Consider the following 144179-nt stretch of genomic DNA (forward strand, 5'->3'; position numbering starts at 1 on the left):
GATAGTGCAACAACCACACAGGCTGCATAGAGTAGCAGATCGTCCTCTGTTGTGAGTTGGCCATGATACTCGTAGAAAGGCCTGACCACAAGGAGCAAATTCTATCTGGAAAGCCAGCTTTTCTTGCAGAGCCTTTCGAGACGTGAGCACACCGGATCTGATTTCTTGGCTTCTTTTGACCACTCCTGCTGAGGTGAGCTCAAAGGAAATGGCTTTCCTCTTTCATGCAAGCGAATGGGGTGCTCTCTCTCTAGAGCTTGCCATGTGCTTGAAACAGTGAAGGAAATTCGTTTCTTGGGCTCACCTTTTTTGCGATGGCGCTGACCAAAGTTAAAATCTGCAAGTCGCTGATGGCGGGTTTTCCTAGTAGAAGAGTGGGAACATCTTCCAGCTCGTAGACGTCTAGAAGCGGTTAGCGTCCACGGTACGTGCGTTGAAGACGTGCTACGCCTTTAGCTACGAGAAGCCGCCCATCGGGACCATACAGTTAGCGAGGAGCATGTGACAGCTGAGGATACGTCAGCCCCCATGTTGATCCGGAATTTGACGGGTTGGCCTTGCACAAGGATGGTCACCTCCCATGCCGACGTATCGGAAACAGTTCCTCGGAACTGTTTTGGGACGGGTCCTCAGGTCGGTGGCGGTCGGGTCTTGGTGCTTCTTGATGTCCACCCGGTGTGACATGCAGACAGTGGAGTAGTGTCCCTTCTTATGGCAGGTCTTGCACTCCTGAGACCGCGCTGGGCAGATTGCACGTGGGTGTCGGTATTTTGAGCTCCAGCGACACGTTTTCGAGACGCAGTCGTCTGATGGACGTGGATTTGGCCTTGATTCTAAGTGCGATCGGCCATCGTAGGTATTAGTGGCCTTTGCATGATGCCCGAGTTACTGCTTGCCTGACGCACCTTGTTGACGGTGAGCTTGTCAGGCTAAAGCTCTGCTTGCTGTTGACGGACGATCTCGGCCTGCCTCACGGACTCCAACGCCTTCTGAAGGGTAAGTCCTGGGTCAAGCTGTAGCCTCGTTGACATTTGATGATCTTGAAGGCCGACGACCGCGCCGGTATCGTACCAGTTCCTCACAGAGAGTGCCGTACTCACAGCTGTTAGTGTGTGATGCGGAGTGACAAATTCTGCCGCATACTGGCTGTCTTGTTGGACCCTTGCCTTGAACTGAGCCCTTTCAAAGATAACGTTGCGCCGCGGAACGAAGTACCCGTCTAACTGCTTCAGGACAACTTCTACGTTCTGGGCGTTCTCTTCTAAAAGCTGGAAGGTCGTGAAGACGTCCTCGGCTTTGTCGCCCATCAAGTACAGGAGTGTGTCGACTTGGTGTGATCTCGGTTTGGCAGAAAGACTGGAAGCCGTACAGAAACGCTCGAATCGCTTCCTCCACTTCGGCCACTCGCAGAAGTCGTGAAGCAGAAGGCCTTGGGCGGCTGGATGACGAAGGAGGCTATTTTGAGCTACGTAGTCTGAGCCGGAGATGCTGCTTTTGACAAGTACCGCTGTAAGCGAAGTAGCCCAGAACGAGCTCGCGCGACACGCACAGTGTACCTCACGCGATCGGGCAGCCGGGTGCGTTCTCGGCCTAGCCAAATGCAATGGCTGGGCTACTGTCTAAAACAATTAGGTTCAGGACGGCATAGAATTCAGCTGGCGGATGCTATCACGCGCTCGGCGCCGTCCTGCCACTGGACGAATACAGCACCGAGGCCCACGTCGCTAGCATCCGTGTAAACCAGTCTCAGCACGAGAATCTAAATGGCCAAGGACAGGCGTTGCTTACAAGCGATGCCGTAATTCATCAGATGCCTGCTGCTGCTGTTCGATCCACATGAACGGGACGTCCTCTCTTGTAAGATGCGTCATCGGTGCAGCTAGTCGGGAAAAGTTCACAATGAACCACCGGTAATATGCCCATAGGCCCAAAAAGCGGTACACTGTTTTCTTGTCTGAAGGAGTGGGAAAGTTGGCGTCGGCAGCTGTTTTAACAGGATCCGGCCGGACTCCATTATGGCTGACGACATGGTCAAGGAAAATGAGCTCCTCACAAACAAAGTGGCATTTCTCGGGCTTTAACATCAAGCCGGCAGACCTTATGGCCTGTAACACGGTCAAGAGGCGCTGGAGGTGTTCTTAGGACAATGGCGAAAATAGAACAACGTCGTCCAGGCACACAAAGCACGTTTGTCATTTGAGGCCTGGCCCAACAGCGTCCATGATATTCGGAAATGTTGCCGGAGCCGATTACAAGCCGCAAGAAAGGACCTTGAACTCAAAGTCATCCGGCGTCACGAACGCCGTCTTCTCGCGATCCCGCTCCTCAACTTCGATTTGCCAATAACCAACTTTTGAATCCCAGCGAAGGAAAGTAGCTCGGGTGCCGCAGCCCGTCAAGAGTGTCGTCAAAGCGTAGTAATGGGTAAACGCCTTTATTTGTAACCTGGTTAAGCCTCCGGTGGTCAACGGAAAATTGCAGACTGCCATCTTTCTCCTTAACCACAACCACAGGTGAAGTCCAAGGGCTCCTTGATGCCTGGATAACATCATCCTGCAGCATTTCTTCGACTTGCTGAGGACGGTTTCATGTTCCCGCAACGAGGCACGGTGTGGGTTTTTTGTCGAACCGGTCGGCTGTTGTCGTCCGTTATTGTGCGGTGCTTAGCGAGAGGCGGCTGCTTGAGAAACAGTTTTGGAACTGATGCAGTAGCCCGACTAGAATTTCCCTCTCGGTTGATGGTAAGTCTGAGCTCATATCACAGACCAACTGGGGTGGGTTATAGGTGGATGTTTCGCTCTAGAGGGCAAGACAGTCGTGAGTTTCGGCGATTGCCTCGAAGTACGCGACTGCGGTGCCTTTGGTGATGTGTGGCCGTTCGGTCCCGAAATTCGTTGGGACATCTGCCAGGCCGTTGCTCAATGTTACGATACCTCTCGCGATGCATACAAGCACAGTGCTCTGTTATGCTACGCCTTCTGCAGTGCACCGGTCGTCACAAATGACGGTAATTAGGGCACAGGATCGCTGAGGCATGGTCGCATCCGTGTCGATGACGCGCAGGGCCGCTCTGCGTGGTTCGGGGTCGTCTGAAACTGTTCCAGGGGTCGAAAATGTTACCAGACGGCCAGAAAGGTTTATGATGGCTCCGTGATCGCGCAACAAGTTTATTCCAATGATCAGGTTCTTGCGCCAGTGCGGCAGAACAACAAAAGTACCAACAAAAGCAGAGTTGGCAATGGTGACTCGAGCAGTGCACCTTCCGACAGGGGTCATGAGGTGACCGCCAGCAGTAACAATTTGCGGTTCATCCCATTCGGTTTTCACCTTGCTGAGGCGATCCGCGAGGTGCTGGCTTATTATTGAAAAGTCCACGTCTTTATTAACTACAGCCGTCACTGGGTGCCCGTGCACGTGAATGCAGTGGTCTTAGCTAACAACTGCATCGGGGTCAGGGAAATTCAGTATCACAAAATCAGGCTTCGCCGGCATCGCGCTTTTGGCATCGCGTTCTGGAGAGATTCGGGAGTCTTCTGAACATCTGCTGTCAGCAACATTGCTCCCTGAGTTCGCCACTTTCAGTTTCCCCTGCGCGGGCTTGGAGACCGGCCCCGCAGCCTATCTGCGAAAGCCTGGCGTCTGGGCGACGTGAAGCGTGCGGAAGATGGAGATCGTGCTCGGCGGGTAGAGGAAGTGTCACGGGCAGCAAGGTATTCCTCTATTTCGTGGGGTCGCTCACCGAAACCTGGACGCGGAGCACCACGTGGAAAACCCCGGAGCCTGATTTCGCGGTAGGGGCCACGGCGATACAGGTGGCCGGCCTCCACGCAATGGTAGCAGAGCGGCTGCTGGTCAGAAGTGTGGCAGACTGCCGCCTTCCGAGCCGGTGAACGCAATGCAGGTCCTCGCTAGGGCCGCTGGTATAATGACGGAGGCGGAGCGGTCGGCGGCGACGGGTGGTATGGCAGCCGTTGCGCAGGTGGCAACTCGGAACGGAGAGCCGCGAAGTAGCTCATGGGGCGTGGCTCCGGCATGACTGGAGGAGGCGGTGAAAATGCTTGGCTGACCTCGTCGCGCACAACTTGGGTAAGAGCCGCAGCTGTCGGATCAGGTAAGGCGAGGTTCAGTTTCCCGTGCTCTTCACGGACCACCGCGCGTATGAGCTCACGCAACGACGAATTGTCGCTGGACACGCTCAAAGTAGCCGCACTGCTGCATGGCTCACCGCACAAGGAGTCATTTCGGCGGCAGCGCTGTTGCAAGGCCCGCTCAGTGGCCATGCCGGTCGCTTCTTTTATGAAGTCAGCTACAGTCTGCGGGGAATTTCGGATCTTTGGTGAGCGGCAGGTCTGACAGATGGCGCCACTTGCGTGAGCAGCCGATACGCGCAGGGGACTCGACGGCCGACGCCGATACGCAGAAGACGTGTGTGCCGTTGGCTGCGATAAACACAGTTAATTTAAGCCCCCTTCGCCTTACTGCTCGTACATCACATTGTGGCGGCGGCGGTGGTGCACGACTCCAAGCTGGTGAAAAACGGTGCGTGATATTGGAAAGTAGTCGCACAAACTGCGTCGCAGCGCTCACTGCGGAGCAGATCCTAACGTGACGATTTTGACGGGAACGCTATGGAAAAGATCGCTTCTGCCCATGCAGCAACAGGTGTACCAGCATCGGTGTTTCAGCAGCCTCCACTATTGAATCCGTTTGTGGTTGAACTACCAGGGGAACTTCATATCCGACGACCTGCGGACTGGAAGTTTTGGTTCACAAGATGCGTGCGGTACCGCGTCATCTCGGGTTTGCAAAAGCAGGATGGCGAAACACAGGTCAACACGGTGATTTACGCCACCGGTCGAGAATCAGAAGACGTCTTGGCTTCGTTGAGACTTACGGACGCTCAGAAGCGAGACTACGACGCCGCTTCCCGCGCGTTCACGAAACACGTTGTGCTTCGCATGAATGTGATGTATGTCAGGGACAAGTTCAACAAACGAATGCAGGATGCTCCAGAAACCGTCGACACATTTGTCACGGATTTGTACTAGCTGGTTGGATCATGCGAGTACGGCAGCCTGAAGGAAGAGCTCAATCGCGATTTGTCTGGTGGTTGAACTGATCGACATAAACCTCAGCGAGAAGTTGTAAATGAATGCAGGACTGACCTTGGAGACGCCAAACTCCGTGGAGCATATGGAAGAAACGTAACTTACAGTAGGGGGGGGGGGGGGCGTATACAGGTGAACTTATCCCAGGGACGTACATTAGTTCTCGATGACAACCAAGAATAGCAAACCACGAGTCCGTTTCTTTGAAAGAGTGATGCACAGCTGCAGGACAAAACACTACCACACACGCGATCAAACTTTTAAAATACCGTTTAACACGTATACATGCGCATAAAATATATGAGGCTAATCAGGATAAAAAAATGTTGACTCTACTCGGATACAATTCAAGTGCAAAATGACAAATGCCCCTCAAAGGAGGTCACCCAGCCAATGGCGCCAACAGATTTTCAGACATCGCGGTTAATCCGATTGACCCGTGCTTAATCCCCTTTCAACTGCCACCCTCTTGGATGTTACGCTATCAAGCCCAAGGCAACTAGCTACATCGTGAGAATCGGTCGATTCTATTGGACGCGCCGCCTGTGGGGGGCATGGGCTGCTTCTTTCTCGAGTTGCCATCTGAAAGGGGCTTAATTTTCGTGCGGATCTTCCCGAAGTAAACGCGCTTTCTTTACTAGAACCGCACTCTTTGCTTCTCACTGTTCGATGCTAGAAGGCATGAGGTAGATTTTGTTCCTTTTTTTCTTCATTTCGTCTCCCTCTACCTTCCATAAATTTTTTGGAACCGATCGTCGAGCTGAAAAGGCCTCTGAGGTTTTGTCGGCACTTGTGGATGCAATGTTCTGTCCTTTCCATGTGAGCGCGGGTAGTTTACAAAGAAAATTATGTTTCGTTCCGGCGAGGCTACGGGTTCCAAAATTGTCCTCTTCAAAAGGTACCAGCCGTCACTATGTTTTCTTTTTCTGTACTACTGAGTTCGTGCTAAGGTAGGTTCCACTTGCGTGTGGCACAAAGTATAATGAGCGACTTATCGACCGGGCAGCGCTAGGAAGCTTGTAGGCTGCGACGCTTGCTTCGCGAAATTTAGTTCTTGCGAAAAAAAAATTGTTTCCTGCACTTAGGCGTAAAAAAGCTTTCTAAAGTACTTGATCTCAACGCGTGTACATGTGCACAGCGAAAATTGGACTGAAGTCACCAAACAAACTCCCGTCTCCCGGGAGCTTCAGTGCTTCAATCACCGATGTGTGGCTCAGGGGGGCGGTTCTGGAGGGTCAGAAAACCTCCGAACCAAAACATAAGTGGGTAGGGATATTCTGACGAAACTAGGGCTATGGCAGGCTCTACGATCTAGTGTGAACAAGTCCCAAATGCGGACACCTGCAAGAGAGAAGATCTATGTAAAGCCGATACGCACACACATGCACCATGAGTGGCAGCAGTGTAGGAGGAGAACCAGAGTCAAAGCACTGGCCAAAAAACTATCAAAGGCCCGTAAGCAGTATACGTGGACGTCGGGGGACTATGCCGAACCCAGATTCGCGATTGCTGCGGTCGACAACGAGAAGAGGCCAATCATTAGGGCTTCAGTCTCACACTCTCAAACTCACACAGAATAACATGGAACCTGGTCACGAAAGTCTAGGCGGAAAGAAGGTAGCGAATGATCTAGCCCGAGCTCTCACAAACCGGGCTGATCCCCATCCCTACCCCACCCCTCTCTTAGGACCGTATGGTGACAGGCTAGAACACCTTAGGCCTGAAAGACGACATTTCTCACCGCGACACAAACAGCTGTCCTCCTCAATGCCATTGGCTGGAGGAGAGTACATACACATATTCAAGTCTTCACATTTTACACAAGATCAGACCCACACAATAGTCAAGTTACAGTCCTTAGTGCGGCGAGAGCCCCACGCTCTACTATACATCTTGAGAATGCCAGGACAAATCAAAGAAGAAATTAATAGTGCCACACCCGACACACGAGCAGTGGGGGAAGGCCCTAGCCAGCGACAACCTTGACTAGCAAGCCTGGATTATACAGCTAGTCCGCAAGTCAACTGCCGCCGCCCTTACAAAAAATTATTTATATAGCCTATAGGCTGTTCATAGACTTCTGTCTATAAAGTCTATAGACACTGTATAGACGAACCCTAGATAACTGTCTATAAGCAGTACCAATCCTATATACAGTCTATAGGCAATATATAGATTTATGACCATACACTTTTAGTAAACTGTTGTTTATACAGTGTCTATAGACTGGATGGACAAAACGAAATATTTATAGGAAGGCAATGGAGTCCATAAAAAATTTATAGGCTGTCAATTGAACATTTTGTTAGGTCAGCGGAGCTTTTGTCTAGGGGCCCCGACCACCCGCCTCCTGGGAATTGATCAGCTAAATAAATATTTCTCTCTCTCCCTATTGTCTGCTCCGCTGTTCAGACAGCTGCTTCTTCGAGAGATTAAGCGCTCTGCCTATCGAGGAACTAGCGAGCACTAAATGAGACGATTTAGGTTTTAGTGAGGTTAGGAGAAGAGATGAATGATTTAAAGTCCTAAAGACCAGGCATGCACTATGCTATTGTGGTCTAACGGACCGGCGACAACTATGCGTGGGTGTCCTGATCAATCACGATATCGCTGGATACATACAGGAATACTGCAGTATTAATGAGCAGGTGGTAGTTATCGTAACACAGCTTGATAAGAGGTATATATTGAAGTTTGTGCAGGCGTATGCACCTATATCCAGTAATGGAAACGAGGTAGTCGAATAGTTCTATTGAAACATTGGAACCACCAATGAGTCGAACAAAAATCAGCACACTGTCCTGATAGACAACTTCAAAATCAAGGTACTCAAAAAGAAGGCAGGCGACCATGCAGTGGGGCACTACGGCATACATTCTAGCAATAGAAATGAGAAATAAGTACAGTTGGCAGAGCGAAATAGTTTGCGCATCATGACTAATTTCTTCCGCAAATGGGAGAACGAAATATGTATTCGCAACAGCCCGAATGGCGAAACTAAAAATTAAATAGACTATATTTGCTAGCATCTTGGCTTAGTACACAATGTGGAGGTGCTCGGCTATGGGAGAGTTAGTTAGCTTAGAGTGATTAGGTATCGGGCAACGTCGCATTCAGAAAACGAGTAAGAACGAAGCCAGCAAATCAACTTGAGTTAATAGGGAAAGTACAAGAACTCATGATCTCGCTGAAGAGTAAATATTCCAGTATAACGGAGGTTGATGTCCTTTGTGCTTAGGTGGTTTGTCATTATAAAAGAAATATATTACTGAGTGCGCATGACATATAGGAGGTAGGGTAGCTAGGCAGCACACTGGAAACATTGTCGGAAGAGGACACTATGATTAAGAAACGATCAAGTATGAAAGCCTCTAACCTCTTCTCAAATACAGTATAGGTGCCAAAACTGTAAAAGGTAATGAATATGCGTAAGGTTAACGACATAAGGCAGTTAATGTGGAAAGACTCGAACAAGCTTTAAAAAAGGCAGGCAGTCTAAAGCAGTCAAGAGAGAATTAGTGATCGAGAATCATCGGATGTATGCACCTCAAGACGGACAGGGCACTTTCATTACAAATACGGCGAAGATAGGTAAAATAGGCGCATGATTCAGGACATATATCTAAGGAAGGCAAAATAAACCAGCTGTTAATGAAGAAGCCAGGGGTGTAGATTAAGTGGACATAATGTCTGTAAGGAAAGCGGAAGTAATGCTCTTGGTCAAAATCTTTCACAACAGAAGGAAAGTGACAAAATACGAGCAATCAGGAAGGATGTCAGGAAAGAAGACAATTCCTCTAGGCCTGTTCACCGCGCCTTTACGGGAGGCATTCAGAGAACTTGTTTTGGCATATTAGCGAATAAGACTTATTGAAGAATAACTTAATTATATGTGGTTCTCTCATGGCATTCTCTTGCTAAGTAACTCAGGGGACCAATCGCAGAGCACGATCGAGGACCGAAACAAGCAATGCAGAGCGGTCGGTTTAAAAATGATAATCGAGAAAACTAAGGTGGCTCTTCAGCATTCCAGACATTGAACAGCAGCTTGCACTCGGCAGCAAATTACATATAAAACCACGCCTGTGCCTGAACAACAAAACAATTGCCTCCTGTGCAATATGCCGGAGACCACTGACCATTGCCATATTCTATGCAGTGATGCTATGTTCTTCTAGGACATATAAAAACGAGCGCTTAGGAAAGGCATGGAAATCACACCCTACAGCATTCGTTTTTGAGCGGTGTGTAAAACTGTTGTGCCTCGTGATCTCATTATGCTGATTACGACACAAGTTCGCTTAGGTGCGGGGAGTACATGCTACCCTGGAAGAGTCGCATATCTGGATTTCATCTCTGAGATCCATGCGTGCGCCTCCCAGAATTTTGATGTTTGGGAGGGCGCGGACGTTTGGGTGTATGCCGGGCTCCTATTATTCAGTCCGGTGTTTTGTAGCATGAGCACATTTTAAGATTTTTCTTTTCGGCAGTTTATCCATGCAATAAAGAAAGTGCTCTGCGTGGCCTAGTCCGTAACGTGCCTGCCTGATGGCCGAAGGGCCGTAACTTCTGGTCCCATCTCAATATTGCAGATGTTTTTCTTTCCGTAAATTAGTTACCTTATAAAGTTAATTAGTTTCAGACATGCGCCGACTATAAATGCATATCAGAATTCCTCTTTTCACTTATTTTAATTTAAAACATCCACACAAGATACGAGTTTTTCGACACGCATGACGGGGTTTGTGCGAAGTGGAGTTCTGGCAAGTAGGTAATTCATGATTCACAGATGGGCCTAGCTCGAGACAATCCTCGTCTGTCTCGCACTAGACCCACTTGCAAATTGTGACGGGGTTTCTGGCCACAATGCCGACGTCGCTTGTTCCGCTGAACGCCAGCCGTAGAGGTCTCTCTATAATAAAAAATATTCCCTTATACTGCTCGGCTTCGGTTACTCTTGGCTTCGTTCGAAGGAATAGCATTTTTTTTATTTTGCAGCCGTAAAAACAGTGCATGGTATGTGTACCGGAAGCTAACCGCATGGCGACATATTTATCGAAACTAGAGATAATCATTAGAACGAAAGTTTAGTTACGATTAGGTACTTGACTTATGCAGAGACAGACGTAACATGTGTGCGTTCGGAGATAACGTTTACGCGCAGATATAGTGCAAGAAGAATTGAAAACTTTTGTAAGAGTATAATTTTGATGCATATCATTGTTATTGTCTGTGCCCAAAAGTAAACCGTAAATTTTTCCATGTGCATACTGCAAGGGGTATACTATATAATCAAGGAATGGTTTAATGCTCCGGTTTGATGGTTGATATGCTACTGCAAAAAGGAAACTCGCTTCATACAACTACCAATTCATAATCTAATCTTCGGTGACAACACTTACACCATCTATATACGCACAACTAAATTTTCCGAGAAAAAAAAATGACGCACATAACCACTGTTTTTCTTTTCGCTCGAAGGAAAGGGATCTGCAGTTTTACATTGTAAAACAGTCACAGGCATCATAGATCTATGTATCAGAAAGTATAAATGTTGTAAACTAAAAAGTAAACTTCTTCAGCAAAAAGAACAAAATCGTCCTGTTTATTTCGAACTCACTGAATATTATTACGTACAAACGAAATACAGCCTTGTGAATTTTGTGACAAAGCGTTTACGTTATCTGGAGAATCGTAATGGTCAGCCATTGAAGTGTTACGAATGCAACAATACACGATTACATGGCAACCCATTGAGGTTTCAAAAACCACCCTATTATAGTATGATGCGAGGATTATGACACCTTTCCATTACAGTGCCATTCCTACTGAAAATCATTGTTTTGTCCAAGTTCTTAGCACTACGGAGCAACCACCTTTTGAACTCGGCAAATTATTTTTACTGAGAAATTCTATCGAGACCTTCTCAGGTCTTGCATTTGATGCAAAATTCCAAGAACAATGACAAGTGTGCTGCTTGATTGAGCTGGAAGTCTGTGCAAGGCGGCCACCTTGCCCGAATCTCACTCGGGAAGCTCAGCAGTACGAGCTACTTCGTTCACAATCGAGAGTAAGTTTTCGACCAAATTTCCAGTCTTATCTTAAATCTCAAACGTGTATTGCTCACCAGTAATGAAGCATTGGAAATAGCGCGCCACAATTGTCTTAGGGCACTCTGGGCCTCCGAAACGGATCCTCTTCTTCGGAAAATGTAGCGGTAGCTGCATGGCTGCCACTATGTGCACTCGCCTCCCAGGAGATGTTGGGCATTGTCGTCAAGCATCTAGTGTTTTCCCAGAAGCACTTCCATTATAACATTAATATAGCCCACAACAACTATCTTTCGTTGAGCTTTGCCACTGCTGCATATTCCTGCTCTGCATTCATGTGTTCCTCCATGAACACACTCAACTCTTCAAAGTAATCAATTTTTATGTGAGGGAAATGCAATGTTCCGCTCACTTTCACAGGACATTTCCTCCTGTGGTTTTTACATGCCTTCTACAGGACAAATGCTCACCTGTCACTTTCACCTGTCGCACGTACTCTACGTCAGCAGAGCTGTTCACTTACAAAAAATGCTCTCCTATATATCCTACGCGTAACAGCTGGGCGAAGTTATATCAGCAGACTCAAAAGCAGCCCTTCAAGACGTGTCAAGCGTGCTTAGCAAAGACAAATTACCAGCCAATACCCTGAAACGCTGGATACCTACGTCACACACCAAGCGTCGCAAGCCGCTCTATGCGATTGCGATGGATATCGGCACACTTGTGCATTTTTGGCACGGTAAAGCCAAAGCGACCAACAAAACCTTCCAGCTCCGAAGCTTGAACTACCTAGTCCGACCCTTTACTAAATGCGATGCATCGCTAAAGGCTAAAAAATACAGTTATGAAGAAAAGGTTGGGCTGTGTAACATTTCACTGTGCATTTACTCATGCTAATGACTCACCGTACAACTTAATCTAGACCAACGTTGACTTCCTTGCAATCTGAAATCTGTCAACCACCATCTCCGAGAGAAAGCCGAGTCCACAACCAGCTTCTGGCACCGCTTAGGCCTTGACACTCACAGAACTGTAGCTGAGTTGAAACAGTGCAGCACATTTTGCCACAATGCTGAGCCAACCTTTGTTATCTAATATTGAGGCCAGCTATAACGTGATCCGCCGTTCGCGCTTACGTGATTTCAGTTTCGTGCCACATGTCGAACCGAATTTTCATGGCAGTGTTCAACTCATGTTCGATTCGGTGCATTCACCATTCGATTTATATTCGATTCGGTTACAACCTACATTACTCGTATTCGATTAAAGAGCAAATCTACACTATTTTTGTTCGATTCAGTTTTCAATAGACAGTAGTCGCACAATGCCAACTTTAAAGCACAATAGACACCTATTTTTATTGCGCGTTTCCTTCTATCAAACGATGCATTACGCATTAGAATACCTGGATTACTTTGTGGTATTTGGCTAAAACCGCTAAATAATTTATATTTAAATTTATTCTCTCATGCTGTTTCGGTTTCGGTTTCATCGACTGAACGACGACTGTGACGTTAATTTGATATTTTGGTCACGTGATCTACTACAAAAACTGTTAGGTAATCGCTGATGTGTAGTTTTAAATCCCTACGACTTTTAATTATGCCTCTTTCATGACCTGTAATGACAAAAAATGACCTGTCATGGATTATATTAGTTTTTCTACTGGATTACACGACCAAAGCATCAACTTGGCGTCATAGTTGTCGTTCGGTCGATGAAACCGAAACCGGAACAGTATCAAGAAGAAATTCAATTATAAATTATTTAGGAGCAGTAAACGACTACCACAGGGTGCTCCATGTTTATCAGTGTCTAACGCATCGTTTGAAAGAAGACACGCCAGCAAAAATTTGGTTTCTATAATTGCTTAAATAACATATACCAAGACCAACATGACGAATGGAATTCCTCTAAGGCAACTACGTAATCTGGCATCGTAGAGGAAAGTAGACGCTGAAAGAGATCGCATGTAAAGTGTGAAGAAAGGCTGTAAATTCTTACTCAAAGCGACAGAGAGGCCGGTATGAACAGCGCAGAATATAAAAGTGAGAGAACTTTTCCGCAGCCTGTACAAAGTGAGGTATAATTTGACACTTTCTTGCGCGATACACAAAGTAGCGTGTCGTACAGTCGGTCGGCAATTATGTCTCAATTCTCCCCTTTTTCAAAGAATCTAGCATCTCTAACGCGTAGAAGCAACATCCGTATTAACATATAACCACTCGTAACACAAAAGAGCAAAGACAGGACGTGACTTCGCAAACAAGCTTCTGTCTAATTTACAGCCTCTTCAGGATCTCTCCTTCTTTTCAAACATCGTAAGCTTCTATCGTGCACATATTTCTTAATCTACCTTACTGGGCAATAAGCGAGCGTTTTCTAATTTCATTACAATTTCTGAATTTTACCGATTAAGTAAAGTCACGGCCCAACGAGGAATCAACTTGGGTTTAGGAAACCATATTTTTTTGCAAATTTATATGTATATATCTCCGTGAAGCTGGATTATTCTGGACAGTACACTTTGCTCGAATGGGCATGATTCCTGTCAGATATCCTTCTGTTGGTGGCATTCGCTGCCTTCGAAGCGTCCGATGCAGGCTGCGTAGGCCATGACGTAGGGAATGTACGTCTGATCGTGGACACCGTCGAAGAGGTGCGACCATGGCCCCTGAGCGTAGACGGCCACATCCTCGCCTCCGTGAGCAGCTACACGAAGGGGAAAGGTCGCCTGCTGTTCAAAGTCGATATGGGCTGCGCAGAACAGAAACATGATCGTAGTCGACTAAGAGCAGGTGACTAATGGTCTGCCCTCCAAAAACAAACAGGAATGGCTTTCACGCAGGCGACAGTTAACAAGGTATCATGTTTAGTGCAACGATAGAAAACAGGTAATGTTCTCATATTATTTCGAGGTGGTTAGAGTTTCCTGGTTACTGTCCGAGGTAGCAGGAAGTGTCCAGTGGGCGCACTGAAACGTTTCTAAGGATGCACTGCCGGTTTAATTGAAATGCGAACACTGTCATCATTCAGGATTGATAATTTCTGTCCTGTCCCAGCCTTTGCTCCACGCACTGCATAGCTAACGATAGTTGCCTTGCTAGGGTATTCTCAACATTGAGCGTTTCCGAGTTCAAGACCAAGCGTGTGTGGTGGTACGCTTAGAGGCACCCAGTCTGCTGGTATTCCTAAAGAGAAAAGAGGCATTCCTTGCTTACCAGAAAACGTTTGAAGCCTTGCGAGAAAGCAAAGTAGCAAGACAAAATATCACAGATATAGTGCATTCACCACTGTTGTCAAAAAATGCTAAAATTGGCTCCGCGCACACTTCCTGCTCGGCATATGCGGCTGTAATCGAGTGTTCATAAATGTTTCTTCAAGCAACATATGAATGCTGTGAAGTATGCATTTGTGTATTCTGTGTTTGCAATAAGCTTAAAGATGAAACGCTCAGATATATTCTGTGTTCATTGGCCCAGAAAACCCAAAAATGCCAGCACAGCACCCTATCTCGTTTTTTGAAAGTGTCCTCTTCCAGGCTCTTTTTACGCTAAACCTACATATTACTCCGACTGATCACCACTTCATTGGGGCCGAGTTAGGCGAGACATACTGCACAGGTGGTGATCCTCCTCACCACGCAGGCAGTTTTGTTGTCTGCTACACCTTTAGGATGGCTTCTCAGCGCAGGGGATTCAGTTCTTCGTTTTCCGAGTCGATCGGTAGAAAGAAGGCAGCCGAAGAATGCAGCGGCCGTGTTTATTGCCTGAACTTAATTCCGCAGCGAGCCTAGAAAGACCGGCGTCAGCAACATTGCCACGCCGTACTTGGCGGTCATCACAGTAAGACCACGCGAACTCTTCGCTGTGCACTTAGGCGCCGCAATGAGACTTCATGAAGACGAGCATACGCGATCGAGAACAGTCTTCAGCATAAAGAAAATACATGCGTGCGGTAGTGACGATTCATCAGCGATAGCATCGCGCCGAAGGAACGTGACGCTATACGGCTCACTCAATATTACGAAGGAAACTATGACACTGTCTACCTCGGGCGACAAGACAAAAACACTCTTAGAAAAAGCAAAATTAACGCATCCTGCAGGCTATACATGGCTAACCCTCTCATGGGTAATTTCAGGCTATGGCGTTCCGGCGCTAAACTCGAGCTGGCATGTTAGATCGCTTGTGGACGGCGGTACTTCGTAACAGGCAAATTTGCAAAACGCCTACGTCGTGGTTCACGCACCGGTGAAGCCTGAAGAAATCAGAGCTTATCTGAAGCCATCAACCTAAGCATTTCTCATAGCCGACGGTGTAGCTCGCCCTCGAATTATTTCGATAGGTGCAACTTTTTAGCTCTGCTAATTTTTCAACATCTCAGCAGCAAGAGGAATTTAGGTGGGTGCAGAAGGAAACTTACAGGTCTCCTCTAGAGTCATATTCTTCAGTGGTCTCGCCCCTTGCGGTCCTTCGGCGTAAGAAAGCACGGTGTACTCAACTGTGGCGCTCTTCGTGGTATTCCCGGCAAACCCTGTGAAGGGTTAAAGAGCACGCTCGGACACTGCCATTGAAAAGAATTACCTTCAGCACAAGATTTCATGCTTCACGGACAAATCCACCAGAAAGGAAGCTGTACTCAGGTCGAATGATTACACATAAAGATTTGTATCCATAAGCTGCACAGCTACCTCTAGTGCACCCTCTAGTGGGCGTGGCTCCATGCTCACCTTCCACCTGCGAGCCTTCACCCGCCACCCACACATCAACCTCCACTCCAGAAGGTTTTCACTTGCCGTCCAACCACCTCAACCCACCATCCAAGTCCACCCTGCAAAATCTTCTACCCACCAGAAGCCCGTTCAAAAGTGGAACGAAAACGCCAGAGAGACGCAAAATTTGAAGATGCAGTGAGAAGGCGATCGGTGTAAATGAGAAGGTCTAAGCAATACTACGAGCACAAATTTTCCAAAAAAATCGTACAATCGCTGTGCATTTTTATTGGTGTGTCTCTCTTTTGCCTAGAAATTACCGAGGCAAAAAGCGTCTGACGAGTTTTTGGCTTTACCAAGAGCTGTTTCTAAAAGCGGGGCTCTAAGCAAACGCGTCATAAAATAGCTGCTTGGAACGTAGTCACCTTTATCTGCGCGCCTCAAAAAATCAGGTGCATAATCTAAAGCTGGGCAGTGACAAAACTTATGTTTGTGCCCTTGAGTGCTCATAATTCACATCAGTGCCGAAGGTTTGCCGTCTACGACACGAACAAAATTTTCCCTTCACTGCCTAATAATCCGCCACAATTAGACGAGGACATCTTTCTAAGTCAGCGTTCGTTTAACTTAAACCTCGCCATGCCATTGATGCTGTTTTATCTGCAGGCAGTTCACTAAGGCCAATTTGTCGTACACAGAAAACGTTGGGTACCAAATAAGATACACACCCAAAGACCAACGGAGTGTGTGCCCTCGATTCCCATCAGCGCCATCTTTGAAGGACTGGACCCTGAAATATTCTAAAGGTTTTAATTTGAAGCTGCATGCCTCTGCTAAAAGTCTTTAAATGGTTGAAATTGCCCTTATAAGCTTCATGTAAAACCCCTCTCCGAGGAAGAATAACATGTAGACGATTTTAGAGAACAAAGTGTGATCACTATTAGCTTTTTTTTCAATCGTAATAGAATCTCTCATCTGTTCGCTATTCCTCTTCATGGAGAGTAAGGAAGCACACTGATGCCACGCGGCTTGTATTTTTTTAATGAACCACTGGCGGCTGAAATACAACCGGAGCCCTTCCTTGCGGTGTGTTCGGTAGCGCGCAGTGTTCGTTTATGCAAAAATGAGCTATCATAATTGCATTTCTTATGTTGTCACGTGCTTGTGATGGCAGGGACGACAGTAGGCAGCAGATAATAATGCTGATGCAGAAATCATTGGTTGCTGGAGGAATCCTTGCCTAGAAACGGAAAAACATTCAAGCAGAAGAGAGAGCAGCAAGTGCCCTGGGCGGTCGTTAAGAATGCTTTTCGCACTTGGCCGTGCTCAGTTTGAAGGCAGCAGCGAAGTTTCGGGATAAGACCCTTAAGCATCGACATCCAACTGGAACATCGTGGAAACAGCCACGCACGACTCTCATTTTTCTAGAATGTTCCGGTCGCATCTCGTGTATTTAAAACGGTGATTCGGCCTTCCGCCAACGACGATAAACAAAGTATATATGAAATAAATAAAACAACAACAATAAGAAGAGCTTCACCGGATTACCACTGCAAGTGTAACCGATGTCAACTCCGGTCGGTCTCACTCAGTGGCGTGCTACTTTTTCGCTATTGGCGCAATTACTGACTTGCCATTTATGTGGGGTTAGTTTTCGTTCCTTTATATTCGAGATTCATACTGTTGACGGAGCCTGCCTGTTATACTTGTGGCGCAGGCAGAGGCTTTTTTTTTCTTTTTTTTTATGCCTCACCATATTATATGTCGACGGAGCCTCTGCCAAAACGTGCAAGAACAGTTTGACGAAGTCTGGGAGCCCGTGACAGACACGAACGGCGGCAATATAATCAAGCCTTGCTAATATTTTAAAATTTTAGCGCTTTTTAACAAATAAGAACCGAAGCAAGAGTAACATGACTACGCGAAGCATTATTAAAAACTAAGTTACCATTCCAATAAATATGGCAATACTACAGTAAACCATGATGGACAAACGAAAAGAACAAAATAAGAGCTTTTTAGACTGATTAAAATTGTAGAACTGCACGATGGTAATTGCAGTTCAACATGGGTCAGTGTGGAAAAAGTGAGCGCAAAATTTTATCTCCTAGTGTAGCATTTCCTAGCCTGAAATTATGAAGCTTATTTAATAGTACTGGTACAAAATAGGTTAAACACTGCGAAACGTAATTTGTTTTCTGGCTCGGAATTCCTTCTTTTTGGGAGGCACTTCTAAGACAGGTATTATAATGTGGTGCTAAATTCGATAGATACATTAAATTGCGCTGATATTTTCTTTAGCAAGGTATGACTGCTAGAGGAGACGGTGGTTATAAAGACACTGAATATTGATATCCGAGGCTGATGAAAAACTCGTTTCGAAGCTTGTAAATACGCTACTTTGTTTATGCAGCGTTTGGCTTGTTTTTATCTAAATTCAGAAGTGCGGCAATGCTTCTTCAGTCGTTGTTCCCGGACCAAAGGTGCAGTAATTAAGGCTCAAGCGAAAAAGGCCATGTTAAATTTGCACCTGAGAAGTGATGGCGAAGAGGTGCCGGATACGGATCACGGCGCCCACAGATGAGGACAGTTTTTTAGCCTTTTGTTCAATATAGCTATCCCAAGTCATCTTGCTTCATATTGTAACACCCAATATTTTCTTGTTTTATGATGCTGATGTGATAAACAGGAAATTGTAACCCATAAACCGCACGTCCATCCTTTAGCCTTAGACAATGGAATGAAAAGTCTGCGAATCCTCACTGCTTATACGAGCGTGAGTTAAATGTGGCAAAGTATTCAGAGGGAACGCTGAAAGGCCCAGATTTTAGTGTTACCAATGGATCTCTTGGTAATTTCTTGTAGCGAGAAAGGACAAGGAACTAGAACACTTGCGAAGCATTGCAAAAAAGGCTCTTACACAACATATGCCTCACTGTAACCGAAAGACTCTCAAGGCAATCATATTCATGACTCTGTGAAAATGTATTTTTTACAAGGTTGCAATTTTGGTTTCTGTTCGTCATACTGATAAACGAAAGCTTGAAATTTAGACTTTTTACTGCAGAAAGCTTTTCATCTTGTGGCATTTCGCTAGCACACGTGTAGTGCCGCTTGTTTTTAAACCTATTGGCATGCGGATCTTCGCAGGAAGCGTGAGCTGAAGGGACTGACAACGGAGAGGCTTACCGAAGATGTTAGTTCCCCGTGGTGGATACCCAGCAATAGTCATGGTGTGAGAGTGGTCGGCAGTTACCACAATCAGGGATTCCTCTTTTGGCAGAATCATGGCCGCTTTGTTAACTGCTTCATCAAACTCGAGGGCCTCTTGCAATGCAAGCTGAGCGCGTGTAATGTGGTGACCGTGGTCAATGCGTGCGCCTGCGAGTAAAAAATAGTAAGATAGTGGAGAGTATAGAAGTTTTTCAAAGGCTTCTTAGTGAGGCCAGAAAGAAGCAAGTGCACCAGATTAACAGCTCACGAAATCTTCGGAATTGCCGCGAACAGTATGCAGCCGATTCCGAATTTTTGCCCTAAAAGCGACAAAAAGCTGCAGCTGCAGTGCTGGTATACAGATTTGAGAAGAGGCGAAACATGCAGACAATGCATTCTGGCACAAAATATTATTTGTGCTGTTAAAGGTTTCGAACACAGTTGTGAAACCATAGTTGTAAACACGTTGCGAAAAGTGCCAGTGCAACAAAAAGATTTTAGAAAAAAAGCGTCTCCAGGCGAGCGAAATACCGTATGTTGTAGCTCAAGCATTCGCTTGCCAGAACTTCAGACCTCAGCTGCTTTGACTACTGGAAAAACGGGCCGCTCACCTCACCTCGTGCCGGAGAAAATAAATAAGTTAGCCATGACACATCCTGACCATGCTGCTCGCGCCATTCAAATAAATCACCATCATCACGAACTCTTTTATTCATTTGAGTAAAACAATGACCTTTCGACTAAGAAAAATTAAACTAGGAAATGCTTTTGCGCTGGCATGCGACCCCGCAACGTGAAGATCTTGAAGCGGTGTTGAGTTGTGGTTGTACTATTAAAGGCATCCCCTTCGCTAAGATGGACGGACACGAGACCTATTGCGCTGTATGTCTAATGGTGCATAATAAGACGAAGTAAGTACGTTAACTCCTCTGGTAGAGCGACCTCGTCAGTGTTGGTACTTCCGGCGAATTCAATATTAAAGTTTCCTGCTTATGCTATGCCAGTGTAGCACACAGCAACAGGCAAGTATTATCTTAAAAGAGGTACACTGTAGTCCAGGCATCACCTCCTTTTGCGAAACTTTTCCACCAACATGGAATGAGAGGAGGTAACCCGCATGGCTCTACTACCAGCAGGCATTTCTGATAAACACTTCGATATAATGTTTTATTTTGTGATTTGAAGTTTTCCCTCTCCTCACCTTGAACTCTTTTAGGATGTAGCACTGTAGGCTGGGGGCCATTTGATAGGAATATTGTCACCGAGAAACGGTTTGCGTACGCAGGGCAGGTTTACTTGGTTCCCTTATACGCGCAAAACGATGTTGGGACACGTAAGGCAGCAGACAGCTCGAGAGATGAAGACGACAAAACTTGTAGCCCCGAGATGGCTCAAGGCTTGCCAACTGCTAGGAATTACAGTTTAGCCGCGACACGGTGCGTCTAGAGGGGTTAGTAGTGTGGCATTAATCCCCCTCTCTGAAAAACACCGACTCGGTGCGGCAGCAATGGTAGGCAGGACCACAAGGGTAGTCGCATATGTCTGTCATGCGGTGTAGACACGCGCAAGGTGCTAGTGGGAATGGTACGACTTCATCCGGGCGACGTGGAAAACTTCGGAGGTCGGCCGTCTAGAAGAGCGAACTGTTCCCTAGGGGAGAACCTCGTAGGTGACTTCACTGAGTAGGCGAAGCACCTTTTAGGGGCCAAAGTATCGCCGTAGAAGCTTCTCAGAGCGCCCTCACATGCGGATTGGGCTCCACACCTAGACTTGTTCGCCGGGCTTGTAACGCACATTTCGCTGGTGGAGGTTATAGCGCCGAGCGTCGTGGACTCAATGTCGAGCGATTTGGCGGGCGGCCTCAGCGTAAAGAACGAATTGGGCAGCACTCATAACAGAGGAGGTGGTGTTAGCTGGAAGGAGCACTGCATCCAGCATGGTTGTAGCTTCGCCACCATGTACTAAAAGGAATGGAGTGAAGCGTGTCGTTTCCTGGGCTGCTGTATTATAGGGAAATGTGGAGCAACGTATATGGCATCCCAGTTCCAGTGATCCGCGTCTATATACATGAAAATCATATCGGCGATCGTCTTAGTGAGCCGTTCTGTGAGTCAAAAGAGCTACTACTGGGACTAGTTGGAAACGCATCCTTGAAGGTATTGGTGAGCGCTATCAAAATACGGAAGAGGACGAACACACAGGAAGAAGCGCTTCGTCCGGTGTGTTCGTCCTTTTTCGCATTTTGATAGAGCTCACCAATACCTTCAAGGACGTTCGGTGAGGCCGTTCGTTTGAGGGTGATAAGCAGTTGTTCGGTGGTGACTTGTGGCGCTCAGGCGAATAACCTCCTGCGTGAGGGCCGAGGTGAACGCTGTTCCCCTTCTAGTTAAAACGATGGTTGGTGCACCGTGACGAAGCACAATGTTTTGAATGAAAAAGTTCGAAATTTTGTCAGCGGTACCACGTGTAAGAGGCTTAGTCTCACAGAATCGGCTGAGGTAGTCAATGGTGACCGCAATGTAGCGGTTACCCAGCGAGGACTCTGGAAATGGGCCGAGTAAGTTCATGGCGACTAGGTGGAAGGGGACCTGAGGCAGATAAATAGGATGCAGTAGGCCGGCTGGCTTAGACGCCGCCGACACTCGCGGAAAGTTCTTACGTAACGCTTAACAACTGCAGCAACCCTGGGCCAGCAGTTCTTTTGCCGTATCCGTGCAAAAGTTCGACAAAAACCCAGGTGACCAGAATATTGATAATCATGGCACGCCTGCAGGACTTCGTCGCCAAGGGCCCTGGGAACGACGAGTAGATAGACAGCTTCCGTAGGGCATTAGTTTTCCTTATATCGGATGCCGTTGCGTAAACAGAACGACGACACTCTGCGCGAGAAGTTTCGCGGGAAAGACTGAGCGCTTCCTTCCAGATACTCAATGAGAGACCACAGTTCACGGTCTTCTCTTTGGTGTTGAATGAGAATGGACGTAGAGATGGCGCCAAGAAAAACAGAATAGTTGTTGGGGTCACATCGGGGGTCCTCGATATGAGCCCGAGACAAACAGTCGGCATCACTGTGCTTCCTACCAGACTTATAGACGATGGTGACATCGAATTCCTGAAGTCGAAGCCTCCAGCGTGCAAGCCGTCCCTAGGGATATTTGAGGTTCACCAGCCAACAAAGCGAGTGGTGGTCATTAACGATCCTGAAAGGGCGGCCGTATAAGTACCAGCGAAATTCGGTCACTGCCCACACAATTGCCAGGTATTCCTTTTCGGTGGAGGAACACTTCGCCTCAGATCGTGATAAGGGGAGAATCGCGTATGCGATTACGCGTTCGAGTCCATCCTTCAACTGCACAAGGACCGCACTTAGGCCGATGTTGCTGTCATCTGTCTCCAGTGTCGGCTGACTCATCGAAGTGTCAAGGATGGACGTACTTTGGAGGCGAGCTCGGAGGTGTTCATAGGCCTGCTGTTGCTCAAGGCTCCAGAAAAACGGTTCAGAATCTCCCGTTTGTCGGGTGAGGTGCTCAGCGATCTGGGAGAAGTTCTGCACAAAACGCCGATAAAAGGCGCAGAGACCCAGAAAGCTGCGCAAACTTCGCTCATCGGCAGGCACAGGAAAAGCAGCCACGGCGGCTGTCTTATCAGGGTCGGGGCTAACCAATTTAGCACTCACCATGTGGCACAGAAACTTCGACTCTTCAAAAGCGAAGTGGCCCTTTTCGGCATTTTCGGCTATTTCAGATCGGCAAGAATGATGTCCATTATCCCCTGGAAGGTTGAAAGGGAGCACCCGGAATTCGTACAGACCGCCCGGTGTAATAAAGGCGGTTTATCGCAGTCGCGTCCGTCCAACTCGATTTTCAAATAGCCGTCGGTTAAATCTAGCGATGAGAAGTACGTGGCGTGGCGCAGCGGGTCCATGGAGTCATCAATGCGCGGCAGAAGATAAACATCGTTTTTTTACTTTGTTTAGACGTCTCTAATCAACGCAGAACTGTAGAGTTTCATCTTTCTTTACTACGAGAACAACAGGCGACGCCCACAGTCTCGCCGACGGCTGTATCACGTCGTCCTGGAGCACTTTTTGAACTTGGTGGCGAATGGCATCACGCTACTTCGAAGAGATCCCATAAGGCGGCTGACATAACGGCTGCCGGTTAGCGTCAACTATATTTCGGTGCTTTGTGAGCGGTGTCTGCATAAGCTTTGAGGTCGAGGCAAAGCAGTCGCAGAAAGAATGGATAACGTTTTCCAGGCAGCGTTTCTGATTAGACGAAAGGTTCGGATTCACGTCAGTTTTTATGGGTTACTGGGATATCGGCCGACACCAGTCGGTCACAGCACTTCGTTGTCGTTGAGGTCGTCGGTTGAGGTCGTGCTCAGTCGGTTCGTCGATTTCGGTAGAAACCAGACGGCCACAGCGAGTAGTCGTGGAGATCATGAGGTCAAGTAGTCGTCGGTCGGATCGTAGCCAGAGATCCTCGTGTGGAGGCTCTTGACTTGGCCCATTAGCGGCGGCCGTGCCCCCGGAGGACGCCGTCTTCAGTTTTCCTGATATCGGGACGTGCCTCTGAACTGGCCAGAAGACGAGGGGCGGCTTGGCGAAGAAAACCGCCTTGGATATTGCGACCGGAACTGGCGTCACTGCGAAGTCGATGGCTGCACGTTATAGGACAGATACTCCTCGATATCCCGCAGCCGTTCTCCGTAGCGTGGCCGAGGTGCGTCAGGTGGAAACCCCCTTAAGCCCATTCTGAGGTAGGGGCAGTGACGGAGGATGTGGCCGGGTTCCCCGCAGTGGTAGCAGAGTGGCCTATTGTTTGACGTAGGGCAAACGTACGCTTTTCTCTTGGCGGACCGGGACTCCTGCGGTACGGCGGGTGCAGTTGCAATTGGATACCGGGGTGACGGATAAGGGGTGACGGGGGAAAAGGCTTGCACCACTGACCCAGGACGGCTTTGTAGTCCTTCGCTGTATGTCATCACATAGGGCGCCGGCTGCGGAGCTGGCGGCTGCTCAATAGCTCGCCGGACTTCGTCTCGGACCACGTCCGGTATGGTAGCGACGCTGGCCAGTGGAGCTTCGAAGCGAATTTTCTCGAGTTCCTCGCGCACCAGGCTCCTCACAAGCTCTAGAAGCTCCTCAGTGGGTAGCGACGTGGGCGTACAGTGGTGAGCGGCTGCTTCACTAGCCTGACGGCCGTAGTGCTCGCCCCGTTCTGGCAGAGAACGCTTAATGCTTGTTGCCTCCCTGGCAAAGTCAGCCACCGTTCTTGGCGGGCCACATACCAGTCCAGCAAACAATTGTTCTTTTACGCCGCGCATCAGGTGGCGTACCTTCTTGGCCTCGAGCATAGCAGGGTCGGCGTGATTGAAGAATCGCGTCATGTCCTCGATAAACATGGCGATAAACATTGCAAGGCGATTTCAGGAGGCTTCGTAATTCTCCTACCAATCTTGGCCGACTCCTGTAGTGCGAAGTAGACGTTTCGTAGTTTGCGCTCACCATCCCACTCGTTGAAGCCCGCCACACGGTCAACGCTGGCCAACCAGTCTTCGACGTCCTCAAACCTCTCACCGTGGAACGATGGGGACGACCGAGGCGTGTGAAGGACGAATGGCGGGGCATGCGCGGAATGCTGACTTGTCTGGCTATAGTGGACGTCATGGCCCTTACCAATGTTATGATTGGCCAAACTCCGGTTGTAGGCCTCCCAGGCGGAGGTTCGCTTTTGTTGACTGGTGGTGAAGCCACGCGTTGAAAACTGACGTCAAGGGTGTTCTCGAGGTCAGCGTACATGGACCGTACCCACCACTTCCACCAGATATGTCACCGAGAAACGATTGACGTACGCCGGGCAGGCTTACTTAGTTTACTTATACGCGCAAGACGCTGTTGGGACGCACAAGGCAGCAGGCGGCTCGAGAGATGAAGACGGCAAATTATCCAGCCCCGAGATGGCTCAAGGCTTGCCAACTACTAGGTAATACAGTTTAGCTGCGATACGGTGCCACTAGAGGAGTTATTAGTTTGGCAATGTCATCAATGCTGCAAAAACGTTGGCCACTCTGTAATTGTGTATAGTTTTGAGTAAGTCTAGCATGAACTCAAAACCCATGCATTTGGTTGCTTCCTGTACATTTGCACTGCCGTGCGGAGTATATAACAGAGTCCGTGTTCTGCCCTTTGCTCTCCCTATTTTTTTCTGTATTTACTTTTATTTATGTACGCGGATACTTTGTATTCACTTCTCTGCGTTCGAGACTGTAAGGCATTCTTCTTTATGCACATCGCATGTATCCAGGCATGTGTCGCAAGGCTCATGCAGGCTGTGGGTGACTTAGCTGCATCTGGTTTCGTTTATGGTTTCTGGGGTTTTAGCGTCTAAAAGCGACTCAGGCTATGAGGGACGCCGTAGTGAAGGACTCCAGAACTTTAGCCCACCTGAGGTTCTTTAACGACATTTTAAATCGCACATTAAACGGTGCTCTAGAATTTCTCCATCGAAATTCGACAGCCGCGGCCGGATCGAAGCCGCGTCTCTCGGGTCAGCAGTCGAACGCCATAACCACTGAGCCACCGCGGCGGCTGTGCATCTACTACATTACTTAAACGGGCTGTCCTTTTTATCTGCCAAGAGCTGGTCTTTTCGTTGTTTCCCTAAATAATGGCGAATAATGGAGAGTTTTCTTCTCCAGGTAAATCTTCGGCCCAGAAAACAGATTTTCAAGATGCCTTCTGTTGCTTCAGGGCAGGAAGAGGGCACTATATGAAAGAGAGAATTTTCACTGCTTGTATAAAGCTGAAGATCATTATAATTGCGCTCACTGCGCATTTCGGCAAAAGTCTCGTAGCTGTCAGGATGCATTTATTATTGCGAAAGCGTTAGATTTCTCATTGACACGAAAACACGGCAACGCCCAACAAATTTGCAAAACTTTACAATCAAAATAAATTTTCACAAAACTCCACCAAACACGCGATGGGTGAAGAAAGTATGGCGTCAACAAAAGCGGCAAAATTCGAAATGATCACCTGGTATAACCAGTGTACTAGTGCTTAAGACTGCACCAACTAAAAAGGAATAGAATAGAATTCGACTAAAATTTGAATATAATGAAACTTGAATTGGAATAGAACAACAATGAAACTGGAAACAATTTGATTATAGTTACGATAATTTTGTGTTACTCCCACATAAGTTCCTGAAGTGCAGGAAATTTTTATCCGGCACGGCAACTGCGCACAAGATTGCCACGGCGGGCATTTGCGCATAGGAAGCTTGGGCAATCAGCGGTAATCGTGCGTTGTGATAGCACTGCAACCAGGATTGTTAAGCTGACTTTTTCCCAGCATTTTCTTGTTTTTCATCATAATCACGCGTATGCATACATGCACAGAAATAAAAAAAACATTATATCGCATGCCATTTTATTGCCATTCCCAAATCTTCTAATAAGATTCAAACATTTGAAACATTTATGCAGTCTGGAACAACTCTCAAGCATTAGCTAAAACCTGTGTTTTCCACATCTCTAATCGCATTTAACGCCTAGTTCCGTACCCTATCCTTGTTTGGAATCTAGCTAGCAGTCTTGATGATTATAAATTTTTATGGTGCAAGGGCATCTATGGCCAAAGAGCGCCATGGCACAAGGTATTATCGACTTCTCAAGGTGGGGTCAAAGACCCATTTCCCAAGCATTTCACCCTAAATATGCCGAGCACCAGACCAGAAGAAAGCTTGTACCCATTGTATCACTGGTGGGTACCCGGCGGCAACTGGGGATCAAACCCCGCACCTCCCGCATGCGAGGCGGATGCTCAACCACTCGGACAAAGCTGCAGTAGCTAGCAGTCTTAAATGTTGTTTTCAGCACGTTATGCTTACCTTATTATATAATACATGCCTAGACAACTAGACTAGCCAACTGCATTTCTCAACGCAGGTTTCCAATAAACGCTGATTTACGAGACTAACCAAGGCAACGAGAAGGTGCCCACATATTAGAGAGTGAAACATTTCAGTCAGTTGAAATGAGTCTACAGAACTTCCACCAGACACTTACTGAGTATCGACTGAAACGCCAATAAGCAAACACAGGTTTTCGGTTCTAGTTTTGAAGGCCGCCTGGGGTGACATGAAAGGCTACACTTCTTTTGCAAAACTCGAGATCGACGAGCATTATCTTCTGTAGTTAACTAAACCTCACGCGATGGGTAGTGCTCGATGGCATAAAGTGTGACACTATGTCGTTGCTGTCACAAACGATATGATAATACACTGAGAAAAAATACAGCCAAAAAACAAGCACAGAGCGCTCGCGCTAAGAGCTATCGAGCGGCACAGAGCAACGTTTTATGCTGAAGTGAGGGGTGTGAATTATGCCACAAAGCTAGGCCTACAATTTCGTCTCTTACCTTCAGCGAACAAAACGAAGCCTGCAGGATTCCTCGAAAGGATTTCGATCGCAACTGTAACCATCTCGGTGAGATTTGGTTTCGGGGAGTGAGGCTGGCTTCGGCTGATCCAATAAGGCATGTCATCACTGTCGAAGAGTCCTGGAACATCAGCCAAAGGGAGAGAACTGCTCAGGTGGTGGACCAAGAAAGCTGTTTTCTGATTCAAGTGATACTGATGAGTCCTAAGCTGCAGCCTGAACCTCTAGGACAATATGAACTCCTGGGCCTTCTTAACCACATTCCTAAAAGGAAAACGCGATAGCATTTAGGTTGCCTGCTGTGCCGTCTAGAATAAATGTCTAATCCCAAGAAGCACACAGCAGGGGGCCCCAGTGAGTCCCACATAGGCAAATGGGGCTGGTGCAACTGCTAGAGCCCCTACGTTGGCCCCTGTGAGAAATAAGGGGGCCAGTCCAAATTGGACTTGCCCCTGTTGCTTCTACATCGCTCCCATTAAAGTGTTCATCGCTCATGCCACATTCCTACTTAAGGTCACATCGGTCAATTGTCGGGTACTTGAAGGCACATAAACATTAATATGGGCTGTCTGCTCGAAAAAATCTCTGCTAGGCCAAGTGAGGCTGCCGGCACGTAAGCACTGTAAACCCACATAGACAGTGGCGGGGCTGGGAAACCCGCGTGCCCAACTGCTGTCCACATCGGTCCCTCTTAGGGAACATGAGAGCAGATGCAACGTCAATGTGGACTTAATGCTGAAAAAACCTCGGCTAGCCCAAATGCGGCTGCCCGCGCGAACCCACTGTCGGTCCAACATCCGTGCAGAGGCTAGAAAGCAGGGGCGGCCAAATGCTGCCCACATGGGTCCCTTGTAGTGTACTTCTGGGCAGAGAAAATGTCACTGTGAGCTCTATGCTGGAGAAACCTCTGCTAGCCCGAATGGGGCTGCCCACACGAAACCACTGTAGGTTCCCATAGGCCGAGCTGGGGCTGGAAAAAGTGTGCGCCCAAATGCTCTCCACATTGGTCTCTTGTAGGGTACTCGAGGGCAGGTCGAAAAGAAATATGGGGTCTGTGTGGGACAAACCTAATTAAGTGTAATTGGGGCTGCACACACAAAACTGCTAGGATCTCACATCAGCCGTACCGAGTCTGGTAAGCTGGAGAGCCCATAAGCTGCCATCATCGGTCCCTTGTCGGGTTTTTTTATTGCAGATGCTGCACAAATGCGGGCTCTAGGCGAGAAAAAAAGTGGGAAGCCCGAATGGGAAAACCGATTCATTGGCGCAGGCGGTCCTACATCGGATACAGCGGGGATTCATCCGCCGACGTAGCTCCATCGCATTACGCATGCTTGTATTATGGGCGTTTATAACTTACTCTTGTAGATACTTTGTTATATAATTCCCAGCATCTTTTCTCGATTAATTCAAATTATGAGTTTTGGGTTCCTGTCCTCAAATAAATTGTCCAATAGAATCAGACCATGCACAGGAATTACTGTGCCCAATTACCAGGATGTCCTGGCAAACCTGAGACTCTCGAAATGGCATTATATTTTGGAACACAAACATGGGCTATCCGCGCAACGCCCAACAATAAGGTGCGTTGCCTGCACAAAATGGAACCCGGGCACATTGTGGGCAGCCCACACAGCCCATTTTCCCCTTTGTTTACAGTGAAAATTTCGCTGGGTTAATTAGGTCAGGATTACAATGAAAAAAGAACAATGCATTGTAATATGCCTTGACGGTGCAGTGGGAGTGTGGGGTGGGTCTGCCCCTAAAGAATCTACATCGTCTTCCTATGGGGACCATGTGGGCTGGCCCTTATAGGGCTTGCCCTTTTAGCACCCGTGTCGGTTCTAAAAATTTCGAATAGGCTGAGATGAAAACCTATCGTTGGCCCTCAAGGCCTACCCACATCTCACCAATATAGGACCAAAATAGTCACGCGGTGTTGATGACGTCACAACCCTTTCACTCGCATTCATAAATTGCGGGCAGTCCTCATACACCTACTGCCACAGCGGTGCACTGTCCCGGCAAGTTACTGTTTCAAACATAGCCACCGGAGGGGTTTGTGAGATTCAGGTTCCTGTTCTCGAGCTCCAGTAATGGTCATGCCCAACAACGCGATGGGCAGGCGGCAACTACACTCAGGTGAGCAGCGGTAGACAGTTTTCTCACAATCCGTTTGGAAGGTTTCCTTCTTGCAGGTGGACAACTTGTGATGACTTCACAAGGTCAGGTAGCTTCTCTCGACCGATTAGGTAATTTCATGAGGAATTTCAAATTTCTCCGCGCTTTGGCTTATAAATTTAGGGTCACCTGACTGACAACGTCATCAGGAATTTTACTAAGTAGAGAGTTTCGTTACGCACAACCCTGAAATTTTATAGAACGTTAGCTTTTACACATCACGTTTCGAGATTTCCTGGGCTTTGCTACCACACTGAGACCACAGCACCATCTGTGGCAGCAACTACTCATCACGTTTCGAGATTTCGTGGTGTCTGCTACCACTCTGAGTACACAGCGCCATCTGTGGCAGAAACTAGAAAACAGCACATCTCGCATGGAGACTTGTGGCGCCATCTTCAATAGCATTGTAGAAACAACCGCCTGCCGCGTGCTAATCATGACGTCATGGTCCAATATAGTGGATAGAGATGGAACTATGTGAGTATGACATCAGGGGACGAAATGGCAGCATATTTTCTGTTTCTCGAATCTAAGATCGCAGCCATTAAAATTGGCGGTGCCCTCCCATCCATTCCCCTCTTTACCACTCCACCCCCCAGTACCACCCCCCAGTATAAAGTCAGGGGACGAAATGGCGGCATAGTTTCGGTTTCTTGAGTCCAAGATTGCGGTCGTTAAAATTGGTTGTGCCCTCCCATCCCTTTCCCACAGTGTGTTTGAAGAAGGACATGGATGTATCTGCCTTTAATCTAATTAATATCAATTCTAATACTCAAAACAGCTAACGCGTTACGTCGTCTTCCATACGGTGGCGGCCTTTTTCTCAGACCACAGCCCAATTACTGTCTCATTAAAATACTTGCTCATGCTGATCGAACAGCTTCACAATTATTGGTGCTTCTAGGTACACAATATGCCGTATCTTATTTTGTGTTTATCATGTAGAGCAGGCCACTAGATGTAAGAATTCTGCTCAAATTTCAGCACCAGAGTTATAATCATAACAATTCAGTTATAGTCGGATGTCATATAACTAATCACCTACGAAACACTTTCAAGAAGTGCCGTTGTGGAGTAACTTGCACTGAATGGTGTATGCTGTAAAGAGAGCTAAGGCCTGGCGACGGGGCGAACAAAGAAAGTGTGACGTGGAAAAGCACCATAAATTAGCTTCGTTCCCTATGGCTGAACGGATACATGGGGTACAGTATGGCCCTAATGAGAAACACGGCACCAACAAAGTAGGTGCGCGATGATTTCCTGTTGCTGTTCGAGAGCAAAGCACATATATAGATACATCAGTCAGCCTTATCAAACGGCAAATTCATGAAAGCCTGATGCATTTTTCGCTGCTTTCGGCCCTGTTGAGGGCTTCGCCAACGTTAGCATTGCTCAGTTCTGTAATACTTCGTGATCTGCAAATGTCCGCATGATGCAATCAGGGACGCAATCGGTGCTTCGCTTTACCAGAATAGAGATTAAAACAGACTTTAAAAAACGCGCCTTGGGAGCTTTAAAATACATGAGCCAATTTGCCCGAGCTAACAATTTCTACATGTGAGAGGGATGTCGTGCAGAGCGTATCTCAGACAGGTGACATATTTCTTGACATACACCTTAAAAGAAACACTTCGGGAGCATTCTCCGTTGGCTAAGTTTCAACGAGAGCCAAGCTTCTTAATATGAGTGGCTGTAACAATAACACCTGCCTCATATGAAAGGTGTCCAAAAATACGCTATAAAAGAAAGTCATCTACTTCGCAGCCTAAATTGTTGCTAAATAACCATGCAGCCGTGAGGAAGCACTGATTGCCTACACTAACGAGTGCGTATGCTCGCAAGCCAGCATTGTGCAATCCTGTAAGATGCGAACTAAAACAGCTTTCAAACTCATGCTCACTTCACATCGACAAAACGGCCTTTGGATGGAATTTGCAGGGCCACTTTTAGCGACCTCAGCATGTGACGCAGAGAACAGTATCGCCAGAATAGAAAGAAGATGCAAATGTTAATCCTAGGTCCAAAAAGCTTAGCTTATCATTTCAGGATTATCTGGCATCAACCCTAGTCCTTTCAATTTGGCGCTCAACACACCATTCAACTGCGCTACGTTCAGTGGCACCCGAAAAGCGGGGCAAAATACTAAATACCCTTCAATAATTCTAAATATCTTAATTTTGTGAACATCTTTCTGGGCACTGCCTTCGAAGAAAAGCTCTACCATGCTTCTTAAGCAACAAGATCACTTGAGTCAAGCGGTGAATGACGGATAACATATTTATTCCTTCTCATTTCGGATAAGAAGATGGCTTATCTATCCATTTGACTCATTCATGAAATTGACGTCTCGAAAATCATCAGGCCGCTTTCTTGGAAAGAAAGCATTCCACAGAGGCCTGTTTGGTTGGCAAAAGGGTTTAATTTAAAGTTAGAAGAGGAAAGCCAATTAAAAACTGAAATTGCACTCATTTTAATTTAAAGTTAGAAGAGGAAAGCCAATTAAAAACTGAAATACCACTCATTTCAGAACCTACTCGGTTGTATCATCAGGTGCGACTGTGGTCTAGGTGCAACTTGCCTTTTTAAGCCCTTCTTTAGTCAACTGTCGGGTCACTGGCCGTAGACTGCATGTAAAAGGGGGGAGAGGGTTCCAAGGAAGCGGTTAACAGTTCCCGTGTCTGCTGAATATACAATGACTCAAGTAAGAGCCTCCTGCGCGGACGCGCCTCGGTGTCCAGCAGAATGCTCCCTTCGAAGCGCACCTTGTCGTCACATGCTTCGCTGTGTTCCGCTGCCGCGCTTCGATCTCTCTTCATAAGTATGGCATCCGCTTTGTGCTGCTTCATTCTGTCGGGGAAGCTCGTGGTTTCGCCAATGCACGAAGTCGAGCACTTCGAGCAGATCTTCTTACTAGCCTTATGCCTTTCCTTTGGGGTGACGGTCTTTTTTTTTTGAGGGGGGGGGGGAGTGTTCGCACAGAAGGCTGTTACAAGAGGTATGATGTATTCAGCAGACGCGATAAATTATTACTTGTCCCCTTGAATGCCTTCTCCCCCTTTTACGTCCACGGTCTATGGCCAGCGACCTGACGGCTCACTTAACGAGGGCTGAAAAAGGTGAGCTATAACTCGCCCGGAAGTCACACCTGAGGAAGGAACTGCGTAGGTCCTCAGACGTCGCGTGTCATTTCAGTTCTTGGCTGGCGTTCCTTTCTAACCTAAATTAAAGTTCACTTAGTTGAGTGTTTCTGCGCCGCTTCGTGCCACCATGTCCATATAATTTCTTTTTCGCCGAAGGGCAGCAGAGCTGGTTTGCATTCAGCGCTCATGGTACGAGTGTTTTGTAGCGAAAGCTACATTGGCCACTAACTCGCATTCTCACCTCGATCGCACCGCACCACGTGACCAACCGCGTAACTGGTCGCGAGACGAACCACGTGACAACAACTAGCCAGACAACCAGACTAACCTGGACTTCCAATCAAGATTAACAAAGGCTAACCAAGCTATGCCTTAGCTTTCGCTACGTATATCCTGGCATAGCTGAGCTAATCCACTGCCTTTTTTTTTGTTCGTGCCTCCGCCGCACAGTTTCATTCTTTATATATGTCAAAATACGACCGACCTACTGTTTGCGCCATCCATAATATAGGCACGACGCACAAGAGCGGATTGTGTATTGATTACTAATCCTGTTTTTCGAGGTCCATGCCCTTAACTAAAACTTTCTTCCTCAGAAATAGTAAAACATTCAAATATTTCACTGTACCCTTGACAACTCAACAACAGTGTCGAATTGTTGTCTGTCTTTAACGGAAAACTACGCAACCGCTTTGGTCGGAACGTAGGGCAAAATTACCTAGTAAATAGTCCGTAGACCGTGTGTTCACAGCAAGAAGCTCGGATCTGTTCCAGACATAATGGGCACTGCGCCCCTTTTTCAGTTCCTTCCACTTGTTGATCAAGTTAACGCCGTCGCTTCTTTCACCTTTTTTACCTTCTTCATCACATTCAGTTGAGTTGAGGAAGACTGACCGGCCTCCTCCCAGAATCACCTGCAGATAACCATAATTCATCCCTAAAATTTTCAATTTTTACTTGTGCATTATTATGATTGCACCAACAACCCCATGCAACATCATTGACCTGCGCATATTATTCGAATGAAAAATATTTTGTTGTGTGCCCTCATAAATACGACAGTTTAGTCTGAAGATCCATATCCGTAACACTTAAATTGCGCGGGAAATCTAGCAGGATAATCCAATGAAATAACACTGTGAATGAAAAGTGATCTTAAAAATACTATTACGCTTTCTGCAATGAATTCAGCCATCGGAAAAAAAAATCTGGGGACCCCTTATTTAATGCGGCCGAGACCATAGAAGAGACATGAACAGCAAACCAGTTTGACGCTGAATCTAAGCTTAGATAAGTGTCAACGGTCACCACGATCGGTGGCCCTCTAGCTAAAGTAAGCCATTATGGGAAAGCATTTCTTGACTTTTTTAAAAAGAACGTCTTCATGCGCAAGTTGGTAACAGTTCACCATTGGTTACAGGCGCGAAATAAGACACAACCTAAGGCAGAAAGGTGGGACTGAGCGCCACTCACAACTGTTTAATTCGAAGGCAAAGCGCAAAATAAATACCAGAATGGCTGTTCGGGCGAGTTGGTTTGCAATGACGGAACATATAGCGCTAAGACACCAGGACACCGTGGTGCCTCTTTCTTTGTTCGTCCTGGTGTCTTAGCGCTATAAGTTCCGTCAAATATGTACCGTCTTACATGCAAGGAATACAATCATCTTCAAAGTTGATATGATAGCGAATGGATGAAAAAATTGTTCTCAGCCTTATACAAAGATATAGACGTGTCGCTAACGCACTTGCTTCCTTTCTTTGCAATAAAAAAAAACCTTTGATTAATTTCCTAGCTTTTGTATCTTTGCTTTTTTCAGAGAATACGCACACCGGACTGAGAGAACTCCTGTGTGCGAATTCTCTCAAAAAGCAAAGATACAAAGATATTGCTACCTACTGGTTCCTCGAAAAAATGAAAAATAAATGAATGCGTGGCGTTACCCTAATTTCGGAACCAGGTAAGTCGTAGATAAGCTGCTGCGCGATGTCCTTGGCGTTGCATCCCTTGGGAACGGACTGCTGCCACTTGCGGTAGCCAGAGTGCGCGTAGGCACCCGCTGGGGAGGCGTCGGTTACCGTCGCGGTAGTAACGATGCCTGTCCACATGCCTGCATCCTGGGCCCATTTCATGATGCTGTGCACGTAAGTTGTGGTATCGTTGTGGCATTGCTTCGCCTGTTACGATGGAAACAGTTGCCACGGTAAACGTTGTGGCATTGCTTCGCCCATTACCAGGCTACCAGGGTAATTCACCTTTCTCGGCGCAGTTATGATTACCTAGATGTGTTTTAGCACCTTGCGAGGGAAAGCATGACGCCAACAACGGGAGTCAGGAGATTTCTTTTCGTTTTAGATCAATTAGAACTTCAGTCTAGAAACCATTCGTTAATATTAGCTATGAGGTGCATTAATGCTTAGTTTATTGAGTATATAGCTTCCCTTTTCTGCTCAGAACCACGTACAGATGAGCTCCTGTTGCTTTTGAATATCGCTGTATCTTAGTTGGTTGAATATTGGCCATCAAATATAGTAAATTTACTTACGTGCAGGTTTCACAGGAGTGCACAGGCATATTAGCGCGTGTTAAAGACGGCACCAAGGATCAAATTCTAGGAGGAGCTATTCTAAGTGCCTATCCACTTCTCATTTCATTTAGACTGACGTCAGCTTGACAGCTGCATTAGGCGAATGCAGGAAGGGACCAATCACACAATTCACAAGCTTGCGTGTTTACTTGTCGACTATAGGGTTCGCTACAGGACGCCGCACAAGATAACAATTGGTTAATATACGCAGCCAATGGAGCAGTCCGGTTACCAATGGGCCATTAATCCAGTCGCTTCACACAGAGGCTTGATAGCCGCAGTTACGTGACTGAACAACAGTGACTAATGTGAAAAGGCCGCGTGAATCAGAAATTGCAAATTCACAAATATATCCTTGTAGGATGCGGCGGCTGCTTTCAGCTATCGATGATCTGAACAGAAATAGAATTCGTGTCTACCTGTTTTACGAACTTTCACTGTGCTGAACAGAAGGCAACCATGCTGAACGTCAACTAACTGACCATTCATGAGTCACAAGTCCAAAAACATGGCAGCGTCGATCTCGAAATAAACCTCAAACGTTCTGTCTTTCTACTGCAACAATCAGACTTTTGTTGTGAAACGAAATCGCCTGTCATCGCGACAAAATTGATTCTATTGTGACAACAAGTGACAGCTGAATACTACGGAAGTAGTTATTGCAATGTCGGTTCTTTTTGTTACGGCAAAGATTACTGCTGATACTACATATCTAGCTCCTGAAATACTACAGGAATATCTCTTGTAACAACAGGAAGTTTTTCTCGAATTTTTCGATAAGACCAGGGGAGTGTAAGTGGAAGAGATGGGTGCGAAAAACCGGCTTCGGGGTTTTTACGACTCTATGCTCACCGCACCTTACCTTGCCAGCCGGCTACAATTCGACAGAACCTCTGCTTAACACTGGCAGCGACCTGTTCACTACTCAGTTCAAACGTATACAGCCATATCTGGAGTGATTTTTCTTTTTTTCCCTGTCATTTATTAAGGTGTAAAGCAGTCCAGAGCGTCAGGGACTCTGAGCTAAACAGCATTTAATTTCTGTGCATGCAAGGTTCCTTAACCACCTGCAATGATATTCCATGGTTTCAACTAACATATGCAATTTCAAGCGGATTTAGAACAATCACGGCAAGACTACTGTATTTATCTTCTACTTCAGTAATATTATTCCCTATTTCTTTATTCTTATTCTATTACTTGAATAAAGCGCAATTCTTTCCCTTATAAATAAAATGCTCCTCGTGCAACAAGCAGAGTTACTACGGTTGTCTCTGCTTTCGAGATGCGTCATCGAAACAGCCCTAGCGTTCGTTGTTGCTCTTTCCTATGTGACACTGCACATACCCAGGAAGGGAGACTGGCCAGGGTCCAGTGAGGAGGTCCAAGAAAAGTGGATGAACTGTTTGCAAGCTAATGAATGTACTTAGTTTAATAATTCAAAGATTAATTAAAGAGAAAAATATGTTGGCGACAAGATCATAGAATTTAATGAAAGGAAAATTCTCAGATGCCTTTAAATTTAGAAAATTTTGAATACAATTAGCAACGGAATCTGCGGGTAGCTGCTATGTAATCATGAAAGCATTAGCAAATTTGATGCAGCGCAAAACCGCACCAAAAGGAGAGAATAAGTGGGAGGGACAAAGTAAGTCCCAACTTTGTGATGGGTATTTCTAGATGCCTCCTGCTTTGAAGCGCCAACCTCCCTGCGAGAGAGTAAGAAATGTTCCATTTTTTCTACCTCTCCTCAAGCCTTGCAAAGGAGTCCGCATACATCAGGAAAGAATTAGGCGGGGGCCCTGCACGGCATAAGTGTCATCGATACCTCACACCGGTGGGAGTTTTGTTAAGCAGCACAGCGGTACTCCTCGGGGTCGCCGTCGTCATCAAATCCTGGCGAGGCGAGTGCTTTGGCTCTGCTGAAGTACCATTACCTCAGGCGAAAAAGGTGGCAACCTGCTGGCTTCGATAACACAGGAAACAGGCGGATCGTAGTTCGGCTTCAAACGGTTGATGTACGTAGTATCTCGCTCGGGACGACGCAGATCTTGGGAAGGTATGATTTGTTCAATAACTTATTCCACATGAAAGGTCTGGCATAGAACACGTTATTCCCCGTGCCATTTTGGGATTAGTTCTGTAGCAGGCCGGGTGTTGGTGGAAGAAAACCAAAGCCACGTGAGATAACAAGGAGAATGGCACGGGGCCGGCTTGGTGGTGCCTTGAAGATGTTTCTAGAGAAAATGTTCCTCCATCGTAAACGATCGGGCTAGTTGGCGGCATTTTTCTGCGTATATGACGGCTTCCGAAAGGGTCAAGAATTGGGGTACGTTTGGCAGACAGCGGTGAACGGTATCCACGGTGCATGCCGCCTCTCTACCGTATAGGACAAAGGGGAATCGTGCTCTGCATAGCAGTGTTATAGGTGTAAGTAACAAATCACAGAAAGCGGTCTCAGTTAGATTGGTCGGATGCGATGCACCTGGCGAGCATGTAGCTGAAGGTGGAGTTGTAAGGTTCAGTAATACCGTTCGTCTGAGGGTGGTAGGCCTTTTTCGAGCGGTCCACAATGCAGCATAAGTGAAGACGGAAAGACACGACCTCGGTCGCTGATCTGTTCTTTATGTACACAAAGGAGGAGAACCAGATGATTAAAAATGAAATTGCAAGCTTCACACGTTGAGACGGATGGCAACGGCGACGTATCAGCTGGACAAGTGAGAAATTCCGCTGCCACGATGACTCACCGCTTTCAATTCCGAGTGATGGGAAGAGCTCAATGGCCAAGCGATCGAATGGATAGGTTGGACATAGCAACGGCTGCATGGAAGCTGAGAAGTGATTGGCTGGCGTTGATAGTCGATTCAAAAGCGGTCGTAGTGATTTACAAAGCTCGGGTGCTTCACGAAAATGCAAAGGTTTGGGCGAATAAACCTTAATTAAAAGTTGACGCCTGTCCCTTTGTTTTCTTGTGCCTTCCTTTTCCCTGCGCCTTTTGCGCCGTCTTCAGAACCAACCTTAGCTATGAAGCAACTAGCCCAAACGAAAATACTTCTTAATGCATTACATGCAGCGCCTGCGGTAGCGGATTCGTAGGCGCGCGTAAGTACTTAACATGCAAGAGTGGCAGATCGGGCTAGTTGGTATTTTTCCATAATGCGATACAGCGCGAATAAAGACGGGGACGAAGCGAGACACCACAGCGCTGACTTCAAATGAATTTTTATTGCGGAAAGGGGATATTTATACAGGAAATGGAAGGGAACGCATGATGCCGCTACTGCTGGAATTGATACGTGGTATAAGATATTTAAAGGCGAAAAGAAGAGGCTGCAACAGCGCACAAGGGTGACTGCTAATAACAAACAACAACGCAGTGCAAGTCAATGATGAACGATAAGACCAGGCACCGGCATTTTGCAAAAAAAAACACAAAAACAAGAGCCAAAGGGTCTTAAACCGCAGTACAAGGCGAGGAATGAAAGTAGAGAGTAAAAAGCAGGGCACTAAGACTTTGCTAGGGGAAAATAAAGCCAAAGAAAGGTTAATAAAAGATCTAAAACCGTGTGAGAGAGATTTTAAAATTGCAGGGCCAAAAGGGGCAAATAAGAGGCTGCTCATTACATGGCGGCAAACACACCTGAAAACTACTAAGAGCCAAAAGGTTCTAAAATCGCTGAAAATAAAAACCGAATGAAGAAATCACCTAGATGACATCTGGCTCATATAATCTACTTCTCGTTTCGTCAGAGCGATCGAGGGAGAGCTGACACAGTCCTCTCCTAGTTTCAAAATGTGCAATGCCTCCATGATTTCGCGAGTGCTTTGATGGGCATTTTTATCTAGAACAGTGCAATCTTGAAACAACGGCGTGCAAGGGCGAGACGGACACTTCAAGCAATGCACTCCCAGGTTCCTCTTTGCTGTGTTGCTGACGTCATTAGAGTGCTCCATCAGTCGCTCATTAAGGCACCGACCAGTTTGGCCTATGTAAGCCCTGCCACAACTGAAAGGAATTTTATACACGACACCGACTTTGCAGGATACAAACGGTGAACGGTGTTTGACCGGGCAGGCTGGTTTACGCTCTGCAGGGGCGTTTACTCTGTGGCAGAGCTTGGAGAGCTTGTCAGGAGCCGAAAACACCACTCTAACATCAGCCCGCTGGCCTATTCTCTTCAACCGGTGAGACACCGCGTGCAGGTAAGGAATCACAACAACCTTGTTGTGCTTGTCTGGAAGCGCAACTTCGCGTATTCCTCCCTTGAGCTTCTTCAGGAGGCCTTCTGCTACCGAGATGAGAAGTGTCTTAGGGTAGCCTGCTGTTTCCAGCCTAGAAGACTGTTTGTAAAAGCTGTCACCCATAGAGTGCAGACAGGATTTCTTTAGAGCATTAGTAAAACACAGGTTCGCGATTCCGCGCTTAACAATCTTAGAGTGGGCAGAACTATAAGAAAGCAGGGACTTGCCCCCTCTCGGCTCATACCGCCAGCATAAGTGTCTTTCTACTAGAGAAAGCCTTAAATCAAGAAAGCATAGTGACCCACTCTCAGGTGTCTCATGTGTCAACATGAGAGGTGACAGGCACTGCTCAAAGGAGGAGAGAACACGAGAAACAGTACATGGAAAGGAGCAAACATTGTCAGCAAGTAAGACTAAGTAATCGTCTACAAATCTAAAACATTTTGTGACAACTGAAGGGAGTCGTTCAGCGAGCAGTCGGTCATGATGGGCAAGGTAGATGTCACTGAGGATGGGAGCAATGCATGAGCCAATGCACACACCTCTTTTCTGAATGTAACTGCTCTCGCCCCATTTAACAAAAGTGGAATTAAGATAGACCGTCAACAATTCTAAGAAGCCACCTACCGACATACCGGAGAAATTTTGAAATGCAACCGAGCCGAACGCATCGATGCTGCTTTCAACGCAAGACAAAAGCATGTCATGTGGCAAAGAATAATAAACTGGGGCAATTCCTTCAGTCTAGGCTCAAGGTTCTGGCACTTGACGATCCCTTCCTTCTGAAGGACTCGAGTAAAGTTCTTGACTTCCTGAAATCTAACTGCAGAGCTCTCATGCCATTCTCGGTTGACATTAAAGATCTTTATTATTCTTTGCCACATGACAAGCTTTTGTCTTGCGTTGAAAGCAGCATCGATGAGTTCGGCTCGGTTGCATTTCAAAATTCCTCCGGTATGTCGGTAGGTGGCTTCTTAGAATTGTTGACGGTCTATCTTAATTCCACTTTTGTTAAATGGGGCGAGAGCAGTTACATTCAGAAAAGCGGTGTGTGCATTGGCTCATGCATTTCTCCCATCCTCAGTGACATCTACCTTGCCCATCATGACCGACTGCTCGCTGAACGACTCCCTTCAGTTGTCACAAAAGTTTTTAGATTTGTAGACGATTACTTAGTCTTACTTGCTGACAATGTTTGCTCCTTTCCATGTACTGTTTCTCGTGTTCTCTCCTCCTCTGAGCAGTGCCTGTCACCTCTCATGTTGACACATGAGACACCTGAGAGTGGATCACTACGCTTTCTTGATTTAAGGCTTTCTCTAGTAGAAAGACACTTATGCTGGCGGTATGAGCCGAGAGGGGGCAAGTCCCTGCTTCCTTATAGTTCTGCCCACTCTAAGATTGTTAAGCGCGGCATCGCGAACCTGTGTTTTACTAATGCTCTAAAGAAATCCGGTCTGCACTCTATGGGTGACAGCTTTAACAAACAGTCTTCTAGGCTGGAAAGAGCAGGCTACCCTAAGACACTTCTCATCTCGGTAGCAGAAGGCCTCCTGAAGAAGCTCAAGGGAGGAATACGCGAAGTTGCGCTTCTAGACAAGCACAACAAGGTTGTTGTGATTCCTTACCTGCACGCGGTGTCTCACCGGTTGAAAAGAATAGGCCAGCGGGTTGATGTCAGAGTGGTGTTTTCAGCTCCTGACAAGCTCTCCAAGCTCTGCCAGAGAGTAAACGCCCCTGCAGAGCGTAAACCAGCCTGCCCGGTCGAACACCGTTCACCGTTTGTATCCTGCAAAGTCGGTGTCGTGTATAAAATTCCTTTGAGTTGTGGCAGGGCTTACATAGGCCAAACTGGTCGGTGCCTTAATGAGCGACTGATGGAGCACTCTAATGACGTCAGCAACACAGCAAAGAGGAACCTGGGAGTGCATTTCTTGAAGTGTCCGTCTCGCCCTTGCACGCCGTTGTTTCAAGATTGCACTGTTCTAGATAAAAATGCCCATCAAAGCACTCGCGAAATCATGGAGGCATTGCACAACTTGAAACTAGGAGAGGACTGTGTCAGCTCTCCCTCGATAGCCCTGACGAAGCGAGAAGTAGATTATTTGAGCCAGATGTCATCTAGGTGATTTCTTCATTCGGTTTTGATTTTCAGCGATTCTAGAACCTTTTGGCTCTTAGTAGTTTTCAGGTGTGTTTGCCGCCATGTCATGAGCAGCCTCTTATTTGCCCCTTTTGGCCCTGCAATTTTAAAATCTCTCTCGCACGGTTTTAGATCTTTTATTAACCTTTTTATGGCTTTCTTTTCCCCTAGCAAAGTGTTAGTGCCCTGCTTTTTACTCCCTACTTTCATTCCTCGCCTTGTACTGCGGTTTAAGGCCCTTTGGCTCTTGTTTTTGTGTTTTTTTGCAAAATGCCGGTGCCTTGTCTTATCGTTCATCATTGGCTTGCACTGCGTTGTTGTTTGTTATTAGCAGTCACCCTTGTGCGCTGTTGCAGCCTCTTCTTTTCGCCTTTAAATGTCTTATCCCGCGTATCAATTCCAGCAGTAGCGGCATCATGCGTTTCCTTCCATTTCCTGTATAAATATCCCCTTTCCGCAATAAAAATTCAGTTGATGTCAGCGCTGTGGTGTCTTGTCTCGCTTCGTCTCCGTCTTTATTCGCGCTGTATCGCATTATAGTACTTAACATGCCGGCGTGGACACACTAAGGACGGGCATAAAAGGCGTCTTACAGGCCAAGACGTAGGTGCCGAGGAATTGTAAGCAGCCGTTTACATCAGTCGTAGAGGTAGTTGCGGCAGTATAACATGTCGTAATGGCTGGCAAAGTGGAAGGCATAGCGGCGAAGAACTCTGGACGCAAGACGCATGGATGGCTCAGACAGGAGAGTAATGAAGGAAGCGATGCAAGGGTCTCGGCGCTGTTCAGGCGGCATATCAGCAATATCTAACCACGCGAAATCTAGTCTAGAGAGCTGCAGAGTCAGGCCCAATGAGGAATTTGAGCAGGATAGTGCGTCGGTGTCAGAAACCTGACGGCCATGCCTTTAAAAGACTCGAATGTTTCCTCCCGCAAACGAACAACCCATCAAACAAGGCGACCTGATAGGTCTTTCAGTGAGGGTAACCAGAAGGCACGATGGTCTGTAACGACAGAAAATGGGCGGCCGTATATGTGCAGGCGAAACTTGCTGATCGCCCAAGTGATTGCCGAGCATTCCTTTTCCGTAACGGTATAGTTCTCTACCGTTCGCTGCAACATATTTATGGAAGCCTCGGTGGAAGCCATTGCGAAAGTGCGAATTTCGGTGGCTACGTTGGGGTAAAAATGGCGGAGGATTGGAGGAGATACCTGAAGGCGGCTGAGGTGGTGAAGGCTGTGTCTAAGGCGAGCGATCAAGCCCAGAGGTAGCTGCTGGCAAGTAGGTCTGTCAAAAAGGCAAGGATGGAAGCCCAATTTCTGAATAAACAGCGAAAATAAAAGGACACAATAATAAAGTTGAGCAGTTCTCTGAAGGAGGTTGGCTGGGGAAAGTCAGCAATGGCACGTAGTTTGGCATGGTGGGTGGACGTCAAACTTTTCAGGTTCACTTGCGGCCCTCAGTCAGTGAGACACAGCAGTACTTGGTCGAGGTGGACCAGATGAAAGGCAAGTTCTTCGGAAAATGCGACAAAGTTGTTCAGATAAAGCAGGCACGTTTACCACTTTAGCCCACTGAGAATCGTGCCCATCATGCGCTTAATGTTGCAGAAAAGTTGCACAATCGAAATGGCATCCTATTAATTTCATAAAGGACGTCTGGAGTGAAAAATGTGGTTTTCTGGCGCTCAGCGGCAGCCACTGGCACCTCCGAGCAGCCTGAGTGCCGGTCAAGAGAAGAAAAGGATTCCGCTAATTGGAGGCATTCTTGCTTAGCCCCCGATGGTCAACCGAAGATCGGATAGATCTGCCCTTGTTTTTAACAAGAACCACAGGAAAGGCCCATGGCCTGTGGGAGAGCTGGGTGGCACTGCGGTGAGTAATATCCTTCAATTGCTGGTTGATTACTTGGAACTCTGTGGCAGACACATGATACGAGCACTGACGTAATATGGCGTGCGTACGGGTGTCAATGAAGTGAGTGAGGGCGGAAGAGCGGCCCACGGAGGTCTACATGGAGGAAGGAAAGAATTCATCAGAGGCTGTTGTGTCACATTTTTTGAAGACGGACGTGAAGGCTCTCCGCTCCATCCTCCCCCCCCCCCCCCCCAACTCCAGAGCACGCCAGAGCGAAGCGTTCAGCTGATCGCGTTCAGCAGGCAAGAAGTGCTCGGAAACTGAACGAGAAAACACGTCATGGGAGGCTGAGAAGGGCGCAGGATAAGAAGAATCGATAGCATCAAGATGAAGGGGCGCGGGGTCATAAAAAATATCGTACGGAAGTACAGAACTAAGTGCTTCTACGCGACGAAGGCACTCCAGTGGTAAAGAGTTTTGCAGACCTATATGACGCGGGAGCCATTGTAGACAGTGAGAACAGCAAAAGGAAATACGAAACAGTTGCAACGGGCTCCATCATCAGTGGGCGCAAAAATAGCGGTCGAATCAGAGAAATAGTCGCAAAATAGGGACGCCAGGGCTATAGAAAACGGAGGAATGGTGGTATCGGCGGTAAGGAGAGGTTTTTTTTCAGAACGAAGAGGAGTGCCACACCTTAGTTCGTCAGACATGGAAGACAATTCAATTCTGGCAGAGGCTCAGTAAATAAACGCAGTCTGAGTCGTGAGGAAGGAAGTAAGCGGAGGAGGCTGCCGTGAGAGCAATGCGACCGCACGGGAAACCCAGTTATGTGGAGAACATCCTGGATGAAAAGGCGGCCACTGCAACTCACTACAGGGTATTACGGACGAGGAAACTTGCAACTGGCGCATCACGTTACGAAGTATACGGCAAGGGGGGGGGGGCGCTAATTAGAGATGCGAAAACACCCACGTCCACAAGCGCGAGAACAGCAACACCATCTGCAAGCACGTATAATTGGCTGTAGAAGAAGGAAGAATTTGACTGTTCGAGAAGAACGCAGTTCCTGACCCCGGAACTGCTGCCGCAAGTTTTCCTTCGGGATAGTGAAGGGGTGACAGAGCACGCAATAGAGACCGGTGACGGGGAGATGATGACCGACGAGACGAGTAGCAGGGAAGATCCCATGTGACAGTTTATGGCAACGGGCCATAGGAAAGGATCGGTGGGACAGGAGCACCTTCAATAGCGGTATGGTTGTGCTCCGCAAAGAGAGTTCGGCACCCACAAGTGACAGAGGCGCACAAGTCCGGGCAAAGCAGCAAGCAAAGCAGATGAGACAGTTGTCTTGCGTTCGCTACGCCTTCGTTGCCGGTTGCCGAAGAGTCATTAAAGAGGAGGCAGGAGCCGGTGACGGCTTTTAGGGCTCAAAAAATGAGGTGGTAGTGGCGGTGACATCGGATAGCCGCGCTCTTGCTACGGCCTCAGCGCACGTAAATGGGTATGTGATAGGAGCGGCCGAGGGCTCGAAGGTAAACTCTCCCCGGCCTGCTCTTGGATGGCGCGCCGGATCAACGGAGTGAGAGATGGCGGGGACTACTGGGAACGGGGAGCAGCGATAGCTGGCGTGCCAACTCTTGGCGTATGAAGGCAATGGTCCTGAAAAACAACACAGTCGGATTACCGCCGGGAACGCAGAATCCTAACCCGGGAAAATAATGCGTCGGGCACGCAGGAACCGCTAGTAGAAACCCGCTGTTTTTACAAGACGTCGTAGCTTTGACACAGCTTAATGACGTCAGTGATGGTTTCAGGGTCCTTGGCAAGTAACATCTGAATGGTACCATCAGATGTACCTTCCAAACGGTTTTCAATATACTTGGTCTCCGTCATAGATAGAGTTATGTGTTTACAATGATCCACACCGTTTTTCACGTAACTAGTAACGGGCTCTTCAAACAGATGAAAACAAGAACGAAGCTCTTGTTCAGCACGTTGTTTACGAACGGCTGAATGGCCGAGTACATCTGAGCAATCTGTGTTAAAAGAACTTATTGTAGGCGTTTACTCGTTCATGGGACGACAGCCAGTCGTAGACGTCGTGATCGTGAGCTCCGCTGAAGATGTGGGGGAGTAACGTAAGCGACAGTGTAGCTGGTGTCCTCGGGCGTGGCCAAAATCGGGGGCAAGGAGCAGTTTTCAAGCTACAGCGCGAGAGAAAGGAAACGACTGCAACTCCGCCAAATCTGAGTATAATTGCGCTTGTATCTGGTATCGGGGAGCGCCAAGAGAACACCCCTGGCATTCGTTCCACAGCGCAACACCGTCCTCAGAGTCGTCGTCTTGATCTTCATATCAAAACAAATGCGTTAACTATACTCAGGACATTGTCACTCATCACGAGCTTCTTACTTCTCCTCCCCGTCACCAGTCTAGAGTAAGAGGCCAGATCTCAATCTTTCTGCCCCACCTCTCTGCCTTCGTTTTATTAAATTTATCTATCTATCATTTTTTGCTTTTTGTCATAAAATCAAGAAACAACCAAAAATGCACCTTAAGGCAGGAAAGCGGATTTGTTTGATCTAAGAAGTGAAGTGTCCTGCTACCTGGTTGCAAAGGTTTTTTTTAAATAGGTTACAAAAAGGTGAGCCAAAACATTAATTACTTAATTCGCTGTCTATCAGCCTGCGCTGGTTTCTCATTCTGTGTTGTGAAGTTCTTCTATGAATAAATTTTGTGCAATCAGTGCGAATAGACATGAACGTTACAGAAAGTACTGTTTAGGAACCCACAGTCAGTTTGGTTTCAGCCATTTCTGTATTTTTTTCTTTTCCTTCCTGTAGTATTCATCCGTATTTGTGACCGCAGCGGTGGCCAAGTGGTTGAGCATCCGCCTCGTATGCGGGAGGTGCGGGGTTCGATCCCCAGTGCCGCCGGGTACCCACCGGTGATACAATGGGTACAAGCTTTCCCCTGGTCTGGTGCTCGGCTTATTTAGGGTGAAATGCTTGGGAAATGGGTCTCTGACCCCACCTTGAGAAAAAGAAAAAATACCTTGTGACATGGCGCTCTTTGGCCATAGCTGCCCTTGCGCCATAAAAATCCATAATCATCATCATCCGTATTTGTGCTTCTTTTAGGCTGCTTCGACACCAGGAACCATCTAGCACTAACCAAACCGATCATCACTAGCATTTCTAACCTTTTAGACTGACTTTGAATTCAATTCCAATTTATTAGGGCCAACTGCAGGAAATGAGCCTCGGACGAAGTCTACGAAGGCAGCTTTAGAGGTGCCCGAGGTCCAGCAGGGCAAGTTGAAAAGAAAATAAATATTCAGAGCAACAGACATGAGCACACTCCCAGGCAAAAGAAAAATAGATGGAGCGCGACGAGTATTTGCACAGAACGGAGAAAGTTACGCTCGTCAAACAAGTAAATCAAAAACAAGGCAAATAATAAGCCACCACAGAACGTCGAATAGGTAGGACTTCGTGGCTTAAACCTTAAGAAATTAAAACTTCAAGGTAATGCCGATCGAGGCAAGGAAAAAAAACACGGGGCTGCATGAAACGAACACATTTTAGAGTCCTTCATTGGTGCTGTAAAAATGATTGGACTGTTTATACAATGATGATTTTGAAGTCCGTGGTAAACTCAACCGAAGGTTCTGGTTGCCATATAATGTCGTAGTTCGAGGAACGTGCCAGTCTTATTTGCTTCTGGTGAAGAAGCGTTATTCTTTAAGCTTAAGTCTAGCAAGATTCTTCAGAAAGTCTGATACTCATTCAAGCGAGAACCCAGGGTAATGAATAAGCGATACTCAAAGAATTAAAGAAGCACGCAAAGAATCCTGTAATGTGGGACTGAACTTCCACTAGGGCCAGTTTACCACGCACCAGCGATAAGTCTAACTGCCTTCTTTTGGAGAGCGAGCATGATATTTAGGTTTGTTTTACGTGTCATAACCCAAACAAGGTGACGGTTATTTATGTACGACTGTTGGGGAAAACTGTTGGCGACCTCAAGAGAGGAAGCCTACAAATTAAAAAAGACTGCTTTCAAGGTCCATTATTACATAGTCAGACGACCTCATACGAGAGTCGAAAACGACGCCTAGCGGTTTAAACCAGTCCACAATTTCAATGACGTAATTTTCAAGCTTGACATTTCTTGTTGCAATACTTGGGTCATAAGGCCGAAGAAAAAGAGCGTTAGTCTTGCTATACTTAACTCCTAAACTATTAGCTGTGGACCACTTGTGTAGAGCACGAATAATCAGATTTCTTGGAATATTTACTTCGTGCGCAGACGAGCCACAAAACAAAAAACTTTTGTCTGGATACAGCTTACATTATGGGCTATGCTTGCAATGTTTTCATAAACGTTAAAGCGGAACGGACCGAAAGGACTGCCTTGCGAGATACCACATTAAGTCAGAATGAACCAGACGTGTAATTATTGACCGGAGCAACTTGTATACGCATGCTTAAGTAAGGCCGAGCAAGTTCAATAGAAAGGCCATGGACGGAGGGCGAATTCTTTGGTGAAATCGAGGAAAATACCAAGCATAATGTTTTTAGCTTCAATATCCCCTAAAATAATTTCCTTTCGCAAGAGTAAAAGAGATTCCGTGGACTTCCTCTTCGAAATACATATTGACTGTCAGTTAATACGGAATGTTTGGTGAAAAGCCAGTCGATTCACATGGGCATTGCTTTTCGAGAGCTTTCTAAAATATAGGAATAGAAATCGGCCTGTAATGTTTCAAGTTGTTCTTATCACCTATTTTGACACTTTATAGTTTAGCGGACACTTTAGCATAGTTCATTCTTGTAGTAAAAAAAAACTATGTGAGTGATGGGCTTAAAGTATACACCTTAGGCTTTTTACGGTTTCGAAAACTTTTTCGGTTGTCCCTCAGGCAAAGAAACAAGTGGAAGCTGTGATCGCGAAGTGTTCGCTCTACTGCCGCAACCAATGGCTGGTTCGTTGTCTCTTTGATAATGGCAGCACATCAAGGCAACACATTGGCTTTGCAGGGCCTAATGGCATTATTGGGGAATCCCTTCTTGCGTTCCGTGGCTCAGTTTTCTCCTAAACTTGTTCTTGAGGCAGCAGTTTTTCACCTGGTCAAATCGCATGTCCACGGCAAAGCAGGCTGTGTGATTTCCACGGATTCAATGTAGAGAAGTTCACAGCGTACAGCCTAGAAGCTTGGCACAAGGCATTTCCGTCGACAGAAGATAATTAATGCCATCACAAGCCAACAAGCAAATGCAGCATGCATGTCTTATATCATTATGACGAATACAGCGTCGTTTCTGAAACATACCTTCACACTTGCGTCAACACCAATAGTTTTAATGTTGGCCTTGACACCACACAGGTAGGCTGTGGCTGAGTTGGCTGAGTCGGAGGTCTGCGCGTCGAGGCCGTACGTCTTCGACAAAGAAACGTGCGGGAACCTCTCCCAGGACAGCACCGACTCCTCGCCGCTGAAATTCTTCTTGGACTGCCCCTTGTAGATCCTCGCAGCAGTGACTGTGCTGATGCCCATGCCGTCTCCGAGGAAGAGTACGACGCCCTTAGCGCGATTGGTGTTCGGCCGGGCTCTTAGCTTCATCTCAATCTGGGACTTTCCTAGGTCGCTCCAATACTTCCTTTTGGCTGCGTGAAAAAGTGTGATTATACGTAATTTTTGATCCATAAAAGCAGTTTATTCTGACGCAGCATTATCATTTAGGAATGGCCTGCGCTCATTTCAGCCTCTTTCATCGCGACTATTGCACTGCACCTCGCACTGTGCCACATTATTTTAGTGCTCTTTATTATTACACTGCGCATGACTGCCGCGCGGCAAACAAGAAGAGTAGCCGAGAAAGTGGCGAATGCTGGGTACTGACACCGCACCTTCGCACGGCTACTGAGAATATATGAATCAAATAATAGGCTGCCTTCTTTCGTAACAGAGACTGCCTACGTGTTCTTTGAACACAAGCGGCCTTTTCAATCCATTTCTATCCCCGCATGGTGAACGTTGCCGAGAGCAAAAGCCAAGGATCCGCGAACAGTATCGAGAGAGGACAAAGCTGCACCAGACACGAAAGCTGCGGGAGACATGAAAGGGCACTCACTGATCTACAACACTCTACTAAAACTTCATGTGACACTCGTGCAGCTTTCTATGATCTGCGACAAGGTAAAACTGGCCTTAGCTCACTCTGTTACTCGCCAGATGGGTCACACTGGACTAGAGGAGACTATGGTCACAAGCAAGATCGTTCCTGCTCGAAGAAGGGTTGTATAAAAGTTATAATACATAAAAAGTCATGAGTTCTGGACAGTCACTACCCCAACACCACAGAATTTCAAAGGCGGTTTGCCAATTTTCTTAATCACATGCAGCAGTTAATTAAAGTGAAGTTTATTAACCTACCGCGCTGAAAATGAAATCTCACCGATATATAAACACAGAAGAACGAAAAGTGCTTTCAATGGCCCTGCAACGAAGGATCAGCACTGTCATGATGGAAAAAAGGCCGTTTATTTTATTCCGTCAAACGAATAATCTCCACACGCATTTTAAAATTGTCGCTGAGGAAACCGTTCCTCGAAGTAGTTCCTCACAATCCCAATGCAATTCGAAACTCATACTCTGTCTTTTCACTAGTGTTCAATTAAAGTCTCCCTTGCACGCACGCTAAACGAGGAAAATGCAGGTTTTACGGAAGCTACGAGAAGTGTGCCGCATTTCAGAAAGAAAAGGCATCCTTTCCTCGTTCAGCAAAAGATTAGATACCTCCGCTTCACTTCAGCAGTGAACGTGTCGTTTCATGCTAGAGGACCATTTTTAAGCGCATGCTTTATGGCAAAGGTTTAGGCGACGAAAGTGGCTGGTCTAACTGATTGACTCACATTGACGAGATGATAATCTTTGCACTCCTTTTAGTTGATAATGTGATAGAGAAGTCTTTCGAAGTTTCATGTGAACGAGGCGCGAAGCCGCAACGCGTGAATCGCATGACGCTTCACTAAAGTATGGACGTTGTGCTGCCGGACACGGATGCAGCCAACTTGCCTTTTCGTAAAAACCATTTCTAGATATAGTACCATTCTGACAAAGGGCGGCGTATATTCCCGCTTGCGCAATATGGTTTGTACGTAGTAATGTTCAGAAAGCTAGCAATAGAATGGGTTCGACCGTTAGAGGAACGGTAAGTTGCATTTTCTCCATGACCAATCGTGCATCGCTTTTCCGAAGTTTCTAGGCAATTACAATGTGTTTGCTGTCGGCATACAGTGTAGTATATCTTGAGGTCTTCGATGTTCTCTGTATGCCTTACTTGCAAGAGATTCTTGCAATGAATGGAGATCCTCAAAAGGAAAACTAACTCATCCTAAATTCAAGAAAAGAGCTCATTGTGAGCTCTCTGTTCCTTCTTTGCCTGAAGCTACTCATTTCTTCGGTTCTTCGTTCCCTCCCTCTCTTCTTACCTTCCTCCCTTCCTCCCAGTACTTCCTCGTTCATCTGAGATCTCTGCCTGCACGCAAAACGACTTGCCTTCTTTATCCTTGTGGGGCACGGGGAACACAGCGTAGGCTTTCCCTGCAAGTGTAGCGAGAAGAAAAACGACGATATATTCCATTGGATGCCTTCGAAATACTTCTACTTCAGTCTACGGAAATAGGCCTACTGGCAATACGGCCGTACTTCCAGAGCCTGCAGCCAAACAACGGCTGCACTCGCAGCTGTTCACAAAAAAAAAAAATTAGGCACATCACAGATGAAAAGATCTCACCTAACAATCCTTCTTTTGTCTTCTGAGATATTGTTCTCCTCTTTTAAAATCGCTTTGTGCGTCACAATGCTTCTTTTGCGTGTTCTACGCTGTTGTGAATAATGTGCAGTCATGGAGAAACGTTTGCGGCATGCGTGTTCGCGGGAACAAGAAATTACTTCTGCGCGATCGACCAAAACAGGTTAATGAAACAAACTGAATCACGAGAGGACATGCGTGCTCAATTTGCAGACGACTATCAGCTGGCTGACCAGCGGAGCAACGCTGAAAGAAATTTTTTTTCCGTGAATCCACAAGCCGCAAACTTTTGTCCATGACAGCATCACTTCAGGCATAGCAAGACAAGCTTCCTGTGCCGCGTTAAAACAGACATTGCACAAAGGACCGAATGTCGCCTTGCTTGGCTGCGAAAGAGATTAACTATCTGAGCGACGACTTTTGCCTTCGTAGCGTTCTTTTCTTGTCCATATGGGCCTCAAACACTAAGTGCGGAATGAGGTATTCAGGAAGAAATTCAGGGTAGTTACTTTAAAGAACAGATGGAAGCAAAAAAAAAAGTTGGCGAAACGAGAAACGTCTTGCTTTAAATAACTAAAATAAAAAACTATAGTTGTCGCTGAATGCAGTGTTATGGGTGCTCTCATTAGCATCAATAAGTTGTAAAAATTGTTTTTGCTTGGAGTTTAGTGGCAGGGCGCGCGTCAAGTGTAATGTATATTTGCGTCTGCATCCGCTTTTAAGGACGCAACTTCTCCAAAGCAGGACTGCAACACCTGGGCGCTCGTAATGAAGTGACTGAGCAACACAGCACAATGATCTCCAGGGCTGCTGCTGCTGCTTATAGCCTTACAAGTCGAGAACGAGGGGCGGCGCTTTCGATATTTTTTCTATGTGCTTTGTAAACGAGACAAACAAATCATTCGCTTCACACCAATATTTTCGCGCAGCTACTATTTGCAGAGGGAATAAAAATTAAATGAAAGAGATGTTCATAACGAAAGAAAATTTCATTTCGATTTCGCTGCATCCACAAGTTCTCAAACATATTACGGCTAACCATTCAAAAATATGTGAGCGAAAATCATTCAGATTTTCGCTCACATATTTTTGTATGTTTTAAGCCTTTCTGTATCTAAAAATTATGAATACTCCTAGCATGAACTGTTGTATTTTGTATCGATTTGCTCTAGAGCCAAGTCGTAGCTTACTCCTGGCACGTTCAAGCAGTGATGTAGTATGTATTTTCAATCTAAAATCTTTTTCGGTGCTACCTTCTCTGTTCATACATGATTCGTTTATGGAGCGTAATCATAAATGTTACCTTTTATGTTTACTTTTACTATTGCCAAATGGCTTGAGCCAGAGCTTGCAGCTGTCAGTCTGCTAGCTCTTCCGGTCACCCGTATTTCCATAATGAAAGTATGTTTATATTTTCGATAAGGGTCACCAAAGCGAAAAAAAAACATTCTCGTGTTCGTTCACAGTGTCATGCGAGCGTTGGAACGGAGAGGGCGGAGAGGCATCGGTGGGTACGGTACAGCAACGACTATGAAAGCCCAGTCAGTTCTGAAACTTGCACGACGCTCGCACCAAGCACGATCCTGATTAATAATGGCGAAAAATCATATACCAGGCAAAACGTTATTGCTTTTCACTCTAGCGAATTTGCTTTTTCGACAGATATACTCTACCTCCAAAGGTTAAACTTTTATTGTACAATGCACTATTCCACTCACACATAAACTATTGCCAACTAGTCTGGGGGAATACAACCAAAGGAAATTTGCAAAAAATTCTGACATTGCAGAAAAAAATGTTAAGAAACATTGAAAACGTCCCCAGAAGTCACCCTTCCCACCTTTTGTTCTCGAAATATTGCATAATGAAAATAGACAGCCTATACTCGCACGGCTTGTGTTCGCGTTATAGGATTGAAATAAAAAACAACACTCATTGTCTATTACGGTTGGCATCTCTTTGTAAAAGGACACTAGCTTATGAATATAGAAGCACACAGCCTTGGTTAGTAAAAACGTGCAGGACAGATTATGGACGACAAATGATAAACAGATTGCTACCACACTTGTTAAATATCTGTTACAGAAACGGTATCACTCCCGAGTTAACTTCAAAAAGAGAACTGAAAAAACTGTTCATAGAAAACAATTCCTTCATATGATGGGGTATTTCTAGCATTTTGCACATATGTACGCTGTACCTTTCCTTGAGCAACGCTTTTCTGTTCATGCGCATTGTTTTCTTCGTCTCTTTCCTTTACCTATGTAACGTTCTTCTTTTTTCGGGCTTTTTCCGGCATGTACTTTCGCTTATCACCGGTGTATCATACAGTTCAAATTAGAATTGTTTTGTTTATTTTTCTTGTACAAGCCGATCTGACTTTGTAAACAAAGCATTTCTGTACTTTGATTTGCGTTGTTATTATGCCGCTCTGCCATTATTTTATTTTATTTTTTTTTCTTGTCCTCTCTTTTGTTTCTTGAATTTTTTGTAATCTGGGGAGCTGGGAACTAGTCAAGCTGAATTTTCAGCTTTTTTTCCCGCACTCCCTCACTTCATGAGTGAAATAAAGAATTTATTTATTTATTTATTTATTTATTTATTGGGCCTTGTTACTGTCCACAGTGTATTGGCCTTTTGATGAATGAATGTATATATTTCAGCCTTGGGTTTCAATAACCACAAAAGTGGATCATTACAGAGAGGAAAACATGTTTATAACGAAACCCTCAACCGCCAAAGGCTGACGAGCAAACTGTCAAAGACAAATGTCGGCAGTTGCGCCGCACTGGTTCGCCTGTTAACCTCGGAAAACACTAGAGTCTACGCGCAAATTTCAGCTCATCATTTCAATCCTTGACGAGTGACTACAAAGCTGTCACCGGAATTTAGTTCTGAGCAGTATCCCGCCTCTGAAACTTGATTTACTCTTACTACAAAAAGGCATGTTGTTGAGATAGTTAGTATATGAAGCGCCAAAAAGTGAAGAGCGAAACTTCGCAATCTGCTTGCACTCTTTGTTCTTGTTACGTTCTGGCATTAGTGTATATATTTCTGGGCACATGGCCGCAGCGATGGCCGCACTATTCCTGCCGCTTTGCTAGGCTTCGCATTGCATCTAATTCTCGGTCGCTGCTGCCTACAATTTTCTTCTCGTTTATTCACTCTAGCCCTGTCTCGTCGCCACTCTGGACATTTAATCTACTCCTCTTATTCTCGGCTAGGCTTCCTGTTTCTTCATTCCTGTTGCTTAGTCCAAGCTTGTTCTTTCCTGAATATGAGCGCTTTGCCTGTCGCTCTGTTAACCCTTCATAGCTGTGCTGCCCTCACAGCTAAATCCATCCACAATGTTAGCCCTGCAGGTTTGGTTGTAAAGGCTACTATTCTCAGGATAGGTGAATTTTGTGCGTTCATGCCCAAGTGCTAGGCTAAGCTTATGCTCCTACTCTTCACTCTCATGGTAAGGGTCCCTGTCACGGCACTTAAGAATGCGTAGATTCGTCTCTATTTCCAGTATTTTATCGCGTGTAGCCAGCGGAGGACTCTTCAATGGATAGTTGGCATTTGCCTTTTTTTGATAAGATTTCTAAGGCTAGCTCTTTTTCATTACCCTGCAGACCTTCAATCACTGGCCTTAATTCACAACTCATTTGCAAAACCGGTGATGCTTTAACTTAAGGGCCGTTGTTAGAGGTAGAAGGAATATGACAGGAAACGCAGGAGCACGTGGCTTCCACACTTCACAAAGCGCTGCTGGCGAAAGCAGAAGATAATGGGTGGCACCAGCCACACGTGTAAAGAGCGGCCGACCATGCTTACTGGGCATGCGGCTTTGCCGCTAATAGGCGGCCATCGTTGGCAGCGCTTCGCGAAGTGCGGCGGCCACGTACTCCAGTGTTTCCCTTTTTATTGCTTCTACCTGTATAGCCCGCGTTCCAGAAAATCAGGCGCAGAACTCTGAAAACGCCGTCGAATTTTGCGAATTCGCAATGCGACTTTGAATTGGCTAATGACAAGAATTGTAGTATATAATTTAGGAACTCGGTAGGCAAAGCACAACACTAGACTTCAAAATTCTTATTAAAAATGATTCAAGATTCAAAACATTTATTTCATCCTTACGAAGAAAGAGGAAGCTGACGCAAAAGGCCTGTAGCGCGTGACGAGGCCCCAGCTTCTTTGTACAGTTTGCAGTACAGAGCAGCGGTAAAAGAAATTGAACATGTTACAAATCAAACAAACGTTCAACGTATTACAGAGCAAAGCAAAAAACACTAATGCGCTGTCTAACAAGGTGACAAAAAAGATTGATATGAATAACGCAGACGTGGAAAAAATGAGGGCGTAGATCAATCGGGGCGAAGGAGCAACAGGAGAAAACTGGAGAAAAAGAACGTGCTTAGGTGCTCTCGGCAAGGGCTCTCTCAATTTATGGGTAGGATCTCTCGTCTTCATCGATATCATGGGGTATCGCTTACACAAGATTCCAGACTGTGATGCGGTACGCTTTTTAAATTTTTCATATGTGCTGTTTCTTTCACACGACATGAATCCGGTCTTTATATTTGATAATGCTTTATATATTAGCTTGGCCAAAACCACAATTTTTTTAATCTTAAACGCAAGTATTTATAGGCATAATTTTCTGCACGGCTGATGCTTAGGTTAGTACAAATAAAATTATTGCCCCGGCCTGTCTTTTAAATATATCAGCAAGGTGCAAGTTTTGGCGAGATCTAGAAAATCATTTAATTTTTTGCGTTATAGCTTGCCCAGTCAACTTTTTTAAATAAAAAGCTAACAAATTTATGCGCCTGCAGCGAAAAAGCCTAAACGTGGACAACGTAGTGCAGTGATAAACACAAGAAACTTTTCGTTGCTTCTTGATTAGCGAAAGCGTTTAAGCATGTCCAAAAGCGTCGTAACTGTCAAACGTGTCTGGGTAACGTAGTTTGTTTTTCAGCAGTAAATGAAGCAATGACACCAAAGATAAGGAATAAGAGGTGAGAAGGGTTCCGCCTGCAGTAGCAAAGTGGAGCTTTAAGGGCGCTCTAAGCACTCCACTACGAGGCCAAAAACCATACTTTGTAGAGTAAAGGATTCAAGGCTGAAAGCTGGGCTAGTTGGTGTTTAGATTAAGAAGACATAGCAGTAGCGCAATGTCAGTAGCTAGACATCAACTGACTTTATTTTCGAAAATACCACGCCATTATAGGTGACAATCAGGTGCCAAAGAAATCAACAATGAAATCGCATGCGTGACGGCAGTTCCCGGTACAGGAACTTCAATTTTTTAGAAATGCTTCCAATACCTCCCGCTCCTTCTGGCCTGCATTTACATATATCACGCGTGTCTGCTCAAAAAATTTAGTATGTCTTCTCATTATGTTTACATCGTTTGCAGTGTACCACCAAGTGTCCAGGGCCTGAACCTGGCCGCTGCTATAACAGGCACTGGACACTTACACACGTGGAAAGGCAATCGTGCGTGAACAAGCGAATGCTTAGCCTTAAACTATTGGAAAGTGCCTGTATTGGAAAGTGCCGTCACGCATGCGACTCTTGCTGATCTTTTGGCGCCTGATTGTGACCTATATATGCGTGGTATTTTCGCGAATACAGTAAGTTGATGACTGGCACCTCTTTTGTCTTCTATCCCGTCGTCCCTGTTTTTTTATCGTTACTACTATGTCCTCTCAGAGTAAAGGAAAGTACTGCAATGACGTGCTGCGAGAGCTCGACTATGCTTGGAGACCGCTTTCTGTGGTTATGCAGTGGAAGCTGCGAGCGCACCCCGCAACCTTAAACGCCCATCTCTCTTCGTGAGCTCGTGATAAGAGCGGTCTTGTAAAAGCACTGCGCCTCGTCCCCGTAGCATCCACTGAATAGCCACAAAAAGCTGTCCTCGAATATAGAACGCCTGGAAAGCTGTGTAAGCAAATCTAGGCATCCGTTACCGTGGATGCCAGTGGTGTAGTCCCCACCGATGTCGCATCGCGGGGACGCTCAGCTCGGCGCTCCCAGTTGGTGCATTGGTGCCAACTACGCAATTCGGCAAAAGACGAAAGTAAAGTAGAACTTCGCGTGCCCTGGGCGCAAGCCGGGTGCGGGCAGTTCGACCCTAGAAGCCTGCTATGTTGCACCTATAGTTTTGGCACCCAAGTTTTGGCCGCTGAAAATCCGCGATTTCTCGACAGTGGTGACTCCACACAGAGAAGTGGCCGACCATAGCAACCGGCCGCCCTCAGGCGATCTTCCGCCTGAAACTACCTCGCGCACACGGGACGTTGCAGCGATTCAGCTCCGCCTGCCACCGTTCTGCCGCAAGAACCCGCGGGTGTAGTTCGTTCAGGGAGAAGCCATCTAACGTGTCCACCGCGTCACCTCGAAGACTTCTGTTTCACCACCTACTTTCTTGCCTGTCCCCTGAGCTAGCCCAACAGGTCACGGACGTCATCTGCTCACTATCATGCGGCAGATCCTGGGAGGAAGCAACATCGACTCCAACGGTTGGTTGTCAAGTGAGCTTTTCCTTCTGCGCTTGCCGGAGTCCATGCGCCTCGTCCTGGCTGCTGTAGGGGATGTGACCCTCGATCGCCTTGCCCAGTAAGGTAAACGAGTCTATGAACCACAATTTCCTTCCGTCGTCGCCTTCACTTCAACACTATAGTCCTCTGCCATGTCCCGGTTAGAGGCCCGAATCTATCAGCTCGCCGCTTCTCTCGACGCCCTGTGTACGTATTCACATGGTGAGCGCAGTTCCTCCCCAAGTCCTGGCCGTTGTTTTGTTTCTCCGAGCGACCCACGATCATGCAGGTCTTTCACGTCACCTATGTGCTGGTACCATCATACTTTCCAGCACCGTGCACGCCGGTGCACTTCCACGTGCCACAGGTCAGGAAGGACGATGCCAGATCACTGACGGCGGCAAGTGACCTCGCCTCTAAACCCGGCTGCCCTTTCTCCGTCTTGAACCGCACTTCCAGCCTGCGTTTCCTCGGCGACACGGTGACCGAGGTCAGCTTATAGCCGGCCTCCAAGTCAGATCGCAGTTCTAGGTCAACTGGACCTCCTCTTCGTGCGGCGAACTCTTCCTCTCACGCATAGCCTGCGGCCATTCACGCTGTGCATTCGCCTTCGGCGCACTTTCCGGTGGGTCTTCATAGTAGCGGACGTCTATCAGCACATCTCCGGCTCTGAATTTTCGACCCAATTCGACCTGGACGTCAGCATGCACCGCCGTCGCCTCATCGACAGCAAGGCTGACCTTTCCATGACAGGCGTTATGTCGGCTGTCCCTCCGAATAACGTCTGCACGCAGATTTTCCTATGCCCCTACTTGAAGACTTTCCTGACGTCACGAAGCCCTGCAATCTAAATTAGCCACCTAGGCACAGCGTAATCCACCACATTGTTACGCGTGGTTTACCCGTGGCAACACAACCACGCCGTCTCTTCGGTGAGCGACTCGCCATTGCTAACAGGAAATTAAAGCATGTGCTCCAGCTAGCTATAATACGACCTTCGTTTAGCTCTTGCACAATATTCCGTCCAGCTCTTGCATCATGCACAGTAAATCAAATTAGCCTTTGGCGCTCTTGCCAAGCTAGCAGCTACCAACACGCATATTAGGCCAAAACCAAGGAAAGCATTGAGGAATTTTTAAAAAATTGTAATCTTGATAAATACAAAATAAGTACAGTAATCATTTTGCCTTAAATATAATTGATTAGAAAACAGAAGGCCTCATAGCGTCAGTCGGGTTCCTACCCACGACCTCCGTATGTGGCGTACGAAGGTCATGCATTCCAACCCCTCTGCGGACATGTGATTATTTTTCTTCTTTTTAGAGTAGAACACGATACACTTTTAATTTTCTATTGATAAGAGCTACAAAGAAAAACAATACCCTATGCTTTTCATAGTTTCAGTGACTCTTGTCTCCAATCACGTTTATCATCACAAGCCCCACATTTATCTGCTCTTATCTGCTCGGTCATTATCATCTGTTCGTTAAGATCATGTTTTATTTCTCTAAATGTACGATACTGCGAGTTAAGTGTCGACCTCTTACCGCTCATTTGCATTTCAACGACATAAGGAACAGAGCATTTTTCTTTTCACTTCGGTCTTAACGTTCCCGTTTTTTTAACGTTGAAGTATGACGTTCGCTTAGTACGGCTGCATGCTCAGTCATAATAAGTTGATGGAAATCAGGATTGCAAGATTGCAGGATTGCAAGATAGATGATCTTGAGAACAGAAGCAGCAGATCAAACTTAATTGTTTATGGACTACCAGAAGATGAAGAAGAATCAACCGAAACTCTGGAGCAGGCTGTCAACAAAAGTATCATTCAAGATACCCTAAAGCTCGATCCAGTTGCCTTTGAACGTATTCACCGGTTAGGCAGGCCGCAGGCTAATAAGAATAGACCCGTAATTTTTAAACTCCTGGATGCCCGTAACAAGTCAGCAATACTGAAGCAAGGTTTTAAACTTAAAGACACGAAATATGCCATTGGGGAAGGTTTCTCTCCGAGAATTCGAGAAATCAGAAAAAAACTGTGGAACAGTGCCAAAGAAAATCGACAAAAAGGGGACAAAGTTTCGCTTGCCTTCGACAAATTATTTATAAACAGCTGCGCCTTTGTTTGGGATCATGAAACGAACGACAAAGCTCCGCTGAAAAAAAACGAAGAGCAGGAGGAGACAGTCGAAAAAAGGAGCCCACCAACGACACGGGGAAGAGCACGATTAAAGCACTGACCATCATAAACGTAAACGCAAGTAGCACAGTAAACAAAGTAGAATCTTTAGAAAACTTATTAATTGATCGGGAACCTGATATTGTCGCCGTCACGGAGACTTGGCTTTCACCAGAAATTTCGAGTCATGAAATCGCACCACCCAACTACTCAGTCATTCGGAAAGACCGAGACTCCCGTGGCGGTGGTGTGGCTCTCTTGATAAATAAAACCCTGCCGTTTGTTATGCTCCCAGATGTGTCGGGTGCTGAAAGCGTATTCTGCAGACTTCTCTGCAACAATACTACTGTCTGTGTAGGCTGTTTGTATAGGAGTCCCTCTTCAGGAGATGAGTGCATTTCTGTCATTCATGACTTCCTTCAACAATATGCTTGCAGCACTAGAATCATTCTCATGGGTGACTTTAACCTTCCGGACGTGGACTGGATAACTATGCAACACACATCATCATCTTCAGAAGCTCTTTTTGACTTAATGCTCTCCTTTAATCTCCACCAAATTATCCTAGAACCAACGCGCAAGCAAGGATCAGCAAACAATATACTCGATCTTATACTAATCAGTGATCACTTTCCAGTACACCAAGCGCAGACAGAAATCATCGAAGGCATCTCTGATCACAACATACCATTATGTTTGTTACCTCTAGACTGCTCAATACAAAAACGATCCGATGTAAAGACAACACTGAACTTCGATAAGGCTGATAATGCCAGCATATTAACCTACCTCGCACATGAATTTGAAGCATTCAGTGAAATGGTCTCCGACCCCTCAATCAATATTAACAGGGTTTGGCTTCATTTCAAGACTATGGTTTCACACTGCATAACTAATCATGTTCCACTAAAAACTAAGCGTCCACAAAGAAACAGTCCATGGGTAAAAAGGGATGTTATCCACGCTAAACGTCATGTGAAAAGGTTGCGTATTTCTATCAAAAATCATGGTTCATGTCCTTCTAAAACTACAAAACTAGCGTGCGCAATCGCGAAGTTCAGAGAGATAGGCAAACGGGCCAAGAAACACTACTTTAATGTAACACTGCCTAACTTTCTGACAAACAACCCGCATAGATTTTGGAACAATTTCCGTCCAACTAAGAACCCGTTATCCGACTTGTCTCCAGAAGATAGAGCTAACAATGCTAATGCGTACAACACGTTTTTTCACTCAAGTTTCACAAAAGATGACGGTAATCTCCCGGACTTTTACGGCAATCAAACATCACGCATTGACCCTTTAATCATATCAGATGCCGGCATTTTTAATCTATTACTCACGCTTGATCCTAAAAAATCACCCGGACCAGACAATATCCCAAACGATTTCTTGAAACGATACGCAGAATGGTGCAGCAGATACTTGGGTCTAATATTTCGTAAATCTCTCGAGTCATCAACTTTACCGGACGACTGGAAGAAGGCAAAGATTATACCAATACACAAAACAGGAGACACCACATTACCATCGAACTATAGACCAATATCTCTCACCAGCACGGCTTGCAAGATGCTCGAGCATATCATCCTTCAACACCTAACAAACTTCCTTGATACACACAATCTGTTATCTCCAAACCAACATGGATTCCGTCATGGGCTATCAACCGTCACACAGCTTACAGAGGTTGTGCATGACCTTGCATTCGCCATCAATAACTGTAGCCAGACTGACATTATATTATTGGACTTTTCTAAAGCATTCGATCGCGTCTGCCACAACAAATTAATAGCAAAGTTACGGGGTGCCATCCGGGATGGGGAATTTTAGATTGGATTTCAGATTACTTATCAAACCGGACACAATTCGTACTGTTTCAGAACATGGAATCTGCGACAGTACCCGTCATATCAGGTGTACCTCAAGGATCCGTGTTGGGGCCACTGTTATTTTTAATTTTCATCAACGACATAACCAACAATATCGATTCTAACATCAAACTCTTCGCCGATGACTGCATTATCTATAAAACAATTAACAGCTACGAAGACCACATTTCACTCAGCGATTCATTGAACAAAATAACCGAATGGTGCAAAACATGGCAAATGACGGTAAACACGACTAAATCTGTTTGCATGACGGTAACAAGAAAAAGGCAACCTTATGATTTTCCGTACTTTGTTAATGGCAGAATACTGACGAAAGTTCACCAGCAAAAGTACTTAGGCATCACACTAACTTCTGACCTCAGATGGGACGCGCACATTGCTAGCATAACCTCGAAAGCATTACGCAAACTATTTTTTCTTCGAAGATGTCTGCGCCTTGCACCCACATCGACAAAGCTTCTCGCATATACTACTTTCGTTCGACCAGTTTTAGAATATGCTAACACAGTTTGGTTCCCCCATTCAGTGACTAATGTAACAAAACTAGAAAAAGTACAGCGTAAAGTATTGCGGTTTATACACAACAAATATAGGCGCACAGATTCACCAACTAACCTCGCGGCTATTTCGGGTTTAGAGACGCTATCATCAAGAGCGCAACAAGCACGATTATATTTTTATTTCACCTGATGCACAACTACTACAAGATAGACGTATCAAAATACATATCTTTCTCGCAATCACGCCCGTCGAGGCATAAACACGCAGCCGCGATAACAGAATACTCATGCCATAACGACACGTTCATGTATTCGTACTTTCCCCTCGTGATCAGAGAATGGAATCGCCTTGATCCCTCAATCATAACTGCAACCACATTATCTCAGTTCACGTCACGGATAGAATCATTATCAATTAACGAATAAAGCAGTTTCACTGACATACTCAACCGCCTCTCATCACTTCATTAGATTGTTAATTAATTGTGAAGAAAGTCTTATTTTTTCCGCTGCTGTGTTCCCATGTGCTCTAATTGAATTCCTTATGGCAATGCTCAACCCGACTCCTAGACATGTATTTTTCTTTTTCCTTGCTAATGTTTACCTTTTCTTGTATTTTTCTTGTTCCTTTCTGTTCACGTGTGTTTGATTTGTATTCCAAAGTGCACGGCTCAAATTTTTATCATGTTTGTCATTTTTGTTCGCCCACCTGCTATGGTCCCTGATGGGACTGGCAGTATTGTAAATAAATAAATAAAAATAAGTATTGCCTCTGCCAATATTGATCACGGAGTTCAACTTATGAAATCGTGAGAGCATGCAATAATCTAACGCTTTCAGTCGGGAATAGATTTTCACGTGGAAGAACGCTAAGTTAGGAGTAGTTTGCAGCAGAACCACTCTATTTGTAAGCGATGCCTTACATAAATATCAGCCACTAACAATCTTCTATTGTACTGTCTTGGGGCACACATGTTCCGCGACTGACAACCTTCTATTGTAATGTCATCGTGCTCGCATATTTCGCAAATTTAGTGCTCTGCTTTAACAAGGATTTGTTTTAAGTTAGCCACACTGCGATATGAGCAATAAACGACTTAATGCAGAAACAAAAAGACAAATAGCAACTGAGGTACAGCCCCCATTCTCGGCGCATTTATTAATTGCTATATGTAGCCATCGCTGCAAAAGCATCGTGGAAACGTTATCGCCGTCACCGCCATAAACTCTTACAAGAAGCCATTCGCTCAAGAAGACTCACGTGGCACAGTTGAAGTGTTCATTCCAACATCCGGAGACTTCCCGGCTGTTTGAAAACCAGAGCGAAATTTTTATTGCCACAATTAATCAAGTGTTTAGAAAACAAACTCGCAAACAAATGCTCGTGGCGTACGTTTATCTGGCTGCCTTGTGTTTCTGCGCTGAACTATTTTCATGATGTGTCACCAGCTGGCCCAACATTCTACGCTTCTGGAGGACACCTCTTACGTGCTTAACGAAGCTCCCAGTGAGGCCGCAGTTTTTGAAAGAGGCACTCAGTAAGGTTCCCAAGAAATGCTCGCCTAATTTCACGTCACATCTTTATACGGTAAAGAAGTGTTGCTTTATATGAGTACTCCCAGTCTTCACAACGCCGATGAATCCCGTAGGCCAGTAAGAAAACTTCAGCAAGTGGATTCCACAACAGCTACTAAAAAGTCTACTGGAGCTAGATGAGCAGTGCATCCTGGATCACTTCGCCGATGCTATTTTCACGTGTAGGGCCAGCGGTATGAATGTGAACTGCCAGTAAAGCCCGAATTTGTTTTGGTCAAGAAGGGTCTATCGCTGCAGTGGCCGCCTATATTATATCTCTTTTTCACGTGGCAATTTTTGTGAAAATTTAGTGTTAGCTCTTATTAACATGGCATTCGGAACGCAAAATCTATATCCCTCCTATCATTAAAAAATTTCCGATCTTCTGTACAGCATGCCAAAGTTTACAACCTTTCATGCGAATAATTCCAACGTGTTCCTTCGAAAGTGGGACGATTGTCTGTTTTGCGGGAGAGAAAAGTAACCTGCAGACGACGTTCAGCTCGCAATAATTCCCGAAACTTAGCAGAACATGAACCTAGCTACTCGTTAAATATATCACAAAGTTCCTACACTAATATGGCCTTGTAACAGGAGGGGAAAGTTGTATTTTGCCATTGACTGTTTCCTCAGGCGTCCTTTTTTTCGCATGGTGGCATACGGCAAGATACCCTGCTGGATGCAAAGTCTAGCGGGTATTGCACGCGATGTTGCAGTCATCGTGACCAAACCAGGGGCAGACTCCCCTGTTTAGTGTATTTTTGCTGCATGTATGTCTGTGTGAGTGCAGTGTTATTGCAGATTAAGGCGACTGAAGTGCGTGCCTATATTCATTGCGCTGCTTAATCAACGTCACGTTTTTTCGTTAGCAGGTGAGTGCATTAATTACTTACAGCTTTCTAGACTAAAAAGACGCACATAGAACCAGATATTGCCTGACACCTCAAAACGGTGATCACGGTGACAGAAGTGAACGTTCAATGCGTTATTAAAATATAAAAAAAAAATCTCATTAGAAGTTACCAAAAATGCCAAGGAGCCGCGCAATGCGGCAACGAGTCTGAGACGAAAATTAATAGCAATATATGTGCGTTAGTTCTTTCATTTTATGTACTTAAAAAAATTGTGTTCTTAGGAACAAGGCCCGCTTAATAACGGCCGCAATGTTCTGTCTGCGGATACAGCTTGTTTAAAATAAGAGCGTTTTCTTGGTACGTGTGCTGTTCGTTCAAAACGACAATTCGTCCCTTGAAACACCCTCTATCATGTTTTTAGTGCCGACCTTCTCGCGACTCATTTACACCTAAATGGCATTTTCGGCTAACAATTTCACTATCAGAGTTTAAATTTACACAAACTTGAAACAAGTTGTAAGTGGTAACAGACGTAATAGTCGCTCAAAGCAAATGCGCTTAAAGAGATCTTCAGGTACCTTTTGCATAAACGGTTACGCTGCCAACAATCATAACAGCTTTCTGCTTTTAAAACATGGTGGTGAGTAATATCTAAAAATGAACATTTTTTCACTGTAGCCGTTTTTCGTTGAAGTTCACGTCCCACCACCTGGTACAGCATACGACCACACTTTTGTTCATCAACGAAGTGCTATGAAAATTCCAGTTCTTAGAAAATCTTGGCTTTCACATTATTCGCACTCAATCATTTAGAAAACTGTTCCCCACTTTATAGTACCACACAATTTGCTTCTTTCTGTAGCAATTTGTGAGATATCTGCAACTTAATCTGCAGTATACGGCTAGATCAAATAACACACACGCGCGATGTCACAATGGACCTCCACTTCCAGGCGAGTAGTTATTGCACATTTTGTGCTTCTCGCACTATCTGAGCGACTTACACCACAAATCCTTGAACGTGAACCTTGAGAAAAGGGGTTACAATAAATAACTTGTTTTAGATTAGACGCTCTTGGTGTAATCCGGCGTCTTCGCAGCTGTTTAATATAAGGAGAAGCCGTTTAATACAAAGATGTCCTATGTACAGAAATCAGAAGGTACTGACGTTCCTTTTCAAAGCATTCACTAAGGCTGCGGTTGTAGCGCAAGCCATTAAGCGATATGCAGCGCCGATGCTTGCCTAGTTTGCAGTGATAATTATTTTGGCATATTCATTCTGGTTACAGTGACACTCACTGACAAGAGAGGCCACAAATTTTTTTACTACAGTCAGCTTTCGTTGCCAAGAACGGAAACACAAAATCACGCAGCTTCTAACGTAGACTAATATAACAGGTAGGTATCCTTAAGAACGACCAGAAAATGTGACGTAGAGTTGCAGAAGACCAGGAAGAGCGGCATCAAGAATGTGGCTGCATGACGTTTCATGTGCTGATGAACGGCTGGACACATTTTCGTATAGCCCCGAAGGCGGCTATCAGGGGCTCCTGACGCCAATCTGTTACGGTGTCAAAATTTATCCCCTCTTTAGGAATACCCATGCGAATAACAATCGTTTCGTGGGCCAAACCCCGCGAAATTTTATAAGCTGCAAGCTTCATAACCGTTGAGTGCACGTAGCAAAATTTTCCTCCTACCTGTGCAGCTTGGTCGAGATCGTTGTGCGACCCCTTATCCTTCTTCATTACATTATGTCTTTAAGTCTTTATCGTTTAGAAAACGTGCAAGTAACAGCGATTTCAGTGCTGTTTGAAAATTCAAACTGCGCAAGCAGACGCAGCCAAATGTATTTACATTACTCCGGTACGGCGTACGCATACACACACCGTAGTAGCAGGCTCGCTGCCAAGCCCCTTGGCTTGATTACGCCGTGGCTGTTTCGCCCAAAAGTATGTATATCAAGAACAGCACGTGACTTCCAGCTCGCTTTTTGAATTACATCTCAAGTACGTGAAGCTCTTTTGTTGTGCTACCTTCTACATGTTTTGTAGACACGTGAATGGTTTCTTAAGCCCGGGATACATGGAGCGTTTTTGGTCGATTTTCGCCCGACGGCGCGCATTTGACGCCCGGCCTCGAAAAAAACGCCCGCCGCCGCCGATCTGGCCCCCGCAAGATATTGACGCGCGGCGTCCGGAGAGACCGGAAGCGGCAGCCGAAGCAAGCCAATAGCAGCGCAGAAAGCCCGCTCTTCCGGTTTGGCTGCCTCCGCCGCCGCCGCCGCCAACATGGCCGCAATGGCCGACGAGCACTGCTGTGTTTAGTGCACGGAAATGTTATTATCGTGAAAATAAACGCTTCACGAGACATGAAATGTCACTTTTCTTGGAGAAAACGACCGAATCTTGGATCGAAATGCCTGTCTTTTCTCCCTGAAGAGAGGCTGCCGAAGAAAACCGCAGCCGATGGTAGCCACGGCTGAGCGGGCATCGAAAGGTACGCGACCGCATGCATTCGAGCACGCAAAACCTTGTAGATATCTATGCACGCGCGCTGCAATCAGTATAGTGGTGTCTAAATGAAAAATTTCGTTATTCTGACAGAGGAGTCAGCGTCGCTGCTCTCGGAGCTCCTCGCTGAATGGTATTTGCCACTTGTTGAACATATTGCTTTCGCGCTGAGAGATACACGGCGACGGGCTTCCGCTTTTTCGCTCCCTGTATCTCCGGCCGGGCGTCGCGCCGCCAGACGTTTTCTGCCGCGCGAACATCGTCGGAAAAAACGTCGCATGTATTCCGGGCTTTAGTGATGTACCAGCGCCAAAAACATAAAGCACGGATTTTTTCATGAAAGTAGTGATTAGAATAAATTAAGCATGTCGCTACCGTCCATATATGGCTGGATTCTTATTCTAGTAGCACTCATTTTCGTGGCATTAATGGACGAAAAATCATTTTTTGCTCACCATGCAATACGTAAAACACTATGGCCAGCACGGAAGCAATGAGGAATTCGCCGATCACCACGAGGCAGAGCCACAACGGCTTCTTCCTATCTTCGGCTCTGACAAAAAAGTTACATCGACAGCATGAACCAAGTAGCCAACCCTACGATTTAAAGGCAAGGAAATGCGAAATTGACAATGATGCTGATGGTATAAAAGAGCACAGACCTATAGCATGACCAAACTAACGGATACTACGCGTTAAAGGCAACAAATGCGAATTTGACAGTGATGCGACTGGTATAAGTTATCAGAACTGCTTTTATAAATTAGGCACCGCACCGGCTGCCGCAACATTTAAGTTCTTCAATTATTGGGCCTCTCGCCTGTAGTCAACCTGCTCACCATCTCCCGCTTTATATACCGCGTGTCGCGACTTACGTTGCTCGCTAGTTATCACTGTTTTTTCGCCGAGGCTTCCCCAGTGACGGCTGCAGGGAAGAGATTGCAGAGGGCAAAGCGGTTTTTCCAAAATACAACGTGCTATGCCAACAGGAGAGGTGGGCAACGTAAATTTAAACGCAGAAAGTAAGTCTTCTCATAGACAGTTGCATCGCCTCCCATAGCCCTCGTATGAGGAAAAAACTTCAGGGTGTCATGCATCAATGACCACATGAATCAAGGACATGAAATCATTCGTGGCCACAGGTAGTGCTCTTTGTGAAAGAATTAAGTTCTCGTTACCTCTGACATGACTTTAAGCCTTTCTGCTGAGCATCTCGCAGATTGGATGGGCCTTCAGCTTTCATGAGCTTTGCTACGTCATATGAACTTTTGTTAGAATAATGTTGATACGTTGGTAAAATATCGGTACCACGTGGATACCATGCCGTCCAATAGATAGAGTGCAGAGGGATTCAACGTTTATGCATGCGGACTAGGCACCCGAAAAGTATCCCACGGTTATGAACAAGATGCGTGTGGCATTAGCAGCCGAGAAGTATACCACTGCTATGAATGAGATGCCCGTTTAGCTCTTGGTCAACAGCTGTACGTTTCCGACAATGCAGCATAGTTTATTCCAGCCGCCGCAAGCTCCCCTTCTCTGCGTAACCTTCGCCCAGGCAGCAAAGTTTTTTGAAATGCGTTGGCAATCCCTAGTCATATGTGGCCCGTTCATGTCAGTGCGTTACTATCAATAGTGATGCCATTCGAGAACAAATCCAGCAATGGCCATGTCATGTCCTTGATTCCCCAACATGTACCATATATCGGCGAACAGCGGTCAGCGGTAGTCAACATTAAACAATAACCCGCCAAGACTGCGTACAGATGGCTCACGCCGGCGAATATTATCCGAGCAGTTGCGATGGCTAAAAACTTTCCATACATCACGGCATACGTTGGGCAATATTGCAATGCCAGTTTTAATGGCCTGCGAGCGTCAGACATATCATGGTATAAGTTGGTCCACATTGTCGTGGCAGTTGGGATGGCTTCCCAACAATGTATACATTCAGAGCTACGCTGCTCAGCATTGTCTCACCGATTCCGATGGATAGCTAATATAGCACACATATTGGTATTCGTTGGCTAATATTGTCCCACCAGTATTGATCGCTGGTCATAAATGCATATATTGTGGCATACGTTCATCCTCATCCTGCCAGTTGCGAATGGGTGGCCAGAATTGCGTCCATCCCGGCGTATGTTGGTCAGTATTGTCCTGCCAATTCTGATGGATAATCGACAGGGAATATATATACTGGCTTACAGTGGTGAATATAGTCCCGAAATTCTACATGGCTTGTTCGTGATGTATTAATGCTGGGATACGTAGTTCAACATTGTTCCACCTGTTCCAATGGCGTCCCATCATTGCGTAGATCACGGGCTTCACTCGTCGATATAGTCCCGCCAGTCGCTATGGGTGGCTAATGTTGCATGGCATACGTTGTCCTGAAACTTGTGGTATGTAAACGTTGGAATATGTTGGTCAACATTGTCTTGCCGGTAGCGGTAGACAGTAAAGTTGCATTCAACTTGGCATATATTGGATAATATTGTCCCGCAAGTCGTAATGACTACACAATACTAAATACATCTTGGCCTATACTAGTCGTCCATCGAGGAACACTGAAGAGGATACTGCCCATCGAAGAACAATGATATCCCGACATTGCATACAACATGGCCTATGTCGATCGATATTGCGCAGCCGGGTGAAATGGACAGCAAACCTTGCATGTGCCTTGGCTTGGCCAGAACCTCTTATATGAATAAGCCAATTTTATAAGCATGCCATGTTTCTTTCGTGATGAGGATTCGATTGCGTGATGAGGCTTTTTGTGATTGCAGTAAAAGAAATAAGGGAGCGCAGGAGGAATAGGCGGTAGGTGGTCGAATAAAACTAACAACAAAAGAAACTCATGAAAGGAGGTAGAGGGGGCAAGGAGTGCTATGCGGCGAGGATATGCGCCGGAGCAGGGAGCGACGCAGCGGTACAGACAGAGAACTCCGCCGCTGAAGCTGCGGAGGAGAACATACAATAGGCACCACCAGAGGCAGTGGGCTCTGAAGAGCATGAACAAAATCGCTGCGCTAGTCTCGGAATGTCGCCGAGGTAGGTGAGTCGTGCTGACAGCAGTGTCATCAATAAAGTGGAGCAACAGGGCATGGAAGCTCGTGCTCGTGACGCGGCGCGTAACTGAGGAAAGGACGAGGACGGGTCAAGCTCATGGTGGTGGTGGGACTGCTAGAACGAACTGCGCAATCTTAAAGCGAACCACAACACGAGGTAGAGGAGACGCAAAAGCCCAAAAATGCGAGCAGTTATCGCTGGTCATTGGCATGGCCACAGGTGTCGTGTCCCTTTCAGTCCTTTTTTTTTTCAGTTTCCGTTTACTTGCCAAACGTTAGGAAATTTTTCTTTAAACTATGATCTTCTGAGATTGCTAACTTTCTCGTCTTATACGGGGCTTGTCGATGCAGCCAATCTGGCGTCGCTAACCCTTTGGGGCATGGCGTTCAGGCTTGTGCGCGCGACTTGGTTATTTTTCTCGCAGGGCCTAGCGTTATTTTTCTCAAAGTCACTGATGCCGGCAATGTCTAAATTGCCTGCTGGACACAATGGCAAAGGTAATTAGTGCTTATAAAACTGTAACAGACTGACGCGTGAGTCACAATGCACAGAATCAAAAGCGCTTTATTCCAAGAACACGACTGCTTAAATAGCTGCGGCGGTGGCCCGTTATCAGCACAACCGGTGATAGCAACACAGGCACAGAACTGGCGCATGCTCTCTTGTGGCACACCTACGTCACAGTGCGTGACTGCACAATCTACCACATCCCTTCCCCCTTAGTCATCGATGCCGTAACGTCGCACTGGGTTACGTTGGCGAGTGGAACGCCGGAGCGGCTGAGACGGCTCGGGCTCCGGAGGTCCCAGTGCGCGGCTTGACATAGACGGCAGAGCGAACGAGGGACAGGTTTGCTGGTCTGTTGTCCGGGGATCAGAGCACCATGCTCTGCGAACGTGGTTGCGGTGGCGTCGGTGCACAGCTCCGTCTGCCGTACTCAGCTCGTACATGACGTGGCCTATCGGTCGCGACACGCGTGCAAACAACCACTTGGGCCCTGGCCGGAAGTTCCGCGCGTACACGGCGTCCCCAGACTGGAAACCTCGTGGTGGCGGCTGCCGAAGGCAGCTTGCGTCACTCTCATCCGGGCGAAGGCTGGATAGGGCGGTCCTGAACTTCCGGCCCAGCATGACTTCGGCTGGAGATTTCCCGGTCTCGGCGTGCGGCGTAGAGTGCTGTTTGAATAGAAATCGTGCAACCTTGCATAATACGGTGCCCTGTCTCTGTTTCCGTAACGCACACTTCAGTTCTCGGACCATCCGCTCCGCCCTTCCGTTGCTCGCCGGGTGGTACGGCGCCGCATACATATAGCGTATACCATTCAGTTTCAGGAAAGCCTGAGTTTCTCTGCTTGCAAAAGCGGTGCCATTATCCGACACAACCAAGTCGGGCAAACCATGTGTTGCAAACATTTTGCGAAACTTTTCAATTACTGCAGATGACTGGAGAAACGGCATCACTTCAATTTCGGCCCAGTTTGACAGGGCGTCTACGACCACCAAAAAAAACACGCCCTGGACGGGTCCTGCGAAATCCACGTGTATTCTACTCCACGGTCGTTCAGGCTTAGTCCAGAAATGCGTTGGTGTCCTTGGTTCACTCTGCCTGTTTTCCTGGCATGGCGTGCAGTGCCTCACAAACTCGACGATCTTTTCGTCCATCTTCGGCCACCACACGTACGACCTAGCGATTGCCTTCATGGCCGTCACTCCTGGATGGTTAGCATGCATAAGGCTTAGAACTTGCTTCTGCAGTGCCTCTGGAATAACTACGCGGCTCCCCCAGAGTACACAGTCACGATGTACGGACAACTCGTTTTGTCTTACCCAATATGCAGAATACTTCAGGGCTACCCGTTCTCGCGGCCAGCCCTCCAGGATCCATTGCTTCACCTGGTACAGCAGGGGATCACCCCTGGTGAAAGCTGCCACTTCCATTGCGCTCACTGGAGGGTACTCCACAGCTTCCAGAAGGAGTATGTCGCCTGGCGCCTCGGTCTCTTGGCGGGTTAAGGGGCCCGGTAACCTGCTTAGGCAGTCGGCGTTTCCATGGTCCTTGGTTTTCCTGTACTCGATGACGTAATCGTATGCCGACAGCATTAGCGTCCACCGTAACATGCGGGGAGAAATAACCGCCGGAATTTGCTTCTGCCTCTGGAAAATTCCTAGCAAGGGTTTGTGATCCGTGATAATGAGGAAATCTCGCCCACAAAGGTATTGGTGAAAATGTCGAACCCCAAAAACCACGGCAAGGGCCTCACGGTCAATCTGAGCATAATTGCGCTCCGCCCTAGATAGCGTTCTGGACGCATACGCCACAGGCTGCTCATTTCCTTTGCTGTCGCGATGAGCCAAAACGGCTCCTACACCCACAGATGATGCGTCGCATGACAACACTAACGGGACATCCGTCTTAAAATGCAACAGCAATGAGTTAGACGTTAGCAACTTCTTCAGGTTCTCAAACTCTTCCATATGCTCTGCACCCCAGTTCCATGCTACGTGGCTATCCAACAAACGATACAGCTTTTCCGCTACTTCGGTTCTTCCCTTCAAGAACCTATTATAGAAATTTATCATACCCAAAAAGGCTTGCAGTTCCTTTTTGTTCTTGGGTGCAGGAGCTTGGTGGATGGCCTCGACCTTGACCTTGGAGGGGTAGATGCCCTTCGCGTCAATCCGATGCCCTAGAAACTCAAGACTCTCCTTGAAAAATTCGCACTTTTCCGCTTGAACTCTGAGACCCGATTTGGCCAAGCGGCTGAGGACTTCAGCCAACATCCTTTCATGCTCCTCAATCGACTCGCTGGCAATCAGGATGTCGTCTAGGTATGTCGCTACGTGCGGCATTCCAGCCAACACGGTGTCCATGGTTCTTTGAAAAACACCAGGAGCAACGGACACGCCGAACGGCAGACGACAAACCTTGTATAGCCCCTGCACGGTGTTAATCGTGAGCAACTCTGCCGTTTCTTCATCTACCAACAGTTGCTGATAGGCCTGCGTCAGATCCAGCTTGGAAAAAACACGCCCCCTTCCTAACCTCGCAAAAAGTTCTTTGCTTGTCGGAAGTGGGTACACATTGCTTTTGACGGCCTGGTTCACAGTGCTTCGATAATCCCCGCATATTCTGAGGGAGCCGTTTTTTTTCCGCACCACGACGATTGGCGTTGCCCAGTCGGAATACTGAGTGGGTTGTAGAATTCCCAGCTCCACCAAGCGGTTAAGCTCTGCCACGACTTCCTCCCTCATCGCAAACGGAATGCTACGACATTTCAGGAACCTGGCTTGGGCGCCCTCCTTGAGTTCGATGTGGATGCGGGGTAGGGCAGCCCCTGGAAACGTGTCACTGAACACCTCTGGAAACCTCTCCAAAATGCCGTCTGCTCTGGCGTGGACGCTGTAAAGGCCAGCTATGCTGATTTCCAGTGGCTGGAACCAATCCCGGCCTAGAAGAGTGTTTCCCTCTTTTTTCACTACAAGTAGTGGCAACTTAAATTCTCTGCCTTTGAACTTCACGGGCACGGACGCTTTTCCCAGCACGTCGAGACCTTCCCTCGTCCAGGTAACGAGTTGCGTGTTGCAATCTTCCAGCTTGATCTGTTTCGCCACTTGCAGCTTTTGAAATTTGTTCACACTAATAATAGACCTGGCAGCTCCAGAATCTACTTCCATAGGCACGCTTTCCTTCCCAATCTCTACAGCGATGACGTACTTTGGCGTCCCACTTTTTACTTGGCTGATACTGAACGACTCGTCGTACTCGCTCTTCACAGCATGTTCCATATCATCCAGCTGCATTTCCACTTCTGCTTGCTTTTTTCGGCATGCTTTTGATAAGTGTCCCTTTCCACCGCAGCTGAAGCACACAGAATCTTTGTATCCGCACCGCCATCCTGCATGGGCTGCCAAACAGCGAAAACAACGCCGCTGTCTTTCTGGTTTCTTCATGCTCGCCACCCTTCCTACTTCCGCCGTCAACTCCTGCTGGAACTCGGGTTCTTGTGCATTGCTCCTCATTGCTTTTTGCTGCTTGGCAGTCGTTTCCGCCGTTACTGCTAACTCGTATGCCGTCTCAAACGTCAGATCCTTTTCCGCCAACAAACGCTGTTGAACCACACTGTCCGAAATTCCAAAAACCAGACGGTCACGCAACATTTCCTCTAACGGAATTTTTGTACCGCCAAATCCGCAGTTCTCGGATAACTTGCGCAAAGCAGTGACATAGTCAGCCACGCCCTCTCCGTCTTGTTGGTCGCGCTTCGAAAAGACGTACCTCGAGTATAGTTCAGATGGCTTCGGGTTGATATGCTTCTTCACTGCGTCGACGATGACTTGATAGCCCACGTTGGGTGGCCGCGAAGGCTTGACGAGGGTTGCTATGAGGGAGTACGTCTCTGGCCCACAGCAACTGAGCAACACAGCTCGTTTGTCGTCATCCGTTGTGAGCTTGTTAGCTGCGCACGATAACTCAATGCGCTCGACATAATCTACCCACGATGAATTTTCACTGAGGTCGAACTCTCCAATGCGACTGCCGAAAGCCATGTCGCCGACCAACAGGCCCTTGCACGGGTTCGACCGTGCCTCGTCGCCACTGTAACAGACTGACGCGTGAGTCACAATGCACAGAATCAAAAGCGCTTTATTCCAAGAACACGACTGCTTAAATAGCTGCGGCGGTGGCCCGTTATCAGCACAACCGGTGATAGCAACACAGGCACAGAACTGGCGCATGCTCTCTTGTGGCACACCTACGTCACAGTGCGTGACTGCACAATCTACCACAGGGCCACTTTTAAAACTAATCAAAGGAGACGGACATCTTGGATTTCTGCGGAGCGCTTTGTAAGGGATATTTGGGTTCTAGCTTCTTTCCTCTCTAACGCAGTGAAACGCTTTCGTAAAGGACACTGAGGCTAATTTTTCAGTGAGAAAAACACTTTGAATTATAAAAAGGAAAGTGGGCAAAATGTTTGTCTTTAAGAATACGGCTGCAATTTCGTCAGCGTAGAATTGTGCGCCGTGCGCGAATTTATAGACTTTGAGCCATTCTCATTTTTGTTAACTACAGCGCTCCAAATATACACACCCAAAGTTTCTGATTTTCTTCGACAGTAGAACATAATGCGGCCAGAAAAACTAAGGAGGACTGTTTCTGTGGTATGTAGAATAGGGTTTGTTTTTAAATTTCGGGATTGACGACGGGCCGTTTCACGCAGTTTTGCGCGATCAGCCTTAGAGATATGAAAACACGTGCAGTTTTAATATTTCTTCCTAAGTAAACGAGTAAGTTAAATGTCGGCTACTCAGTTTCGTTTCAGTTTTCCTCGTAGAGCTGGCCCTTTCTATATTCTTTTGGGTGCATGAATTTCATTATTAAGCAGACTTGTAATCCCCCGTACAAATGCAACGCGAAAGTGCAGAAGGGACATTTTTCGCACGCACTGCCTTTCGGAGCATCAGGACCTTCTGCATTCAGTGCTTTCGTAAGCACTGTATAAAAGGTGTGTGATTATTCTAAAGCTATTGTGACAATCCTTTCTTTTCTATTTGAGTCGATTCTCGCCATATGCTCCCTGTTAAGCGAGATAATACGACAATGAGATTGAACGCAGAGAATTAAAATAAAATTGAATTTGGTTCAGACCGCAGTAAAAGTAACCTATTCAATAGCGAAGTATCACGTCACCATGCAATGATACCATAATAAATGCGGTCATGAATGAAAGAATCACGCACAAAACTGTTCGCTCTTTAAATGTGCTCAATAGTCGCCTGTGTAAACATGTTTGGTAGTAAACAACCCCTGCTATTCACATTGGAGCTTATAAACTAGAAAAAATTTTCTTTGAGACAAAAGCTCCAAATAAAGCAGCATCGCTATCATGCGTGGCGTTACAAAATTAGTATTTACACGTTGAACGTGTAGCTAAGCTATCAGGATGCCTTAGTGAAAGCCTCTGTGCGAATGTAGACCAGCAAGGCTTTCTTAAAGAGGAGAAAATATGTCTGTAAAAGACTTCCTGGTCAATAAATTGACATGAGACATTTAACGCAAATTTTAGACTGGCTCATACAACTGTGGACGAACAGCCTACTAGGGCCACTCGCTGGCCATCCACGAAACGATTTGTAGAAGTCTGAAAGCAAGGCCGCAAATTTTTGAACAGGGCATGAACTGCTGTGCCTAGTGCAGGCTTTCTTTATCGAATTCGAGCTTTTCTCCAAGGTGTCATTAGTCTCGTTACTCTACGAGCTTGCCCTTAGTTCTGGCTGCAGCTCACCTGTCCGCGTGGCGCATTGTGAAAGTTCAATGTTACCCCTCGGTGCGACACTGGTAATACACTTTAATATTAGGCGGAAATTGGCCTTTGAGCAACGTGATTCGTGTTTATATAATTTCAAGCATATTGTCTCGTCTCGATTAAATCCCTCTAGCCTCCAACTGTAGAGTCCAGACTTCCTTCTCTAAAGCTCGGTCGTTTTTCCTGACCTTGAAGTAGAAGAATAGTGACACAGCATCTCTGCTTCTTACAGTGCCAATGGCCTGTCCACTCCATTCCTTTTTAATCCACCTCCACTCTCCATAAATTCGCTTCTGGCGTCGGCTGAACTAAAGCATCAGTTATTTTGGTGCTCCAAAATTTTCGCATTTTCGACACTAATTATGTATTTACTAAAGTGAATTCTTGTCTCCCCTCTCTCTCTGTATCTCGCTACCGTGCAAAACCATGTATCCAAAAGTACACACTTTATGAAAAGTTTACAGCTCAGGGGGTTTGCTTCTAGGTTATTATGTGGAGTTCGTTATACAACATGAGCGTTATAAATCTCTTCAAAGTGAAAGGAGGCCACGCTCTCACTCTTCCAAATGTTTGGTGTTCCACAAATGCTACAAGACCATGACCAGAAGGCACAGAAGAAGACCTGCTGGACCTATTGACAAAGGCAGAGTATTCATATGTCAGGCGCCCATGTTTGCTTCGAGGGTAACGCCTCATTCTACTTGTTGCTCTTCGCCTTCACCTGTGCTCACCAGAATGATAGCGATATCCCGCCTACAACCGACTTACACTAGTAGGCACGCATTCTACACAATACATGACCGTGCCTAAGAAACGTGCGCCTGAAATAGCCGAAGACGTCTCTGTTAACCACGTGAGCAGGGACTGCTATCGTACCCAAGACGAGATCAGCTCCTACAAAAGCCTTGCGTCTACCCCCCCCCCCTTTCTGATCGAGGTTATCATATTCATCACATCTTTCATGTCTACATAAAAACATAACGGGCGCTCTGGAGAGATATTAAAATCGTCGTCTGCATCCAAACAAAGATGTTGTCAATTTAGAGGGAACGCTCAGAAATGGATGGGCGCTGTTTGTTATAATCCCACGCTGCACTTCATCATTCAATCTGTTCCTGCACGCGCGTGCAGGCGAGTGTACTCGTGGAGAACAGACATAAGGAGGCCGGACAGCAGAAGGCGAAATAAGACGATATATAGCATTCTCTAGATTAAAAATTGATGAAAGTGCCCAGCATTCCCCCTCTTTAGATTATCTTTCTTTTTTGCCCGACTTCCACCGTGGTACCACTAGGATGTTCGAGAGGCGTCGGTGGCACCATACGAAAAAGTACGGGTGTGCGATTATTCGAAATTTTTGAATAGCGTTTCGATGGGGGCGAAGCGCAAAAAGCGCGCGTGTGCTGCGCGATGTCAGTGCAGTCTTAAGATCTCCAGGTGGTCGAAATTACTCCGCGGACCTCCACTACGACCCCTTTTTCTTCATTTCTTCTTTCACTCTCTCTTTATTCCTTCCCTTACGGCGCGGTTCGGGTGTCCACCGAGATGTGAGACGGTTACTGCGCCATTTATCTCAAAAACGGAAAAAAGCACACAAAAAACAATCAATATACTCCTAGTCCAGTATTCAAACGAATGAAGTAGAGTCTTTTTGTAATCATTTGAAACGAACCGAATATGTTCTCAGCTTTACGAATGGCTTTCGGCCAATTGGTCTGAGGTTGAAATAAGGCCCGCCGTATTTCTTTCGACGACTGTTCCAAAAACGGACCACACCCACGCCGCGCACGATCCTTCCGCGAAAATTGTGAAGCGGATGAAGGGTTCAGCGCCACGACGCGTTCCATTTGTCTGGCGGCGTTCATAATGCTGGTGCATGGCCTGTAACATTGGACGGCGCGACAGGACTCAGGCAAGTTTAGCAAAGCCCTGCTCTGATGCTCGATCTCGGAGGCCATGGCCGCCAGTCTCAGTTCCTTTGGTATGGATCTAGTGCCACCGGGTACCCACCGGTTTTCTAATGAGTAAAAGGCTTCCTGGGCCAGTTGAGCGGCCTAGCTTTCCGGGTTGAAATGCTTGAGAAAACGGTCGTTGACAAACCAAGCTAACGGTGATTTTCCAATGCCTGCAACCTGAAGTGACTTCGTGTTGCGACCCGTTCGTATGACTCATTTTAAGGCGGATGCCTTTAATGGCTCATCCTTCTCCGTCCGCGAAATCTCTCGCAATATAACTGTCAATCAATGACGTCAACTCGATAAGAATGAAAATTCTTACGCATGGCGGGATTCGAACCACCATCCTTCCGTTCCGCAGCCGAGCTTGCTAACGACTACGCTGCTTCCTGCCAACGCGTATTTTGCACTGGCAGGGACACTTTATTTTTCATTCCTTTTTACATTCTCGCAATATTTTTGTCTAGCGTAAGGACGCGGGAGATTGTTTGCGGAAAGGCGTCAAATCAGACGGATGCCTCCCAAACGCTCTCCTGTGTCTTCAGCATTTAAGATTCGCAAACAACTGTGTAATTAACCAACATTTTAACCACACATAATTGACACAATCAGTAACAATGCTCTAAAGGATTTTGCCTCACCGCAGTGTAGGTCAACAAAGTGCCCCCTGCAACTTGTTGCTTCTTTAAGCAGCTAAAGCTTGCAAAGGTTCAAAGATATAACACCGTACGGCAGTGCCACCACGAGCACTTCAGGGTTTCTTCCGATTGCTTGTTTTTTTAGGAATTTTCGCACAACTGGCGAATATTAGAAATAATATTCAATCCTTATTCAATTCGGAAGCGAAGCTACGTTATCCGGCTTCGATTCGGTGCGGAAAAAGTACTATTCGCACACCCTTACAAAAAAGTCGTCGCTCCGAGGAGCACTCAACCACTTCTCTTTAGAAACCTGCCCTATTCGGACCACTCTCCAAGGAGGCGGACGCACCACACACTACACTATTACTTCTTCCCCGAAAGGGAAAAAATGTCAAGTGGTAAAAGGTGACCAAAAAGCACTTCTACCAAGAAGCAGGCCAGGGCGTCATTTTCTTAAGAGAAGCACAAATGAGTAAAAGAAGTATTCACATGCGTTCCTTAACATGCACAATCTCAAAACCGCTTACCCTGCAATGAACTTAGTAAAGAACACAAACTAAGATTACTCTGCATAAAGACAAAAAACTGGGTGCAGAAAGCAAAGGAAGTAGGAAGCTTTTTCTGAGAGTATAGATAATTCAACTCAACGTTTTCATCTTCTGTAGCACGTGAGCTATATGGATTTTGCTTTGACATGTTCCCATGAAACGCACCTAAGTTAACACATGTCATGCATGTAACATCAACCGCTTTAAAACGTCGCGCCCTTTATTTTTCCAATTCGATATTTATGGAGCGTTCAGGACCTTAATTTTGGCCCAAATATTTGCGAATGGTTTCAATCCTTTCGTCAGTCAGGCTTGCCGATTGTGTACAATAAACGATCTGCATTCTTTAGCGATTGTTGCTGGCGCAGAATCTCCCGCAACCCTTCAAAGTCGACATGGAGCAGACGATTCTGAGAGACACCCCAGCGGGAGTGGCTAACCATAAACGTGGCTACCTTAGCCCGAATGGGTGGCATTTTCATTTCCCAACAGCTCAGCTGAAGTGTTAGGGAAAAGGACATCCGAAAGCGTCAAGTTTGCAACGTTAAATCCCGCATACAGACACAATCTTATTATTTGGAGTTTTAAACGTCGGAATTTGTAAATTTCACGGAATAAGAAGCCAAGCGAGGCCTGTATGGAAAACAGTGCATATAACATTTCCCTACACCGAGATTTAAGTGGAAATAATGTCGCATGTGATGGCGCAATAAAAACAATAACTTGACTGCGTATAGGAGAAGAGGTGTGTTCCGGTGAAACTGAAATCTCTTCGTGTTTCTTCCCAATCAGCCTGTCGCACGAGCTCAAGAACAAAAAGTACTTCTGCTGCGGTTCGATGGCGGGATTAATACTTACCGGCGTGCTTCGCCATCTGTACGAAAAGATAGTTTAAGAGAAAAAGTACTATGTAAAGACCTGGCATATTTTATCAGCCTGTCCTGCTGTCTTAGATAAGGACACGAAAAATTACACCGTGCTTTTTTGTAACCTTCTTCTCTTTGTGTCTGCAAAATGTTGGCCATTAACACTACCCTCACAAAATTAGAAAGTGATTTTGAAGAAGAGCCCTACCCACCTCTAGAGAATCCACTTTGTTTATAGACCTGCTATGTCAATAAGCACTCGAGTATTAAAGGGCACTGAATAGTATTGCGGCTAGAAGCGGTGACATGAAACAGAACGCTTATAACGTACTACGCTACCGGAAGTAGACTCCAAGTTATATCTTTACGTTTCAATAAACCCTATCACGTACAGTACTAAGCCTCTTTTCAATTGGGTGTGTATCAATTTATGCAACAAAAGGTTGCGATGTCTTCCATCGAAACCCTACAAATTGGAGCTCGCACGATACTCTTGGCTAGTAGGAGAGCGCCACGAACACTTACCACATTACTGATTGCAACAAACTTTCCTGAACATTTATCTAGGTGGCCCGCCTACCACATAGAAGACCACATAAATGCCCCACCTTGGTTACTTTTAGGTCAAGTAGGCAGTTTCTCGCTTGAACCACAGACAATGGCAAATCGATGAGCGAGAGTCTCAGTGCTACCGCACTAAAACTCAAAGCAAGTCTGCAGTAGTGCCATCGCGTGCATTGGCATACGCGCATTAATAGAACGCAGTCACAAACTCACCATCTGGTCCTTTTTCTGGCGCTATTTCTGGCTGAGGCTCCGGTTGAAAGGAGCGCTCGGGCTCTGGAACAAAATCAGAACGTGTGAAAAGCTCATCCTGCGTTCCTGTCACCGGTAGAAGTTTTCTTTGTCAGGTGATTTCTGGGCTTAAATGTCGTATGAAGAATTTCGGCTGGAGCCAAAGGCCCCAGGAGAGGCAGAAAACACTGCAAACATGACCTCAACACGGCTTAGGAATGATGGCCCCTTATGCCCTTCAGTCACGGCGTGCACAAATGCGTACGCAAATTGGTTTACGTTCGCTTCGATCACTGAAGCAATATAAGCGGTCGCTACTGCCAATAGCTTATACTTTTAATCCTTTGCAACAGCAATCTTGGAGCTGTTCCAGACCAGGTATGGCAAATAAACGCACAAAACTGTTTTAGATGGCCGGCTCCGTATGTTACGTATGCGCCGGAGTCGTTCAGGAACACATGTGTATTAGTACTTTCTTTTTAAGAAACAGCGTGTTCAGAAACTCGAAAGTCGGCTGAATTGCTTACATATTAACGTTTTCTTACAAAATTGAGTAGAAATAAGTATGTTATACATCCTCTAAATAGTAAAGAGGCACGACGCGAAGACAGCAGCACGCTAGAGAAATTGCTGAGTGATAGATTGTGCAGCATTGAATATTTTTGTTTTGTGTGTTGGGGTTTAAGGTCCCAAAGCGACTCCGGCTATTATGGACACCGTAGTAAAGGGCTCCGGAAATTTTGACTTATAAAACTTAATCTTAGCCTTCTGTCATTTCCAGAACTTTTGAAAGAAAAATGCATAATCTGCCCTAAACTACATTCCCCACCATTATTTTTAACTGCTGCCTGAAAAGACAAGTTAAGGCCTGAAGAAACGGAAAACTACGAGATTTTTCACCCATTCCCACGGCGCACATGGAGCAGCGGCAAATTTCGCACACTCTACTTTTCCTCAATATGAGTACACTATGAGGAAGAGGGCACGCCACTGCGAGGAACATGTTCACAATTTTGGCTTTGCTCTTCCACGTAGTCCCACTGCCGTTCATCGCTGTACCCTCAACCAAGCACAATTCTGAAGAGTCACTGCTGCCTCAACTTAATCAGCCGGGACAAGCGCCGCATTTGACAAGCGACAGCGTACCGACGGACGGAGGCTTTCCACCATCCTTTTCTATATAACCAGTTTCTTCGTCAAGCAACCAGATGCCATCTCCTGCGCGGGCAATTCGCCACTACTGCCTCAGGCGCCGCCGCTCTGAGGACAGTTTGGGCACGCCATCACAAAAAACATGATCACAAATTCGGTTCTCTCTTCTAGGTTAATCATTTCGCAAGTGCCACTTGTGCCCTGACAAGCAATCCTTTAATGCTCCGGGTTTCGTGCCCCAGTGAGTTAAATCTATCGCGCCTCGAATCATCCCAAGGCAAAAAACTAAGGCAATTTGCATTAATCCATGCAGCTCAATATAACACAGAAAGCATAGCCAATGGTTTTTCTTCACGCTCCAACGCTTTGCAAAAAACTGTGGAAAAGGTTCTAACGGCAGAGTTTAACATACGTCTAAGCCTAAACGACGATGTTGCAAACCTTATATGTTAAATCAGAGCGCATACAGAAAAGTTCGATGATGCAGAAAAGCGATTACGCAGATATAATTTGCTTTTATTTACAACCGCAGATACTAACAATGGAACGTTGGCTCATTCTGAAACATATATTGTCACCTGTTTACCAGAGAAACTAAAAATCCCTATGTCATCTGATGACATCGAAAGGGCACACAGGCTGGGTCGTTGTGAAGCATTAAGAATCGTCCGACTAATTTATAGTTACAGCGTTCCAAACAGAAAGCCAAAATTCCTGTTGCATCAACCGAACTGAAGGAAACGTATTTTTAAGTTCGAGAACAATTCTATGCTTTAGTGTGTCCAGCCAGGAAAATGATTTACTTGTGCGCATCCCAGACAGAACCGAAACTTAAGCTCCGATATGATAAACTACTCATAGCTAATAAACATTTAATCTACAGAGCTGAGTCTGATTCAGTCATAGGATTATCGCAGCCATCAAAATGTGCACCTGTTCTTATGCCTTCTGATCCACCTCTACCCAGTCGTTGCTCGTGAAAAGCACAATATTTTCGCACAGTGTCTGCCTTGTTATCAAACGTTCGTATGTGTTGCATGTGTGGAAAGGAAACTGAGGAAGCGTTTCTTAGAGACAATAATACTGTCATCACTCGAATAACTCTATCATGGCTCTTTCCATAGATTGATGACCAGGAACTTCTCACGCCACAACACCATTCATAGGATTTACCGTGTGGGGCGTCAAGGGGAAGGGGTCTTGGTATTCATAAAACCAGACTAATTTACCAGTGCATTACCTTAAAAAGCCTTCACGAAATTCTTTGCAGGAATATTTCACTCCCAGCGAGCTCGCTATAACTCCTTTCTGCAACCGCGCACCTGACTGTGACGATACTTTCAGTGATAAACTTTATTCTATCATTTTAAAACTGCCACCTCGCTTTCCTTGGTCGTACTACTACTTGACAGGCCACTTCAATCTCCCCAATACAGATTGTGAAATTTCACTGGTAAATTTTCCTAGCAAAAAGCTTTATCGATCCAGTTCTTACGTTCAATAGCACAAAATGCTCACTGTCCCAATCCGGGGATCTAATATTTTTTATTTGATCTTATTGTCGAGTCTCGGGTTAATGAAATCTTTCCAGAGCACTAACGGCGTAAGTGTTCCATACCATTCTCTTATTCTACCTTACAATTGCGTTACGAAACCCTAAACCCCAAACAAAACACATCACGAACTACAATAAAGCCAATTTTAACCAAAGAAATGCCGAACTTGACGTATATATCTGCAATATTTTAGTCCATGAGCTAGTCAACAACAGTTCAGCAATAGTGGTTCTTATGAAACATAAAAATCTGAATCTCATTGATAAATATGCTCCTTCGGTACAAATTGCAGGGCATTGCAGCAGGTCATAGTTTTCTAACTGACTGAGAAAGATAGCTAGGAGAAAGAAACGTATTTTTGGAGAAGCCAAGAAAATTTTCTGCAAAAATGGTCCCCCAATTTTCGGGCATTGCATGAATACACGAACATATTAAGGTGCTCAAAAAGTTATTCCACCAGGACCTGTTGTCTATTTCCTGAACAAGCCGCAAAACGTTTGGAGCTTATTTACCCCGAACAGCATTTTACCACACATTACATTGATAAATCCTGATGGCTCGCAGGTACCAGGTAACAAGCGCGCTGAAGTCAAGAGCTCATACTTTGCCTCATTATTTCCTCACGAGCCGTCTTCCGAAGTCCTCTTCAAGCCCAGTTTAAATTTCTCTCAAATGCAGCCGGTCGCGATCACATCCGAAGGCATAGCCAATTTGATAGCCAACCTGTAAGATTAGAGCAGTCCTGGTCCTGACAACATATTCACAAAAGTGTTAACATAATTTCCAGTCATGATTTACCGATAATTGTAAGCGTTCTATAGGCTGTGACTTTAACGAACGCTGACTTTTCATAGCGACTCTCTTATCTCTTCCATTTTTATCTGCTCACCCCTTTCCCACCGTGAAGGATAGCAAACCGAATATTCTTCTGGCTAACCTTCTTTTTCCTCTTAAAGGATGGCACGTACCCACATGGGGGGAGTGGCCAGAGTGTCATGGCGTAAACAAGAAAATTTACATAGGAAATTACGACAAAATTTTAGCGCCAAGCGTGAAATTTGAGAAATTTATCAATAAAATTGACACAAGAATATTTACAGTAAAATAACAGACAGCATTTTGTTGAAAAAAGAGAGCTCGAAGAATTTTTAAAAATTAGCAAATTAACCTTCCTGTCTTTCCTCTTCTTCCTCCTGTTTCTCCTTCCCCCTCCTTGCATCACAGTATCACAACTTCCTATTCTTTTCGAACCAACGTGGTTTCCGTGGAGGACTTTCATGCGAAATCCAGCTATTCGAATTCACAAGAAGTTCACCTTGACCTTGACTCGGGCTTTCAAACACATATCATTTTCTCTACTTTTCTAAAGCATTTGATCCCGTTCCCCATGGTCACCTCGTGATAAACTTTCGAGCATTAGTGTAGACCCACATATTTTATGTTGAATCAAATGCTTTCTTTTCAACCATTCTAAAGCACTGCTATTGATAACCGCCATTCTTAGCAACTCGCGTGATTTCGAGTCTTCCTCAAGGCTTCGTGCTTGGCCATCTTCTTTTCTTGGTATATATCAACCACCTTTCATGCAAAATATTATCGTCAGTTCGCCTGTTTGCAGACGACTGCATTTTTTATCGTTGCATATCATCTAGCAGCCATCTAACCCACCTTCACGATGACCTCAACGGAATAACAAACTGCTGCACCCGGTGGTTGATGACGTTAAATGCAACTTCATGGCAGTATCCCGCAAACTCAATAACCTAAATTATCTCTATTCTCTAATCTGAGTAGCTTTAACCGAGGTAGATTCGTACAGGTATTTAGGAGTAACAATTACTAGCAAACTTTCATGGTCTGAGCATATGCTAAACATAGTTGAAACTTCATTCGCACAAAAATGGAATATGCCTCGCACAATTAGAACCCGCACCAGACTTATCTTATGACGCATTACAACCGTAATATAACATCGCCTTACGACCGCAGCACCAGTGTTTAAGGCATAAAATTACTCTACATACCGCAGCTATTGTTCCAAAATAAAATTGCCCAGATTTGTCTTCTCCTTAAAATATATTTCAATTTCCCTTAATTACACAACGCACTCCTACTACCACCCAACGAACATCGCCTAGTCTTAAGTTTAAGCCTGCAGCGTTTACGTGGCCACACTGATGCCTTCCATAAATTTTATTGCCATCAGCAATAGAAAAATGGAATCAGCTGGGAGTGCCCGTAGCAAGTGTGCGCGTTCCGAACAAATTTAAATAACTACTACGAAACCATATTTGTCAATAGCCACAATTAACGCACATTGCCTACTACTGATGCACAGCAGCCGCACGCACTCCTTATTTAGCATTATTTTTTCCGGGTTACTTGTTGCATTCTTATTTTTATTATGTGCACCCATTTTGATCTCACTGTATCGCCGGATGGCCACAGTGTACCTATGCATCTCACAAGGGTAGACTTTCGGGCAAGTTGGAGGTTTATGCTTCTTAAAAGAGCGCAATAGACGTGGACGCAGGCAAAACGGACACACACAGCGCTGACTTCCAACTACATTTATCCTTGAAATTTACATGTAAGCTATATACACATGCTTGATGGCTCCTGACGCATTGTATCTGTTTGCCAACTCTCGCGCATTAAGCCATGTGTCCATATTCCTGTAAATTTTAAGAATACACGTAGCTGGAAGTCAGTGCTGTGTGCGTCTCTTCTGTCTGCGTCCGTGTCTTTTGCACAGTTTTAAGAAGCACAGCTGCATGTTCTTTTCGCACTTTTTCAATGTCCTGCCACAATGCATGTTCGCCTGACTTCATTGCTATGTGATCACATTGTTTTTTCTTCCCCCTCATGTTATTCCCCACCTTGGGCCCTTAGGGAGAAAAATGATGTCTCAAAGGCCCCCTTTGACGATACATCCACGCATTCGGGTCTTGAGCCTAAGGTCGCGGCATCTAATCAAGGCCACGGCGGCCGCATGTAAACTGTGTTGAAATACAGAAGACCCGTGTACTGTCTCATATTAGTCTACGTCACATTCTAAGCGATTTTGTTTCATTTCTGGGACGAACTGCATTGTCACAAACATTAGTCCTTCTGGAGACTAAACTTACGTAGAAGGGTTAACCGTTAGATGTGAAGATATTTTCATTTACTGTGCAATTTTCGTCAAAAGCGAGCGACCTAAACGTACAACAGGTGAGAAAACTAAAACAAATTCATAGGCACTTCCTTGACCTACAGTGCGGTGAGGAGAAATCCTTTAGCGCGGTGTTGCTGCTTGTGTCACTAATATGCGGTTACGATGTTATTTAAGTACACAATTGTTTGTGAATCTTAAATGCTGGATACACTGGAGAGCGTTTGGTAGGCACTCTCCAGCGTCCTAGACAATGAGAACTACACATGCGTTGGCAGGAAGCAGCGCAGTCGTTAGCGATATCGACTGCGGATCGGAAGGATGGTGGTTTGAATCCCATCGGCACAAAGATTTTTTTTTCTTATCGAGTTGAAGAGCGTAACGGACAGACGGACGTACGGACGGACGGACGCACGCGAGCATTAGCCCTTAAAGGCTTTCGCCTTAATATTTCCGCGGTCGTGGTGGGAGTGCAACCATTGTCATGTTGTGTGGGAGCCGGGCGTGCTGTCCTCTAGACGACCGCTACAACTGATACAGCCTTGTGAATCCGTGCATTATATTCCAAGCATTGAAGAGATAGTGAAGGGCTGCCGAGGCTTATTGTAAAAACAATGCTATTATTCGTGCAAGGCGTGGTTATTTCATTGTCATACGCTTCCTTAGGAGGCTTAAAACAGCCGACGCACTGCTAATGGCGTTATTCACAAAAAAAGTGTGATTAAAACGTATGTGTATTGACGCACACAACTTCTCAGTCGGCGCCGCCGTGATGGTGGCGACGTGATCACAATTAATCGCTTTTATTAATCCGGGGGTACACACTATGGTGCTTCCCGCCATCCATGCGCCCTCAGGTACGTTAAACTCGCACTCCACACCGTACGTCAAAGTATCCAGAGCGAAATTCTGAAGAACGCGTAGTAGCCTGCTCGCACTGACTCACTAATTTTCATGATCGCTATCGCTTTTGACGCTGAAGATTATTAGTTACAATGAAGCTTTGAAGAGGCTGCTACAAAAAACACGTGTGCGATCACCCAGAACTGGCTCTTTTCTCAACTCAGCTCGTTTTGCGTGATTACACAAAGCAAGACTGCCTGCGAAGGGATGATATCCGCGGAACCGGTCAGCGGGGGCCTTGTATCATCCCCATATATTTAAATTGCAGAACACGGGGAATGGCATTAACACTACTCATCGCAGTCGCACACATGTGATCAAATAAAAGCATTCCCAGCTCACCCATAGCAGAAGCACAAGAGGGACCAAGGAAAGAACAAACGTCGTCGTCGTCTTCTTCTTCCCCCTTCTTCTTTTTCTTCCTCTTAAAACATGCCACATACCCACATGCAGGGATTGGTCAAGGTGTAGTGGCATAATTAAGCAAGTTTCCATAGGATATTACTACATTATTTAGGCGCCGAGCATGAATTTTGAAAAATATATCATTGAAAAACGACAAAATATTTAGAGTAAAGTAACAGACAGGATTTTCGTGAAAAAAGAAGGGTTCGAAGAATTTTAAAAGAGTCAGGAAATCACCTGCCAGCTGCAATTACGTAATCATGGAGAATCACACAAATTGGAACCAATGCCAATCTTTTGGCGCTTCTTCTTCTTCGTCTTTTTCTTTACCTCAGTATATCTGGCACATACCCACGCGAGGGTATTGGCCAAGGTACTCTTTTCATGTTTTCATCTTCCGTTGATGCGAGGGTAATGCGCATGCTGGCGGGTTTGTGGTTGACCTCTGTTGGAGTGGCACCCACCCATATTGGGGGACTGGCCATGGTGCCTTGAATTTTGTGTTCAAGATAAACATTATTTAAATTATAGCACTGTAGTCTCCCTCTCGCAACGATGAATTTATGCAGATAATGACCCACTGAATTTAGGACATATTCCCTGGCGTTTGCACCAAACGAAAAAAGAACCGGAAGAGGAAGAGGAAGTCCTATCCGAGCGAGGGGAGCCTCCAGATAAACACTTCGCAGAGAAGCAAACCGCTGACAGAAGAGGAGAAAATGATCAAATGATTCAATTCCGCCACATGCTTCACAAAAGTTCGATAGAGGGAACCCCGATCGGCGCAAATAGAGATTTGTTTGTGGTACTCTGAACCGCAAGAGGGTCATGGACAACTCGAATTGCCGTGAACTGCATAAGCGCACACCCCAAGGCAATGCCAAGGGCTGAAACTCCGCTGCAGCAAGGATGGGCACAAGACTTAGGCAAAGCAGTTGCCGGAAACGTTGAAAGCGGGTTTCTTCACAGGTACCTCTACACCTTTCATTTCTTTTGTACGAAGACAGCGTGGTGAAATAAACGTGACATGTTTGAAAAACCTGAAGGCTAAATTTTGAGTGTGTTGTCATCGTGAGAACTAGGGTTTTTCGACAGGTATCAGTGGCAAATTTTATCAACGTAATTTATCTTGTCGCTATAACGGCTCTTCTCTCAGCACCTGCCTATAGCGGTTCTTGACGGATAACCATTTCAATCCAACGGAAAAAATATTTAATCGGAAGCTAGGGCAAGTTACTGCATTTCATGACAGACATCATTAATAGGGTCTTGAAATATATCTTAAATATATCAGAATATATCGTGAATGAAAGAACTTTATTTCTAAATCCAGTCCGCGAAGCAACAATCTCCCCGTAGGAGCCAAAGCTTTGCGAGTACTAAGTTTCCTTTTAGTCCTCATAATGAGCCTGACATTGCAAGACTGCAAACATTGCAGAAATTTTCACTCCTGCATGTAAAGGCCACAGTATCAACTATTTCCAGAGCGTCCATGTTAAAGCGGCATGGGTGTTATTGTCCTTGCCGATACAGCTGCTTCATGCACACCTGTGAGTACACGGTGTCGCTTCATTTAATGCGAAACCATTGATAGGTCCGCTTTGTCAACCGTCTGCAGAATGCATTTTTGTTGACCGTTAATGCTTATCTTCCTTGCCTTACTGACGATGTGATGCTCAACAACTCTTACACTCAGCCTCGAACACATAAACTGCGGCTGAAGAAGCAGTTGCAGCACGAAATTTTGCGAAGTGGCGGCCCCTTACTGCTCACCTAAAGCAGAAAGGAGCCGTATTAATGATAGTTTTCCTTGGCTTCTTTAAACAGTTGCACAAAGGAATAAAAGACAGGCGGATTGACATGTCCACAACTAATTCTAACGCCTACTTAATTCGGCATGCTTGGCCTGAGCGCAAACTCCCATTTACTTCGTAAAATGGCCTCGTTCAATACAAAATCTGACACACAGAAGCCCTTTTGGCCGCTTCTAAGTGGCTAATGACACATACTTGCCCTGGCATGCATGCTGCTACGGTTAAAAAAGCCCGAACAACGACCTTTCAAGCTTTACTGACAGAGCACGATATTTCCTTACTTTATCGCATCCCTGAAACTGGCACAGCAAAGAAGTAAGGGCGAGCTTTCTTGCGGTGTTTAAAACTCAAAGGCCGCCTAGAAATCCGTTTCCTCAGTATTCCCATCTTGCAAAAAAGAAAACCGTGATTTTTAAGAGCCTGATAATAAAAGGGCGTAAGGGAAAAGTTCCTCTCAAAAATGATAAAAAAGAGACCTTCAGACATAAGGCGCTAGTTTTCGCACATGCTTCTTAATCTTTTGTGCTTCCTTCGCCCATGCTCTCGCGTGTGCATTTCTTGAATCAAGCCAAGCAGCCCTAAAAGCGTTTAAGGAAATAATAACCGTATCGGAATACGTTATATGAGTTAGAATCGCTCATAGATGTGTATTCTTAAATACTTGGAGTCAGCTGATTTCGACCAGTTCGCCGAGAATCGATTCCCTGCAACTAATTTACAGAAAAGGTATTTTTTTTAGTGGAGGCCCATTTCTGTTGTCCTTTTTAATTTCGCGGCCATTGCTGAATTTGGTTCAGTAACCCTCAAAGCTTTGATATGTAAAGATTGAAACATATTAAAAATGTCAGTTTTAATAGCTTGTTCAAGTAAATATTTGGCGTTTTAAAGCAGTGTATTCTACTGAATGCGCATTTAATGTGCGTATCAGCCGCTGTTTTCCAAAGCGTCTTTATTGTGCGCGGGTGATATTGTAGTTATAAATGCTACTAAACCTTCCTGTTTCGGTAATCCAAAAGCGATCAGTACAAAAACTGCGTCAGCATTCCTGAAATACTTTCCACGCACGCGAGCCACCGTCTGCGGACGCTCATCCTGCAGGGAGTACCAAGGCAGCGCGCGCGACACCGCAAAGCCACCGCAAAGCCACCGCAGCGCCACCGCTTAGTCGGCGATCGCGTGAGCCCGCTTCGCTCCCTGGCGCGGCGTCGCCCTTTTCTAACTGACCCTACCTAAAAACGTTGGCTGAATGGACGTGACATGACTAGAGCCCACAATTGGAAGTTACGTCTGGTTTTGTCCACCGCCAGTGTTCGCTGGTCGCACGTTGTACGCTTTCACAAATACGCTTAAATTTCTTAACACAACTACACACACCTTTTGACGTTTGCGTCTTAGCAGTTTTTTTATTCTTTCTGCCCCACAGGGGCCGTTAACATTAGAGCTGATTACTGGGTGAACCGACGGTGCCGCGAGAGGAAGCTCGTGAAACTTTTGGTACTCATGAACAGTGAACGACAAGGCCTTGGTACTGCTGCAAAAGCCAGCAGGCAATAGACGTTCATGGGCGAGGAGCTTGAAGACCCTGGCGCTACAACCGTTCAGACAGGGAGACAGACTGCGTCGGCGCCTGGAATAGCGCCTCTATACTCCTTGAGCGCTGCCTGTAGGGGCGCCACTGAAGTCCCTCTTGCGGCTGGTCCCCCGCGTTGGCAAGCGGTTTGCCGGCCACATTGCCGGCTTGTCGCCTACACAGTGGCTGAAGTTAGTGGCTGAGATTTCCTCTTCGTATTTTCCAGTGAAGAATATTTCATAGCTGCAGATATAAGAGGTTGAGATGAATCGCCGCTCAAAGAGAGTTGTCGCTTCTTCGACGCCGCTGCAGTATCGCGAGCCCTTTGCGCATGTGCGCTAAGTTCTTGTGGCAAGAGCAACGACGCGCGACTACGAAATACATCCGATACAGTTGACTGCGGTTGCTTGTTTCTCAAACTTCCCAACAGCGCATATATTCAGCATGTGCTCTAAAGCCTAGACACGTCAATCCATGGTATAATACTTGTCGTTCGTATAGCCAGCAACCGTGCTCCACAGAGCGCCGGCTATGCATATCCGCCGCATATTGCCCTGCTGATAGCAACTGAATGTCTCACCAGTAAATTATATTGGCAATGCAGAAACGAAACCTCTTTTGCGGAGTTCCTCAAGAGTTCTGAGAAAACGGTCTAACTATTGGTGAAATTATTTTCTGTGGCGCCACTGTAACCCTCTCAGTTACTGACGCCTCATCAGACTGAGCAGAAGGGGGTGAGGGGAAAAGATTCCCTTCTACGCTGCATTCAGAGATCGAGCACTGAAGTGATTGTTTTAAAAGCACTGCGATATGGCACCGGAGGAGCTAAACATAATATGTGAGCGCATCACTGTCCAACACTTTGCGAAGCAGCTGTAGCGTTTGTTTTCATCTGACTGCCACTCCACCCATAAGACATATCGGGAAAAATCTCATGATACGGCATACCTTTTAAAATATACAGTTTTAGATGGCAACTATTAGTATTCCTTGCCGCACTGCATGTAATATAGTGGACGTAATATATGCTGTAGCTTCTGTCACTGGGTGCTTCTTGGTTCTGAGTGGCTTATTTTCGCCTGACACCTGTTACCGTTTGCGATTTTGGAGCACTGGTCTGTGTGGTCCGAAATTTGATCAGTGTGTGCGCTGGGCTCTTGAAGTTCGATGTGTTCCGATTAACAATATCTGAACAGCAGATTTCGCTCTTCTTAATTTTGCGCTTAGGCAGTAACCTTGTTTCTGAGGGGGATAACGAACTGAAAAATTACCCGCCTTGGTGGCTTGGTAGCTTTGGCGTTTCACCGCAGATATTTCCAGAATATGAATCTGCTACTGGGTTTTGCAGACGTCTGGGTACGGGTTCCCATAGTGTGCGTGATTCCTATGCCCGTCGCTCAGAAAAGGAAGAGCCACTCACTACGCCGGCTCCTACGTGGCCGACGTCCGTTCAACGATTATTGGTGCGACTTCCTCAATAAAAATGGTCTTCTCGCCGACGTCAAGCCCACCGCCTTCTTGGTTTGACCATGCATGTCTCTATCCAAGGTCTTGAGCCGCAGGTAACTAGTGGTGTGGCGCCTTCTTGTGGCACAGTTGCCAGACAGCCATTAGGCCTTTAGAAGTAGGGTATCCCACCCCCACGGCCCCATCTGAATCGAGTCTACCTTTACAGCCTGACATGCGCCATCTCGTCAGACCGCCCCGCCTGTCTATTTCCGACCACGTCGTCTTGCCGCAGACAAGCTCACGGTCGCTCATGCTGAATTTCAGCAGATGCTCGAGCTTGGCATGTTCGGAAACTTCGGCCGAATATGCCAAGCTCTCCTCTTCGCATGGTCCCCAAAAACATCGCTGATTTACGGCCATATGGCGACTACCGACATCTCAAAGCCCGCATCACCCTTTACTGCTACACACTGCTCAGAACTGTTAGGCACAACCATCTTTTCAAGGACCGAACTCATCCTTGCATATTCCAAAAATAGCTATCACAACACCTGCACCCTACGCTATCAAGCTTCAAGGCGAGCACGGAACATTTAGTGCATTCCCGTTTGAAAACCAGAACAAACTGCAGAACAATTTAGGTGAAACATCCGGTATGATGGGTGGTCACATCTTCTGAAGTGTGATGTATACTGCTGCTTCACGAGCAATAATACAAATATTTATTGCATCATAAAGAAGAGGAGGGGGCGGCACTGCGCTGTTATGAGGAACATGCCATTGTCCTGGCGCACACTTGATGAAGACGGTCGCATGCAGAAAAGGGCAGCCTAGGTCGGAGCAGTGGCTCGGAATAAGTAACATGCGGTAAGCTGCCAGCTGCCCGCATAAAGCGGTTGACACACACCACCTTTTGACAAACGTGCGCGGCGCTCAAGGTTGTCGCGATTAAGAAATATATCACGGCAGGGAGGCCACGGCACACGTATTGAAACCAAGCACACTTCAGAAAAATGGGATTCCATTAAGGCAGCCAAGCCAGAGGGCATAACGCTGCTTTTATAAGAACGAAGAGCGCAAAAAAAGTATTACCAAATAGCGTAACAAAAAGCGAGCTTTGAACAGCGGAACAGAGCACATCTCATTGATAACATTTGCGGTGCACGCTGCAACATTATACTAATTAATTTCTTACCGGAATCTATAGCCAAATACAGGCGAAGGTACAAAAGTTAGTGCACATGAACACATTGGCAAATACAGAAATTATATGCCAAGTCACTGAAAATCAAAAAATCTCGTGCACCTCATTGGGAAGAAACGAGGCTTGCACGCACTAAATCACATTGACAAAAACAAATCCTCTCTGTACATACAGTCCGCTTCATTGTAGCGTAAAAAAATCTAAAAGACCTACATAGCCTTGTGGTTCGAATGGCACACCGGTAGGGATCCTTGCGCATAAATATTGCTCGGGATAAGCCGGTCACCCTAGAAGTACCGGTCAATCTTCACCGGCCTAACTCTGTCCGGTAAATTAGGGAAGCCGGGAGGAAGGATTGCACTGCGCAGTCTTTCGCACACTAGCTTCCTGGTGTCGCTGATGAGCTCGGCTCCTTTGTGGTCGATCCAGACATGGTAGTTGTGACTGCGCGAGAACCTGGGCCACTCTGCGCTGCTCGCGTGGGGAAGGTTTCTGCAGGCAAAGGAGACAGCGGGTGGTTAGGGGAAAGAGTGAAAATGGAGCGGTTATTTAAATTATTTTATCAAGGTATATATGCTTGTACGCCGTGAAGGCTGAACAGGACAATATAAAAGAATGACAAGACAGTTGTTTCAATCTGTCTGCCGAAGTGATTGGAGAGTTTTGAAGCATTAAGGATATCGTGTCACAGAAATGCGTGCATCGTCGTCGGAATCGGTGACCATGAGCGGAAAATCCACAAAAAATCCTTATAGAAGCAACCCACCGAGGCAGATAGCAGCTGAAAGAGTTAAGGATCTATAAATTATAGTTAAGGATCTATAAATGTAAAATCGGAAATGATCAATTCCGCATCTATGGGCATAAGTACATTATCACTATCGCGTTATACCCTCAACGAGGAGATTAAGTGTCCCCTCTAATTTTTTTTCTCCGACCTGGTCTCTCAATGCCGGCTGTAGCCAATGTGAGAAAAGGATTTATCACATCACAAATCATAAAAAAGGTAACTTTTGATACTTTTCAACTATTTTCGTTCTGCTAAATTATGCACATGTGTCAATGGCTTCAAAAATCATTCATACATAGGCTGATTCCTTCTATTATTCATTGGTTTGTAGTTTGTTGTATTAAGAAACCGCTCTCGGGCAATGCATATAAGTTCACAAGAAAAACAAGTGCGATTGCAACATGACCGATATATGTGGATTCCTGAAGTCTAAAGTTGTACGGAAACCCGTTTCGTCGGTGGTGTACATGAAGAAGGCAGGATCGGAATTGTGGCGTAGCGGACACTGCTCCGAACGGCGATCCGAGCTCTGTAGGGTGGCCGTAATTTTTAAGCCCCAGATGGCTTTTCTCAAGGTTTGCCGACGAAGCAGGCATTGCAGAGAGCAACTGCCCCCGAGTCGAAAGCTTTGTACATAGGTAAAAAGATTGTTTATTGCAATTATCGCGGTCATTCATTCCTCACTCAGAAGAAGGCAGCACACCGACCAAAATAAAAATGAAATATTAAAGGACATTTCGGCTCCCACCCGGGACCCTTGTTCACAAAGAGGTACAGATGAGAAAGGCTGGCTATTTACGCTTGAAAACGTGCCCTATGCAGCGGGCGTATGCACTAGGAAGTGCCCCGTCAGTGCAAATAAGTGTCTGTTCGGTTGTCTGAATGAGTAGCCAAGTAACCTATTTTACTTCCGACACGCGTTTTACAAACAGGTTCACGGCGCTGCCATGGCTGCTTCAGTTTCTATTACTGCTGCAATCCTAACAATGGCATGGCTGTAATGCCACGCACTAGTTTCATAAAGCTCACAACCATTTTTGTGCGATACGTCGATGACTGCTTTTCTATTATCAAGAAGGATGCTTTACTTGATTTTACAGCGCATCTCTGCAGCATCGAAAGAGCGATCCAATCCACAGTGGAAAAAGAATAGAATGGACAGCTTTCATTTTTGATGTCTTAGTGGAACGAAGCCAATCCATGCTCTCATTCAAAGTGCACAGAAAGAACACTCATACTGGCTGCTATCTGACGGGCCACTTCCTAACACATGCGCCCGCTGCCTAGGGCACATTTTCAACCGCAAATAGCCAGCCTTTAACGTGTCTACCTCTTTGCGAACATGACTCCCGTGTGGGAGCCGAAACGTCATTTCAAGGTTCATTTTTATTTTGCCGGTGTTCTGCCTTCTCCATCTGGATTCTTACACGATAGTACGGACAGCGTAGGAAAGGGGCCTAGCCAGCTGTAAGGAACTGCTTAAGTACTGAAAAAGCGCACGAACTTAGTATCCCCAGCAATCCCTCCCTAAGCCAATATATGGTGTTAGTTGTCTCTACGCTTTCTATTTCGCTCCTTTACCTTTCTACATGGACCCTATGCATTCGTTACTATTATACTCCTGCCTGCAACCCGTGTCTACAGAAATGCTCTCTTGCTTGTTTTCCATGTGACATCTATTGTATTGAAAATAGAAGAACAATTACTCATTAGCGCCACCGAAGCTCAAGCGTTCGTCCTGAAATTGAAGCTATACAGCTTGTACACAACCTTCGTAGTTAAAAATGTGCACGTCATCAGCCCAAACCGAGTTAATTACTCCTTTATTTGCAATCTACACAACCGGGTTTTCTTCACCATATGACTCTCACGTAGTTCTCACCATAATTATTCATCACTTCTATCTTGCCGCACCATCCCCTAGCCGTACAGTGTGGCCTAGTGGGTACAGCGGCGGTTCCGGAGAGATCGCAGTCCCGGGTTGAACAGACAGAATAATACGAAAATTTCTTCGAATGCGAAGTTTTTGTGAAAACTCAGTAGCTTTCATTGCAGCCGTAGTGCTGCGCTCGAGTTGCTTCTGGCGAACTATTAGCCCCCTATTTTGACTGTTCTCCCCTTTGGAGGCGTCCTTAAAAAGACTGGAAGCTTGTGTTTGAAAGCTATTATAAGCTTCGGACATTTACTGCCTTCTAGGGATTCGAATATAACGCTGCTGGTTATGATTGAAAGCTATTGTGAAACCCCTAAGTATAAATTTCGGCGCCGCAGAGGCAGTCGCCCCTGACGTGGGTTCTTAGTGCCTGTTTTTACTGAAGAAGATGGTGCTAGAAATAGTTTCGCGGGTTTTGCTGCTCATCGAACATGCCTTGCCGCTTCTCTTTTGAGCATGAGTCGGAGTGCTTTCAACGTGGGAGCATCATGCATCGACTCACCCAGTTTTGGCGAAGCCGCTGAAGATGTGGATGAGCTTCCGACTTATGTCTTGCTCGTAGAATGGCGTACTGCTGATGTCGAGTAGCGGCTCTCCGAAAAGAAGGGCGAGGTCGTCCTTGAATATGACGGCATGGCCGGCCTCTTCAACAGGCAGCGGTATCGACTTGTAGTTTAGCAAGTACGAGTACACGCTGTGTCCCAGCGAACTCAAATACTCGGAGAAATACAGCACTGGGCACTTGGTCATCACGTCACCGTACATTTCCTGCAAATGGTTTGGCGCCAGAAGGGTTGGTGCGAGCGCATATCTTGGCCTTTGTGCATGCCTTTATCAGCAATAAAATGACTTCAGCTGAGAAGAAACTTTCCCTAATCGGTCCCGTGCCGCAGGGACACTTCGCTTCTACTCTGAACAAGACCTAACGATATAGAGCGACCGGGCAAGCTTTTATGGTATTGCGTTTAACACAAGTCAAAAAAGAATTGTTAGCCTTACCCGGCAACAAAGAGCTGCAAAAGTTTTGGTATCTGTAAGGGCGAACACGGAATAACGGTAAACGCATTACACCCCAACTTCCCCGAGTTCGTGATCACCCGAACAATAAAATCCAAACCAAAAATAAACTTTGAAGAAAGCCTGCATCAGAGAGTCGAAAAGGGCTCACGCTTGATTCGAATAAAAATGAATAGTAGTTATGAGCTGAAAAGCTGCAAATTTCTTATTGCTTGGTCTATGGGGCTTGACGACCCAAAGCGACTTGGGCTATGAGGGACGCCGTAGGTGGGGGCTAAGGATATTTTGGACGACCAGGGGTTCTTTAATCTGCAATGGCATCCCACAGTATGCCGGCCTTTAGCATGTCACCTCCATCGAAATGCGACCGTGACGGCACGAATCCAAGACGCATCTTCGGATCCAGTACCCGAGCACTATAACTACACAGCTACCGCTGTGGCCAAAACTCCAAATTAGGAAGTAAAACGCCAGTTAGAAAACTTGGTCATGGTAACGAAGGTTGGTGGTCCTATCGTTGATTAAACGAGGGCAGAAGAGCCTCACTCAGATAATTCTGGCTAAGCTGTGTGAGATGTTCCAGGTGAAGTGATGGCGCCGCGAGCATATTCTCGGCAATTTCGAATACAGCTCACGATAGGTTTCATGACCCCATTAAAATAGTATTCAGGCACAGAACGTCCACTTTGCAACTGTCCAACTAGCATAAATGACTGTCTCCGACCGCAGTGCTGTCGACGAATAATCACTTCCTTTTAAAGGTTGCAAGTGCTTGGAGGAAGTGAACGGCCTTCCGTAGCCGCACCACTCCTGTCTGCTGAGTGCTGAACAAAGAGCGGGGAGTGCAGACGCAGAAAATTTAATGCCTAAACACAAAAACAGGTAAACGAGTCATGCAACTCTGATGCATTTGATTCGCATTAGTTAATCTGCTTTACACCACTGATTTCACACGCGGCGAGGGCTCGAACATAGAACGTTCCCTGACTGTGCCTGTGTATGACAGGCCAGCTATTAAGAATGTAGCGTTTGCAACATGCGCTTCTATCATTCGAAAAATGTGGCACAGTCGTTCCCAAAGCACAATATTTTCTGTCATAAGCCACTGCTGGCCTGGAAAAAGAAAACATGCGTCCGCTGTGAATCGAACTCGGACCGCGTACGTGGCTCGCGAGTATTCTGCCACTGCACAACCGACTCCAACAGTTTAGTGCTGCGCTGACCTTTTTATTAATGCGAAAGCATCATATTCCTCATAAACTCAGTATGTAGTACATTGTAAATCTGTAATGAAACTGCGCGTTACTAAATAATGAAGAAGGTCCTTGATGACAGTGCTAAAGGCTTTCATGGTAAAGGTATATCGGTTTAAGGCATTAAGTTGAAACGCTTTTACGGTGATTTCGCATTCAAAGCGCGTATGAAGTCTTAAGTTCTCTCGGAAGGTCGTCTGTTGCGGTTACAGAAGTCGCTCTGCCACTACAACAAAAGGCTGCTCAATGCTACAGAAACTTTTACTGGCCGGTGCTCAGGGGCACCCCTAAGGTAGAGCAGATTTCTAACGATACAGTAAACAACTGGTTATTACCATCCACGAAAGCGCACTCCTGCGGCTACAGCCAAAGCTATACAGCTTTCACAGAAACTTTATAACTGAAGGAGAAAATTCGAAGTACGACTACGATTCTCCCTGATGCGAAACTTGAGCGCATCTCTGTCTTTGTCTCAGGCTCTGTAGACTCATTCTTTTGTTGTTGTTTTTTCAGTCGTCCGCACGTCTGGCTAAAATATTTTGATAGTAGTATTAGTTGACGAAGACAATGTGCAATGCACAGGGCAATAGTGTGTTGCAGTTTAGCACAAGGCGTGGTCGGCTGCGGCGTTAGCCTAGTTCTGTGAGTGTCTGTAGGCTCATTATTTTGCTTAGCTTGGTCGTCGGTATGTCTGGGGACGACATAGCTCAATAGATAATATTATTAATTGGTGAAGATAACGATCTGCAAACACAGCGCGCGAGAATTTTTTGGTTTCGGTTTATGGGGGTTTAACTTCCCAATGCGGCTCAGGCTATGAGGGACGCCGTAGTGAAGGGCTCCGGAAATTTCGACCACCTGGAGTTCTTTAACATGCAGTGATATCGCACAGTGCACAGGGATCTAGCATTTCACCTTCTTGGCAATGCGACCGTCGCCGGGATCACTCCCGCGTCTTTCGGGTCAGCAGCCGAGCGCAATAGCCACTGAGCCACTCAGCCAACCCACGAATAGGCGCTTCAGAGCTGCGCTCTAAACTTCATCCTGATCCGTGGAGCGTTTTCGAGGGAGCGGGGTCCGAGTAGGGCAGCATGAGGCACACCAGGCGGGCGTCTAGAGTACATGTCGGTTAGGACTTGATTTATGATGACTGGAGGTAGTGATTGCAAGAGGAGGTTCACCATGACACTACACAACAACGCACAATAGGAACAATGCACTGTCGTGGAGGGACATGAATGGTAGGGCTGCCCTTACAGCGACTGTCCAGTTATGAAATCAGAGAATCAGAGTGGCCTGTTGATAGTGCTTGGAGCACTGAGAGGTCACTCTTAGGAATACGACACAGCACTGTGGGAAGTGAGTGTAGGGAACACTGCAGAGATGAGGGATACTCATGCACGGCCCGATTTTTCATTTGAGGCTGACATGGGTTCTCAGAATGTAGGTCACGTAACAACAGTAATGAATCGGTGTGCTCTGACAGGAGGTCAGTGTGGATTAACGGGGAGAGGAACCCCCCTCACTTAGAATAATGGGCATTGTGTGGGGAGCAGGTTGATGAGGGGAAGATGGGGCATAATTAGGCACTGGAGGTAATATGCGAATACATAGATTAATGGTTCGCAGTTGTAACTCTGCCCTTGCAAGAGTAGAGGAAAAAGTGAATTGAGGGTGGAAGAGAGGAAAAGACGAAAAATAGTTTTAAAAAAGAAGACGGAAAAAGGGAGGATTTGAAGAGGGGAGGATATTATGCACTGGAAGGGGGGGAGTAACGATGCACTCGCGGTAAAAGGGGCACAAAGTGTTCACTTGGAATGCCGAGGTAGAGATTGCCGTGTATTCAAAGCAAAATGTATCTGTGCACTCTCACTAATACAAGTCAGTATACACTGTAGCTTGTAGGCACACAAACAATTGGGTAATGCACTGTCACGAAAAGAGGTCAATTTGCCCTGGAAGCAAACACAGAAAGATGCGTTGTTCACTGGCTTGGGAGGAAGTCCATTTGCACAGTAAGTTAACAAAAAATGGATTGTGCACGGCTTGGGAGAAAGTCCATTTGCACTTTAAGGTAACGCAGAAATGTCACTGTGCATTGTAGAAGTAGAGTTAACAGTGGTAGGTGTAAGACCCACTAAGAAAGGCATTGCATGACAGCATGAAAGAAACAAACCGTATGCAATATGAGGTAGCAATAGTAACTGCAGACTGAAATTATAGTTACGGACAAGTATATATGACGATATGTATTGTTGAGGTCATAGGACCGAGGAGAGGGTTGTGTGGTAGAGGAAAGCGAGGAGACGTTGACAGGCTCGCAGGATGTGCCGTTGGGGGGGAGGAGATGGTTTTCAGTTTCCGCATGTTATCCGAGCTTTCTGTAAATGTGAATTAGTGTGTTTCTATGCCCATCAAATGAAGGCCAGACGAGAAGATGACCAATGGTCTCAGCATCACCGCACTGTGGGCAGTTGGGGTCTGGGGCTGGACCATGACTGAACTTGCGAGACCTGGTGCAGGTGCAGCCAGTTCTCATACGAAGTAGAACGGATCGTTCTCTTCTTTGAAGGTTAGCTGCATAGCGATTGAAGGGGAGACTGAGGAGGCTTGTGTCAGGATGATAAGATAGTACGTTGTTATGGAGAAGTATTTTAGAGCAATCTAGGAGCCTGACTGCTGGTGATATGTACGTGGAAGTAGAGTGAGCCGATTTGGCTAAAGCGTCGACAGCTTCATTGTCTGGAATTCCGGAGTGGGAAGGAGTCCATCGGACAGAAACATCAATGCTCGCATTCTCGAGAGCCATAAGGCGAGCCTGAAGGAGAGCTGCAGCTGGAGAGGTATGTTTCGGCCATACTAGGCTCATGGGAGCATTCTTAGAGTGTCAGGATGGAAACGCTTCATTAAGGGCGAAGTTGTTCGATAAGGTCTACAGCCCGATGGCGAGCTGCTTTTCAGATGCATTGAAATGGCTGGAAAGCAAAGCCTACAGGTTTGGGATATTTTGAGAGAAGTAATGAAGCAGGCATCAGTGGCCTGGCCCGTTTGAGGAAAGGCAAACCCGTCTGTGAACATGAGGAGCCTGTTCTAAAGATATTCGTATAGCAGCGTGGCTGCAGCGTCTTGGAGATGAGCCGCACGGGTACGGTGTTTATGAGGGCTTTCTGAAGTGGTGCGCACATCAAGAGGATGGTGGGCGGGAGGAGGAGGGGGGACTGCGCTTGGTGGAGGGAGGCCCTCATCGAAAAGGTCTTCAAATGTCGCGTAGAGGAAGCCTGCCCTGGATGAGGTACGTGAAGAAAGTCTAGGGAGGAGCTGGAATCCTTCAAAAAGATTGTAAATGCGACTGATGTGGGTGAATCCCCTTTGAAAAAGGAAGAGAAAGAGGGGAGGACTCCAGCCTCGGTCATGGTAGGGGCTACATGGGAGCTGTTGGGTACACGCAAAAACTTTCTGGTGTAGTTGCGGCAAAGGACTTAGAGTTTACGAAGACGTGGTGGGCGGAAAGACACGAATGGAAGGGCATATAGGATACAGGAAGTCGCTGCGGCTTCGAAGAGAGTTATGCCCAATTTGGTGCTACAGCCAAGCCCACCGGCTAGTAGTCGGGTTATTGCCTTGCCAACTCTGTTAATATGAGACATGAGGGACTTCTCTGCAGGTATCCAGTAGAGCTTTTGTCTATTGTTAGGCCCACATAACGAGGGCCTTCTGAAAGCATTTTCGGGCACGTGCCAGATGTCTTCGGGGACATGCACCCAAAGTGCAATGCCGTCAACATATATTGATACATGTATTTGATATGGAGAGTATGGGGGGAAGACACTATGCAGCCCTGCAAGAGTTAGATTAAAAAGGAAGGGGCGAAATACAGACCCTTGAGGTACACCAGAAGAGATAGGGTGTGCAAAGCTCCTGGTGCTACCTAGACGGACTTTGATCAATCGTGTCCCTCAATTTCTAAGGCATCTGGCGCCATCAGGATGGCTGAGTAGAGAAGGAAGTCAAAGGCTAAAGTGCTGTTTGCAGGACAAGGATAGTGGCATCCCCCTGAGCTCGACCGTCTTCTAATCTAGAGACAACGTCGACGATTGAGGCGATAGTGCGACGGTGTAGTCGGAATCCAGTTTGCTAAGGAAGAAAGTTCCGTGCATGTGAGATCCATGTAAGTCTCTCGAGTACAATAGCTTCAACAGTCTGTAAGGCGAGAGAAGTCAAGGAGACAAGCCTGTATGAAGAAATGTTCGATAGGGGCTTACTATTCTTGCGTATAGGCACGACAATGGCTAATCGGCAAGAGTCAGCAAGATCCCCAGAGGTCCATATACGGTTGAGGGAGTCAAGTAGAATGGCTTTTTGAGGGCTGTCAAGGTACCTGAGCATTTGCTTTGCTACTCCGTCGGCGCCTGGAGCTCATTTACGCTTTGAGCGATTTAAGGCAGCAAGAAGCTCATAATATGGGATTTCTGGTGACATAGGCTATGTATATGTAATACAACTTCTGTGGAGAGAGGTGTAATAAATGTAAGAAAGTCTGCGGCAGAAGAGGAGTTATGATGAGAAACAGTGTGAGAAGGACAAGTGGATGCAGTGAAACGAGATGCAAGATGGTCAGCAAGCTGCATGTCTGTTATTCCCTAAGGAACCGCTACTCCAAGAATGGGGTTACGAGGGATATTTAGTGCCAGCATGGACTTGAGCCGCCAGGCAGTGCGAGTATCGCGAGCTCCCTGGAGCCTGTGAGAAATGGAGATCCAGCCTTCCCCCCTGCATCTGCTGGCCTGTCTTCGTCAAGCACCGTCGATGCTCCGCTATGTAATCCAATCGGATTGTTTTTGGGTAACGATAGTTTTACGTTCTGCTATGCGTCGTGCTGCCCTGAGTGAAAGAAGTCGGATATCAGGGGTAGGTGTATAGGTTGGGATGCTCCTCGTCACAGTTGCCAGAGAGGCGCAATTAGGGATGTGGGATAAGAAATCACCGTCAGCGAGAGGTTGTTTGCTTAGCTCCCTGCAGTTTTTCGAATTTATGAGTTTATTTTTTGTAGCGATAGCACATTGCGCTAGCACTTCCAGCCTTCAGCGTGGCCGCCGTCACGTGGTTGGTCACGTGGTGCGGAGGGGGAGGAGTGGAGAGGAGGGAGAGAGTGAATCCACGTCCAGGGACGAAGATGAAGAACTACCGCCCAGCGAATGGGAGCGGCGGGAGGCTGACTTCGCAATTCGACCGGACGAGTTCCACTCGGCCAGATGTAGCTATCGCGTCACTCCAGGTTGAACCAGAGTAAAACCACAGCCATTTTTGCTTTTATCTCCGCTTTGATGAAGGGAAGATGAAGATAGGAGTGTGATTGGATCCCCAGGTGTATGGGGCCTTGGTAGAGGTATATCCATATATGTTGCAAATGAAAGCCAGCTCTATTGCGGAGGACTGGCTGCCTCTTATGTAAGTAAGTGAATCAGGTGCTAGCAGGGAAAGTCCCGCACTGAGGAGAGCAGCCTGGCGGTGTCTCCCTCTGGTTTAAATGATGCACGTCCCCAACCTTGCTTATATGGCCGCCAGACAGGAAGAGTCCCAGGGGCAGTTTGGGATTACATAGATTGAAGCCACAGAGGTTTCGGTTGTTCCCAGTTCTTATTTTTACAGCGCAGCTTTCAAAAAAGTCTTTAGCAAGGCTGTAGAGGTCTATGACTGCATGTGGAAGGGAGGCTGGAACGTAGATTGCACTTCAGGGCCCTGCCTGAGGATGAGTGAAGTTACGACAGGGAGATTGTCACAGTACACTTATTACAGCCAGTCTTGATGCGGCTGCGACCCGCCGGTTAGTGGCGCTGGGATCTGTTGCTGTACCGGCTGGATTTGGGAACTTGAACGCAGGACCGCCGCCTATCTGGGTCAATAGCTCTACCGGCATAGCTAACGAGGATGGCGAGCAGATGATTGGCGAGATGAAATTGATCAACAACTTGAATTGAGAATGAAGTTAGCCGAATGTTCATGGAATCTTCTAAGCTGAATAGGACCACTCCTACTTGAAGTTCTTCATCAATTCGGTCTCGCCCTACCGTCTATTAGGCGAATTCATTACGCTAGTTTTAAAGTGATTGGCCGTATAGGCGGGGTCCCCGGTTCTATCCTCAGACCGGGGCGAACTTTATTCCACTAAATACTTTCTGCGGAAGCTCCGTCGTTTTCCTTTGTAGCCGCACAGCTGCATTCAAGTGGGTGCTAATGAGTATTTACTCGCGTTCTGTTAACGCTGCCTCAACCACAATATTTTTTCTCGTTACAAGCCTGCGTCCCAACATCGACTTGTGCACACCTCTGTTTTCATGGATTTACATGTGACCCCAACAAAAAGCCACTTATCTGAAAACGTGCCACAACAAATGCGTTAAGAAAGTCAACAAAAACAGAGAATAATCGACTGCGGGAAAAAGCGCTATGGCTAGACGCTAGGATTGAGACCCAGCTAGCCGACTCTAAGGATTAACATTAACGTGGCTACGAATGTTATCCTGTCGGGTTGCTAAGAAACAATGCTCGTTCCTATCGATCTTGTCAAAATGGCTAAATTCGTTCCCACCATCAGCTTTTCGCATGCATCATGATCTTTCGAGCTTACTGAAGGCTAGCATTCGTGCCAACTTTCTCTCCCTATTCACTCCTTCCTTCGCAAGGGGGCTAAATTATGTGCTAAATTTGAAGCAGTTTCCTGACCTCTCCTCATCCTTGAAGAATAATTCCAACTCCTCTGGATTCAGAACGCTAAATTCATGAACAGCAAAAAAATTTTAGCGCGAAGATCGCGCACGCACCTTGAAGTCAACAGTGCATCGGAGGTCAGTGCAGCTGGTGCCATTGGTGTAGACCCTGCCGGAAATATCGAAGGCGCTGCTCAGACCGACGGACTCCATCTCGTCCATGATGAGCGCAGTCAGGTTTCTTTCGTCGTTGCTCAGCAATTGCATTTTCAGAGCCAGCTGCGGGAGATACATGCATCATGGTCATTTTTTTCGGCCTCTAGTTTTGCGTTCGCTGGCAGGGCAGTCACTATGCGTAAAAATTACAAGGCACATGTAGTTAAAACAACTCAAGAGGACACGTCACAATAGTTTTACTGTTAATTCTCGCTGTGAAGTGAGCTGCGGCGGACCAGCGCGCGACGTGCCACTTCCCGGCTTGAAGAACAGGAAAGAAGAAAGAACTCAGGGGGGGGGACATTTAAGCTCCGCCTTCAGGGCATGACAAGACAGCGTTAATGGGCTAAGGTACATAGATCTTGAATTCGTCATTCTCAGCTTTACATTCATAGGTTGCTGGCAGTCCTCATAGATCGTTAGCGTCCCATCTCCCAGAACCTCCTACCGAGGCACTGTTAAAGTTATTTAACAGAGCTCTTATTATTATTATTATTATTATTATTATTATTATTATTATTATTATTATTATTATTATTATTATTATTATTATTATTATTATTATTATTATTAAAACGACCTTTAAACGGATGTTAAAATCAATGCTTAAAGGAAAAATGATGCATAGAGCACCTCATTGCAAAAGTGGTTTTTCTTCTATACTATATATTTTCTTTAGTGTTGTATTTCAGTGTGTGTACACTTATCGTAACATTTTATTGCTTTTACTTTAGCTCGCGGATGCTGCCGGGCCTAGTCCTGCAAGCCTCCTCTTGGCTTTGGCGGGTCCGAGCGCTTGTGTTGCGTTTTTCCAACAGTCCCCTTTTTCGCGCTATTACCAAAATGATACACCTGCATCCCTCGCCAGTTGCCTTGCCAAATCCTTTCAGTGTCCTGACCGTCAGATTAACTTTCTTTCTTGAATCCCGTGAGCTCCTGGATGCCCATCAATGTGGTTTCAAAAAAGCAGCCTCCACAGCTGACCATCTAGTTCATCCTGAAAGCACAGTCCGAGAGGCTTTCGTACACATCGAACACAATCTTGCTGTCTTTTTTTATTTATTTAAGGCATATGATACAACCTGGAGGTTCGGGATTCTTCAAGACTTTGAGGAGTTTGGCATCTGCCGCAGGATGTTAACCTGCCTGAAAGACTTCTTGCCTACCCCTTAGTTCCATATATGCTAGGCACAAGCCTTGCGAGGAACCCTTTCGTGGGCACCATGTAAGACATCATGTAAGAGGCATCATGCGTGGAAGATGAAGACAAAAGAGGCACACAAAACGAGAGGACCGGCGCCACACAGACAATGGCAGGTGCAGTGTCGAAGCTTCGAAAAAGTATAGGGTCCATTGTAGAAGACAAGTTTTGAAGTAGAACTCTTGTATGGGCTGATTGGTACATCAGGTTTCCAAAAGAAGACGGCGCGAGAAACGAAGGCAAGAGAGGCTCCCAAAACGACAGGACCGGCGCCACCCAGACAAAGGCCGGTGCAGTGTGGAGGCTTCAAAAAAGTAAAGGCCGCATTTTAGAAGACGTTTTCGAGTAGAACTCTTGTAAGGGCTTGTTGCTGCTTCAGGTTTACAAAAGACAGCGCGAGAAACGAAGACAAGGTAGGCACCTAAAACGACAGGACTGGCGCCACCCAGACAATGGCAGCTGCAGTGTGGAAGCTTCGAAAATAAAAAGGGCGCATTGTAGAAAACATTTTTTCAAGCAGAACGCTTGTATGGGATGGTTTGTACATCAGGTTTACAAAAGAAGACGCGCGAGAAACGATGACAAGAGAGGCACCCAAAACGACAGGACCGGCGCCACCCAGACAATGGCAGGTGCAGTGTGGAAGCTTCGAAAAAGTAAAGGGCGCATTGCAGAAAACATTTTTTGAGTAGAACTCTTGTACGGCCTAGTTGGTACATCAGGTTTACATAAGCCGGCGCGAGGAAAGAAGACAAGGAAGGCACCCACGACAGGAGCGGCGCCACCCAGACAAAGGCATCTGCAGTGTGGAAGCTTCGAAAAGTAAAGGGCGCATTGTAGAAAACATGTTTTCGAGTATCATTCTTGTATGGGCTAGTTGGTACATTACGTTTACAAAAGAAGCCGGCGCGAGAAACGAAGACAAGGGAGGCACCCAAAACGACAGGACCGGCGCCACCCAGACAATGGCAGGTGCAGTGTGGAAGCTTCGAAAAAGTAAAGGGCGCATTTTAGGAATTTTTTTTCATGTAGAACTCTTGTATGGGCTGGTTGGTACATCAGGTCTGCAAAAGAAGACGGCGCGAGAAACGAAGACAAGGGAGGCACCCAAAGAGACAGGACCAGCGCCACCCAGACAAAGGCAGGTTCAGTGTGGAAGCTTCGAAAAAGTAAAGGGCGCATTGTTGACAACATTTTTTCAAGCAGAACTCTTGTACCGGCTGGTAGGCACATCAGGTTTGCAAAAGAAGACGGCGCGAGAAACGAAGACAAGGGAGGCACCCAAAACGACAGGACCGGCGCCACCCAGACTATGGCATGCGCAGTGTGGAAGCTTCGAAAGAGTAAAGGGCGCATTGGAGAAGGCATGTTTTCAGTAGAACTCTTGTATGAGCTGGTTGGTACATCAGGTTTACAAAAGAAGACGGCGCGAGAAACGAAAACAAAGGAGGCACAGAAAACAGAACCGGCGCCACACAGACAGTCACGGTTTCAGTGTGGAAGCTTCGAAAAAGCAAATGGCCCATTGCAGAACACATGTTTTCAAGTAGAACTCTTCGGTAAATCAGGTTTACAAAAGAAGACGGCGCAAGAAATGAATGCAAAGGAGGCACACAAAACAACAGGACCGGAGCCACACAGACAGTGGCGGGTTCAGTGAGGAGGCTTCGAAAAAATAAACGGCTCATGTAGAACTCTTTTTTAGTAGTACTCTTGCAGCTGTTAAACGTCGTGCCACTGCCCTGCGATGGCAGGTGCTCCAAGCGGTGACCCTTCTGCGGCCTGGGTTTGTTCTTCCCAAGCGACGAACAATTAATTTAAGTGCCTCCTGCCATGCTGGGACGTTTGCTCGCTATCCGGTGGGCAAGTTGTGATGACTCTGCAAGCTTACGGCTTCTGGCCGACTCTACTAAAGACCTCCGGCCTATTCCGCCTCGCCCTCACCGCCGCAACACCATCTGTGTTCACCCGGACCTCGCCACCTCCACCCATGATTTCGTTCGCTGCGACGCTGTGCGAGCACCGCTCACCACGGCGTACGACGGACCATTCCAGTATGGACCGCCTCAAGCCGGCCTACGTGGAGACCTCTATTGAGTGTCTCGCAGTGCCGCCTTACATTGGCTACCCCCGTCGGCGGTCTCCGACTCTCCTCTTCCCCACCTCCGCCTACGGCCCTCAATGCTGTTTCGACTTGAACTCTAGGCACGGGGTGGGGGGCATTGTAACGCCTTCCTTTGGCTGCACCTAGAGCAACGCCAAGGCGTGCCCCCGCGAGAAAGAAAATCAAGACGGCGCGGCGTGGTGACACGTGAGGCCACGGCAGGTTGTGCTATTCTTGCCTAGATCCGAGTCAGCTGCTCGTTCCTTCGCTCCTAAGGCATAGGCTTACAAGGTGTTTGTGGGAATGGTTGCGGTTCAGGTTACGTTCCAAGATGGCGAAATATTCGTGGGTTTGGTTCTTATCCGGTTCTGGTCATAAATACGTGTTCAGTTGCGGTTTTGATTTGACAGCCTTGTAGCATTATGTCAATAGTCAGCTACAGCAGGATAGGTCCTTTTGGTACGTCGTAATAGCATACTTGGCAAGGAATTATACCCTTCTGGTGTCTAAAAGCTGCGAGATCAGTTTCCATCTTGCCTCGATGGTTCCTTCGCTGACAGTGTTTCCCATCAGGACTTGCTTGCGGAGCACCCGTTCGCTAATCTGTGGCCACCGTTGCGGCAGATAGTCGGAGTCGAAGGACGGTCCTGTAGCTAGGCTGGCGTAGACGCGCGCCCTCACGAACTCGCTGGCCGGCTGCTTCAACAGGCACGCCCACTGCCACTCCGCATCGCCCTCCAGCCGGGACTGCGTAGTGCGCGCAAATAGCATCAGAGGCGCTCCAGACAGCACCGCAGCATCAGCGATAGACTGGAAAGCGCCCCAGTCTCGACAGCGCACCCTGTTGCAGCCGAATGAGGCGGCGACCACAGCGACCTCGCTATTGGGGGCCAAAGGCTGCAGGGGCGATCCGCTCATGAAAGCCAGTCGGTTGACGGGCCGCAGATCTTGCTCCCCAATGGGCGAGAGGAGGTGCAGGCCAAGCGACACCGCACCGGAACCGTGGCCTAAGATGACGATGGACGACCGGTTCCCACCGAACTGCTCCGCGTTATCCACCGTCCACCTCAGTGCCTGCAGTTTAAGAGAGGTGTACGTGACCGTGGGGCACTGATGTGTTGAGAGCTGAGTACTATGGGGTCTGTTCGGTGTTCTGAGCTGAGACAAACGACTTGAAAGAAGTACAAGCGTTCACACATCTTAATCAGTATCAAAGCCCCTCAGAGTCGTCGACGCCCGGAAATGCATTCGTAAGCTCATGCACAGCGATTCTTACCTGTATCTGGTCGTGGAGCGCCAGGTTCCCGGGAGCGAGGTCGGTGCCGTTGCTCAGAAACCCAAGTAAATGGAGCCTGTAGTTGGGCACGACCACCAGCAGGTCTCCGAGCGCAGACAGCGCCACTGCATCGTACTCGCGGGACCACTTGAAATCCCGGCCGTGGAGAACAAAGAGCACTGTGCGAGAGTTGACCTGCGTGCGCCATGGCGCCGTTTCACCGCTGACCGCTTTTAATCAGTTTCGTTTTCAGATTTTTTACTACTTAGCACCCTCTATTGTAAAGCCTGAGAGTACAGCGCAAGTGTCTTAGTTTCTCGTTAATACACTCGACACACGACCACAACTCGATATCTCTGCGCACTATTCGGATTTTGCCTTTGTGTTCGCAGTGGCGGAGAATGTTTACGCCGTGTTCTCAATTAGCCTGGTTACGTTGACTCTCACTCAAATTCTGCTGCAGTATGTGTATGTTCGTAGAAACAAGCCAGCAGCAGAGAGAAAAATCTGTTTTTGTGGCGATCATTCAGAGTCGAGCACTTCCAAACTTCTAATCTTGACAGTTATATAATGTAATGCAGAGAAGAAGCCACGGTGGTGGTCGTGGAGGGGCAGGGAAGTATCTTCAAGAATTTTCGTCCTCCAAAATTAAGCCCAAACTAGCGAAAAGAGCCAGACATCTACCTACTCCTTATGGTAATTCTCGCTCCGAGGCAGGCCAGCTTCACGTTCCCTATTGTGATCATATCTACACACAGAGCAAATTTTTCATATCACAGACCTCGGAAGGAGTAGATAACATTCTATTCGGCGCTGGTGTGAGGACGGCTGTTCTCGGCTACAGCATTCCTGAACGGCGACGAGCGTGTCGTTGACCAGACGGAGAGCCCGAAACAGGTAGCATTGCAAACACGATTTTCGCAGGCAAGGTTTACATAATCTCTCGGTTATCGCCAATGAAGGGAAAGTTTTGTACCTAAATGAAGCTAGTCAAGCGAAACTTACTCAAACAGCACTAACGAACTTCTATACTGCGGCACTATGCTGACTGAGAACAAGACTCCGTACGCCTGCAGATTTGATCAACAGAATATAGAAATTTGGGATAGCGAGCAAATCGCTCTTGCAAATAGCTCAGTGACGAATCACGGGGGGGGGGGGGGGGGCGTGAAAAAGGCAAGCGCAGTCTTGTCTACTGCCTTTGGCCTTCGTCCCTGAGCTGTTCGCTTCAAGGCTGATTGAGGGCATTGGTTGGTCCGTTGTCTTTGTCATTTGCTATGTTCTAAATACGCCGTAGAAAGAGCATGAGCTTGACGTTCAGCCAAATTCGACGTCGGGCCTCATAGTTAGGGAAAAACTGTCTCTATACGGCCTTAGAGCCCTGCTGCCCATCATCAGCCAGAAAACTTGGTGACTGCCTAAACTTGAGCAGGGTACATTTATCTGCACTGGCTTGAGTGAGCATGGCTTCTCAACTGAAAGTTTTAGTGCCGAAAGAATAATGGTAACGTTGTGAGCATTTGACTAACATCCGGTGTTCTAACCAAATGCGCCGTCACAACTGCGGATGCAGTATTCAAGCGGCAAGTTATAACAAGCTAACACCCATGTAAAGACCGAAACGAATCATTCATGCAAGTATGAGGATCTGCAATAAAGTGTGAGAATTATCGTACAGGCCCTTGACAAACGTAGGTCAGCCTTTTCAAAAGCACATGTCATAGTACGCTTAGGCACAAAAAAAAACACACTTGACGCTCTAGATTTGGGTTCGTACCATTGTTTTACCGGGTTGTACGGGCGTCCACACGTTCAGACTGAGGCAGTCCTCGCTCGTGTCGTTCCAAGAAACGTCATCAGGGCCGGTCAACGGCCTGGTCTGGATGCATAGCTTCGGCACTTTCGTACCGTCTATAATCTCCTCTCGCGGTGTGACCGGCTGTGGTCGCAGAAACCGCGCCGTGGAAGTCGGGCTGATGCCGAAAGGGATGCCCAGGAAAGCATACGCGGAGCTGTAGACGCCACAGCGCCAAGATACAAAAGTTAAATTAGGTTAGGTGAAAGCGCAAGCTGCCAGAGAAAAACAAGTCATGACCAGCAATTATCACTTGGTTGGACCTTCACGCCTGCTACAGCTCCTGGAGCATGAATGTGAAAATTGCTTCATTCACAAAGGCATCCAAAAATCCTAAATAGTTGTCTTGCTTCCTACGCTCATCACTTCTTATAACTTCCAGGTATACAATGAGGCGCCAGTTAGCCCGTATATGATCTTGTAATGGTCTGCTTTAGATGCTATAACCAATGCAATTGCAAGCTGTGACAATTTACGGTGCAACCGTTTGTCTCACCAGATGACTGACGAAAGAATTGCGTGAAGGCACGAGTGTCATGTCACACCGAACTCATCAGTGCACGTGAGATCCAGAGCGCAAAAAAGGCTTCGAAAAATAGAAAAACGGGTACTGCTGTTCACGCGACACTCACTCACATCTGATAATTCACCAACGTTTAACGCTGCACTGCAACAGTCGACGTGCACAGCTCTACAGTGTTAGCTGTTAATGTCTTCTGTAGACATCGAGTAATTTGAAATAAATTTTAATAGGCAGCAACTGCTTATTGTAATATATTGTATTCTCTCTGAATGGAAAATCGCCAAAGTAATCCCTGTCCACAAATCAGGTGACAAACACTCCCCAAATAATTATCGAATAATTATGGCATGTACATGTGGGAAAATTCTGGAACACGTTATCCTAAAATTTCTGACTCAATACGTAGAGGCTAAAAAGCTCATTCACCCTTGCCAGCACGGTTTCAGAAATGGTCTATCCACTATACCACAACTTGTTCAATTCGTGCATGATCTTGCGCAAGGTATTAACAATCAGTCGCAATTTGATATGGTTCCTCCACTTTTCCAAAGCGTTCGACCGGGTGTCGCACAAAAAATTGATATACAAACTCAAGTATTTAATTGGTGATGGTCCCGTCACCCAATGGGTCAGCATTTTTTTGTCTGAACGTTACGAATTTGTCCAATTCGACGGACATACCTCTGACATTATTCCCGTGGTATCTGGAGCCCCACAAGGATCTGTACTGGCGCCTCTTTTATTTTTGCTATTTATTAATGATATAACTATCCAAAAAGAAGTACAAATGAGACTGTTTGCAGACGATTGCGTTCATTATCATGAAATTAAACATCAGTCTGACCAGATAAAACTAAATAGCGCTTTCAATAAAGTTTTTCAGTGGTGTCATGATTGGAGTATGGTCATTAACAAAGACAAGACTATTTCTATGTCCCTCACAAATAAAAAAAATCCGCTTAAGTTCACTTATGGTTCTTATAACACTTCGCTACGAACTGTTACGGAATACCGATATCTGGTCATCCTTATCTTATCCAACCTGAACTGGACAACGCGCGTTCAGTATGTAGAAAATAAGGCAATGAACAAGCTGTTTTTCTTCAAACGTGCCTTGAAAAACTCGCCTCCCGAAATAAAGCTTCTGGCCTACACTGCACTTATACGCCCGGTATTAGAATATGCTAACATTACATGGTTTCCTTATACAGGTACTAGCTTAGCCGCACTCGAAAGTGTGCAGCGAAAAGCTGCGCGATTTTTCTATAACCAGTACAGGCGCACATATTCACCTACTGAACTTTTGCATCGCGCAGGACTTCAGCCTTTATCTATCCGATCGAAACTGCACCGCTTGAAATTCCTATACTTACTTCTGCACAATTCATTTAAGCTTAACTCATAAGACTTCGTCAATATAAGCCACTCCAGGGTCACCCGCCGCAAACATCCTCTTACACTTGAACTTTTTTGTTCCAATAACACATTCTATTTTTCCTTTTTTCCGCGAGCAGTGCGCGAATGGAATGCCCTTGACGCTTCGATTGTAATGCGCCGACAGTCCTAAAATTCTTGGAGCTTGCCGAGCTGAGTATGCTGCCACAAAACTGACTAAATATTGTCAAAATGTTGGTGATATACACTGTGTTCTGTATAGCTGATTACCTGAAATTTCTTTGTTCTTGTCTTAATGTAAGTAGACCCATCCTTTTCATTGTACAACTATTTACTGTTCTATAGCTGTTATTTCTGGAAGTTGTGTATTTTTTGACGTGCGCCCACCCCTGTAAAAACTCCTGTTGGGGTTGACAGTATATCGAAAGAAATAAAAATAAATATAAATTCTACACGTGAATTGCTGTGATTATCACAACCTAGTGATCACATTAACGAATAAACCCTTACACAAAGCCCCTTTAGAATACATCGACCTCATGACCACTATACACGAAACGACAACCGAAAATATGACGCTAATTTAATCTCCCAACACATGAACTATTTTCTTTTTTTTTCTGGCTTGGGCCAAAAGATGTGTTGCTTATTGCTTAAGGTGTGTTGCTTATTGGAATCAATTTCTGCATTTTACCGCAAGGATACAGAACTGAGGTTCACGGTTGCCATCTGCTGACAAAATAAATGGTGGTGTCGATTGCGGCTGCGGTTCCTTGCCTTTTTTCGAACGTGACCTTGAAGCCCTGCACCATTCCACTCGTGGTGTTGACAGTCACCAGCTCCTCCCTGTTGTCCGGCAGCGAGTACACGAGGAGTAGGAAGACCGCCAGCGTCACCAGGAGGAGCAGCAGGCATAACTTGTGTCTGTTCGAATGACGGGCGCCGTTTAACAAATACCAGTAGCGGCAATCCAAACAGCCAGACAACTACTTAAAATGCCATGGCAAAAAGGGGGCAGGGAGATGGATTTTTTGGCATCACAAAGTAAATAACGGGGGGCGAGCATCATGGTGCCTAGCCAACGTTTGAACCAGGGCATCTGCCTTCTTATGGGCAAAGTGGCCACCTGTGGAGCGGATTTCATCATGGGAGGGGTGCGCCAGTTATGATCGCTTTGCCCATATAAAGACAAGGCCTGTTGTGAAAGTGGTGCTAAGCACCCGGATGCTCAGCGTTAGTTAAAATGCCGTGAGCAATGTTGTTTGTTCGCACCCGTGTGTCGTTTCACAGATACAGGATATTTCAAATTACGCAATACAGATTGTTCTCTACAAACCCGTGCCTGGATATTAAGACGGGTTTTTTAACCTGTATTGCAAAATTTGAAACATCCATTATATGGTTTACAACAGATAGGTGCGAACAGACAACATTCCTCACGACATTTTAACTAGCACTGAACATCCGGGCGATTAGCCACAGCTTCCATAAGGGGCCTTGTCTTTATCTGGGTAAAGCGGGAAAGCATCCGAAGGTCGGGAATCTCACGGCCATATCGCTTACCTCATGCGTACGAAAGCTAAGGGAGCAAGTCATCCAGACGAGTTTTATCGGATAACTTGAAACCAAGACCTCCTGCCTCACACGATAATCGGGTTCCGCCCTCATCTCTGCACGCAGGATATCATGCTCCAAATTAAACACGACATCGTCGACTGGCGGTCGAAGCATGCTAAGGTGATCCTAGAGCTAGACCTGACGAATGCCTTTGACAGCGTAAAGCACGAGTCGGTATTCAATGGACTCAATAACGTAATTGTGGACACTAAAACCTTCAACTACGTGCGAAATTTCCTTCCTGGTAGGACGGCCTCCGTAAAATTCCAATCTATCGAATCTTGCACTGTTGGCCTGGGCAGCAGGGGCGCCCCCCGGAGCTCTGTGTTGTCCCTTGTACTCTTTAACGTGGGCGTGCGTGCTCCACGGAAAGTTGGAACGCTTCGAGGGGTTAAAATTCAGTCTCTACGCGGACTACATTACCGCACGGGTCGCCCAGTGTAGTGACTCGGAGATTGAACACAGGCTCCATGCGGTGACCGACACAGTAGTGAGGCACACAGACGAGCGAAGATTGGCTTGTTCGCCACAAAAATCACAATTATTCGTCCACAATCCTAAGCATCTTAGGTGTAAGGCACCATCGGAAATCGGAATTCAAGTAGCGGGAGGCAGAATTCCGAAAAGTAGACCAGATACGAATCTCGGCCTAGTTCTCCTGTTTCATGGTCACAGTGGAGAGGCTCTAAAGTGATTGGAAGGCCAAGCGATGCAAACACTGAGCCTCGTCAGGCGGCTTGCGAGAAAAGGGCGAGGATTAAAAGAATATAATTTGATGAGGCTGATACCAGCTTTTATATCAGCAGGGTTAGCTACTCTAAGCCTTATCTCGACTTCAACTTGGCGGAAACTATAAAAATTGACGGATTAATACATAGATTTGTCAAGCGCGCGCTGTGCGTGCCCACGTGCACCTTCACGGAGCGGCTTTTGTCACTCTGGATGCACAGCACGTGGGTGGAACTGCCAGAAGCGGTGCGCGCATCTCAGGTTGAGAGATTGTGCGCCACAAAAACGGGCGGGACTGTCATGGCTAAAGTAAGAAACAGTCCGGACAGGGACCCAACCCCTCAGGCAGAAATTAAGGAGGGAATCACGAGGTGGCTAACCATCCCCACTTTACCTAAGAATATGCATCCCGAGCATAATAAGATGAGAAGAGATAAGAAATCGGAGGCCATTATTCTCCGATATAGTGAGATGACCTGGGTGCAGGAGCGTATAGGGACGCCGCGGGTGGTTAGGACGGAAGAGCGGTAGCACGGCAGCCGCGGTAGCCCCGCCGAACGGCCGTTACGGCTGCCTACTTAAGGGCACCCTCTGCTGCAGCGGCGGGGGAAGTTGCGGTGGCATTGGCTTCCGTCGGCACAGAAGCAAAGTTGACAGTAAAACTGCCATTCAGAATTTTACTGCAGGAAAATCTCGCATACGGCAGCGAAGATTTTCAACCAGCGACAAGTTGCGAGGAAAATTACGTTGATCTGGACACCAGCGCATGCCTCCGTCCCCGGCGACGAGGAGACTCATGAGCTAGCTCGAGAATTATACCACCAGGCTAGTGAGGCCCCCTCGCGCAAGGAAGCGGTTAACACATGGCCAAAATATGAGTCAAATAATCAACATTAAAGAATGGAACGCAGGCTGGTGCCTCCACTAGACTCGTCGTTAAATAATACGCAGCCAGTCGCGTGGAGACGACTCCAACCATACACGTACACACACACTATCCTGGCAAACCAGACGTTCCCGTATGTAATATCAGACGAGTGTTGAGAAGGATTCTCCACCATATAATCTGGGAAGGCCCAAATTCTTCTTGGAGAGCGATAAATATCGGTTCTAAAGAATCCAGGGAGGCCTTGCTGCGATATTTAAGACCCTGTCCTCCAGCACGGCCTCCTCCGGCTGGCTAAAGAGGTCGCCGGGACACAAGACCGCCCCGCCTGCATCTAAAGCGGTGCCTCCTGCTTCCCGGCATAGTACCGAGGGGCGTGGGGAGAATGAATGAAATTAATTGATTTTTTATTTTCAATTTCAGGGCGCACGCTTATATTGCGAAATTGAGACCAGTCAAAATCGAAGGCGAGCTGTCCGGTTTTGAATTTCAGAACCGGCATCACGCTTTTCATCATCATCATCATTTTACTTTATAAAACCAATACATCAAAACTTGATTGGACCCATAGCCAGCTCGGCTAGTGAAAGGTTCAAATACATAATATTCACTAAAGAATGGCAGGCATTCAAAATACATGTACAAAAAAACATGAGATGCTACAATAGCGGCATTGCAAATATGTTAAGCACATACATACTCTGAAAAACAACAAAAAATAGGTTTATGAATGTACAAAACTATGCACAAACGCATTCAGTCACACAGTTCTAGGCAGACAAGAAAAATGTTTTTCAATAAGGCCGAAAAATTATGTTTGATGTCATCGGGAATCTCATTCCGTATCTGGGCACCATTGTACTCCAATAACCTTTGACTGTAAGTGTTATGACAAGGCGGTAGGTTAAATCTATTATTAGTGGCGGCTCTTGTTTGTCTCAGCGGCGATCTAAACAGTCTAAGAGGAAGTGGATCATTACTTCTTATTACTGTGTTATTATCTGAGCTATCTTTAGTTTGTATGCAACTGATACCGGTAATATTCGCAGTTCTTGAAAGAGTGGTCGGCTAGGGTCAATTGTCTTTGCGAAGGTTATGGTACGAACAGCACGCTTCTGCAGGCGTAAGATTGATTCTAAATACGTTTTATAGGTACCGCCCCATGTCTCTAGGCAGTAACATGAGTTACTATAGACAAACGCGAAGTACAATATGCGTAAAATCGGTGCACGAAAACATTCCCTCGCCCTTAATAAAATATGGCAGTCATAAGCTAATTTAGAGCAAACATTTTTAATTTGCTGCTTCCAATGCATGTCCGATTCAAAGACTACACCCAAGTACTTTGTTTGGGAGACATTAAGCAAATACGTACCGTGTAAGGATAGAATTAAGTTATCACAGCTAATATTCTTTTTCCTTGAGTGAAATAAAGTATATTTTGTTTTCTCGGTGTTATGTGTGAGCCGAGTGTTTACGAACCACTGAGAAATTTTACTAAGTTCCTCGTTAATTTCGCCCTCCAGATCCTCTAATGTATCTCCTGTAAAAAATAGCGCAGTGTCATCCGCGTATATAACAGCTTCAGAATAGTTCAGAAACAGTGGAAAGTCATTGATGTATAAAGAAAAAAAGAGGGGCCCGAGTACAGAGCCCTGCTGCACGCCAAGTGTGATTTTTTGAGGAGCGGAGATATAGCTTCTGGTAACAACGCATTGCTCTCGACATAACTTTTGATTAAATCATAAATTTTCCCCCTTAAACCATAGGTCTCTTTTTTCTGTAGTAATATGGAATGGTCAACCACGTCAAAGGCTTTTGATATGTCTAAGTAAACAACTACGGCCAGTTTGTTGCTATGGAATGCAGTGTTTATCAGCTGTGTAAGGACCAGAACTGCCGAGGAAGTGGATCTTTGGGGTCGGAAGCCGTGCTGATTTGGACAGAGGACATTGTACTTAGTTAAAAAGCTCTCTATTCGCTTGCAGAGCACCTTTTCGAATACTGTATTAATTACACTTAATACTGAAATTGGCCTAGAGTTTGATAGAATGGACCGCTCGCCACCTTTAATGACAGGCGGGACCTTAGCGGCTTTGAGCTCATCAGGATACACTCCACTTCTCAGGCAATTATTAAAAAGATGCAACAAATGGGTACCTATAATATCAATATTGTTTTTGATAAGTCTCACAGGTATTGCGTCTAGGCCTGCTGATTTGCCTATTGAGAGACTGCTGACTGCTGCTATCACTTCCTCTATTGATAAGTCAGGCAATGCGAAATTACTGGGAACACGCTAAGGCATTCTCAATGAGGCTACATCAATATTAATCTGTGGAGCCAGCGAAGATCCTATGGAGGCAAAATTAGCATTAAATAATTCAGCCGTGTCATCGTTAGCTGATTCAGGCAAAACATCTACTCTTGAACGAAGGCCAATGATAACGAACGTGCAAAAACGCTTTTGAGTATTTTCAAGTAGACTTTACCAGGTTGCAGGTTGCTAAAATAGGCATGGCTTGAATCCAGCCGCAGTTCACTTCTTCTAGCACGTAAATTAGGCTTACATGATTCTCGGGACGATACCACGTGCAGCGACGACATTTCATCAACATGAAACGCAGGAAAACCAAATTAACTAGCTGCCAAGCGTGCATTTTCTAGCTCCATATCTCCAAGCCCAATGCTGACTCAGAACTTCTGTAAACTGGTTTGTCCTTCTATGTATAAGGCCTTCAGTTTCTGAAATATTGTTGTGTCCTAGAAATAAAACTTGTTCAGTAAATTTAATTAATACTCGTGCTTTCATTGCTCTGCGTCACAATAATATCAACCATGACGTATATTAACCTGCACACACCGTACAGGGTATCTTTCACGGCTTTTCAAAGAAAAAAAATTGATGATGGCCTAGCTCTGTTAGGCCAGGATATGCGTAGCAAAAGCGCGGCGACATCTGGTTCGGAAGAGTTAATGTATGAAACCCATAAATTCACTAGATGCGCTGTCGTAACGGAGTAGTAGCGTCTCAGCCTCAAACGCCAAAGGCCCTGGATCGATTCCCAGCCTCGACACAAGGTTTTTTTTTTTATTCAGTGAGTGTGCGGGGGTTTCAGTGGCTCCCGCCACCGACCACGTGGTTGGTCACGTGGTCGGTCACGTGGTGCGAAGCAGCTGCTGGCGGCGCGGCGCCGTCGCTGGTCACGTGGTTTCTCAAGTGGTGCGGTGCGACCACGGTGGGAATGCGAGCACGGCAAAACTACGTGTTCGTGTCCAATATAGCTTTCGCTACAAAATCTGCATTGAATAATTTGACACAGACACCTGTATTTTGGAGAGAGCAGTATCTGTCCCCTGTTATCAAGAAATAGTATGTTCACGACAGCGGTGGCTCAAAGGCTGCGGTACAAGGAGTGCATAGCAAAGTAGCTTTGCTTTGCACTCTGCACCATATAGCCTCCCAACAAGTATAACTCAGCTTTATTTGGGCTTCTCGTACATTAGCTGAGTACCCGCTACCTGGAGGACATAAGACACCTCAGCGCTTTTAGGAAAGGTTAAATGACCAAAAAACAGCAATTGAATCATGCCTTATCGGGTTTGAAACAGTCTTGAGCCCATTTCGTTGCTTTGAACTGGAAAGTGAAGCCTTCAAAGACATCATAATGCTCTTGTGCTCGAGATTTAGGGGACAACGAAAAGTATGATTTAGAACTGAATTTTACACAATCCGATCGAACACAGTGTATTCGAGTAGAAGTTTTAGCGAACTGCTAACGGTGAACTACGGCGTACCACAGGGGTCAATCTTAGGCCCGTTATTATTTAACATTTATGCTCATGAGTTAGCCAAACTGCTGCTAAAGTTAAAATGGTACCTATATGCAGACGATATCGTCCTTGCTTTGTCCAGCAGAACTCGTGACGAGGCTGCCAAAAATTTGCAAGCCTGTTCTTTTCGTATCAAAATAACAATATTTTTGTAAATCAAACAAAAACGAACTTACTTTGCTTTCACAACCCACATAAAGTAAGTAGTGAAACACAGCCATTGTATCTACATTCCATTGAGAGTTTATTCAGTGCTTGCCCCAAAGTGAATCTTTCACGCAGTGTGAAATACCTCGGCCTTACCTTTGATGACACACTATCTTGGAAAATGCACGTTGAGGAGGTCGCAAAACGGTTACGTCTGGTGTGTGTAGTTAGAAGCCTTAAGGTCTGCTTCCAATCCTTCCGTTAGGAAAATTGGGTACAAAACCTCGGGGAAATCTGTTTTAGGTTTCGGTCTCACAGTTGACGGTTCCGCTTCAGCTTATAAACTAAACGTATTGAATCGCATATTACACAGCATAGCAACACACCTAGCGTACGGCGCTAAATGTCTCACAATAATGAACCAATTTGATATGCTCGAAGTTCGCAAACAATGCTGGTCCAACAAAATACGTAAATATTGCTTTTCCGAAGCATTTAATACAAAAAATATCCAAGTGCAGCCCCTCCGCTGAGTCTCAAAATTCAACAATCCACGCATCTTCACAAACTATGAGAAAAGAACTGGGGACTTCTATATTCCTTCAAGTTTTAAAAGCTAAAGAATAAAAATGAAGTAAACAGCATTAAACCGGCGCAAAAACTCATACGCCCATTAGTGGGAAAACAGGATCTCTAAGTAGTTTATATTACGTGGCCTCGTATGCAGCGATACCTAAAACAGGCTTTCCAAGACGTTTTTTTTTTAGTTGAGATTTAGTGTTCTATGTATATATTCTTTTCCTGAATATTATATTGAGTGAATATATGTATTAGTGCATCTTGCATTACTATATCGCATGTATTAGTGCATTTGAGCGTATTTGTGAGTTTATTTTTGTAACGTCGAATACATCAGACTGTACATAATGAGTATTATAACTGATATATCTTTTTTTAAGCGAAATGTATTGCCCCAGGGCATCAATGATGGGTGAAGGTGTGATGAATGATGTAGTAGAGAATAAATGAATGGAAAAAGGTTAGCTGATTTGATGAAGCCCAGTAGTGAACGATGGAACTGTCCCTCCGTCCAGGCAATGTATGAAGCAGGGTTGCTTGGTGAAAGAACTGCTACCATCAGGTGCCGGATCCTTGTAGGCTTGTGAGCTGGGCAATCCCACAGTAAGTGATGAATGTCGGCCTCAATGTCCTCGTGTTTACATATCGGACACCCTGGCCGAGGAAACAATTCTCGGTACTGAGGCCACTTCCGAGTGATGGCTGGTGTGAGGGCAACCCCGACCCGAATCCTCCTAAGCGCAACCTCCTCTGCAAGGGTAAGACCGCGGGGGAGGGTTACCGCACACGGAGGGATGAGAGCACATGTGCGGCGCCGGAGGAGTTCCTTTCTTGACGAAAGGATTGTAAAATTGTCCAAATGAAGGAGACGAGGCGGTGATGAGCTTGTATTCGCAAGTTGGGTCGCTAAATCTGCCTGGCTTTGATAGATCATAAGATCTCGTGGGACCCACTCAATACGTACTGGCTGCGGGATGCGTGTCGCGAGCCGGTGGATGTCCTGACATATCGTGGGACAGCGGCTAACACGTCGTAGCAACCGGACAACTTGAAGAGCGTCAGTGCGGATGACAACGCGGGCCGAAGGGAGCATAGTTATGCCGGCCACGGAGCAGAGTGCTTCTCGAACTGCAACGAGCTCAGCGCAAAAGGACGAAGGGGGTTCCGTAAGCTGAAACCTAGAGGTTTGATTCAGGGCAGGTCTGCACGGGCAGTAGATTGCTGTTGTCGCTTCGCAGTCTTGTATGCTTGCGTCTACGTGGACAACAATGGATCCTTCAGGCAGGCAAGCATCTTGTTCCTCAAATTTCTGGCGAAGCAACGATGCCGAATGAGCAGATGTTGGCCGGCGATTATCTGTTGGCTTGTTGGCTGATATATTTTGCCCTGTATAAACACTGTTCGTTTATTGTCACGAGGAGGTACCTTGGTTCTGATTTTTTTTTCTTTTTTTTTCAGCGAGCGATGGTTCTAGCTTGGCTACCTAGTGCCCCTCACGAGCCAAGTTTGATTCCTTAAGCGGGCTGGAATTGACTCTGTAAAATGCTGAAGAATAAAGTATTTATTATTATTACGACCATAGGTGCAAAATACGAGAAATTTCCCGCTGAACAAAAGTATTCCAGTCGTCTTTCCCCCGAAAACTAAATGAACGGGACAAACTGCGTCAGGCCGTAGTGTCTACAAGTGACTAAGAACTCGTGACTGTACTCACACGGTATCTGTGATAGCGCGTAGCCGAAGACTGTCAACATGTATGGCGCTCTGCAGTGTGTGTGTCAGCTTTTGTTCCAATGATACTTTGCTTTTTTTTAACCTTTATCCATGTTTTCCCTTTGTAACACCCCCTCTACAACTATGCCTACAGGCGGTTTCCAGCACCACACTAGACAAACGTTTCAGCCACTGTGGTTACAGCGAATCTTTGTAATTGAAACAGCGGCGGTCGCATTCACTGTCTATTCCATTTCGTAGAATTTTCTAGCCCATGCACGTTCCCATATTCAGCCCTAAACTTTTCACTGAGTTCGCGCAATTGGTCATGCAAAGCTGTGGAAGTGACGCGAAGCTCTCCTCTAGCATGGCGCAGCTGTTAACTGTCTGTTAACTACTAGCTCTCGGTCTTTTCTTACATTTTTATAGCCGACAATGAAAGCGAAGGCTCTCAGCTTCGCCGGTCAGTCTGCGCCTTTGGCAGGGGAAGCGCCGCGACACGGCGGGAGGAGCTCCGCGCCGATGCTCGCCACAACTGTTAGAGGTCGGTGCTCCACGAACCTCTGGCGCCTTTTTAGCACGCGTACCGCGTTCTGAGTTCTCAACCGCCGTGTGTATCCGGATGGGGGACTTTTCAGCTGAAAACACTTTTAGCCCCTGTTCCCGCAAACCAATCGAACATTTTCCGCCAGCCATTGTGAACCGAAAGAACATGACGTCGAACCAGCAACGAACATTGGGAAGCTCTCTGTCCGAAGGGTTACCGCGCGCCAGGATGCGGAAACGCGCGGTGAGAGCTCTATAAGCCTCTGCTCTCAAGACGAAGGGAGGATTGCCGGTCGCAGCGCTGTAACAGTGTCTGCTTCTGCGATTCAGTCTCGTCATCGTGGCTTCACTGATCGCTTGCGAGCTATCAGCAAAACAGCGGAGGGCGCAGTCTGGCACCAGAATGGGGCCATGGATGCTGTGTTTGCGTCTTGGTAGAGCCGTGTGTGTGTTCGTATCTGGCTCCTTCCGTGCTGCAAAGCTAGGAAGTGCAGGAGCGCTGTTTAACATGAGCGATGCGTTTGGTGTGTTCTACATTTGGGCACGGTTATGACTCTTTCATGTGCTAAATGAGTGTTGTACGTTGACAGCAAAGGTGCGAGAAGAGATGGTCGTAATGGCTGCATGCATTTTACGAATTCGCAGCAGGAATTCAGTGCTGTGCCTTGGAGAGAACCGTTTGGCGCCTGTACTCACGGAGTCAGTTTCTGAGTCTGTGCCTCAGTGCCGGTGGCTGTGGCAATGACATGCTTTGGGATGAACTGCTCCATGTCAGCCGTGATGATGTAGCTTCCTCTGGTGCAGCCGTCCTGGAACATGGGCTTCACAGACATCTTCTCCACAAACTCCTGAGAAAGCAAACATTGGGTCACAGGAGGGCAGAGTATGACGCTTAGCTCTTGAAATTAGCGTTTTTACGCGTGTACAAATTTTACGCAGATAATGAGGGGACGCTTGAGCAATCATGACTGTATTATAAAGTGTACATAGATGGTTTATATGAAACCGAGACAGGCTAAGGAAAACTAGGCAACCGAAGTGTCAGTGGTAAAATTCAGTTAACCACAATTTTCTCATCAGCACAATTTATCTGTTTTATACTATATACTGCCACAGTGTTGGCCATTTTTCTATATAAAAACGTTAGCGCATAATAAGGGACATTCATAAGAAAGGTGGACAGGGCAAATCGCTGCGATGGCGGACACTTGTGAAGACGGAGAAGAAACACATAAAAAGAGGGCCCACATCATTGGAAAGGTACTCAAGTAATACTTGTTGCTGGGCTAGTACTTGCGCCGACTTGCCCAGCAACAAGTGTTACTTGATACGAAAGCGCTTCTCTGTGCCACCACTGCTCAAATTGTTCACTTTTCATTTTAGCATGATCTTCTGCCATGGTGCCACTGTGGTTGTTTTAACTGATAGAGGCACGGCATTTACATCAGCCCTTACTCAGGACGTTATGCGGCTCAGTGGCACCTGTCATCGTAAAACCACTGCCTATTATCGTCAAACAAATGAACTTACTGAACGGCTAAGTAAGACAATTGCCGACATGCTTTCTTATGTACGGCGACGCTAACGATAAGAACTGGGACCAGATCTTGCCTTACGTCACGTTCGACAATAACACTGCTCTCCAAGAGACGACGCGCTTCACGCCGTTCTGTTCGGTGCATGGTAGTGAGGCCACGAATCTGCTCGACGCAATGTTACTGTCAGTTGTTTGCACATCCCACCGTCGCTGGCGCCGAACAGCTCGTTCAGCACGCAGAAGGCGCCCGATAGCTAGCTAGATAGCGAGCCCGCACCCAGCAGGAAACCGATGCTCAACGCTACAACCTTCATCACCGGGCGGTGCTTTACCACCCTGGCGATTAAGTTTAGGTTTTGACTCCAATCCGTCTGCGGGGTCGCTCCGAGAAGCTTCTGCGCCGCTACTTCTTGCCCCTACGAGGTACTGCGCAAACTTAGTGACGTTAACTAGGAAGTACTCCCGCAAGAGTCTGTTCGCTCCTCCAGGAGGCAGGCGGCATCCGAAATCGTCCACGTCGACAGGATGAAGCTCTGCCATGTCCGCTAGGACTTCTTCGGCCAAGTCCAGCGCCGCAGACTCTGTTCCGCCCCGCCCTAATTCCGAACGTCCTTTCCTCTTCCTGCGGCATCGGGTCGATGCCGTTTCAAAGGGGAGGAGCAATGACACACTGTTGGCAATTTACTGTGGCCGTCATGCGGTACGATAGCTCCCACTGGTCGCCCTCGTCTTCCCATGCTCGAGCGTAGGTCCGCTGAATGTGCCTACTGTGACAGTCCGGGTGTGCCCTTCTGACCTTTGTGCTAACGCTCTGCCTGCTCTCGGTGACAATATTTAGGTGTGCTAATGGTACTCGAGTCATGTTGCGACCTTCTAATCGTCCGTTCTCTAATCTTTTATTCGCTTTTCACTCCACAGCTCCACGTGTGACGTCACGACCCTGTCCACCAATCCGGCTTTTAATTACACACCGGAGACGACGCCAGCTTCACCGGGTTATCCACTGAACCGGACCTTTATCGCTACCGCGTTAAAAGCAAAAAATATAGTGTCCCTAAGAACATGATATTTTAAGAATGCCTTTGTTGGTGACTTGTTTTCTGCCACTCCGAATTATAAAAAATGCTTAAGCGTTTGATCCTTCTTTTTTTGTTATGAAATTTGTTTTATTGATACAGTTTCACCACCGGCAAACTAGCATCATTTTTAAAACACATCTTGCGTTTTCGAAAGGCACTCCTGGGCCGTTTGAAATAGAAAAATGAAGGCGAAATTTTGCCCAAGCAACAGCTAGCATTCAGCGTTCCCGTCTGCCAGTATCATGCGGCGGTCCCAAAATGTATAGGGCTTCACCAGAAAACACCTGCATATGTAGGATTTATTTTCTGGTTGATAATTACTTTTTGATCATAGGCGGACAGGCCGCCATTGGAATCTGAACCTGGCAACGTTTAACGCTAGAACTTTAGCTAGTTAGGCTAGCCTAGCAGTGCTGTTTGAGGAACAAGCGGGAATTAAATGGGATGTGATAGGGTTTAGCGAAGTTAGGAGGACAGCTGAGGCGTATACAGTACTAAAGTACGGACACATACTGTGCTATCGCGGGTTAGAGGATAGACGAGAACTAGGTGTGGGATTCCTCATTTATAAAGATATAGCTGGCAACGTAGAGGAGTTCTACAGTATTAACGAGAGGGTAGCAGCTATAGTAATTAGGCTGAATAGGAGGTACAAGCTGAAAGTGGTGCAGGCCTACGCACCCACATCCAGCCATGATGACCAGACCGTTGAAAGTTTCTATGAGGACGTAGAATCGGCAATGAATAAAGTAAAATCACAGTACACTGTACTGATGGGCGACTTCAGTGTGAAGGTGTGCAAGAAGCAGGCTGACGATCACGCGGTAGGGGACTATGGGATAGGCTCTACAAACAGCAGGGGAGAGTTATTAGTCGTATTTGCGAATAGAAATAATTTACGGATCATGAATACCTTCTTCCGCAAACGAGAAAACAGGAAGTGGACCTGGAAGAGCCCCAATGGTGAGATTAAAAATGAAATCGACTTCATACTAAGCGCTAAACCTGGCATCATTCAGGATGTGGCCGTCCTCGGAAAGGTGCGTTGTAGCGACCACAGAATGGTAAGGTCTAGAATTACCTTAGACTTGAAGAGGGAACGGAAGAAGGTAGTGAAGAAGAAGACCATTAACGGGTTAGCCGTAAGCGGGAAAGCACAGGAGTTTAGGATAGCGCTGCAAAACAGATATTCGGCTTTAACTGAGGAAGATGATCTTGATGTTCATTCAATGCACGATAATATGACATCAATAATTACGGAGTGCGCAGTAGAAGTAAGCGGTAGGACAGTTCGAAAAGATACCGGGAAGCTATCTCAGGAGACGAAAGATCTGATTAAGAAGCGCCAAAACATTAGGGCATCTAACCCTACCGATAGAATAGAACCAACGGAGCTATCAAAGTTAATAAATGAGCGCAAGGTAGCCCACATAAGGAAGTTTAATATGGAGAGAATTGAGCATGCTATAAAGAACGGAGGTAGCTTAAAAACAGTGAAGAGGAAACTAGGCATAGGTAAAAACCAGATGTATGCATTAAGAGACAAGCAGGGCAATGTCATTAGCAATATGGATAAGATAGTTAACGTAGCCGAAGAGTTCTACACAGACCTGTACAGTAGCCAATGTAATCAGAGCGTTAATGAGAAAGACAGCAGTGCACAGCAATGCGTCATCCCGCCAGTAACGAAAGATGAAGTAAAGAAACCCTTAGAAGCAATGAAAAGGGGAAAAGCAGCTGGGGAGGATCAGGTAACAGCAGATCTGTTGAAGGATGGAGGGGACATCGTGCTAGAAAAACTAGCCACCCTGTATACGCATTGCCTTATGACCTCGACTGTACCAGAAGCTTGGAAGAATGCAAACATTATCTTAATTCATAAGAAGGGAGACGCCAAGGACTTGAAAAATTACAGGCCGATCAGCTTACTATCCGTTGCCTACAAAGTATTTACTAAGGTAATCGCTAATAGAGTCAGGGCAACGTTAGACTTTAATCAACCAAATGATCAGGCAGGTTTTCGTAAAGGATATTCCACAATAGATCATATTCACATAATCAATCATGTGATAGAGAAATGCGCAGAATATAACCAACCTCTATATATAGCTTTCATTGATTACGAGAAAGCATTCGACTCAGTGGAAACCTCAGCAGTCATACAGGCATTGCGTAATCAGGGGGTAGAAGAGCCTTGTGTCAAAATACTGGAAGATATATATAGCAACTGCACAGCTACTATAGTCCTCCATAAAGTCAGCAATAAAATTCCAATAAGGAAGGGCGTCAGGCAAGGAGACACGATCTCGCCAATGCTGTTCACCGCATGTTTACAAGAGGTATTTCGGGGCCTGAATTGGGAACAGTTGGGAATAAGAATAAATGGAGAATACCTAAATAATCTGCGATTTGCTGATGACATTGCCTTGCTGAGTCACTCAGGAGGTGAACTGCAAATCATGATCAATGCGTTAGACAGGCAGAGCAGATCGATGAGTCTAAAAATTAACATGCAGAAAACCAAGGTAATGTTCAACAGCCTAGCAAGGGAACGACAGTTCACAATTGGCAGCGAGAGCCTAGAAATTGTGACGGAATACGTCTACTTAGGGCAGGTAGTGACAGCTGATCCGGATCATGAGAGGCAGATAACTAGAAGGATAAGAATGGGGTGGAGCGCATACGGCAAATTCTCGCAGCTCATGAGTGGCAGTTTACCAATTTTCCTCAAGAGGAAAGTGTACAACAGCATCATCCTACCGGTACTCACCTACGGGGCAGAAACGTGGAGGCTAACGAAAAGAGTTCAGCTTAAGTTAAGGACAACGCAGCGAGCCATGGAAAGAAAAAGGATAGGTGTAACGTTAAGAGATCGGAAGCGGGCAGAGTGGGTGAGGGAACAAACACGGGTTAATGACATCCTAGTCGAAATCAGGAGAAAGAAATGGGCTTGGGCAGGGCATGTAATGCGAAGGCAAGATAACCGCTGGTCCTTAGGGGTAACGGAGTGGATTCCAAGAGAAAGTAAGCGTAGCATGAGGCGGCAGAAGGTTAGGTGGGCGGATGAGATTAAGAAGTTTGCAGGCAAAGGGTGGATGCAACTGGCAAAGGATAGGGTTAATTGGAGAGACATGGGAAAGGCCTTTGCCCAGCAGTGGGTGTAGTAAGGCTGATGATGATGAATTACTTTTTTGACGTACATGGAAATCACAAAGACCAATTCTGCCCATAGGCGCAAGAACCCATTAGCTATTACGTCATCAGATGGGTTGCGGCGGCGGATACGGAGAGGCATGCAGAGGTAGGATTGTCAGCAGCATTGCATCCGTTTACAACATACCGCAAGGCGCGGAGAATGAACTCTCAAAGTGAGCAAGCTGGCTTACTCCTTCTAATACGTAAGCAGTCCTAAGTGTCTCTACCGACTTTTTTACTACCCATCCCACTCCCCCTTTCCAAATGCCTACCGTTATCTCCACTTCTCATGTAGAAGAGGCAATATAGCCTTCGGCAATGATCCCCGCTTATTGCCAAGGAAGAGAGGTCTCAGCGAAACTTTTGCCTGGAGTCTGAAGCTCCTGCCTGCTTTCTTCTCTAAGGTTTGCACTTGCATGTCCGTCAACTCGGTCTCCTCCTCTTGGAGTTTCTGCATGACTGACAGCGACGTTGGTGACCAATGCACGGTGTGCGTTTTAAAAGCGGCCAGTTGTTGCATATGAATAGCAGTGCCAATGGTGACTGGGAGAACGACGGCAAATGCCAACAATATACCAATTTTGTCCTGCGTAGTATGTCCAAAAGTGCGACTACGAACAGATAGCCCCGAAAAATGTCATATTGGCAAGTGGGAAATGGAAGAACACCGCACTCCAGATCAAATTTCATTGCCACGAATGTTGTGTGCCCTTGTGTCGAAGCGGAAAGAACAGTTTGCACCATTTTAACTATGGCTGCACACCTTGAGCAAATGTAAGTACACAACGGGGACGAGTTGTGTAACAAGGCGAAAATGCTTTTGAAGCGAAAGCTCTAGCCTTCGCATTACAACTCTCGAAGTCAAGTTTTTTGCGCGTTTGACCTTGAGCCGAGACAGTAGGTGTGCGGCTAGTGACGTCATAGCCCGTGACCCACTGTGCAGGAGGCGCCACAGCAGCGCTCCCTTGGAGCCTCGCCGCTGTCGTACCACGTGACCAGGCCAGGGCTTAACGTCTGCTTGCTAGCGCTTGATCGCTCAGTCTCGCGATGGATGAAGCGTCCGCCGCACGGAGCGCGTCAACTGTCCGCCTTTGGCGTTAGGATGAGGCTGATCACCCTGTCAACATAGCTCGCCGGGATAAAGCACTGAAGAGGAAGTGTGTTAAACTACTAGCGGAAACCGATGAAGAGCGAGAAGCTCGACTAGAGAAATAACGCAAGAATGCCCTGGAAAGCCGGCAAAAGAAACTGGAAGCGGTTGCTGCCGCAGCTTCGCCCTCATCGTTAATGACAGCATCGGCTATCGGTGAGGCCGAACCGATGAACAGAACTCTCGCTTCTATCACTGGGCTTAACAATTGCTAAATCTATGCTAATTCTTTTTCTCTCTTTCGCGGCTGAGCAGTTTCTCACATTTGCGCGGCCCTAGGAAATTTTATGACTTAGTTCTTGAATGTCGATATATCAGTTGCCTTCATGCAGCAACTATAATTCTCGTCTTTAATTCCTGCATGCAATAAAGAAAGGGTATGCTCATCTTTAGGCTATTTGAAACAATACTCCAATCGTAGCTTAACCATGCCAATTTCCATCAACAACACTAATTCATTCGCCTTCGAAAATCTATTCACCGCTTTTGAAGCCACTAGATACGAAAGAAAGTTTCACCCAGTGCGTTGCATAGCCTGCACAGAAAACATTAAAGACATAAGTAGTTTCCGTCGCGGATAAATTTGTTTCGAGGCTGACTGTTGCGATGACACCAAAACCAATGAAACGCTCGAAACGACTTTTCGGTGCCAGAATTTCCAAATTTCCCTTTCTGGGCAGCGCTCCCGTAATGAATGCTGAGAGATAAGGCGAAGTTTCCGTAACTTCAACCGAGCAGACTGTCTTGAAACCCGGTTCAGTTCTTCTCACTCTGAATACGATTAATTCATTTTCTGTGCTGAAAAATACGCAAAGTAAACTTAATATGCTATACACGCTTTTAATAAACTCTGCACGCGTATAGGAGTTTCTTTGTAGTTAATTTTAACTCTTTGGGGGAAAACAATGAAGAAAATTATGTGCCAGTTTCTTCTATACCACCACCACCAACGTTGGTCTGGTTCCGGTCATGTACGGCTTAATAAAATGGTTACCAGACGTTGACTGGCGCGTGCTGTAGAGACTTCAGTGACAAAGAATTTGAGCTGGATTGCTTTCGCGGAAATTGTGGTTCTAGAGCAGTCGTGCTCGAAAAACTCCAAGCTTCTGCAAACAACGATGTGTGTAATACTCACATCAACGTTACCACGCGTTCGGCCGTCTCCACCATGCAGCGGGCTGCTGTCTCTCTGAATGCCAAGACCCTTTACATTTGCTCGGCTTGGTTTCCTGGGCCGAGGTTCCCGCGGCGAAGATAACCGGCGACCCGCAGGTCGGTTCGATGCGATTCCTGCGGCGTTTAGTCGTTTTTAACTCAGCTAATGTTGCTGTGCAGCCGCGTCTAATACTTAGCCTCCTCTGTCATGTCCATCGAAGCAGCGGTTTTTGAACCTCACCTGCGCGTAGACGGTGATCCCACTCGCTTTGCTGTTGAACTCTGTCCACAGGGCGGTCAGCATTGTCTGTTCTGACAGGCACTTCTCGAGGATGCTGCTGGCCAGCTGAAATCGCAGCCTGATTTTGCTGAAGCCTATTCTCGTGATTTAGGCCCTGGCTAAGCGGGACTGGCCCGTCGACAGATAGGGCGACTTGCACCTTCTCAGGACTGTGGGCGCGCTCGGGTTCTGCGTTCTTAGGCCACCTTTCTTTCTCGTCTAGTCTGTGCGGCTCGACAGTTGTCGTAAGCTCTTCTTTGAGCGCTGTTACCGAACGACGGGCTTGAACACCCCGGTAGCGGTGCTCAGGGTCGTGCGACTCAAACCGGTCTGTCATGCGATTAGGGCTGTCTATTTGCCTGACTTCGGTTTTCTCCGTTTGGAAATCTGGGGAAACCAAAAAGTCCGTAGTGCTTGAAAATATTGTGGCAGCGAAGCCGCTTCGCGGAAACTGCTCACTTAGTTTAGGATCGGCCCCCGCTCCGTGTTCCTCCTTGATTATTCGTTGATCTTCGAAGCCCTCAGCTATTACGGATTTTCTGGATGCAATACGTGGAAAGCACGCATTTGTCATTTGGGCGCTTTTCCTGTGTTCTGATGCTGGAAAGTATGTTGTTGGGCTGGCCAAATCGCGCTTCCCGTGTGAAGGTTGTACCTCCGGCTCTACACTTTTCACTTCCGGTGTTTCCTTTTCTCCGCTTAGAACGCAGAGCTCTCCTGGCACTCGACCGCCGGTTTGAGGGACTTCGGACGCAGGCATCGCGCTTGGTCGGCGGGAGCAGTTTTCTTGGTGTAGTGCTCCTTCCTGTCCGCGTGGTGACGCCAAAGACTGCCTCTTAGTGCTGGTTCTGCGAGAAGGACGTGCTGCTCCATCACGTTCATGGCCGTGGCCTTTCGCAGAATCGACACGGCCCGCCATTTCCACGATAGAGTGCTCTCTAGTACTTGGTAGAGAAGGCGTACGAGACGGTTTGGCTGCGGCGTCGGCGTCGGGGACTTTATCCGGACGGCCATGTTGAATGCTGTCCTCCTTTGGCGAGAGTTCCTGCCTCTCGGCCCCTATATCCGCGATGTCCTCAGCGGGCGTTTCCTTCGACAACTTTCTTCCGTCTAGATGCGGTACTTTAATCCGCTTTTTGCCGCGCAATTTGGTGGCCTTACGGCTCCGCAAGACGGATGTTTCAGCGGAGAGAGCGCCGCCGTCTCGCTTCTTACTCTTACCACCCCGGCTTTGTCGTCTTTTTCCTGTCCTTTGGTTGTCTGACACAAATTCAGGATCGCCCTTTTTGGACTTCTTGGGGCCGTGTCTTGGGGACGCCGCGGCAGCATGGCTGGGTCCCGGTAGGTTTTGGTCGGGCTCATTATTGTCCTCCTGTAAAAGTTTACCACAATTAAAATGTTATAAACCCTTTAAAGTGGACTACACTTGATTCCACGCTCTGCCATCCAGCTTCGTAATTGCAACACCAGTCAGTGTTAGAGAGGCGGACACTACGTAGTAAGGTTAAAGGAAAGGATGGTATGGCAAGGCCACATATGCACAGGCGTAGAAATCTGAACGCTTCTAGTCCCGTGTAAGCATGCTGACGCAAGGCGCATAGTGACGGCGTCAAAACCACTAAACTAAAGCTGCTGCCCTCAACTGCCCTTAACCTGACCAATAACACAATTTCAAGGCTGTTTTTCAGTATTTAGCAGTAATATGTTCCTATGACGACCTATCTCATTCCAGTACTGCAACAGCAGGGTTAAAACTGCAGCAGGTGGGCGCACTGCAAAAGACTGCACAAGATTTAAAAAACCTCACTGCCTGGCGACTTTATATATGAGGTCGCAAGCAGAGGAAAGCAAAGCCTCTTATAAGCCGCTAAGAGAGATGTAGCGAATAACTTTCTCTTTGCAAAACTACAATTTGGTCAAAACTGCCGGTTGACAGCTGATCGCTTGCGATAGGATACTCATTATTTATCAGCTCCTTCCTGCCTTGCTGCAGCTTACTTTTGTATGAAGGTGCACTGAGCCTTCTGTCTCCGCCACGGAAAAGCCTGTCGGCTTAGGAAATCTGAGTAGAGTGAGGGCTGCGAAAACTACGAGCACCCCATGTGGTACGGGCAAGCGGGCTGGTGTGAAAGCGCTCCACCTTTCTGCGGGATGCAGAGCGTAATATACCCCCAGACTTTATTGCTTTGCGTCTAACACTGTTCGCGCTTATTGGCAGATGAAAGCGAGTGCCTAATTTGCGCTGCCGAGGGCATATGGCTACCTGTAGCTTTGCAGGAAGCTGTAACATAATCCAGAAATTCTGGACAAAAGTATTTTTGAACAAGAAACCGTTTATGAAGGCCAATTATTCATATAATGTAGGATCTCACAACAACCAATATATCCGCTGATCAACAGATGGCAGTCTTGCATTTTTTCTTCTATTCACGTTTTTGATATCGTCAAAAGTATTCCCCATTGATTCTGCATGGTGGTCTTAACTGTTCGGTGCAATCTCTGAAAACAATTTAAAAGAATGATTTTGCTACATATCTGAATATTGGGCCATTACTTTCACTATTTCCATACCAGTGTCTTACATTTTTTTTAATTTTCACAATTTTTGCCTGAGAAAGCTGGACTTGCATATGGCGCTGCCCATCGATTTGAAGGCATTGCACTGGCGTTGAGATGAGGACAGCAGCAGGAACATTTGAGCCTTATCACATGCCTAATAATGATCGGCATGAGACATCGTATTATGTAGAGCCCCACTAAGTGTAGGAGACATTAGCGCGATGAACGGGCATAAGCATGCCAAAAGTAGAGCCGCACAGCTGTTCCGTTGTCCACGGTGGAAGACGACGAGCAGCATAAGGGGCGCATCAGAGAGAAAGCATGCCACGCGAGTTTGGAGACATTTAGGCAGCAGTAAACTACAATAGTGCAATCATTACAATGACTGGCGCAAAGAAGTGCTGAAGTAAATACATGATCACCACGCTAGTAATAGCGAACAGTTTCGAGTTATTTCATATCGGAATGATTTTAAAAGCCATGTCCAGCTTTATCAGGCAAAGATATTGAAAATTAGAAAATTGAAAGACGCTGTTACAGAAAAATTGAAGTTAAGGATGTAATATTTTGATATCTAGCAAAATTTTTCTTTTGAAATGTTTCCACCGGTTGCATCGATTAGTTAAGACTGCCATAAAAACCCAACGTGGAACGCTTTTGACGACATTAAAAGCGTGAATAGAAAAAAAAACAAGACTGCCATCGGGTGATCTGCAGATATATTGACTGTTATAGTGAAGTCTTACATTATATGAAAAAATTATATGAATAACTAGTCTTCCGCTCAAAATCATTTTGTCCAGAATTGCTGCGTATGCGGACTGTAAACCTAACGCCTACCACTGAGCCTTTAAATAAAACTACTTTACTTTGCGCGCCATGTTTTCGTCTGCATGGAGGGCGCAGGTATCGATGCCCAGTCAGGGTTACGGAACTTCCTGCATATACCACAGTTCAGCCCATCCAGGCATCAGCTTAATTCCTTTGATAGCGGCTGAAAAAATCCAAATGCAGCGTCGTATTGTTGTCATGGCAACGGTAGGCAGAGGAAAAAAACTGTACACATGAGCGGGATACTAACCTCCGGCGACGAAAACAAAGAACTTCCATTCCCGGTGCCTCAAACCACTCGGCCGTTGCCGGTTTTTTTTCTTATTTCCAAATCAGGAAACAAAGAAATATTGACATACTAAAGACACATTTGCACACAAAGCATTGCACAACCTTTGCAAAGAAATCAACATCTTGGTAATGACTTTAAGGCTTTCATTCTTGAAAGCCTTTCTGCTTGAGGCTGCTGCATCTTCACACCCAGGTTACGTTGCTGATGAATTCTTCTACATATGACCTCAAAGGCCTACCGTGCGCATCAACGTGTCTAGCTGTCATTCTAGATCACCAAATGCGGTTAAGGCCCAACAGCCTTATTTTATCTAGAAGCAATCCATCATCATCGTCCGCTGGCAGGAACCTGATTCCACGGCGTCTACTGGAAAGTATTTTGACTGTCCGTTGGAGAATATCTCAGAAAGAACAAACATCCCAACAGCCAAAAAAATGCGTAATAGTCTAGGGCTTTCGACAAATAAACAAGCGCGTTCCCACGCCCTGTTCCTCCAAATATGGCTTCACTTCTAAGCAGTGTGTGCGTGTTATTTAAACGAAAACTTTTGATTCCGCCTTGGACACGTATATTTCACGATGTTTAGAACATCCTGGTTTCGGCCTTTATACCACAGATACTTGTACAATGGGACTGGCATAACAGCATCACACTCATCCTTATACATGGTGGGAAAGAGGGCACGTACATCCTCACACAATTTTTTCAGAGCGACCCTACTAATATAATCAAGAGAGAAACGGGCCTAGACGAAACGGCAGGCGAAATACAGTTTTCTGATGTAACCAAGAAGGCCACCGAAAATTTGCGTTCTTAAGGCAATCCAATTGGGTAAAAAAAACCGAGCCTTTATTCGCATTCAATTCGCAAGAAGCGGTCTGAAACATCTGAGAAGAAAAATCTGCTGGCCGACTGCCACACGCGCAGGGGCACCAAACTCACTCGCCGAAAAAAAATACTCGTTTTGTGCAGACTCTCCCATGTAGACCTCCAAATGAATATGGCCGATACGGGATGTTGTTTCTGCACATTAACTCACGAGCACTGAATGACCTGAAACATATACCACGGCTTTCTTACCAAGAAAAGTTTGCACACCGAGGCAGGTGCGAAATTTAGATCAAGACTGTTGAAGTTCTCTGTTTTTGTGCGCAACTGTCTGGCCTCTTCAATCCTATAGAATTGTAGCGGGACTACCATGTTCTGAACTTGGCCACTGCCGCAGCCTCTCGCGCTGCGCTCATGTGCAGGAATTATTCATTTTAAAGAACGAATCCTACTTTAGGAACATGCTGCGCTAAAGTAGTTTAAACCGAACCTAACACCAGTTTCCTACCTCTGGCCCAGTTACCAAAAATAGGCTCAGTTTGGTTTCCATATACTACCAGCTAGGGCGCACTTTACGGCTTTACGACTTGATTTCCTACCACTCCATCCCTTCAAGCAGCAGCAAAATAAGAGAATCGTAGTCATGATGATATCCTATTACAACATAGGGCTCTATGCAGCCGCTCTGTTAGCAGTGAGTGGTTAGTTGGTACTACAGATTGAAGTTAAAGTTTAAAGTCTATTTACTCTATTTGCAAGAAAGAAGGTGGCTAGTGCAAAAAGCTGCGCGAATAGCAGCTTGACGAGGCCCTAGTTCCTAAAGCTGGCAGTTATCTGCAGGCGTCAACTACGCTAGAATGTGTTATATATAAGACAAGAAAGTAAATAAACAAATAATCAAAGCTCTCGCTCAAAGCCAAAATTAGAAATACTGCGAACACACGTCACGCAACAGATTACTGTTACATACAAAAAAGCGAAACCACATGACTTTGTATTATTGGTCTGAACTTAACATTGAGCAACGTACAAAACAGAAACAAGTTAGCAAGCTATAATAAACAAACAATAAAACAGGAAGTTTCAGGTAAAACAGGCATGGGGAATATTCACAAAACGGACAGCGTGTTCAATGCAGCATCAAACGATAATCCTTCACACATCAGGCTTTCTGCTCTAATTTGCTTAGTAACGATGGTAACGCGTACTTGAGCAGTCTGAGGTCATAGTTGGTACGTGGGGTAGGTACATGCCATGTTTGGAGTGAGCGCCGGTTATAAAACTTTGTATTTTTGACCATACCAACGAGCGGAAACAAACATTTGTTAGAACTCTTGCGAGAAACTTGGTACAAAATCAAAATGCCAAATGTATGAAAGCTGGTTACTCGATCAATCCGAAATCGTGTAAATATAAAGTCTGAATGGCTGAAATAAGAACCTCCTGCAATTACTGCCATTGCTTTTTTTTTTGTAAGCGAAGAAGCATATTAAGATTTTGCACTGTGGTGGTGGCCAAACAAGGTGACAATATAGAATGTGCGATTGAACATAACCATTATGTATCATAAGCTCCACTCATTGATGAAAGGTTGAGTGATGTTTACAAAGTATTCCCACTGCTTTCCATATTTATGTTGAATATAGTCGACATGCTTATTTCAAGGCAGATTCTCTGTAAAGATTACTCCCAGTAGATTGAAGCTCTTAACTAACTCAATTCCTCCATCAGATATATGTATAGGCAATGACCGGATTCTAAATTCAGTTCAGAAGAGGGGCTGATCGGGATAGTTGGTGTAGGTTTGTCATTTTTCGCAAGCGCTAAAAGAACACGGACAAACGTTCATGTCTGTTCCCACTTTGTCCGTGTTCTTTTATCCCTTGCGAAAAAGGATTCTAAACTCCTGTGGTCTTTTAAGTGTCATTCCAATAGCTCGGTACGGCTCGGCGTCACGATTGGAGCGGGACTCTTTTGGTTGAAATTCCGGCCGCAATTAAGGCTGTCGAGCCTGTTTTAGTGCCCATTAGTGCGTTAGTGGTCACTTATAGTGGCCATTCCCCGCATTTGGGCGCTGTGTGTTTGTCTCTTCGTTTTCTGCTTGTCGGAAGCCGGTATTGTGGCAGGCTAGTCACCTGCCAACCCTGTCAGGTGGCAGCCCATTTATTCGTGAGAAGCTGCTTGGGAAGCGTAACTAGGGTCGCAACCCAGCCCAAGCAGCCCAAGTCCCACCGATGGCAACACCAGCCACAGCACCTGACTTCTGCCACTGAGTCACTGCTCACATGGCCACCGGGTGGCTTGCTTGCCAAGCTGCAGCTGGTGGTAACCAGGCGAGAACCTGGGGCGCTAATTAGGTGGCGTCACCCCTAAGCGCACCGAGATAAGCGGAATCAGCAGCAGTGGTTAGGAAGAGGACGTGGTTCTAATTACGCTTGCAGAGAAGAACAGGAGAAGGGGGTGGGGGTAATTACGTGGTATCCTGATACCACCAAGTTGGTGGCAGCTTCAACCGACCATTGCCGTCATGCTAGCGCACATTTCACTTAATTACACAAATTGACTATGTCTGTCCATCGATAACGTGCTTCCGAACAATTCATTATGAGAGGTATCATCTCGTCGCGTCCTTTTTCGATGCGACGGGACGGACTTTCGACGGGTTAACATAAGAAAACTAGGCCGGCAATCGTTGTTTGCCCTTTATTTCATTATAATTGGCACGCTGCCCTGTTATGCAATGCAAATTACACCCACAACTGAGAGTTTGCTACATCTAGACTATCTGCCTTTCAGACAGTTAGGCATTTCGTTGAGCACAACAGCATATATAAAGCATTCAATGGCCTTAACGATGCAGCTGATAGTGGGCAATGTAGTACCATGATGTAGGCGCAAAGCCTAAACTAAAATCTTCTAGCAGTGGATCACAGATGCACCATCATAAGGGTGAAATATGATGCCTCACCGACGCCGAAAGCTGAAAACAACGCGCAGCATGGCAGTTTATTGGCAGTTTATTGGCACATGCTACAAATATGACCGTTGGAACGAGCTGTGTCACCCTTTGCTTTATAGCTCGGGAGAGCTTGTACGCATTTTATGTAGATGCAGGCAGCGAAGTCAATTTCCTCTTGATCATTGAGTAAAAAAAAACGAGCCTGATTGACTCAAACAGTTATTTCTTTGAAAGGAACTAAATGCTTTACTAGCTAATTTAAGGGAGCCAAAATGTTGTCTAGTGATCAGCGAATCCTACTGAAACCTGACGTTCACACCACACTTCCAATATGAGGCTCTAACTGACGTGGGCTTACTTTCTTAGACATGTCCACGGAGATTGGATGTGTTGGCAGCTGCGAAGTAGAGTCCAGGCAGCCAGGGGTGCGGTTCCTTGCGAGGTATTCGACTCGAAATCTTCTTTCTCACATGACCAGAGGCACGCGGTGTAGGGTCTAGCGAACGCGTGCCAGCCTTTCTTCTTTTCCGCCAACATGATTATCTAGCTGATAGCGGCAAAAAAACTGAAAGGTGTCAGGTGTTTCCGTGTTTTTCATTACTGGCTTGTTTATTTGCCTATGCGGTAGCCTTTACTTGAGTGTTAGTACAAAAAAGCGAAAAAAAAATCGATTTATCCGGTACTGCCAGCAAAGTGTGGGAAACTCTTTGGCGCGTGAATTTTTTCCTTGCTCACTAAAGCTCTTTAGTCAACCCCCAAAGCGTTTGGCATCTCACGATGCTAAAACTCGCTCTCCATGACCAGTCCCAGCATAGCGCTCCTCGAAGAAGACGAAGCACGTCGTTCATTACGGCTCTCCTATGGAAATCCTAATCCTATGGTAATCTCTTAAAGAAATTCCCTTGTTTATGCCACTGCACCTTGGCTAATCCCCGCATGTGGGCATGTGCCATGTCTTAAGAGGATGAAGAAGAAGATTGCTGATTTCTTCTGGAATTTTTTTCCGTAATATTTGCCCACAAAAAGTTCCTCCGACAGTCAGTCATAGGTAGATGGTGTGCTCAATGGACATTCCCGCACTTTTGATTTTTATTTCTTCATTTTATTTGCCCTAAAGGCCCTTGTCAAGCGCTTACTTTGGGAAAAATTACAGATATGAAGATAGGTGTGAATGACACATTACAGTGAATGCATTTTCTTCCCAATATAAACGGGCTGTGGAGAACGTTACAATGTAGTAACGCAGATAGAACTTCCCAGGTCTTATTAGCACTCTTTAAAAAATTGGCAGTGCCTTAGCTCGGCTATGCAAGGATATACGTAGCGAAAGCTAAGGCATAGCTTGGTTAGCCTTGGTTAATCTTGATAGCAACTCCAAGGTGTTGTTGTTGGTGTTCCCCTCGCAAAATGGCACATACCCACAAGGGGGATTGGCCATAACCAGGCCGTGACTATTTAAATTGCAGATTGCATATGGCAAGCATGGGATGACCTAACAGAAATTAGTCTGGTTGTCTGGCTAGTTGTTGTCACGTGGTTCGTCACGCGGTTGGTCACGTGGTGCGGTGCGACCACGGTGGGAATGCGAGCACAGCAAAACTCCGAGTTTGTGGCCAATGTAGCTTTCACTACAATACATTTTTCTGGTGGGAAAGCACTACTTCACTGACAATCCTGAAAAAGCCGATGGGTCCCGAAGCCTCGACCTTTCACTCTTGACTTGAGATGGCACGACTTGGATACGGTGTGGCGCGGGGAAGCTACGGAAGCTTAAAATAAATTGTCTTGGAAGACTATGTAAGGCAATGTCTAGGCAAGAGTGAAGCGAATTCAAAGGACAAGTTTAGGCAGTGTTTAGGCAATTCTAAAGCTAATTTGAAACCAATTAAGAGCTTTCTCACGTTATCCTCGGCTCAACGGAGTTAACTCTGTCATTTTTTTTATCGGCGTGCCCCTTCCTGATTGAAGCGGCGGTCGTCGGAGGATATCTCCGAAAGGATGTTCGAATCGTTCGGCTTGATACCCGACACAGCGCTCCGGCAGCATGCAACGGCAGGCTGCTCGTAAAGTCGAGCAGGAAATGTAGCTTGCCCGCACCTTATCAAAGGGGGGTATGCGTTACAAAACGCGCCAGCTTCTCGACTCATTCTGTGGGCCGCATCTCGCACAGCACGCAAGGCACGCAGAGAGGGCACTTAGAGACTAAGCACTTTTTGGCACGCGAAATGGAAACGCCATTCTGGGACCACTAGGGACAGATGACGCAGCGGTGCATTTGAGCCAGTAGCGGTGCGTCCTTGGCATTCTTCCCCCGACAGCACATGAACCTAACTGCAGTTTTTTGTTAAAAGCAGAACAAACATACAAAGGAAAGTACGTTTAATACGGTTACACATAACAGATAATAGTATCTAATTTCGTAAAATATATCAAGCATCTGGTGAATATAAACAAACGATAACAACATCAATTAGTGGTTACAACACATACACTCATATACATTAGTTTTAATGAAAACATTTAAATGTCAAAATGCGAATACACGATGTCTCTACAATGAAGTGTTTTCTACGGCGATACTGAAGCTTGTGTGGTCAATAATATTTTCGCTGAGTTTAGGGAGGTGATTCCATTCATTAATGGCGAAGTGCAGAAAAAAACACATGAACTCAGTACGCGCAAATAGAGGTTGCACTTTTTAATTGTGGTTGATTCGTGGAATTATGTGTTGCAGTTTTTATAACTTTTGGCCTGCATATAGAAGGGGTACTATAGTGAAAAGTGCAAAGTGGATGTTTTCCTTGTAGACTGGAAAGAAAATGAGGCCAATATTTCACTTGATTTTCAATATGCTTTGTTATTCTGAATGCTCACCCGAAATAAATCTAACAGCTATGTTTAGCAAAGATTCAAATTCCTTAATAAATTACGACTGGTAGATATTGGAAACACAAGACGCATATTCTACCTTAGACCGAACTGTAGAAGTTCACTGAGAGCATGAACGGCATAACTATGCGCACTGGCAGCAACGCATGGAAAGAAAA

General features: G+C 46.3%; 3 protein-coding genes across 6 annotated transcripts; all 3 read right to left on the reverse strand.

Moving 5' to 3' along the window:
- Positions 1 to 13198: 13198 nt before the first annotated feature.
- Positions 13199 to 88907, reverse strand: LOC144123056 (alkaline phosphatase, tissue-nonspecific isozyme-like). 4 transcript variants are annotated; one of them, XM_077655969.1, is made up of 11 exons: positions 88847 to 88907; positions 81722 to 81784; positions 80937 to 80952; positions 51254 to 51298; positions 49025 to 49359; positions 34798 to 35031; positions 33573 to 33768; positions 27511 to 27651; positions 19062 to 19253; positions 15584 to 15694; positions 13199 to 13915 (listed from the first exon to the last, which is right to left on the reverse strand). In XM_077655969.1, exons 2-11 carry the CDS (start codon positions 81722 to 81724, stop codon positions 13710 to 13712), a joined length of 1479 nt encoding a protein of 492 aa, XP_077512095.1. In that variant the 5' UTR covers positions 81725 to 81784; positions 88847 to 88907; the 3' UTR covers positions 13199 to 13709. The 4 variants fall into 4 exon arrangements, with proteins under 4 accessions (XP_077512095.1, XP_077512094.1, XP_077512093.1 ...); XM_077655968.1 differs by lacking the exons at positions 80937 to 80952; positions 81722 to 81784; positions 88847 to 88907 and adding exons at positions 63872 to 63916; positions 68008 to 68094; XM_077655967.1 differs by lacking the exons at positions 80937 to 80952; positions 81722 to 81784; positions 88847 to 88907 and having other exon boundaries at positions 51254 to 51372.
- Positions 71158 to 75397, reverse strand: LOC144123055 (uncharacterized). The gene is made up of 2 exons (XM_077655966.1): positions 74903 to 75397; positions 71158 to 71802 (listed from the first exon to the last, which is right to left on the reverse strand). The coding sequence occupies exons 1-2, from the start codon at positions 75361 to 75363 to the stop codon at positions 71586 to 71588; spliced, it is 678 nt and encodes a 225-aa protein (XP_077512092.1). The 5' UTR covers positions 75364 to 75397; the 3' UTR covers positions 71158 to 71585.
- A 6206-nt stretch (positions 88908 to 95113) lies between the features above and the next one.
- On the reverse strand, positions 95114 to 111366 carry LOC144123823 (acetylcholinesterase-like). The gene is made up of 6 exons (XM_077656562.1): positions 111337 to 111366; positions 111008 to 111241; positions 110705 to 110914; positions 106761 to 106925; positions 98172 to 98437; positions 95114 to 95438 (listed from the first exon to the last, which is right to left on the reverse strand). Exons 1-6 carry the CDS (start codon positions 111364 to 111366, stop codon positions 95234 to 95236), a joined length of 1110 nt encoding a protein of 369 aa, XP_077512688.1. The 3' UTR covers positions 95114 to 95233.
- Positions 111367 to 144179: the final 32813 nt, after the last annotated feature.

The sequence above is a fragment of the Amblyomma americanum genome, chromosome 3, assembly GCF_052857255.1.
Source record: "Amblyomma americanum isolate KBUSLIRL-KWMA chromosome 3, ASM5285725v1, whole genome shotgun sequence".
NCBI lineage: Eukaryota > Metazoa > Arthropoda > Arachnida > Ixodida > Ixodidae > Amblyomma > Amblyomma americanum.

Excerpts from the sequence above, each read along its gene's own strand:
- LOC144123823 (XM_077656562.1), bottom strand. The coding sequence starts at position 111,366 with ATGTGTGAACGCTTGTACTTCTTTCAAGTC. Across the intron at positions 111,242-111,336 it reads GCTTGTACTTCTTTCAAGTC|GCACTGAGGTGGACGGTGGA; the intron begins GTTTGTCTCAGC and ends CTTAAACTGCAG. Across the intron at positions 95,439-98,171 it reads AGCGGCTTCGCCAAAACTGG|AAACCTTCCCCACGCGAGCA; the intron begins GTGAGTCGATGC and ends CTTTGCCTGCAG.
- LOC144123056 (XM_077655967.1), bottom strand. The coding sequence starts at position 51,338 with ATGGAATATATCGTCGTTTTTCTTCTCGCTACACTTGCAGGGAAAGCC. Across the intron at positions 35,032-49,024 it reads GTGTTGACGCAAGTGTGAAG|GCGAAGCAATGCCACAACGA; the intron begins GTATGTTTCAGA and ends CCATCGTAACAG. Across the intron at positions 13,916-15,583 it reads TATGACTCTAGAGGAGACCT|CCCATATCGACTTTGAACAG; the intron begins GTAAGTTTCCTT and ends TGTTCTGCGCAG.
- LOC144123055 (XM_077655966.1), bottom strand. The coding sequence starts at position 75,363 with ATGCGCCAGTTCTGTGCCTGTGTTGCTATCACCGGTTGTGCTGATAAC. Across the intron at positions 71,803-74,902 it reads CCATCTGAACTATACTCGAG|CACTCTACGCCGCACGCCGA; the intron begins GTACGTCTTTTC and ends CTATTCAAACAG.